The sequence below is a fragment of the Ammospiza nelsoni genome, chromosome 2, assembly GCF_027579445.1.
Source record: "Ammospiza nelsoni isolate bAmmNel1 chromosome 2, bAmmNel1.pri, whole genome shotgun sequence".
NCBI lineage: Eukaryota > Metazoa > Chordata > Aves > Passeriformes > Passerellidae > Ammospiza > Ammospiza nelsoni.
This window is the reverse complement of record NC_080634.1, coordinates 60368502-60512680: the sequence shown is the minus strand read 5'-3', so window position 1 is coordinate 60512680 and position 144179 is coordinate 60368502. Positions and strand designations below refer to the sequence as shown.

The 144179-nt window shown below is 40.7% G+C and overlaps 1 protein-coding gene across 3 annotated transcripts; it reads right to left on the bottom strand.

Moving 5' to 3' along the window:
• Positions 1-95584: 95584 nt before the first annotated feature.
• OLFM4 (olfactomedin 4) lies at positions 95585-142780 on the bottom strand. Of its 3 annotated transcripts, XM_059466119.1 has the most exons (8): positions 142724-142750; positions 133970-134008; positions 118695-118784; positions 116394-116471; positions 112693-112845; positions 106461-106673; positions 105395-105548; positions 95585-97794 (listed from the first exon to the last, which is right to left on the bottom strand). In XM_059466119.1, exons 3-8 carry the CDS (start codon positions 118773-118775, stop codon positions 97001-97003), a joined length of 1473 nt encoding a protein of 490 aa, XP_059322102.1. In that variant the 5' UTR covers positions 118776-118784; positions 133970-134008; positions 142724-142750; the 3' UTR covers positions 95585-97000. The 3 variants fall into 3 exon arrangements, with proteins under 3 accessions (XP_059322102.1, XP_059322104.1, XP_059322103.1); XM_059466121.1 differs by lacking the exon at positions 118695-118784 and having other exon boundaries at positions 142724-142780; XM_059466120.1 differs by lacking the exons at positions 118695-118784; positions 133970-134008 and having other exon boundaries at positions 142724-142760.
• Positions 142781-144179: the final 1399 nt, after the last annotated feature.

Here is a 144179-nt window from a genome sequence, read left to right as displayed (position 1 = left end):
GTGGTGCACTGCTTGCAGAGGTAATGGCTCAGGTCTTGGAAGCAACTTCACCACCCAACCCTTTGAAAGTTAATGTACATAGACAAAGCAGCACATGGACTGTGGCCATTCTCCCACTGCTTCCTTACAAATAAATTTTGGGTGTGATTGTTAGAATCCTCAAGACAGCGAGGCTGAAAAATGATGCTCCATGAAAAACACTTTTCATTGATTTTAGGGAAGCCAAGCCTACTTTCCTGATTTCTTGCTCTAGAGAGAGCACAAACATCCAAAACTGAAATCAATGTTATGAGGTGACAATTTTCTTTGCACCCCTCTTTACTCACCCCTGTAAATATATTTAAAAGGGTTCACAGAGACAAAAAGAAAAGATAGGTTCATGATCTTAAGCTGCAAGTATCACAGAATTGAAAAGTATCCTTGTCATATATTTTTAAATCAATATACATTTCTCTATTTTTGCCTTTTAAGTATTCTTATATGTTAGAAGGTGGTTTTTTTTTTTTTTAATTGCCACTACCTGGAAATAGTTTTTAGAAGTGTTCTCTTACTCATTTATGTTTTGATTCCTTTTTTATTAATGGTTTTAATAGACTCTTACTTTCCTGTATATTTCTGCTTGTAATTCAAAAAGATGAAACAAATGCTTTAAACAAAAGTCCTTTCTTTCAGCCAGCAATTTTTGGTTTATGTATAATATTTTACATATAGAAGGCTTAAGAAAAAATAAATTAAAGTGCTTTTGCAAGGAGCAACACAGACCATTAAAGCTTTTGGGTTTTTTCCATAAATAGCTCAAATCTGCCATCTACTGATATAAAACAGAATTTAATGGAACCAGTCCCTTGGATTTTTCTCTGGAAAAATCTTTTTTACCTTCCAGACGTGCAAAAACAGTGCCATCTAGTGGCTAGTCACAAGAGTACGCAGGCAAAAAAAAAAATTATATATTTATCAAAATATCTATTGCTGCTGGCTGCACAACAAGCTACTTAGCAATTTTGGAGTGGATTCAATAGGCTTAGTGTCCTGCGACTCCATAGAAATCTTTGCTGCCATCATCTGAGGTGACATATAAACCTCTACATATATTTGTAGTTTATTTTAACAGCAGCAAAACAAAAGACATTGTGCAAATTGCTCTTCAGGTTAAATGCACCCTTTATTCTTGCTTATTTTGTAGTTTTGGCTTGTTGTTATTTTTATATTCCCTTAATGGGATCATCTAAACTTTAAGGGATTTTGGAAGGATAAAAAATATTGATGGTCTTTAAGCTTGCTTTAGAAGTAGAAAGATCTAGCTCCTTTTTTACAAAGACAAATATAATTTGTGAAGTCAAGTGATATCTACTTTGTAGTATACCACAATAATAAACAAAAGACATTTAAAAATCTACAGTTTTGCTGAGTTTCATATTTCTTCCACCATTTGCTGAGTAGCGCTTCAAAATCACAAATGCATCCTGTCAAGCTCAGTAAACATGAAGAGAGTAATTTTTATTTGTACACATACCACGTACCAGGATTTCAGAAACATTGTTAAAAGCAGGGAAAGGGGGCATTGCCATAGACAAGGACTGCCCTTGGGACTCAGTGCCTAAGTACCTGAAGAATCAAGTAGTCAATTGCTGGGATTTTCAGATACTTACCTTCAAAATTGCTTTCAACATTTAGGCCAACTTGCTTAAGGGCGAACAAATTCAGATTCGGATCTGATGATACAGATCTTTTAAATTTACTTTGGTAATGATTCCTCATGGAATCCAATGTGCAGGCAGCCTTCTATGCATGTGTTGACTTAGAGGCAGATGAAGATTTCACAGTGCTCCCTAGTGTGCCTCTGATCAGAAAAAGAGGCTTGCTGCTCACAAAAGAGTGGTGTGAGCTCCATTCTATATTTGAGAAAAGACCCTCCTGCTCTGGGTTAGCTTTCCTTAGCTTCAGGCTTGCAAAGATTACCAGATGCTCAAATCTGGTCCAACTGCCTGAGGGCTCTTCTAATGGTTAAGAAAATAAATGGGTGATTTTGATGCATTTTTCTTCTAAAATTTAGATACCTTCTCCTTCCAGTCGAAGTTAATTGAGCCACAGAGGCCCATTCTACTTTCTCTCAAGTACAAAAGAGTGTAGAAGTAGTACTCAGAGGTAAACAGCTCCAGACAGTCACAACTGATCAGGTGAAACTCTGTTTCTGGAGAGAACTGGACATAGACCTAATTCTTCTCAGGAAATAATAACAATAGTCTTGCTCTTAACGAAACAGTTCTCATCATTAACCTGGTCTAGCTCCACTATTTTCCAAAATCTTGTGGTGTTGTACAAAAGGGACACTCCAGCTAGATGCCAGACAGAAAAGCTGGAGTCTTTATTTTGATAATCAGTTTATCTGGATACAGAAAGTTTAAAACATGAGAGGTCCCTTAGCAGGAATCGCCCAACACATTGAATGTCCCTCAGAGGTCATTGGGAAAGTCAAAGAGGCAAATAAAAAAAACCAAAAAGGCATTTTATCTTAACATTAAAAATATCCCTTGTGCAATATAAAGCAAAAATGCATCTCTAATTCCAGCATCAAAAAGACTTTGCAAGCTCTCAGAAACTGATAAAACTATGTCATTTTAAAAACTGTGATGCCTCAGTAACACAGACAGGGATATGTGGAGCAAGAGATTATGTGGCCATGGGCCTTCACTCCCATGGAAAGCTCATCAGCATTTGCAGAATCCAAGAAAACAATTCTGCACTGAGCACACCAGGTAGGCAAATTAATACAGCTGCAGTTTGGGGGTGAGGGCTCTTTTCATCCATCTCAACTCTCATCCTAAGAAATACTTTCATTCAGCAATAGACACTCAGTGGGAATTTGTCATGCATTTGTTGGCACTGGTGACACCAGTGTTGATGCCATTTAAAATGTGATCTCACAAAGGCACAGACTGTTCGGAATGAACTGGTGGAACGTTCTGGTCAAGAAATAGTGAAGGTAAACTGCATCAGCAGTCATTAGGTCAAGGAGGAGGGGTGTTTTTATATGTAACAGTAATATCAAAAGTAAAAGAAAAGAAACCATTCATGGTCTGCACACTCAGAGGGCTAAGCCAGAGTTAAGCATGTGATATTGGACACAGCCATAACTCACACAAAATTCCATCAGAAGGCTGTTGCACAGAAAACACACCAGTAAGTTAGAAACTGGAGTGAATTATGATTGTGTCCAATATCAAGTGATTAGCTCTGGCATATAAGGAAAATCTGACCAGAGCTCCAGGCCTTCCCAAATCCAGCCCTCCAGGCCTTCAGAGCCTGCTGCTGTGAACCATGCAGTAAGACACCTATGTGACAGACCCTTTCAGGTAGCCAAGACAATGCAGCTAGCTTCCAGCTTCTCTTCAGTGGCCCTCAGGGACTGGAAATTTGATTTAACCCATTGTACCAACAGCAGCACAACTTTGGAGGGAAAACAGCCTCAGCCTAGGGGACCTTAAACCCTGTCCTTAGAGGGCATTCCAAGCCTGTGGACTACCCAGCAGTGAGCACAAGGGACTGGCCTCCCTCACTGTTGAAGCTGCAGCACTGGATGGGTGAGAATGCAAGTCTTTGCACCTGAAGGAGAACAATCAGTGAAGACTCTGAGCCTCATCTGAGAGTAGGCATAATCTGAAAAAAAAAAGAGTTTTTCATTCCTCACTTCCTTTCTTACCAGCCACCACCATCATCCTATCCTGTCGGATGCTCAGTCTCAGAGCCAGTTTTGCTACATTTTCAAGTAACAGCTGCCACACTTTCATGTGTGCCTCCCCCATGACTGTGGAATGATCCCCATAATTTTTAGGAAAACCTCTTTGGAGTTCATTTTCAAGATTCCCTCAGTTTTCTCATATTGTCCCTTTGTACTTCCCACTTTAACCACTTCTTTTTATACAGAATAGTATTTGGGAAAGGGCTGTCTTTCTCCTCTGTGCTTGTATTGCAGGCAGCATGTGTGAATTCATGTCCCTGAACAGAACTCCTGAGAGTATTTGATGAATTTATAGATATAAAATTGTCATTCTGGACATTATGGAAACATCTAGTTCATCCATATATGTTGGAGACTCTGAGATGAAAAGAAAGTTGGTAGAGAACCAAAGATGTAGATGGTCTTCTCTCAAAAATTGGAGTTATCACCTTTCTTGTCTACAAAGTACTTTTGCCTGAGAGAAGATTTGAAACAGACTCCACACAATTTTGCTTGGGGACAGCTTACAAAATAAAAAGGTGAAGCATTACAAAGCTGAGCAATTCAGAGTAAAGACAAATCATTTCTGTGGTGAGTAGCTCCTTGCAAAATCAAAATTCATTTGGAAGCATCTTAACATTGAGTTTTCAGGGCCCTGTATTGAAAAATGAGACTACCACCAGCAGACCCAGGGCAGGAGTTTTATAAATGTTCAGTGTTCCTCCTGTTTATTGAAGCTTTGCTCATGCATCTAAATGACAGAACTAGAACTTTGCTTGCCATTTTAGGACATTGCTGCCTGTATTTCAAAAAATACTTCTACAGTGACCTTGATCAATCAGTTTGTCCCAACTCAGTGCTTTTATCTAATGATAAGTATCACAGAGAAAATGTAATGGTACTGAATCAGAGACAAAACTACCACTGCCTTGAAGTGCCTTTGGATTTTTTCACACACATCTGCTAAAACCACAAGGGAAAGCAGTATTGGCAAACAAAAGGGACTATGATTAATCTTTTGTTTTGCAGTGTCAACATGTTGCATTGTTGCTACTTTGCCTGTGTTAATAGTAATTAAAACCCCTTCCTTTTTCAGCTTTCTTATTTGAAAAACATGTTAGTGCATAAGGGAATACTTGGATGATGCATCCAAGTATATCTACAAAATGTGTTAAAAGTATAGTAAATTCATTTGGATGTTTTGAAAGAAATTTGGCATGTCAAATGTTTTTAACTGATTTTTTTTTTCTCCTGGTGTAATGAGTTAGGTGTTATAGCATTCATCACTTTCCATGATTCACTGAGCTTATATAATATCCATTTGCCTAGCACAGCTTATTTGAATACCAGTTCCACCCCTGCAAAAAAACCTGCAATATCTGTTCCCACATTCATTTTTCACCAAACTCACCTGATGTAAGTAGGACTATAGGAAGACCATGGCAGCCTAATAAAATATTTATGAGAATTAGTGATCACAAAATAATAGTTTATAGGCATGTTGAATTTTAATTTTGCCTCATTTTACAGTACGCAAAGATGTACAATGGAGCCTACTTCGAAACTTTTAATTCCAGACATATTTTGCACCAAGGGGAGCATGAAATTTATTTCTTCTGCTTTCCCTGCTGAAAAAAACTACCCACTGAGAGACTTTTTCAAACTTTTCTTGATTAAAATCATGTCTTTCACATTTCCAGTTAAATCATAGCATAGTCAAAGTGTGATTCCTTTAAATTTGGATTATAATATACAGTTCATAAAAAAATTTGAAATCCCTGTTATATTTTTAAATCTCAGTGCAAAATTAGTAGCGAAGATACTGAAGAATCTCTGTTGTACCAGAAGTTGAGATGATGAACTTGGACATGCTTTTATTAGACATCTCCATTCAGGTTCTATGCTATCTTCAGAAGATGCAACTGCTGTTGTTTGCTGATTGCCTTCTCACATCCCTCTGGGGCAGGTGAGGTGCAGTGAGCAGATGATGGATGCCCCAAACAGAAAGTCAATGCTTTCATCTGCCTCTGATTGACTTCTGCTAATAGACATGGCAGATGCAACTGAAAGCCCACAGAACCTATCAAACCTGAGAGGGATGCATAGTTTCTGAGTCTTGGGCACAATCTCTCTCCAGCACAGACTCTCAATCTTCAGGTACCAAAGGTCATTTGAAATTATCCAGGAGATTTCTACTTCTAAGCATTTTTGTAGCTTCCTAATCCAGGGCTAAAACTGGGGAGAGAACTGGGAAAGCTCCATGCAAGATCTGGACGATTCTGTCTATATCAAGAAATTGCTAAGGGCACCCTGTAGGAACTCACAGAGCTCAAACTCTGCCACCCAGCAGGGAGCCCCTGCATACCACTTTGCCAGGTGTAATTCCTACCAGTGCCTGTAAGAATCCTTGCTCTGGAAGATTTTAGTAAGAACTCTAAATTACGTCTGTAATAACTATCTAAAAAAGAACAGGAAGCACTCCTGACCCCAAGATCAAGGATGAAGTTCACAATGTTTTTGATTAGCCTCTTACACATCAGTCCTTCAGAGAACTGACTGGAGCACTCTCAGACAGAGCCAGGGAGGAAGCTAATAAAAGTAGGTAATCAAGGTTCAATTCCTTAATTCGTTTCCAGGCATTCTTTTTTGTGCCACCACTGAAAACTGTTCTTTTATCAAAGAAACATGGAAAAAGAATAAGCATCTGATCCAAATTAATATGAGGGTCAAGTTGTATTCCCACTCGTTGGAGTACAAAAAGCATGCCAGAAGTACATGTGTTTGTTCATATGTAGGACCTTGTTCAGAAGTGTTTTGAAGCAGCCACAAGATCAGGGCTAAATCTCAAGTGTGATATTAGCAGAATCTGCCTCCTTGCAGGTCCTGCCAAGGTTATGGCATGTAGTATGTGCTGAGACATTCAAAGCTGTCAAGACTTGAGCACTTCCACAAATGCTCACCAGCAAAAATTTACACAATACCAGATTTAGGCAGAAGAAGAAAATATCTAAACTACAGATTTGAGTACGTGCATCCCCTCTGTGAATCTGTCCCTCTGTTTTCACGTTGCAAATACAGTATCCTTCTTCCCTCTCTGCCTATAAAGATCCCTTATTATATTAAAGCCTATCATCACTTATTCATGAAAGCATCTCTAGCACATCCAATGTGACTGATCCCCAAGGTCAGAGGTACAATGACAGAGAGGAACGTGTGTGTTTTCACAGAAGCACTCTTTAAATGAGTTTTCTAACTTTTTCAGTGAGCAAGGTCAGTGCTATTGGTTTTGTTCCGCTGGAACTCTTTAACAGTAGAAAATTAGATTGTGTAATGTATATTCTTTGCCACCTGATCTCCAACTTGAGTATGCTACCTAGCTCCAGTGATTTTCTTTAATGAGGTGGAAATGTATATAACAGTTTTAAATATGCAGGCTAACATTTTCCTCCATCTACAATTATGCAAATTGTTATATAGTTGTCTCTGCATGACAGAAGTAATAACATCTTATAGAGACCCTGTTAAAATTCACTGAAATCATCTACACAGATGGATATGATTTTAGAGCAAATACAACACAGACTCATTAATTAGTTACAAACCACCCTCACCATCTCCTAGCAAGCTAGGTGACATGGACTAAGGCGTGTACTGCGTAAAGATACAATTTTCTGTTTGCAGTAGAAGACTGAAACATTCTTAAACAGTTAGTAAGATCAAAAGTAACAAGAAAAGTCACAAGCTGTTATTATTTTTCAGGACTTAGAGGAAATATCATATATTTTCCACATACACTCTTAATTATAGACAAGCAGTAAGATAACCATCCTTTAGCATTTTATGGGACATTTTCTTTTCAATTCCACTTCATTTAACTTTAATGGCGATATTTCAGAAGGAATTTAATTGATATAAACATTTTTATAAACACTGGCATTCAAAAAAATAACATTCAGAATTTTTAAACAGGTCCCATGAGCTCCATTTAGAGCACAAATGAGGTGTGAATTGGAATCTCACACCTCCACTTCTAGATCTTGCTTCATTTTTCTTAATGAGACAACACATAGTCCTTCCCAGTCTTTAGAAAAGTCCTAAAACAAAGTCCCCAGATGACAATGTGAAGGAAGAAGATACCTGCAATGGCTCTTTTTGGCAATGGTAGAAACAGCACCCTAACAAGAAGCAGAGACTCTTGCTGAAGGCAGAAAAACTAGCCACATGTCCTCAGTAATTGTATGTTCCACTTTACCCTTTTAGAACATGGTTCTCACCTTTTCCCATTAGTGGATGATACACTCACAAGGGTTTCTGGAGGAAAGAGCAGCTGGCCTGTGATTCAGACTTTCCTGTGGCTCTATGCCTTATCTGTGTGCTCTGTCACTTGGGGAGGCCATAAAGAGGAGCTGTAGCTTCTTCACTGGTGCCTTCAACTCATTTCTGTTATGAAAAGATAAATCACAGATTCTCTCACCCTACCCCTTGGCCCCTTGACACCCTGTCTCTCTTGCCCTTCACAAAGTTCATAAGCTTTATTCATTACCATACAAACCTGCATGTTTTAGAGACATTATCCTTCTTTTTTTTTCTTTTTTCCCTTATCTGCTTCTGGCCAGGACAGGGTTATTTTTCGCAGTAGCTAGGAGGGGGCATGGCTAAGGCAGGGAGCTATTCTATACCACCTTATTCATTGCTGGGGGCAGGGAGAAGGGACTCTCATTTCCTGGAGAAAGAGTTCCTTGGCATTGAGCAAGCTTGGCTGAAGGACTAGCTGGTGTCAGATGGCCCTGGCTGTGATCTGGTCAGGTCGGGCTTGGTGAGTGTTTTGCACAGGAATCACTGTCTCTTTCATATACTTTTGTATGGTTGCTGCTACAGTTCATTTTTCTCATCTTGTTGGTGTTTCCAGTAAATTTTTCTTATCTCAACCTTTGCTTTTTGTGCCTCCAGTTGGAAGAGGGAGGGGGAGTACCACGTGCTATTGAAGGAGTACTAAACTGAAGAACACCATTCCTAAACCATGACATTCTCATTTCAGGTTCTCTTTATCCTGCACATACCTCATCTAGCCTATCCCTACCCAGTCTAGTGAACTCTAGGGGCCCTTAATTTCACAGCCACCTTCAACAGAAGTGCTGTTTGAATGAACATGACATGCCTATCCATGCGACAAACATTCACACAAGCATAAATACACATCAAGCATGTAAATGCCCTCAAAATGCATGCAAATAATTTCTACATTGACTAAATTTTATCTGCACAGTTTTCAGGGCCATTCAGCAAGCTCCAGGCTGTGAGGAAATCTGCACGCTTGGAAGGAGGGACGTGCTCCTTGTACACCCACCAATTCAACAGAAGCAGAGAAAAGAGGTAGGACATTAATGTCAGGGGACAAGCTGTTTCTGAGGATGAGATGCAAGAAAACACAGGAAAAAGAAAGCATCTGCACATGGGGCACTTATCTTGTTCTTCATACCACAAACAGTGCCCAAATATTCAATGGATGAGAGCCTTGAATCTGAATCCTCTTGACCCCTAAATTAACATGGCAACTGAATCCACTTCTCTGGTCTACTAAAAAAAAAAAACTATTTTTACAATTTTTAGCCCTTTCCCTGAGGAAAAAAGAAATGCTTATGTCACAGATCTAGATAAAAAAATTAAAAGGAAGTGCAGATACTTATCCCCAGATTACCTAATAGTCTCATAGCCCAGTCAATCCAGTCACACAGTTGGGGTGTGAAAAACACACATGTTTAAAATAAAGAAATTCACTGCAGAAAGAAAAGAGAGTTCTGGTTGGTTTTTAAGGCACAAAATTTCATGTGACAGGAAAATCGCTTCTCACAAAGATGTATTAAAGCTGCCCTTTGTGGAGGAAAGAAAAATCCCTGAGGTCAAGTAGAAGAGAATATGCCTCTAGCTTCAAGAAAAAGAACATGAACTTAATGGAGATCTATTGGAGGACACTGGAGTCTGCTTCAGAGAAACAAAGGCTACAAAGAAAGAGCAGTCTTTATAATGAGAAACTGAGTAACTCATTCTCTGAGTGCAAGGGACTTTGCCATTGACGTGCTATTCCTTTCCTTCTGCTCATTCAGGCCAGGATCATTGTGCTACTATTCACAGCTTTAACAGCTACCTGCTCTGGACATCATTAAAAGTCCTGTGGCTTGAGGCAGTAATAAGTCTCCTATCTGTTTATTAATGACAGTAATCCGTAAACAAATAAGTTGCATTTTGCCCGGAGACTAGCTGTGTCTAAAAATACATCTGAGAATCATTTCTGCTTTATGTTTCTGATTGTGATGAGTCCTATTAAGTCACAGGAAAATATAACTTGCACATTGCAGTGGTTATTCAGTGGTTAATGGGTCCCCTACTGTTCATGAAAAGTCTCTCTGTAAGTGCCCTCTTCACTGTAAAACTTCCATAGCTCCAAAGCTACTGATGCAGCCAGCTGGAGTAACAGGCTTCTCAAAAGTGACAGATTTAAAGGGAGAAATAGTAGTGGCTTGCTAGAGGCAAGTTATTTTAATATAATGCAGCAATGACAGCTCTCTACTTTTAATCATCAAGCTCCTGATTTTCTCCTCAGCATTTGAATTTCACAGGAGTTAGGGATTTGGGTAGATGCTATTTAACATTCCTCCTTCTGGCTGTTGGGCGTACCTGCCAGATTCACGTTGGGAGCCGTGTTTATAACTTTTCCAGCTATTTTAAACAAAGCCCTAAATAATTGCATGCATGACAGACAGGCCTCAGAAGAGTAGCTGACACAGGATTTCCAGGGCATTTGTCTGCTCTGGCATTTTCAGCATGGTTGAGACACACTGATTGCACATTCTCATCTTTGCCTGTCCCATAAAGAATTTAACTCTTTTAAATATTTCTGTGGTGTCCCTCAAATATAAGCACAGCTATTTCTTTAACTAATAGCCACTGTGGTCAAAGAGACATAAGAGTCCAGGGCTTTGGTTCTTGAGTTTCACAGGTTAATACAACTAATCAGTTGACTTCCTCATGATTTGTTTTGCCAAGTATAATAGAAGAACACCTTGGCTTGCACACCAGTGTCTGTATGTTTGGGAATCTCTGCATCTAGGACTCACATATGAGGTCATGAAAAAAAAATATAATTCCCCTGCATTTGAGGGACTAATCAGAAAGAAAACAAAGCGTTTAAAAAAAAAAAATCACTGTAGCGTCCTCCTCCTGCAGCTCTAAGAAAAAATTTTGGTAAGTTATAGTATCTTTGAGATGCAGCACTTCCAGACAAATCATGAAGCACTCCTTTCTCAGCAAGCCAGCCAGCAGACTTCTATGTGTATCTTCTACATGACTCTCTGGTTTTGAGGGAGTCAGTCCTTTGTTTCCATATCCATTCAGAATTCTCTTTAACTGATTATTTTCCTCAGAAGCATCGTCACATCTATATTGATTCTTCCTCTCATCTCCTTCATAAAAACTGAATTAGATTTATCATTCCAGATGTCTTCCCTCTATGTCCAATGCTAAAAGAGAAAAACAAATGATTGAGAAGTGCTACAAGTTACAAAGATAGAGTCCATATTGCCTCTCCTTTGATTTCTGCAATACATCTAGTCTGTCACTCTGGACTTTCTTACTATGCTATTCCAAGAAAACTTTGTCTGCAAAACAAGATTCATCTGACCCTTTTTTTTTCCCTGTGAGATTTAAGACAATGTGCAATTTGTACTTCTCCTTAATTTTTTGAAATCTGTAGATGCTGACTAGCTCCAGTATCTACATGTGCTTTGTAGAAGGCAACAGCTGGTTAGACAAATCCCAAACTGGATGATCAGAATATCCAGGGTTGAATATGGGGCTTCTAGTTGGAGTACAACCCTGGCAACACAATGAATTTACTGGCAGAGAGACAGGAGAGAATAAAGGTGTTGAACAAATGTTATGTCTGGGCCTATGACTCCCAGCAGACAGAGTGTGAGGCAGAGGATATAGGGAAGAATCCACATTACTGGGAAAGGTGAATGTGAGCATGAGAGAGTAAGCAAACTCAAGCTGGAAGCTGGAGATTGACCTTTGTCCAGAAATTTAGAAGACTGGATGATATTCTGAGAATTAAAAATAAATCACAAGTCAATAAATAATATAATAGAATGCAACGAAATACAGTAAGAATACAATGGAAGGTTTTTATCTTAAAAAATTCTTGTGGCTTTTGAAGTCTGACTTCCAAATTACTCTTTATAACTTTTTGAGGCTGGTAATACCACAGCTCTAAGAGCAAATTCTCAGTGTAAATCAAGCAATATGTTTTTGGCAATTGTTGATAAGTGGGAGGGGGAAATTACACTAACAGCAAACACAGGGGGAAAAAAGAAAAGAAGAAAAGAAGAAAAGAAGAAAAGAAGAAAAGAAGAAACGAAGAAAAGAAGAAAAGAAGAAAAGAAGAAAAGAAGAAAAGAAGAAAAGAAGAAAAGAAGAAAAGAAAAGAAGAAAAGAAAATCCACATGCTGAGAGGCAAGCTATGCAAAATGTTGCTTGGCTGTCACTGAGCTCAGATTGCAAAATATCAATGAGAAAGGTCTAAGCTCTCTCTGCTTCTGGCCCTCTGTGTTCCATCACATAACAGAGAAAGCTGTCCACATCTCAGCAGGGGACTCAGCAAATTTGACACAAGATCATGTAAGCTTGTAAGTTTCTATCTTCACTTCCATCTCAGGTGAAATATTGCTTTGCACTGGTGCCCTTAGAAATGGAGAAAGCACACAGATTACCATTTCCAGTCACCATGGTCTTTTTTTAGCAAATTTCAGGCCTGTATATCTAGTGCAAAATCCATTTTAAGGAATAGGATAGGAGGGAGATTGTAGACTGCAATTGTAAGGCATTGATTTGTCTCTCATCTCCTCTTGCTGTTCTAAAACCTGATGACAAGGAAAATAATGTTCTTTCATTCAGTCCTGCATTCCAACACCCTAAGCCGCCTGGCTACCCTTTGCCTTGCTCCTGTGTGAGAATAATGGCAATTAAATTTGAACATCCCAGGGTAATATTCAGTCATCATGTGAACCTAATTCTCAAATTAATACCCATCAGAACAGCAGCCTCAAAAAAGTTTCTATACTGTAAACAAGAAATAGATGTTAATGTATCAGACTCTAAATAATCAAACACCATCGACCTAAATGTCAATAATTCTTTTTTTTTTATTTTTTACTTAATCTAATTCCTTTCCAGCCAAACAGGCTGACACAGAAAGCCTCTGTTCCTTTATGCTACTGGAGGTTAATATCACATATGACTTAGTTTATCTAAAATTTAGACAGCCATTCTCAGATAGCTGCCTAAGTTTGTTTCATCCATTGAGAATCTGGAAGATTCATCTAATCTGTCTTCAATATTTATTTACTGTTTTATTGAAGAATCTCTAGTCCTTTGAGAGAGAACATGAGTGACTAGCTAAAATTAAGGTAATCATAAGGGGCCTAATGTTACCTGAGATTAATCCCTCTATACTTCAGACAATTTGCCTAGTGCCTATCAAATTCTCCCATATCCAGTTCCTCCCTTCAAACATCGTGCAGCATTGGACATTTCAGTCCCACCAATGACTGGATGCTGAACTAGAGATGTCCAGAGATGTCTGCAAAGCTGAATTATGCTGTGATCCTATGCTTTCCTGACAATGGCAGAATCTGATCTCTTGGTCGAAGACCAAAGTCATCACATTTTAGAAAATCCTGTGTCCTTGACATCTCTCCCTGTTCAGTTCTATGCTTAGCAGTTGAATGAATGCTTTAAAAATCATCTATTTGTCCATAGAGAGAGGGGCATTCAGAATTACTAAACCTTGCAAAAATCAAACTATGTCTTTAAAAATCTCTCTCACAGTTCACTGTACTGTACACTACCAGAAGACTTCCTCACGAAATGAACAGTTGTGGGAGGTAATAATGCATTTGAAGCCTCCACATGCTTCCAAGATGAAGTTATTTAGCATAGATGCCTTTGTAATTTTGATGCATTAGGAAAATTCATTGTTCAGTAGAGCTCAGACTCTTGCCTTCACCTATGGAGAAAGGTGGCCAGCTACCAATTTCAGTCTGCTGCTTCTTGAATGGTACAGAAAGACTGACTGACTCTCAACCTTTTTTTTTGTAACTTGCTGTCTCTTCTTTATTTAGTTAAATGCTTTCTTTAATTTTTCCCTTCACTTGAAAATAAAGATAAAAAGGAAGCTAACAAAGGTTCTCTACATGGCTAACTTTGTAAGAAAGCGCTGGAGCACATTTGTCGATTGCTTTAAATAAATTCATACAGTCTGGCTGTGCTTTCAACTCAGCTAGGCATGGATTAGTGCTTTTTTATTCACATGCTGTAGTGTCTTCCTGGACTTCTGAAACATTATTTAAATGTATATTGCTAAGTAGATAAGCTTTGTAAATTTTCAGCTAAAGCTGTGTAATACACATTAATTATGCAATTACTGTCTTGGGCCTGAATTTGTATAAGCAATCAATTTACTTAATTCCTTCTGCACCATTATTGACCAATATGCAGATATATATTACACATGCATGCAAAATAGTATTATAGGTAAATTAAAGGCAGATCTTGCAGAATTTCCTATTCTGCTTGAGCAAAACTTTTGAACATTAAAACTTACTTCACTCAACCTGGAAATTTTTGTTAAAATATTGTCTACCATCTTAGCATCAAATATTCCAGAATATCTGACAAAAAATCAGCTTAGGGGAAAAAAAGTGAAATATGGGGTGGTTGTTGTTTTATTGTAGTCCTGGGAAAGACTCTAGCAAGAGTCACTAGGATGCCAATTTAATCCTAGTTTATATCCAATATATTGACATTTCTGTAACTTTCTTTCTCAATTTCAATGCTAGGGCAAAAGTACATTAAGACCTCAGTAACAAACAGTGCTCCCCAGTGCATTACAAAACCCAAGTCTCTCCCTTGTGAGCAGGCACAGTAGAATTTCTCACTCCTGCATCGTTCTGCATGAACACACTCAGACTAGTCCTCCCTCAAGTAAACCTACATATGTCATGCCCCATATACACCTTTTGTTCCAAAAAAATTCTTATCAACTCACTTTCAAGACCACTAACTTGAGACTAGATCTTATCTGTCTTATCCCTTTTTATTGCACAATGAATGCTCACTCTTTAATGATCATTAAATGCTTGAATTTTGGAGGGTTTATATGAATTAGAAATTACTGGGTGATGGGATGTGTGGCTTCCATTTCTTCTTAACAGAGGAGCCACTGAACTCACAGGCAGCCAATGCTCCTCCTATGCTTTCAGCTAAAATCCATCTGATAGGCAACTTGGGAACACCACAGGATTAAGTTCTGGTCAGAAGCAAAAGGGAGGTTGAGAAAAACTCATCAGCCCTACCAAGACTGCAACAGCAACAAGTCCCAGCTGATACAGCTGAAGTGGCAGCTGGGAGGCAAACAGGGCACGTAACCTCCCTGATTACAGACCAATCTGCAGGCAGCCCACCAACCCATGTATCCTACAGCTGGGCATCTACCAGCACGGTGGGGGTGTAAGTTTCTGTTAAATATCTGCCTGAAGGACTGGTTTCCATAAAGCCAAATGGCAGTGATCAATACACTCAAGAGAGCCTGTTAGCTGAGAGAAAAGACCAATTCCCAGTGATGGGGCTTGAATGGGAAGGGCCTGTATACCTACAGCACTACAATCTACTTCCTTCAGTCCTACAGTCTGCTTTCTTCCCATTTCAGCACCTCCTCCTTTTCAGAGACATGGGCATATCAACATGAACCAGCAAGCTTCTGAAAAACTTGTTACAGAAAATGTGGGAGCACAGCTCCTTCTAAGGGTGGAGAAAGGGCATGGTGGTACAGGTAAAAGAGCATTTTTGCACAGCTATGTGTACTGGGATTGAATTTCATGTAAATAAAACATGACCTACAGATAAGATGGTTTAGGACTGAAGCCCTGGAGGTTTTTGCATCTACAGAAAGTGTGGCAGAGGGATGAATTCAAGGCTTGACACCAACCCAAGTGTTCCCAGAGAGCCAGGGTCATGGAATCACAGAAATATAGAATATCTCATGTTGGAAGGGACCCATAAGGACAGAGCCTAACTCCCTGGTCCTCACAGGACTATCTAAAGAGAACCAGATGACTAAGAGCAACCTCCATTAACTCCAACAGGCTTGGTGCCAGGACTCCTAGCTCTGGCTTTAAATTTTAACTGAGCAGAAGTGTCTGGAGGCAGGGCTTGGGGCATGGGAGCATTGAATAAGTCTTTTTAAGAAACTTTTTGGAGTTCAGTAATGAGTTAAGCTGCCAACACAGATGTAGCCCTGAGAAAAGAAACAGAAAAAGAAAAGGAATATATTTGCAAATAAAATTCATGTTTTAGCCATTCCATTGTGGCCAATTTTTTCTATTTTTTGATAAAAGTAGAAACAGAGAGAACAAGGAAGGATATCGGAGAACTAACAACTTCCAGTGTGAATGGAAATGCTGGTATAGTTTGCTTCATATTAGGATAATGTTCAGGATCTGAACATCTAAGGATCATTTAAAAAATTCTCTGCTAGAGAAGATCTTTGCATCCTATCCAGCACACGGCATAATAAGGCCCTTGCTCACAGAGCCCCATTTCCTAAAACTAGATTACTTGCAAAATCTATTGCTCTCTCAGGTAAGGAAAATTGTAAAGCTTTTCAAGTGTCAGAATTAGCAAGGGTACTTGGTAGTGTTTCTCTGCTGTTGCTTCAACCTGGCAGCCCAGATGTAAGAACAGCCTACGAGGGAACAGATGAGGGACTCTACAGGCAAGGGTAAAAGGATCATTTTGCACCATTCACAAGAATTGGATTCCTCCACTGCACAGGGAGCTAAAATTAGCCTACTCTACAGGCCTTCAACTTTTCAAGCATTTCTAACAACTCACAGACTCAAATCATGCTTTACAGAGCTGTAAGAACCACCCATACTGAAATTCTACTTGCATTTGCTAAAGAAAAGAGTGTTAGGAAAGGTGTTAGGATGCTAGCTTTTCCTCTGATTTTTTCTGTTTACCATTAGCTCCTTGCAGAAATTCTCTCACAGCAAGGTAAATCTTTGATTTTTTTTCCTCCCTCCCTGCTTTTTATTGTTCTGGTTCTCTGTCTTTCTCTCCAAGTGAGATATCAAAAAATCATAAAGATTTATTGGTGTAAGTTGTGATCAAACAATCACATTTTAGATCTCAGCAAAGATGAGCTGAAAGCCCCATTCAAAAAGACATTTGACCAGTTTTAAAAGAACCTTAATCAGAAGTTTTATTAATCAACAATTAATGAACATTATCATAAATATTTTTGACATAATGGCATGCATGAAAGTTCATTTGTTCTAGCAGAAACAGAATCAGATTAAAATCTTAATTAAAATATGAAGAAGAGGCTTGCCATGGTCTTCAACACACTGAAAGATTCCTTTTTCTGAAAATCAGGCTCTCTCTTGCTGTCACATTACACTTTGCTGTTAATGACTCCTTTCGTTTCTCTGTGTACTGCAATACATTCAATCTTAGCTGTATATTTTAAATGATTGATGTTCCCCTAATTACATTTTATGATATATTGTGCTGTGTCACCTCTAATGAGTAGCAAACATGACATTACCTCACTAGTACTGAACCACAGAAATCAATAACTGACATTTATTCAATGAACTGCAAATTGTGATTCACTAGCTTCTCTTTGTGTTGAGTAAATTCGAAGTGTAATTAATTTTCATGCATATTACAAACAGCAAATGCCTGTATGGGCTAACTTTAAAAGCTATTTTCTCCTTCCTTGGCTAATTACAGCACAGCAAAAACTCTCCAGCCATCATTCAGAGGGCTGAGAAAAATCAATGGCTTGACAGAAGTCATCTCCTTAGATGGGTAGAGCGCAGTCTCACTTTTGAGAACATTTCAGAGCCATTTTCTAAGACATGTCTATCATAAACAATCTTGCCTACATATATTTTTTTGTGCACAAGGATTAGAAAGAAGCTCCTGGTTAGTTTTCCAAACAGGAAACAAATATCCAACTGTAAGAAATACATAAGTGCCTTTTCTAAAAGAAAAGCATTGTCAGGTGTTGTCCAGAACTTGTAAGAAGAGAGCTGACTCACTGCAATTCACAGGTGACGGTTTTGCTTGTAAGCAACATCAAAGTTTAAAAATCTAGTTCTTGTTGCTCCTTCCAAAACTTCTGCCTGTGGCTTTAGTTAGTTTGTGATTTCTTTACTGAAAATGTCCACTCAAATCAGAGGAGAGCACCAGGAAAGTTTAAAGTTAATGCTCTGTTTGCACACCAGTTCAGGAGCAGAGGCATAGAAATCAATCAAGCCTCAATCAAGCTCTGAAATTCATAGCAAAAGATTGTGGGTCACTTTAGGATCAGTGCTGTCCTCTGCACTAAAGCAGAGCCCTTTGTGCATGGGCATATACTGATAGGACAAGGGGGTCTAAGCTTGATTTAGACTGAAATAGGGTAGGTTTAGATTGCATATTAAGAAGCGATTCTTCATTGAAAGGGTGGTGAGGCACTGGAACAGGTTGCCCAGAGAAGCTGTGGATGCCTTACCCCTGGAGTTGTTCAAAGCTAGATTGGATAGAGCTTGGAGCAACCTTGTCCAGTGGAAGGTGCACTTGCCCGTGGCAGATCATGTGGAACTAGATGGCCTTTAAAGTCCATTCCCATCCAAACCATTCTATGAAGCTATAATCTATGATATGTCAATTTATTTTTCAATTAATCACATGAAGAAACCTCATTAATAGAATGAATTAACCACTGCTCATTTCTGATTACATCAAGTTCACTGATGTAAGAAGAGTGATTTAGCTTTAGATTTAAGACTGTATCGGGTAATAAGCCAGAATTTTCTGCCTCAGCCCATACAGCACAGGCTTATTCTTCCCTTCAAGAAAGATACTCTTTGTCCTCTTGGCTTCCTTTAGGAGGAAAGAGATCAAGACAGATGGGTGAAGTAGAGTTATCACCATGATTTTAAACTAACTGATTGAAGTTTCTTTTGAACCTTGCCTCCATTTTCAATCTTCTTTTATAAGTGTCTCAAAGACAAAGAAGGCCCAGGGTTGGCTCCAGACTAATTGCCAGAACTCAGTTTTAGATCTGAGGAATGTCAGAAGAACAATCATCTTTGACATGTTTCTAGACTGTCATTGAACCTTCCACCAATATTTAGGGCAGATGGACAAAAGAGCAAACCCACCAAACCTGCAATCCTGACTTTTTTTTAGAGGAAAAAATCCACTTTGATGCCAGTTTTGACACACTAATTAAGCCACAGTAAAACCCCTTCTTAGCATCTAAAACCTGGTTGAGCTGTGATAGAAGAAAATTACAGAAATGTACTTCCAAAGATCCTTCAGCTTCTTTAAAAGATAAAAATAATGTGAATGTATGGAGTTAATTTAACCTACCCTGGGCAAATGCAATCTCTATCAGTCTTGAATGGTTAATCCATAGACAAGCCTGCTAATGAGTCTGCTATTCTGCTGAGGTTAATGAGCCCTTGAGCATCTGGTGAAAGCACAGACACTTAGCAATTAATGTCTTTTATTCAAACCAGCTCACAGGCTAGACAGCAGCTGATTCTCCATTTTTACTATTTTGTTGCCATAGTACCTTGCATGCCAGCTCTGAGCCCGCATGTGCTGGTTATGTTAGTTGAGATTGCATTCCTTCACCTGTATGCAGAGCTCAGTGATGAGGTCTTATGGACTGGATTTGAACCACAATGTCTTCTTTCATGTTTTGTGGCTTAGTGATGTATGCAAGCATGTCCACAAATTTCAGAAATGAACTCTTCCTCAAGCAAGACCAATTCAGTTCAACCATCAAAGGTCAAATAGGATAGTCAATTTAGCAGTAAAATAGGCTCTAGAAAACTATTTTCTATTCCTCATTAACAATACCAAGATTGCCAAAAACATGCATACTAGAGCAGTATTCCTTCCTGGCATTCACTGCTTGCAGGGTATGTTTGCTCTTGGAACACGAAGTACATACAGGAAGTGTAGGATTTTAAATTGCCTTTGTGCCACTGGAGGAAGCTGTACGTAATGAAAGAGTGGCGAGAAAGGAAAAATAAAAAAAATACTTTTGCTCCCCTTAATGGGTGATGAAAATGAAATTCAGAAGGAAGTAAGCACATCATCCATTTTCAGCTACTTTAGCATCTAACTTGCATGCTCTGAATTGCCCTCTGGAGCATCCTACTTCTTGTCATTCGCTGTATGTGGAAATTGCCTACCTTACTTATTACCTTTGGACTCTAAATTATAGCTAAGATAAATCACCACAGCAGCCTAAAATAAATGCTATATAGATACACACTTCAAACAAGCCAAGGGTTCTGTTCCAGAGTGACAGCTGCTTCCCCTGGGACAACTCTAGTGACTCTTAATCCTAGTTGCTCATCCCACCCTTCTGTCAACTTATAAACGTCTCAGCTGGGACATTGCAACTGCAAATGAGGCAACAACCATGCTGTCATACTTCACAGGCTTGTTCAGGTAAAAGAGCTTCCCTTAATAAACTAGGCTGGCACCTGTTACAATCAAGTCTTATTTAATAATGATATTGTGGTAGAACACATACATCAAGCAAGCCACATTATCCTTGCCCTGGTTTCTGTTGAACCATACAGGCTGCTGGCATTCATATAACCTATCTAGGAAGGTTCATATACTCACACTTAGACTGAAAACACTAAAAAAAAATTATCACATTTAACAGCAATCTCATTTTCAACGTAATTTACACAAATATGTTTATTGAGGCACATGGATCAACCTTCTGACCCTAGACTAAGATTCAGGTATGTATCACATTTCTAAGCACATCTGAAGTTAAGAGCCATTGTTTAACTCCACAGTCCTAATTCAAGAATCACCTCAGTTTTCAAAAAAGCATAAATAGAGTTCCTAAGTAAGTACACAATGTAAACAAAAGCTTAAAAATAGCATCATTTAGAAGAATATGCAGCAAAACTGTAGCTATGTCTTGGAATGCTTTAAGCTATTCAAGTGGTGTGGAAAGACTGTCCTAACTCATCCAATAAAATAGCTTACCTATCCCAAATAATCTATCATTTATATTATATTTTAGATATTTTTTGCAATTTTTTTTATCTTGTGAAGTGCTTGAGTTATGTCTTTCTGCTGTGAAAAGAAACTCATTATAAAATGATCCAGGAAGCTACCAGGATAATGTGTGCATTTCCAAATAGGAAATCTTTACTCGATTCCTTCTTTATTTAGCTTGAGGGTAGAGATCCTAAAGCCTGTGCTCAAATGGTCTTCATCTGGGTCAGCTGGCCTAATAACAGCAGCTTGTTATTCATTACCCAATTTTAATTAATCTTCTTTAACTAAAATCACTATTTAACTGCTCTAAGATTTTATTTTTCATTGAAAATTGAGTTAGCCTTATCTGAAATGAGCAGAAACAGGTACTAAATTAGTTCTTCATCATTTTCTGAGAGCAAACATTTTAAGATGGGACTGATACTATATAGTATGTAATATACCTTTGGGAATTCCCTTTGGAGAGTTTGAATCAACTGTCCTGGCTATGTCTGCTCCCAAATTCTTGCACACCAATTTCTCAATCACTTTGGGTATAGAGTTATAAAATAGAAAGCTTTGAGGATGTGTAAGCATTGCTCATTAATAGACAAAACATTGCTCTATTATCAACAATAAAAAATTATGGGTTTATCCACAAATCCAAAACTTGGAACTATAAGGGCTCCTACAAAGAATGTTAACTGCATCCCAGCCAGAACCCTTACAATCATGACAAGAAATATACAGAGACTTCTATTTAATTATGTTTGGGTCCAACACTTTCCTAAACAACCTACATTCCTCATCCCTCAAGCACAGCTATTTTCATGATTTTCTTAGTGACCTAATGCTTTTGCTTGTACAGTAGCCCAGAATTCACCTAGCCATATAAGCATAAAAATCTACTTGCACTGCTACAGATGCAGACATAAGGCTAGTTCGATGTGATTTTTAAATAGCAAAAAAATATAAATAGGCCACCTTAAATACTTCAGGACATGGTTGACTGTAAATGTACACTTAGATCTTTTTCTTTATTTACATAACAATTTCAGAATAAAGATATGTCTTGGTTTCATTTACTTTTTCATTCCTAGCAGCAATTGCATACTTTCACATGGTTTTCACTTGGATTCATTGACAAAATATAGAAGATGATTTTAAGAAGAAGATTTATCTAGACACTGATTGATTTTGCCATAATTTAAAGTAATGTTTCATCTTGCTGGGATTTTACTTACACATCTCAGCTGGCAATGCTTTCTCATATACACGGACAAAAGTACCCAGAACAGTTTTATGATAGTCTGTGGTATCTTCCCATTGCTCTTTCAGAATGATGTTCCTATTTCAGAGGCACTTAGGGGCAAAGTGTTCTGTGAAGGCTGATTTAATCCTCTGCTGTCTTGACAGGCCAGTACCTGGGCTGCTCTATCATTTAGAAAACTCTCAGATACACTCTGCAGTCTTTAGGGTTTAGGAATACTCACTTTTCAGCTCTGGCTGTTGGGGATGAAACTTGAGTTTCCACACTGCCATACATGCTAATAAGCTGGCATTGTAGAATATGTGATCATTTTCATAATGGAGAGGAAGTGTTTTCCTTGTTTTCAGCTGTTAGGAGTAAGAACTGTGATAGCTCTTTGTGTCCTCATAAGTGTTTTACTTTGCAGAGGATACCATATCTGGAAAGGAAGAAATATTTTGAAGTCCTTCAAATTAATATGAAGTATTTTTGTAGAATTAAACAATCTAATATGTTTTACTAAATCACAAACAATTTATTGTCATTGCAATGGCTGATTTTTAGCAGTCTTATCCTTGGGACAGCAATATCACACAATAGGTAAATCTTAGGTGTTTCTACTCTATCAAAACAAAACCATTTATTATATTTACAGATACGTATACCTACATTTCTTTGTGCTGGTTTTGCAGGAGATAAGATATATGCTAAAATTACACTGGGACACTAGATGTTATGCTAGGATCCTAGAAGCACCTGGGTGCAGTGAGCTGTAGTAAACATATACCTATGTAATACAGGTGTTCCAACGCTCAGAAGTTCAACTGTTCATATATCTCATTCCTGTTTTTGTAGTGCACACACATATGACATGCACTTTGCAACACACATGGACACACATGGACCAAACATTTCAGGAGTACGTGGTGACTTCAATATCTGCATTTGCTGCTACTCAGGTTCAAGAAGCATTAATGAAGCAATGCTCATTCTCAAGCCTCTCTGTGGTGTGCCAAACTGAGCACCCAAAACCAGTCATATTGGGGTTTTATCCTGTGTGTGTAACATCACTGGGATGTTACACTGGTGAGTCAGGGACACTGGTGACATGGGGTCAGACATCCCCACTTTTCAATCTGTCCCTACCTTTTCTCATCCATTGCCTTTGTAAAGGAGAATTATAAGGTTTGTTTCAGTTGATTGCCTCCATTTATGTCTTGCACTCCAAAACTGAGATGTTAAATTTTTTATTTTCCAACCTAATTTTCCATCATCTCTGAAGGTGGCTTTTTTAGCCTTCCTCCACTGATAACAGAATGACTGTCATTAAATTCACTGTCTCCTCTCCTGCTGTCCTTCATGCTCAATTGATCTGGACCTGAATGGGCACTAAAAACAAAGGGAAATTATTAAAGTTTTCTTTTCCAGGCATCAAAAGAAAATGAAGTACAGTAGTTTCAACTATTAATTTGGCCAAATAGACAAATTTACCTAAATTTTAAGTAGAATTTTTCTCTCCTAAAGGAAAAAATATCTTCAGTTATTTCTTTGCATAAATTTAACTATCAATGTGTCACAAATATGCTTCAGATTAAAAACTACTGAAGTGCAAGAACTAAAGGAAAAGTTCAATACGAATGTAAGGGCAGCACAAACTTCAGCATAATACTTAGCTGTAGTATACCCTGCATATTTACATTATGAACAAATCTGGTTTTCTCTCTTTAAGATAAAGAAGCTGAAGGACATAGGAATCAGTCATTTGGGCACTGGGTGGCCCAGTCTCTGGAGATCTTCTTGGAGCTGGAAACATTCAAGTCAAGCATCAAGGAGAGGAGCCACACATCTTCCATGGAAAAAGCAAAAAAAAAAAAAAAAAAAAAAAAAAAAAAAAAAAAACCTGCAGACAAACTTTAGCCTACTCTGACTCAGAGAGGACTTATCTGCTTGTACACAAATGGCCAATGGGACTGAAGACATTAGTTACAGCTAGAAAGTGGCAGAAACTCAATTTCATGAAGTGATGCCAAAGGGAGATGTGTAGCCCCTCTGCATTTGTCTGGCTGTTTCTGAGTTTGTCATTTTGTGCAGTAGTGCACTTACTGGGAAGCAATTACTCTGCTCCATTTGTTGGCCTCTGGTCCTAGCAACAGTGGCAAAATTATCTTTGAACAAGGTCTTTTTATAGGAATCATGAATATTTTTTATCCTATAATCTCTGTACAGAAAATTCTCCCATCTGTGAATGATTTGATTTACCAATATGTCTTTTTTACTTGATAAAGGCAGGAAGTTCCTTTTAGCCCACCAGGGCTGACAACTGCTGTAGCATTTCAAGATACGCTCTTGACAACAATGTTCTAGCAATTAAGAGCCAACAGTGCATGACTTATCTCTTAGTCTTACTTTTTCATAATCAAGCCTGAGGTGGCAATGTTTTCTGTTAGCTTTTTGGGGACTTGTTTCTCCCTGGAATCACACTTGCTCTGGGCTTCACGGCTCTGCAGGCTGACTGACATGGGTGCGTGGTCATCCTGTTATTTTCTTGTGTGTGCTGTAACCAGCCATTTCCAAACAAAGCAGAGTGTGCTAATGAAGGACATCTGCAGTTCATAAAAAGACATTTTCTGAGGCAAGATCAATGCTACACCCGTGAAGTGACAGGCAGGTTAGAGCAGACACTGTAGATGTGTCCCCTGGGGCATCAAGCATTGATCTGACATGGATCGCACACTCTACAGCTTAATCACAGAATCATAGAATAGTATGGGTCAGAAGGGACCTTTAAATGTCATCTAGTGACATCCCCCTGCAATGATAAGGGACATCTTCCAGTAAATCTGGTTGCTCAGAGTCCCATCCAACCCGACCTTGAATGTTTCCAGGAATGGGGCATCCACCGCCTCTTTGGATTACCTGTGCCAATGTTTCACCACCCTAAATGTAGAAAACATCTTCCTATACCTGGTCTGAATCAACACTCTTTCAGTTTAAAACCCTTTCCCTTTATCCTCTCACTGATTCCTTGTAAAAAATCCCTTTGTGGCTCTTTTGTAGCCATCTTCAGGTACTGGGAACCTGCTGTAAGTCCTGCCCAGGTCCTTTTCTTCTGCAGGCTGAACAGCCTCCACTCTCTCAACCTGCCTTTACAGGGGCGGGTGGCCCAGCCTGCTCGTCATCTTCGTGGCCCTCCTATGGATTTGCCCCAACAGGTCCGTGTCTTTCCAGGGCTGAGCACTCAGTGCCTGGGTGCCCGGGCTAGATGTGCCCATCAGAGTGCCCAGAGTCCTGGAGAAGACAGCGGTCCGTACCCGATGCGTGCCCAGGCCGGGTGGGCCGGGAGCTCCCAAGGCCCACACCCCCAGGGTGTCCCCCCATCCCAGGCAGCTGTCCGCCCGTCACACGCACGCAGACAAAGGCCTCGGTTTCAGGACGGATCAGCTCCTGTAGGCACCTAGAATTCCCCGCTTGAACTACAGAGGGAGCCCGGGGCTGTGCTTTGGAGAGCAGGAGAGCCGGCCGGGGCTCGGTGCCGTCCCCGCCGCGGGCCCGCCGCGCTCGGAGCCGCATCCAGGGGCGATCCCAGCGAGCTTTCCTCTCATTCCTGCCAAAAAATAACGGGGCAACACCCGCGGGCAGAGGGCAGAGCCTGCCTCGGGGCAGAGAGAGCTGTGGGTACGCAGCGTTGTACGCCGCGGATTTGGCTGCCCTCTCGAGTCCCGGTCTCGTTCTGCGCATTGCACATTCTCCAGCTCTAATCATTGACCTGTCATTAGCGAGGTTCGCGAGCACACGAAACCGCGGAGGGCAGCTTCGAGCTCCCAGAATGTAACGCAGTGAGAGGTGAGATGGCTGGTCTTAAACTCCTGCAATACCGTGGAAACTTCTGCTCCCTTGTTTTCCCTGTGAGGTAAACAGCTTCTGTTCGATTTTATCCTTGGTGCAGATTCCTGTAAAACTCGAATAAAATTTGCATTGTTCATCTGTCTGCACATTCTGTAGCTTTTTATGGCAGTATGTTATCATGCACCGTAGCATCAAGATTTAAATACCAGGAATGGAAACCATGCAAAGAAAGAGATATTTGTGAGAAATAAATAAATAATAAGAGAGAATAAAATTGTGGAGTTTTGTCTTAATTTTATAATCATTCCTTGAAACAGAACCATAGTTAATAATCTAAACCAAAAGCATACAAATGAGGTATGTCTCAATGTCATATTATCTCATATTCTTATTAAAATCTTTGATATTACGTTCTTTTGTGATTAGGACCAGAGGGTTCAGCCTGCTAAAAAAGAAAGATATCAGTAAAAGTACTCATCTCCTTAATAAAGTGTATTCCAAAAAGATAATTCAGGTTCACACAGAGCTAAATATGCCTTATATTCAGTACTGTCATGGCAAGTTAAAATATAGTTGAGATTACTAAAGCGCAGCAGAGTAGGAACAAATCATCTTTATCAATTCAAAGCCATCTTTTCTTCAACTTGGTGGAAATTAAGGAAGAATCAGAATTAATTGGTATCGGGACCAGATGCAGAAGACGATTTCTTGAATTGCATCACCTCCATCTTATCTCTAATCTTTTAAGCCTTTTTTACCCAAAGGGCCTTTTCAGACATGCTAAACTGGTGGTATTATAAGGCTGCAGCAGGACAGTATTGCTATTCTAATGATTTATAACCAAATACTTTACTTATTAGCAAAGGCTAATACTGGATCCATCAGTCCAGACGCAAGTAAATTAGCCATTAACTTTCTGACACCTAGCATAAAACAACCAGTTAAGTCTAGCCATCCAAGCAATTAATTTAGGTTCTCTTCGTGGACACCATGGGGATTTTAAAGTGGACTGAAACTACTTGTGTATCTCTGTTGACTAATTTATATTAAATGCCCATTATTTAGACTATTGAAGCTAGGAAAAAATTAACTCTCCTTTCTTAGCTCTAGTAGGACCCACACAGGTACATAAGTGTCTGCTCCTAGAGGTTTCAGTCGAAGATACTTCAAGGTCTACGCCTAGGCAGCTTCTACACAACAATTTTCAGTTTTATATTATAAATGATTTCACAGAGGAAAACATCAATTTGTTACTAAATTTTATATTGGGAAACTAAGGTACAAATTAAAACTAATTCTGTAAAATCCTGTGAGTATTAGATTGAAGATTCCTGTGAAGGGAAATTATTTCGTCACTCTCCTTCCAAAACTCAAGAGCATCCAGGGGAATGGCATCCAAGAGATCCAAAACGGGAGTGGGAGCTGCACCCTGGTAAGTGAATCACAGCCAGGGTGCAGCCAGGACTGCTTCCCAGCAGGAGGGAGGCTGAAAGTGGAGGCTAATAGCAAGACAGGCAGAGGCAGCATCCTCACTGGCAGGAACACTGTCCCTTCCCTTGGTGCCCAAGCAGAGCAGCTCTGGGGAAGCCAGGGTCATCTCAGAGCCCAGTGACTACCAGACAGGCTTGCAGAGATGAGGCAAATCTGAGGATATTCAAGGCAGCAAGCCAGGGCCAGTGAAGAACTTCTGATGATGCACTGACAAATATTCCTTTGCACCATACATAGGTAAACTGAGGACCTGTCCCTGTCACTTCATAGTACAGATGCTGAAAGTTTAGTGAGCTTAAAAAACTGACAGGCAAAATTAATGAGGTAAAAAAAAAGCTATCCAGAGCTCTTAAATTCAGCACTCTCATCTTTAGTGGAGAAAGTCTTGGTACTTTGACTTATTGGGGCCTTATTGGAGTGGATTAATTCAGGAACATCAGTTATACATTGATCCCAACCCTAACCTTCCCTAGGCTCCTGCCATCAGAACACCACTGAATAACACCACAGGTTTGGCCATGCAGGCAGAGCTGTGGCACAGTGTACTGGGTGTGTGCCCTTGGCACAGCTCAGAGGTGGCCACCAGCACCTTCTCCCTCACCTAGCTGGCAACTCATGGTCCATTGTAACTCAATTTCTTCATTGTCATTGGGAGAGATGCTTCAGTTATACCTACTCTAGAACCAGGCTTCATATTCTGTGTTTGGAGGATTTAGGTCTATTCTAACTACTGGGGGCTTTTTCCTTGTGTTTAAGGCTGTTTTGTCTGCCTGGGGTGATGACAAACACACAGCCAAACTGAAATGCTGATGTATCTACATTAAGAAAATGTATGTATCTCTTTTTTTACGTAATTAAACCAATTCTTTTTATAGTTATGATCCCACAATCCTACTTGCCTATGAAAATGCATATACACTTACCATGATTTTAGTCTTTATGCTTTTATTTGGTATATACTCCTTTTTTTTTGTTTTTTGAGGGGGACACAACAGCATTCTTTTAGCCCTTCCCAGTTCCCTGCAAATCCATTTGCCAGATACAACTACATCTGAAAGGCAAGAAGAAATGCAAAAACATTGCATTTTTACAATAAATAGGGACTGAAAGGACAGTTTGGAAACAGGGGAAAGGCTGCAGCGCCAATTGCTTCACTGCTTTTCTGGTGGCTCCATATTCTTCTGGATTTTTGCCATTTAGAAAGAGCGATCAAGTTGGATTTTTTAATAGCTTGGCTGGTCAAAGGAGATTATGCATTTGTAAAGAGAGATTCTAGAAATTGTAAATGGATATTCTGCTCCACTTTCCTCCCAACTAATTTCAAAAAAGGTCAAAACTGTCTTCATCAAGAGAGGCATTGTTTACAGAAATATCCCAGATTTAATTGATTTATATATAGTTTCTTTTTGAAATCAGAGGAAGAGATCCTAAAAGATACTCTAAATGCTCTCATCTATTTTGTTGCCAAGGCAAGTTTACTTCTACCACATATTTGCTACTGCAGTACTCAAATAACAGTGCTTGGAGCTGCTTCTGTCACAACCATGAAGCATCACTCACTCTTTCAGCAGTGACACCTTCTGCTCTCTATGGCCTAGAACAAGATTCTTCCAGGGTTCCCAGTAGATAGTTCAACCAAGTAAATTCAAAATAACAAGTATTTCTCTGCAATCCACACAGCTGCTTCTTGTCTTTTTTTGCTCATTTTATTTTTCTTTTTTGGTATAGCTCCAGTCAGGAGCAAAACTAGGGATTTCCACAAATTGTGCAGGACTGGACTTTAGGAGGTCCTCAAAAGACTACATCTAAGAGTGCTGCGGGTCACAGGAGAAAAGGCAATGCTAATAAAATCCTTCACCTGGAAAGGGATCAAATACAACACGGATCAGAGAACTACTTCAGTGCTATCCCAAAATTACTTTTGCATGTAGCAATGGGAGCATGAATTTTCAGGGAAAAAAAAACTTGGAGGAGGTGCATGTTTCATCAATAAACTTATTAGGTTAATCATTTTCATACTCACAGGAAACTGGTATTGGTTGCCTGTGTGTCTTTGAATGCTTGTTGGTTTATTTAAAAATGTTTGTGAGTCCTGAACTTCACATTATTCTTGTTTCTCATTATCAGTTAATTGCCATCATTAATCATTGTTTTCTTGATTAAAAAGTAACAGTCAGTTCAATACCATGTGATATGGATGACTAATCACAACTCAGGAGTAATAAAGAGTTGAAATAAGTGTTCACGAACAAGTTGTCATCTGTAATTTGTCCTCATAAACTAGTTGGCAAATACTTATGTGCAATGAATACTTCTATACAAATTAAGATGTGCTTGAATATGATTTATAAACAGGGAAAAATAGTTTAATTCATTTCATATTTCATTTGCAATAAATAATTTGGACAAATGCAGTTATCAGAGGGGGGGAGCAGAAGGCTTTTATGGAAAGTATCTACAATGCAAATGAGTTGAAAATCACTTTTGTTATTGCCTTATGCCATCAAATTTTTAAAGTGCTAGGTGCTGATGGAATTTAGCAATGCTGTCCCATAACCCTAATAGTACTCCCTCTTCAGAAATTTTGATAGTTTTTTTTTTCCTCTCTTAATTATTTCATTTCTCTTTTTGCCACTTGATCTTTCTCTTGTGGTCATAGGGTGGTAGAGGGACTCCTCCATGCAGACTGCACTGCCTATTGCTTCAGTAGACTTGGTTCCACCAGTATTAAATACTCTTTGAGCAGGATTCAGTTATCTATATTAAGGCATCATCTGTGGCAATCTGAGATCCTTAGATGGGTGCAGCAGATGAGGCAGAGCCTGTGGAGAGCCCATTGCCTGGTGGAGAGGAACTGAAGACCAGTCAAAATACCTCAGGCTTCTCAAGTGGTAGTAGGAACCTGCACAGGGGCAGTTGATTGGAAGAAACCTTCCTTGCCTGTAATGAATCTCAGGAAACCTCACCTGCATGTGGAAGGCATACTTACAAACCTAATCTTAAATGGCCTCATTTGGATCAGTACCCAGTCTCCAGAATAAGGTGACATGAATCTCACTCAGAGAGACTCCTACCTCCATGCCATAGCTTTGCATTTTTTAACAGCCAGCTAAAAAGGCATTCTATCTCTGTATTTTCAAGTATTTTCAAAATTATGTGGGTTTTTTGCATTCATTTGCACCTAAGTTAAGCATCTAAATTCATTGATTACACAGGTTTTTTACTTTTCCCCAAATGGATCACTCCTTTTTCCATTTTATGTTTTTCTTGACTATATGCCAGCATTCTGAGAGTCATTTTTTTTCCTCTATCCACATGCAGACTGAGCCCGTTTCCCTTCCCAGCCTGGCATAACAAGGTACTGTGGAAACAAGCTGTCTATGTGATCGCTTAGAAAACTAATTACGCTATTAAAGAGCATGGGTAATGATGTACCACATGATACACAGTGCACACCTCTGAATTAGAAAAGACTCCCCAAAAGCTTCCACAACAAAATTGGGCAAAAGAAAGACTTTTTGCTTGTATGGATCCCTACAACAGCCAAGTCAAGAACTCACCTGAGTATTTTGATTTTAAAAAAGAGAGTGATCTAATCCAGCTAACTTTACTTGTACCACATTTAAATTGCCAGGTAAAGAAGTTTTTCTGTAAGAAGTTTTTGTATTCATTAGAGAGAGGTAGATGCCAGTTAAGACCTCTTGAGGAGGAAAACTGCTTTCCCAAGAGCAGGCAACTTGGTTTGCTGTAACTGTTCTGCCCCCAAAACCTTCAGACTCATGTACCTCTGCTCATCCACCATGCTTCAGAAACCTCCAGAAGCATGAATGGGATAACCACCCAGAGCGTCCCTGTCAATCAGAGCCTGAAACAAGGAAGCTGTGTCCCACCTTTCAGACATGTTCAACAATGCCTATTCTTGTCTAGAGGGGGCTGTTACCATCTAGGTAGCTAGTGATAAATTTAAGACACTGGTTCCATTTTTTTCACCATGGAAGCAGCAGATAGATTCTGACAGCAGCAGTTATCAGGTTTGTGATATTCTTTTTCCTTTTGAGCACAAGCCCATTTGCTTTGATACATTACCATTGCAAAAGTGGAAAAGTGATGTGATATCTTGACATTCAGACATTTTAAAAAAAATCCTTCCTCTGACATGTTCTGTTCTATAAAGTTGAAACTATTATCAAAAAAAAAATTGGATTTTCCAGCATAAGCTTTAAGAGAAGTATGTGAGTGAGTGTAGGCACAAGTGAGAACCTGAGTGTGTATGTGTAATTTTTCTAGTTAGAGATATCCTATTCAAAGCTACCTACAGCACAGTGATTAGTAATACCATCCAAAGTATAAATCAAGAGATACAAATAGAAGGAGAACATCTTGCCCTCTTTGAATAGTTGCTACAGCAGATCTTTTTGTTGGCCTACAAATTACTCTAGTGTTTCTAAGGGAATGAAATACATCATCTTTTACTATTAGCTATTATTGCTACATGCCTGAAGGGATGGAGTAGTGTGTTTCTATTTCAATTACTCAAGCTACTTTACTGGATATGGATTGAGCTGATTTGACCCTATAAGAACAAATGCTGTTATTACATTTAATGATTAAAATCCTGCTTGTACTCAGCTAAAATATAAATCAGCAGTTTGGAAGAACAGGCTTCAAGCTAAATAAAATTGCTTTGGGAGACCAAATAATTCAGAGAATTACCAATGGGCTATTCAAGCTTTCACCTCTATAGCAGGTCACTAATTGGATTTAGACCCGTTTCATAGCGGTGATGTGAATTTGGAACCAAAATTATTATGTCTGCTGTGCAGCCTTCAGTGCCTAGCAGTCTCCATCAAATTCTTGAAAAGTAACTATATGAGGATGGGCATGACAGAAAATTACTCACCCAGCCATATTAGGTAGATGTGTCATACTTTGGAGTTGCCTACTTCTCTCCATTAAACAGAGGATGTGCCAAGATTACTAGCCCAGAACTAGACCATTTGTTTCTGGATATCTGCAATTAGAGAAAGGTATAAAGTAGCAGGTTGATGAGGGAAATTCTGTCATATGCAGAAGTTTGATAAATGCTTTTTTCCCTAAATTTCTGGACCACAAAATTCAGAAACTCTTTTCATAAGAGGAAAAAAAGAAAAAAAAAAAAAGTTCCATAAAACAAAAGAAATACTGATATCCTTCTTGTCTCACCATGAAATACTGGATACTAGTAGGATGCTAACAATTTCAGGCATAGCCTTTGGTTTTCATTTTACTTTCAGGCTAAATTTCAAAACACCACAGTGATTCAGGATAGAGATGAGGGCAGAATATGCCCCTTCAATGTATGGAACACATTTTACAGCAGGAGGTGGGTTGGTCCATAATACTAAGAATTTATTACTTCTTTATCTGTTCTATCAGCTGATATGTCCTACTTTCCTCCTTCAATTTAGTACAGACTCATGAGTCAGGAAGGGCCCTGCAGGACTATTTTGTCCCAGGGGAATGCCAGGATCTCATATCATATCTCTTCAAGCTCATTTTGATTATAATTGCTTTGTGATTTCATGCAAAAGTTCAGCTCTAGTCTGCATTGTTCATCATACGAAGCTTTACTGGAACCAGCCAGCTGGTTTGCTGTGGGGCTTGGTGGGTTCTGTTCAGCTATGCTTTGCTTGAAAGCTTACATCTTGGACAGGCACACTTTGGTACTGGGGCAAAGGGGCTCTCTGAGGAGTCTGAGCTCTCAGAAGGGGGTGTGAAGGGGGCAAATATCCATTAAATGGTTCTTGGCTGGGACACATTTGGTCAGTGTCTCCTTTCCTCTCCACTGTCTGAGTCTGCAACTTCTCCCTGGCAGCTGGTGTGTGAGAATTATATCTGAGCTTCCAGACACGGACAAAGCATTTGAACTGTTCTGAGGCCACGTCTTTTCTCCAAAACACTTCTAAACAAGGATTCCAGAAGTCTATGTTATTAAGGTTGAAGAGGAAATCTCTTAGAATTCAGTTTGCTCTGCATTCACAGAGGAATTTTGCAGTTGTGTTCCCAACCAAAGCAGTTTAAAGGAACAAAACCAAAAAAATACATTGCACAGTACAAGCAAGCACACATGAACATTCTCAAAACTCAGTACCTGCATTGTAGGTAGACATTCACTGCTGATTGAAGAGGTCCAGCTATAGGCAGCATCCTATTCTAAATAAAAACAGCATGACAATGCGGCTCTGTACAAACATGCCAAACATTCCTCAGGACTTCTGACAGCAGGCAGCCAATTACTTTGAAAAGAATGGGTTCTGTCTTATGACTGCTGCAGCAACACAAATGTATCTCCCTTGATCCCAACATCAAGGTAGAGCTTTGCATTTCCAATATTTGAATTCAATACAAAGCAAAGGTTTCAATGTTATTTGTTATTTTTTTTATGGTGAGTGGCAGCTTGTTGGATTTTTCTGCAATAAGATGTAACAGCGGCAGGGTTAAAAGAGGTATATAAATAATAGATGGCTTCTCTCACCTAAAGAGGGATCTGCCAATTCTTGCCCTCCTTTTAATTTTGGGAAGGGAATATAATTTAAAAGATGACATATTTTTTCCCATCAAGTCAGAGAAGAAGGAAGCCTCCAGAAGAACAATGGTTTATGCCATAGCATGACTATCTGACAGGCTTGAAAAGTGACTGTAAAGTTGCCAACACAACAAGCCTTTTATCTTTGATGATAGTATTTGAAGCTTGTGAATTGCATCCAAGGAATAGGAGGAGATATGTGATGTCCTCCCACCTCTTTTCCTACTGTTTTAATTATCATTATTTTAAAAAAATATATAAATATTCACAAAATAGACATCCCTTTTTTTTTCTAATTTCTCTAAATGAGTTACAGGAATATCATCACTACACTGCTGAACTTGGCTTTATTCCTAGCATAAAAATACATGACTCTTTTCAAATTTCTTTGCCTTTATGCATATTTTCTGAGTTAATGGTAGTAAATGGTAGCCCTAGATGCAAATAAATTTGTTTGGAAGTTTACTCACAGGCTCATGCAGTTTCAGGGGAAAGCTTGCCCCACGTACTAGTACAGCCAAGGTCTTCTTCCCATGTGAGTGGCCACCAAAGTGCTTTCCTGAACAGGCTGTAGCCTTCAGCCTCAATGGGACACACCCAAGACCAATTACAGCCGGGATTTGTGTGTTACAGTGAGTGAAACGTGGTTAATTAAAAGTTTCCCCCAGCTCCTGTGTGAGCATGGAGCCCATGTGGGCAGCCCACATCGCCTCATGGGGCAAGGCCAGGCTGTGACATTCACCGGAGTGTGGGGTGAGGCGGCGCTGTGACATTCACTGGGGTGGGGCCAGGCTGTGACATTCACCAGGGTGCCTCGCTCCCTTTGGATGCAGCAGGGCTTCCCTTTGAGTACAGCCAGGAGACTTGGCTGCCTGGACAAAGGGGACAGTGCACCTGAAGCATGGTCCCTTGCTAAGACTAGAGCACTCTGGCAACTCCCAGTGTCACAGATGCAGAAAACCTGATCCTGGCTCAAGCTTTGGATTTGCCTTGAGGTGAAGGCCTCCACAACAGCTCTTTTCTGCGCATCTTGTGCTGGAAATGGTAAAGTTGAGTTCAGCGTCTTCTTCAGATTAACAAGGTTTGAATTTATACCTCCCAGAAGTACTGGAGGGTACATGAATCTGCAGGCTCACCTGGGTAGAAAGATGCCTCCACATCTGTTCAAGCTGCATTTTTGTGCAGCCAGGCATGCAGAATTCATGGCACTCAAAGGAAGAACAGCAGAAGAGCCCGATTCTGTACCTGGGAATAAAAACAACTATGTATCCAGATGTGTTTACAGGATGCTGTATTCTCGTTCTACCCTACATTGGCACTGAAGGGAAAAAGTCATCCAGGAAAAAGAAAGAGGCTTTTTCTTCCCCTGGTGAGGCACCTAATATCTAAGCTGGATATATGCTCTGTCTCACCCCTTCTGACTTTCTAAATTTTTCACACCTGCTTTAGAAAGGAAGGATGTAGGGGATCTTCTTAAGATTATACCTGATTTATAGCAAGGATATCCTTCTCAGCTGTACAATCCCTCATCTTAATCTGAACAATGTGAACATTAATTTAAATCCTTGGTCTTCTACTTCCTGACCACATGCCTCACATTTGGTGGAATTAATCATCATTTGTACAATAAATTCCTCAAGTTCTTAACTGAGGTCAGTGTCACCCAAACAACTTAATCTTGGACTCAGCAAACTTAGTAATTAGATCTTTTGAGAGAGGATATACATTCTTCCACAACTGCTCTAAGCCAATATGAAGTGTTATTCTCCCAAAAGACTGATTTCAGCCTGGGCTCCACATGTCTGCTTTTCAGCATGCAGGTGGCCATATGGTTGCCATCTTGCTGATCTAGCTGACCTTGTGCAGCCACAGAAGTGCCTGTGCTCACACTGACATTTCATGGGTCCATGTGCCCATGATAGAAGGGGGAGCAAGTAGGAACAGGCTTCCCTTTGCGGCACACAGACTGGCTTAAACTGCCTGTGTCCCATCATTTAATAAAAATGAGAAATTAAAACCACCAGACCTCCATCATAAGAAGCAGGCACCAAGAGAGTCTGTTCCAAAATACCAGTGACATTCTGGGACATAAGCAGGAACTTTTCAATCAAGTCCAAGCAGCTTAGAAGGAGTTTTCTGTGATCACTGTCCTCTATTTGGCCTTCCTACATAATATTTTAAGTGCCTGGAGCTGTTATCTTGAATTTGAATCCTCTGTGGAATAAGGAGGGTTAAAATGGGATTATTGGCACACTTCATGCATGGCAGTAGTATGCTGAGCTATCGAGACAACAGGAAAAATATGTGAAATATTCCCTTTCCAGCTTTAAAAGTAACAGTTCTCAGTATAATCTGTGATTTCTTTTACAAGAACATAGGGAGTGCATCACTGAGCTAGACCAAAGGCATGTTTAACCCAGGTCTTGGTTTTGACAGCAATCAATAGCAAAGATATCAAGAAGACATTAGGAAAGAAAGAAAAAAAAAGTCAATAGCAAACCTTCCCTGTTCAACAGCTTTGGGTCTTCTTCAGCCACAAGTTATATCAGGTGCTCATGTTTGACTTTCTCTTAGAACTCAAGTAGGCTGAAAGAAATATTTCCCCCCCAAATCTGCCCTCTGCCCATTAGTGTTTAATTCTGGGATTTCCCAGTATGTCTATGGATGAGTTTCATAGTTCAGTGATGTGAAAATACAGAATTTTTTGTTTTAAGTTTCCCAGGCAACTTCAGTGTGTGTTACATTAACTATTGTCTATTCACTTTTTCCATGGATTTCACTTTTTTTCAATACCCTTTTTCCCAGCAGGTCCCTCCCCAGACTGCAGTATTTCCTTCTACAAAATAGCTGTGCCTGATTTTCAACTACCATTGATCGTGCCTGGGAATATTTTCTACCTCTTTTCTTTTTGTCCAGGGGTGATGATGAAAATTACACATGAGGAAGAACTGAAAATGATCTATAACTGAATCCTCACAATCAAGAAACCTACCCATTCAGCTGCAAACTCAGGCACTCTTTCTGCTCTCACTTCTAGTCCTGTAGCTGTTAGACACAAATGTTATAAATGCCAACAGATTTACCTCTTCACTTCTCTCCATTTCCCCATCTATTTATTTACAGTTTGCCTGGGATCCTCCTTTGGAGTGAAGCAACTTACTTGCTACTAAATTTGTTTCTTCCTACTTAACTCTCCTGGTTAGGACCTGAGCAGTGGCACAGGTGAAACGACATCAAGTTCAAGTCCTCCTCTGGTGTTTTAGACAGCACCAGCTATCTCCAGTTTTTTATTTCAGATGCTTGAAACACTAGAGCTACAATGAGTGCAGAAGAGCCTGAAGGCCAGCACAGAGGGCTTGGCACTGAACAATATGAGTTCAGGACATTGACTTTGGCTTTGACTGCAAGCACTCCGGCATGAGAGTGCTGATGTGGTATCAGATCTGGAGCAGAAAGGGCCCTCCAGGGGTGCCTGCTACTGATTTTTTTTTCTCTGAGGCAACCTAGATGTGAGTCTCTGAAACAGAAGACTGAATTCAAGTCTACTGACTCCCAGATTAGCACTCCAGTGTCGAGGTTATTTCTACCTCTTTGAGCTCTGTGCTTTGTGCAAAGTCCATCCTGCCAGCTGGGTGTCTCAGATCATGTCTGACAGACTGACACGAGCATGCAACTGCCTTTACAAATCACAGATAGACTGAGACCGACAGCCTCTGGGCATCTGTACCAGCAGAATTTAAACCATGGAGGAAAACAGGTGCTTGCATCTTCTTAGAGAGCTAAACAAACACAGAGTCTGAATCCCTCTGTTAAGAGCTCAGTGCTTAAAGTACAAGTGGCAAGCAGTGCCTAACAACCATTTATTTTTTTTCTAAAAACTCTCATGAATTCAGGGTTGTACTTATATAAGGGGGAGGAGGTGGTCTGTCTATATATGTGTACCATTTACTGTGCACATAAATCTATTAAATATACCTTTTATATTTGTGTACATATGGTACATATACATGTACAACTATGTATGTACACATATACACATGTGGGTTTATGTACTTTAATATATATGTACATTAATAGAATAAACTTTCTCATTTGGCTATTTAAGGCAAGATTTCTGAATGAAAATTAGTGCCAAAACCCCATTAAGTTTTCTGACTTACTCCCTTTCACTTCTCTTAAAACTCAAGGCTCAGCCAACAAATATGGTCACAAAACCCTCTGTATCCATTCACAGAAACTCCAGTCTCATCTTCCTGAAGTTTTCATCCAAGCCTTTACATTTTTCTTTTATTTCTTTTTCCCACTTTTTCTTCAATTTCTCTACAGATATTTTAATGAGTTGTTATTAGACCTCATTTTTTATCCAGGCTATTCTTCATGTCTTTTCCAGGATATTTGCATTTGTGGTTCTGATTTCCATCCAACAATGGCAATTTGGGTATAAACTCTGCAGAAATGAGAGGAGATACCACATCATCTCTGGATGCCTTATTGCAGTTTTCTAAGCTGTTGACTTCATCTCCTGATTCCATGGAGTCAGTGGAAAGAATTAAACCCCTTCCCAAGGGAACAGGGGCCATTAGTTCTAGAAGTGCCTACCTGTTTTCCATATGCACACTACCTGCAGAGCTGTGTCATTTCATTTAGACACCTACAGTGGGATGCATAAAGCAGAGCTTGACAATTTTTAGCTGTCTTGATGACAGTAACTTTTATTCTGAACTGAAATCTTAGACTGAAAACAGGTTTAATTAAAACAGTGAGAGCTTGTGTGTAAACCAGCCCTTAGGCACCTTCACAGAGCCATATAAATCAGAGCCATGCAAGACACGTTATGTTCCTGAATGCATCTGCCTGTCAGAGGGAGCCCACCCATGCAGGAGATCTCATAGCATTTTATTCAGCCTAGTTTTAAAAGCCCAAATCATTCCGCCATTTATTCCAACTTGCACAATACACTCAGAGCAAATGCCCTGACTACTTAAGGTCATTTAAAAACCCTACAACACTGTACATTAAAATTGCTACCAGCAATGTCCTGCTCAATTTACAAATCAGATAATTGCAGCACTATATAAATTCTTTTTACAATTTCATCTTGTTGCAGTGCTTTTATTTATTATGACTGCTACGATTTTTTAATAACACTTTTATTTTAGTTGTGGCTGTTTGTGACAGAAGTCAAAATATATTGCATAGGGAAATAGGTAATGTCATTCCTTTGTAAAGGACTTTGTAAAAACTGCTGCCATGGCAGTGCAGAGCTAGAACTGAATACCAAGACAACAGCACAGTTAGGATCATATTTGATCTACAAGACAGAGATATATCTCATCTTATTTCTCTTCAAGACAGCCTAGACCAGGTTATAACAGCCATTTTGAAGTAGCAGCCATGTTCTACTACTGCCATGATAAACTTAACCATTTCCACATAAAAACTAGTAACACATAACAGATGAGAGAGGGCAGACATGATGTTTTCTTTAAATTCATTTGGGGAACACACCAGAACTGACCTCCCCATCCCTGAAGAATCAGTATGATCCACTCTCCGCCGTCACAGCCATTTGGCTGTCAGGAGATCTACCAGGGACTGGAGACATCTCACAGGTGGGTTTAGGTTCCTCTGCAGCTTCATCCCTTACCTATCACTGACACCAGACACAGGTAGGGGAAAAAAATACAGAAATTAAGAAAGGTAAAAATGCTGTAAGATACCTCACCAGGGGCAAGTTCTGCAAGAAGGAAAGAATCTCTGCCTAAGAATTGGCCTAAGTTTATGCAACATACACCATAAGTCTCCTGGGTGGACCCCAAGCCCTTCTATACCTCCCATTTTCTGGCACAGAATGTAAACGTAAAGATTTTACTGGTGGACTCTTTTGTAGCAGTATATCAGAAACAGATCTACAGTGCCAAACTGCACCATAACATATTACTTCTCTCACAAGACTGCCACAAGTTTTAACTCATTTCCACTTGTAAAGGGAAATTTTGGAAACGCAGCAATGAAAAAGAAAAAGCCATTGATACCACTAGAAAAGAAGAAGAATGCTCTGAAAAAACATGGTTGTGAAAAGAGCTGTTTCCAGCAATCATGCAGTGCTTCTGCCATTTATTCACTTCTCTGTCTTCCTCTCTTTCAAGAAGCAGGTGCCCAAATAGATTTGCTCATGTATTCAGATTCCATGTTTATTTTCCAAATGCTCATCATCAAGCACAAAAAAAAATAGAAAAGGAGAAAAAAAAAACATACCTAGAGTTCAGCAAGTTGCTGATGAAAGGCTTTTCCTTGATAGTCAGATAGGGGATATTGAAGGGGGTAATTAAAAAAAAAAAAAGGTAGGCTATATTTCACAGTCAGGCTCCAAAGAAAAATGGAGTCTGAAAAACCCAAAAGGGAAGAGATGTTGTCACTTTAGTGCTTCCTGCAGCACTGAACAAGCACAGAAGCCATTTTCCTTGCAAATGCTCAGAGAGGAAATTATTCTTGCAAATAAACAGTCTCTGAGCCATGGCTTAAGACAGCATGTAAAAGTGCATGTGTTTGAGTGCAGTCCCTCCAGATTTTGCTTCATGTGCATTGTACCATATTGTGACCTACATTAAATGGCTTCCATGCACTGACCACAGAACAAGCAGACTCCAGTGACAAAGTCCAGCATGCAAACAGCTCTGTTTCATTAAGAAAGCAGTGCAGAATGCTACAGCTTTGGTGTTTGCCATTTTAGAACAGCAATGCACATCTGCCACAATACAGACACTGCTGGGGAATATCAGTGGGTACTGCAGCACTGTGAGAGGGGTTAGAAGGGTCTGTGCTCCTGCCTAAGTCCCCACTCAGCTGATCCCATCCCAAAAACAACAGTGCCCTCATGGTGCCATGTGGCAGATCAGATGCTAGTGCCCTGCTGATGTGTCTGCAGTGGTTCCAGTTTCCATGGAAGCTCCACTGTTTGAGCAGCAGAGGTCAAACACCAAAGGCCACGAAGACCCTTCATGTTACTGTCACGCATGCACAGCGCCCTACGAGAGGCAATAAACCTCTGCACCTAAGCTGGCTTCCATGGATTCTGCTTGAAAATTGTAGGCAAAAAACCTTCTAACCCCTTAAACAGATAACAGGGAGTACGTGGCAATAGTAACAATGTCCAGGTGCTGGTCAGCAGAGCTTGTCCACGGGATTACTGCAAATAATTCTATGTCCCAGTTTTACAGAAAAGAAACTGAGATTGCTAAAGCTAATTGATTTTCCTGCACTGTAGCACAGATATACTAAAAATGAAATATAGTCTTTACTATGTTTTTTTATAATGGAAAGAAATAAAAAACAAGTGGATGTGGACATGAATATATACAGAATAAAGTGCATATATATCTTACAGACATACACGAACAAATGAGTAGAAAATAAGCCTGTATAAGAAGAAATGACTGTGTAAATTTAGAAAATGCCAGTTCTAAAATTCCTCCTGTAACCTTATAGCACTTTAAAGATGAGTCTTCCATTGCTACAGAAAATGCTAGATTTTTCTCAGATGTCAATAATGGCTGTAACTAGAAGTAAATATGGCTATAAATACCATATATATGCAAAGGGTCAGATGTGGTATTGCATAAATAAATTTAATAATAACTCTATTTATTCCTTAATACTGACTTTGCAATCTTATTCTTCATTAAATGTGTATGTTGAATGCAGGCAGGATCACTTTCTGTATTTACATAACTGTACTCACCACATTTCTGGAATAAGTACCTTTTGGGACAGACTGGAAATACAAGGTCATCAGCAGCTATGTGATATACAGCTGTTGAGCTGTGTTATTTAGCTATGTATAGATCCACAGCCTCCTAAATGTGGTTTGTGGGATAGTTTGGGTCACCTTCTTTGTCCAAATGGTCCATCTGACATGTCCCTCGTCACACAGGATACCGTATGCTGGGGTATGCTCCGAGGACTTGGATCAGATGTTATCAAGCCCTCATGTTCAGTTTGCTTCTGTAAAGTAAAAACAAACACCAGCATGTCCATTTGGACTCAGCTGTGGTATTTCTATTTACCACATCAACTCCAGGCAGCCATCATAATTAGCAGGCTCATGAAGCTTGTGCAGCATTTGGCTTTCTCCTGCCTGTTTGAGCAAATGGAAGGACATTTGGCATGAGTGCAGCAGATGGGGAGCAGCTGGGGAGGTGTCTGCATTCCCACCTTCATACAAAGGTTCAAAGCTGCCTTTCCCCACCCCACCAGCTCAGCTCCTATGATGACCCTGGACCAGACACAGGGAGTCTCTGTGAATAGAACAGTCATAACCCACTCCTCTCTGCATTACCCAGACTCCTACACCACACCATGCTCTGGACACTGTCCACAATGCCAGACATTTGATTTTACAATTTTGTCATTTCTGACCCTCAAAAGAAGATTGGTTTGAGCTCACTTTAACCCTGGGAAATTTCCCTTTACTCTGCTAGTGCTTTTTGTCATCCCCTGAAGACAGGCAGCAGAGATCTTGATCTGCACAGTGCTGTCTTTCAGGCCAGGAAGATGCAAAAGGTACCAGCATGCCCTACACAATCAAAACCTCTGGAAGCAGACTGTTCCAATGTCCAGTTTTTCTGCTCCTCATTATAGCAATTAACTGCACTCCTTTTTCACCAAGAGAGCATAAAAAGAAAGACCTTTCGTTTGTAGCAAAGACTATTTTACATTTAAGAAGGCATTACAAATGAAAGAGTTTGCTGCAAGGGGCAGTTGTGAAATCTAGGATTCCTAATGGCTGGGCAATGGAGGGTTTTTAAGAGTTGAGAAGACAACACTCTGTCACCAAAGGTTTAGGTACACCTGATCCTGCCTTGCTGCAGATAGTGGCAATAAGCGATTTTTGAGGACCTTTGCAAACATTTCTAACATTTTGTTATCTTCCTATCTGTGAGCTTTGTTTAGCTGATCTTGATGAATTTAGCAGAAAGTTTCACCTGTGACATCACCTGCCCCTTGTTTCGCAGTACACTTGAAAACAGAATGCCACACAATTCAAACTCATCACTAAATTAATGCATCTATCTCCTACGCAGTGTCAGTGCAAGGAGGAGAAATTCCTAATGAATGTCTCCAAATCCTCAGGAGATGTCAGAAACAACACTAGCCCATTTTTCTTCCAAGCCCACATAAAACTGAGAGGCTATGGTTCTGCAGGGAAGTGGGATGGATATATCTGTTTAACAAGAACAAGCACACAGTAGAAGGTAGAAAGTAGGGAACAAAATAAGCTTTCAGCAGTGCAATTTGTGCAAAGTCTGTGCTGTCAGAAACTTGAAGAACAACATACGGGGACAGCTTCTCCATGATGCTCAGAGAATGAAATGTTAATCAGAACAGTAGTTGCAGCTTGTCAGCACTGGGTACTGCTTGTATGAGAGTTTGGGACAGTTTTACTGATTACAAAATCCACTGTTAACTTTCACCACATAATTTCAGAGCAGCATCCCAAATACCACATGGAGCAAGTCCAGCACAGCCATACCAAAATATTTTGTCACATATAAAGCCTCCATCTCCCTCATAAATTCCTTTCCACCACCACCCACAATCTGGAACTACTGATTCTGCAATGAACAGACTGTGGATATGTTGGTCTTGTTTGGCACAACACACTCAAGGATGAGCATTCTTACTAAGATGCTAACCTTGAACCACAGAAAAAAAATCATATTTTAGTATTTACATAGACAGATCCTTGCTGGCTAAGGTGACAAGAACACTGAGACTATATGCCTCCTGTCTCTAGCAGTAACATGAGAATACGGATAATCCTGCAGCATGCCTTCAAACTCTACAATGGAGTTAAAATTTAATAGCTGTACATCACTGCTTACATAAATCACAGAATAAATAAACCAGATCTTTGTCCCTTTCTATCTCAAAAGCCAAAAATTTATCTTATCACTTATAACTACATCTTCTTTGCAAATCCCATATGCCTTCTCTCTTCCCACAATGTGTTTCTACAGGAATGTCTCTTTCCCTGTATTTCTTCAACAGTGCCCCAAGGTAGACAAATTATTTTTCCTCAAAGCAGATGAAGATATAATGATGGCTTTACTATACACAGAAGTGATGCTGCAATTTCTCTGTCATTTTCAGGATGTTAATAATAAAAACGCACACTTCTACTGCAACCATTATGCCACTGCCTCTCACCTGTTCTTCAGCCCACAGTGATGACAGGCTGATTTAGGTACTATTCCCAGAAAGGTGAAAGAGCAAGGAGAATCTGTAAAATTTAGGTATGAAATCTGAAATTTCAGAAATTTTTATGATGACAGTGAGTCCTTGCAGACTTAGAAAGACTGAGGTTTCCAGCAGCTGGGATTGCCAGGCAGAGGTGAGGTGGCTGCAGTAATCAACTGCACCATAAATTTGTGGGCTGCTTCACATCAAGCCCATAACATTGAAGGTCAAGCCAGGAAGTGGAGTCAGCAAAGCAAGGTCAGCATCAGCAAAATTAGAGACTGCAGTTTAGCTAAATCAAGGATATAGGGTAATGACTGAGTTTAAATCACAGGATCACTGGATAATTCTGTTTGGGAGCAACCTCAGAAGGCTGTCAGTCTGAACCCCTGCTCCAAGCACTGCCAGCTATGGTGTCAGAGAAAGTTGCTTGGGACTTTATCCAGTCAGATCTTGAAAATTTACAGGGATGAAAACTGTACAGTCTCCCACGACACCTCTTCCTCTACTGAATTGTATTTATAGATTCTCTTTACATGTATTCTGTCTCCATATTTTTTCACCACAAACCTATTTTCTCTCATCCTATCCACACAGACCATTATGAAGAGCCTAGCTTTGTCTTATCCAAGCTTCTCATAGGTGCTGAGGGTTCTGTAAGATCCCCCCACATCCATGTCATCTCCAGGCTGAACGAGTCTGGCTCCCCTGGGCTCTCCTCACAGGACACATGCTTCAGCATCTGACCATCATAGCACCCCTGCTGAACTTGCTCCAGTTGGTCAATTACTTGCCTGTACTGGGACCCTAAAAGAGGTTGCTGTACCTAGATATGATCTAATGAGTGCTGAGTAGGGGGAGAAGATCTCTTCCCTCAGCTTACTGTCCCCACTCCTGGTCATGCAGTCGAGGAGGCTTTTCCCTCTGTGCCGCAGTGCTTACCTGCTGTCTGCCAGGTCCTCATTTCATCAGGCTCCTGTCAGCCCACTCCACCTGCCTGCCTCTGGCAGCTCTGCCCTTGAATGTATTGACAGGTGCCTCCCAGTCAAGCTTGATGAGTTCATCACCTCTAGGTCACTGATTGTAGTGGTTTTGGTTCACCAGTTTGAGACTTCCCAATAAACGTTAGATGGGTCAGGATAGAGCAGAACTGATAAACCTCACTGAAGATGTGGTGGGACAAAGAAAGGCCACACAGTTCAAGGAACTCTGAGCATTCTCTAGATGATCCACAGCTTGGAGAATTGAGGAACTGCCTGATAATCAAACGACAAGCAAAAAAATAAAAACAGGAAAAAAGGAGGACAGAAAAAGGAAAAAGAAGAGCGAGAGCAACAGCCAAACATTTGAGTGAAGAGGTCAGAAATAAAGAAGCAGAACATGTGCTCAAAGAGATAGTCTGATAGAACAAATAGAAACCTGCTACCATGCCCAGGGGGTTTTGTACCACACCTGATTCAGCAGCATTAACTCAGTGCATATTTCGTCTGTCACCATGGCTTAAGTACAGATATGATCACCAAGCAGACTTTGTCACATTTTCCTGAAAACACTGATGACTTTCATCTCAAAGTCACTTTTTGAATATTTACAAAGTATCATAACAGTAAATGTCTCATAAAAATAATAGTCTTGTATATACAACTTCCTGTATCCGAACTCATGACAGAACATTTAATCTTGAAGACCAGAAGAAAATCCTCCACTGGTTTCAGGTCCATATAAGACATTTTTATTTCATTGACTTTATAAATGTCTGAGTTTGGGTGAGCTCATGATTTGAGGCTCCTTTTATAGTCAGTAGACAGAAATGAGCACATCCAGAGAGTGATTTATTAGAGCAGTCTTAAATGCAAATCTCCTCTGGAGATTTCAATTTCTCTCTTCAATTTCAGCAAAGGGAAGGTCATGTCTCTAGCTCAGACTTGGTTGCCTAACTGGGAGCAGAAAGCAAGAATCCTTCCTCCTGTAATTACACAGATCATTGGGAATCCCACCTGAGCCTTGCTGAGAACAGCTGATGCTTGTGGGAACAAGATTTTCATTGCATAAGACTATAACAGGAACTAAATTCTCCTGTCTGCTTTTTTTCATTATCTTTGGTTGACAGACACTATTCTAACATATTAAGTCTTAGAGATAGTGGGGAAAAACTTGAGGAAAGATGTTGTTGTGCAAGCAACACATTTCAAAAATTAACACCAGAGATTTCACTATGGAAAACAAAATATCCCTGGCTCTTTGTATCATAGCAACAACTTGCATCCTGTGGTTGCTGAGTGGCAAAAGGAAGGCAAATGCATTAAAATCACTCATGAACAAATTCAACATGATTTTCATTCATTTTTGATTCTGTGTCAGAAACACCTGTGCAGAGACTGTATTATGCTCCAGAGAAACGACAAATGTACTACCACCTTGGAAAAAGTAGGAATCCCAGGTGTCTTTGAGTTGTATCTGTCCAGAAACCAGAAACTTGATTTGGAATTCACTTGATCACATCTAGAGGTCTACCACAGATGTCTCAACATCTGAACTAGGCATCTTTTGTACTCTGTGGAGAAATGAGATATTTTCTGGGAAACTTCTGATCTTGCAAAAGAGAGACATCTAATGCTCAAGTCCATTGCACATATATAGGTACCTAGTGCCATTTCAGGTGTCCTAGAGGGACTGCAGTACCCAATGGAGTTGTCACAGATGAAAAAGAACCTATGTCCTCCTGGCAGAGGGGCTAGTAGCCAAGTACTTGGGACTATCTTAAACTGCCATAGGTGCCACAATAATTTAGACACATTGAACTGGACTTGTACATAGTAGGGATGGAATTCAAGTCCAGAATGTAGAAGCTCATGAGATATTTGAAATCAGCCAGTCACATGAGGATATTTCTTTTAGACTGAGACTATTAGCTCCCAAGACTCTATTACATTGACTGCCTCCATCCATTGTGATGGAGGCTTAAACACTTCGCTTGCATGCAAACACAAATTTTAGTGCCTCAATGTGCATCCACTCTTAGAGTGACAAAGAGCTGTCTAAGTCATAAAAGATGCCATAAGACTTCCAGCTGCTCCAGGAGAACTTGCAACTTTTGTTAGTGATGTCTCATTCATAAGTCAGACCCATATGGGTGTCTGAGATTCCATCAGGCACCTCAGATTGAATTAAACACTGTATTTTAGTGTCTGAATTGAACTTCTTGCAAACAATGGTATGGTTTGCAAGCCCAGGGTTCACAGTAGGAGTATACCAACACATCCCTCAGCAGGTGATACATCTGCACTACAAAAACAGTGCTTCACCTCCTCCCATGCATGCACACAGCTGAAACAATAATGATGAGCTGCAACAGCAGCAATGGTTAAACAGCAACAAGAGGACCTTAGGTACCCCTCACCTTTCCACATGCAAGGTAACCTGGAAGAGGATTTGTCCCATCCCATTTCAGAAAACACCAGTATCAATTTGATACAGATATGAACTGAACACTGTAGAGAAATGGATGCTATTAGGGAAGAATTCTCGTGACATTTTCTTTGGCTTAGCATCATTCCTGCTCTGCAAGTGCCAGCTTCCCTTCCCCGACTGCCAAGGCAGACTACATGACCATTTCATATATAACTGTCTTTACTTGAATATCAAGATCTGGTCACATCCCCCCTTGCAAGATACAAGAATCTCAGCAGCAAGGTTGCCTCATGCTTTGTCCATCTCCTGGGGAAATGGATAAATTGGCTCAAAGAAAAAGTTTGGAAAGTCTCCAGTAAGTAATCTTGCCTACACTTTGGCCACTGCGGGACTACCCCATGAAGCAGATCTGCCTCTGCCTCTCACTGAAATGCTTTTACTTCATTTTTTTCAAGAAATGCCATATGAGGCTGACAGCTTTTGAGGAAGGACTTTGAGAGACAGAAATACATACGTATAATCTGTGTGTATATGTATAAGCTTTTCCCCACCACTCCACAGTTCTGCCCAATCCTTTTCAATGGTTTAAAGTTACAGGAGTTTCATAATTTCCATAGGAAAGCTATTCTAACATTTATTACTTTAAAAGTTCACTCGATAGTTACTCTGGGCTTAGCCTATATTTTATTTCTGTGAGAAATGAAAATGTATCAAAAGCCAACAGTAAAATAGAAGCAGAAATAAAAGGAAAAAAATGTGTAGAGGTTTAAAAGAAAGAGCTTGTGGCATATGCATGAGCATAAAACTTCAAGAAAAATTTAAATTAATGAAGGTAGTTCACAGTTTAAAATTAATTATTTTTGCATTTCTTTTTCTCAAAGGTTCCTCTTCAGTATTCCAAATATAAATGGTGGTGGGATTATTTAGAAACCAAGTACATTATAACTAAGGCCTATAGCAACCTCACTCAGCAGTGAAATTTGTTGTCTCCCTCTGATACTCAGATTATGGAGATGAGGGGATGAATGTACATCAGTAAGATTCCCTACCGAGATAGTTTTTCACTCTTTTCAGTGAGAAAAAGATCAAAGGGAAAATAGCTAATTAACATACCAAAGGAGACAAAACCCCTAGAGCTTTATCGTTGTTGCAATCCAATAATAAACAGCCAAGTACAAAAAAGATTATTTGATAGTGACACACAGAATTGAAAGCCTTTGAAATGTCAGCTTCTCAAAAAAAATATTTTTGGAAGGAAAAAATATCCATAATTATTCAGAATGATGCTTAAGCATTGGGGAGTAACTCTTCACTCCTATGAGAGCTTGCTTGTAAAACTACTGTGCTTAAGAACAACAGCTTGGGTTGCCTTTATCTAAAATAAAATAAATTTTAAAAAATACCACAAAAAAGACTTCAAATACCTTCCTGTACAAACATTCAATTCTTTTATAAATTAAAAATTAAATACAGTTGTTCCTGTTCTATTAAAAAATATCCTCAATCTCCATTCCCAAACAATATTCCTCCTTTTACAGACTTGAGGGCAGTGGAACACCAAGATTTCAAATGATGGCTCTCTGGGCTGGTGAACTTCTATTCCATGCTGTAAGTTCTAGGTAAAACCAGAGGCAAAAAAAGACAAAATCAAGTAGAAGTAAATCATGTGAAATTCTTCCCTGGAGAAAGCACCTGCTCGGACTACATGGATGCATCAATATCAATAAAAGAAAAGGGACCAGGGCATAGGCCCAAGTATATTAATTTGCACGTAGTTTCTCTCGCACACTTCTGGCTCAGAGCAGATTTCTTTTCACAGCACTATTAAAAAATTAGTACCACTCTGAGGCCATTCACAACAGATACTTGGGCACAGACAGCCTGAGTTTGGGGATAATTTTATCTGCATGGATGGGAACAGAATCATGGAATCACAGAATCATTTAGGTTGTAAAAGACCTCCAACATCAACTCCAGCCTTTGAATGATCACCATCTTATCAATTAGACCAGAGCACTGATGGGATGTGCCTACAGGTGTTGAGGGATCTGGCGGATGTCCGTATTTTCAATTACCTTTAAATGATCATGGCAATGGGTACCCGAGGAAGGAAGGAAAGTAAATCATCTTGCCTCATCTTCAAAAAGGGCAAGAGGGATGATCCAGGGAACTATAGGCCAGTCACACTGATCCTTGGGAAGATGATGGAGCTGCTAATCCTGGAAACTACATCCAGGCACAATAAGGACAAGAAAACCATCAGGAATAGTCAGCATGGATCCATCAAAAGGAAGCCATGCTTGACCAACCTGATGGGCTTCTATGATGAAATAACTGGTAGATGCAGGAAGAGCAGCAGATATTGTGTAAAAATAACACTGGACCTCAGTAAGGCTTTTAAGAGTGTCTCCCTTAAGATCCTCCTAGAGAAGAAGATGAAGTATAGGCTGGATGAGCAGACTGTGAAGTGCACTGAAAACTGGTTGTGTGGCTGGGCCCAGAGAGTGGCAATCAGCAGCACAAAGTCTAGTCAGTCCAGGCATTAATTAGCAAGGCACCCCAGCCTGTCACTCTGGGATACAGGCTCCAATCTTGTTCAACATCTTCATCAATAATCAGGCTGACAGGACAAGGTGTTCTCTCAGCATATTTCCCAATTACACAAAAAGAGGAGTGGCTGATACACCAGAGGGTCGAGCTGACATGCCAAGGAACTTCAACAAGCTGGAGAAATGAGTTAACAGGAGCCTCATGAAGTTCAACAAAAAATGCAAAATCTTGCATCTGGGGAGGAAAAATCCCAGGCAGGAGCACATCCTGGGGGTCCACTCAGCTGTAAAGCAAATTCAAATGTGGGCACCGGGTTGAGTATGGGCCAGCAGTGTTCCCTGTTTGCAAAGGAGGGCAATGGTATCCTAGGCTGCATTACACAAAAGATTGCTATCAGGTGGAGAGAGCTGATCCTTACCCCCTGTCCAACACTGATGTGTCCACACTTGGAGCACTCTATCCAGCTCGGGGCTCCTCCCTACCAGAGGGATGTGGGCATACTGGTGGAGAGTCCAACAAAGGGCCATGGGGATGATTAAGGGACAAGAGTACCTCATGTACAAGGAAAGGGTGAGAGAGTGGTGGGACTCTTTAGCCTGGAGAAGAGAAGGCTCAGGAGGATCTTATCAAGGAATGTGAATAACTGAAGGGAGGGTGCAAAGAAGATGCAGCCAGATTCTTCTCAGTGATGGCCAGTGACAGAATAAGAGGCAATGTGCACAAATAGAAACAGAGGAAGGTCTTCCTAAACATAAGGTAACACTTTTTCCCTGTAAAGGTGAACTGGAGCAGGTTGCCCATAGAGGTTACAGAGTCTCCCTCCATGGAGGTATTCAAAGCCATCTCAACATTGTCCTGAGAAGCTGCCTGTGAGTGATCCTGCTTGAGCAGGGGATTAGACCCAAAAACCTCTAGAGGTCCCTTCAAACCTCTATTGCTCTGTACAATATCTTCTCCCATCAAAAGTATTCTCCCTTTATTAGGGCTGCCATTGTTGTAGGAGAAAAACTAATTTCCTTTGCTTTTACTCCTCCTACTTTCTGAATAAAGATAAGTTTCAGTATCTACTGGAACAAGTCATTACAGTAAAAAAATTATTCATTTTACACTACAATTCCTTTATTTATTCAGCATATCTGTGACTCCCTACTGAAGTGCTAATCTATAATCCTCATTGACAGCAAAACAGCAGGCTCATTTCTTGAACCCTTTTTATGCAAAGCAGGGATGCTAAGGAGAGGCAGGGCAACACCCAAAACTCACTGCCTGGCTCATCCATTGAAAGCAGAACCCATGTGAGTTAATACACAGTAAATACTGTATTTTACCTTTTAGATCCTAAAACAGACACATCCACTGGCACTAGAGAATTGAGAAGCAAGAGTAAGTGGAGGATCCCAGCGTTTCAGGAGAGCCTGTCCCAGTCTGGGCTATTTCAACATGCAATCTGCTGGAGAGGAGCAAGCCCTCCTGTGAACTCAAGCCACATTGTGCCACACAAATCTTGGACCATGAACTGACCTTTGAATGTCTTTCTACAGCAAAGCAGCAATTTGGTCACAGTCATAAATTAACTCCTTGGGTGAGAAAGCTGCATCTGTATTCCCAGTTAAAACACAACGGTCACCAACTTGGACGCAGAGAATATTCTAAATTAAACCAGTTGGATCCAACTGAACAAAACTGAACAAAAAAGCCAATTTCAGAGGATCAGTCTTCCACTTCAGTTGTGCCAAGCTTAACATATCAGCTGTTATATATAGAGAGAAAAAGCTTTCCATTGAAAAGAGACAATTATCATTAATAAATCCCTGAAAGATGCCCAGGTGTGACATTTGAGAGGTTAAACGTGGGTACATTGTGTTTTAGTAATGTGTATTGGTTCCTAAGTGCAGTACAGCTTGGCCTGAGGAACGCAAAATAACCACCTGTAGCTGCAGTTGGCAGGATTGCCACTGTCACCATCCTGATACACAGGTCAAAAGCATCCAAAGTCCACACTTCTAAGTCTGCCCTTATAGTCTGGCAGCAAAGGCCTGCCTTTTACCATAAGTGGTAAACCCAAGCACACAGCATAATTTGGCCTGAAATCCCAAAATAACTAAAAATTCATTCTACTCTTCAATGAAGAAATCATCCTCATGTAGCCAGCATAAATGCTAGACCCACATAGATCTGGAACTGCAAAACTGGGTTTCAACAACTCCCTTCTAGTTGTGACTGAGTCGCATTCCCTATTTAAAAGTCAGTCTAGAAAGAAAGGAGGAGAAACTTAGCAGTCAGCTAATAGACAGAATTCTCCTATGGGTTCTTTGCATGGATGCTTTGAGCAGGCTGTGAACACACCTCCGCTCTTCCAGAGTTAGTCATTTCAGTGTGAGTGAGATGATAAAAATACACAGTTTTAACCTCTATTGTTCTTCCACTTCAAAAATATTCCAAAGACTCTCAGAAAATCTTCAGGACTGCAAAAATTTTAAATTATATTTGCTTGTGTGTCTCAATTCACCCAAATGTGACATTTAGAAGTGCTTTTGCTTAAGTGGAAACAAATGTGTGCTACAGACTAGGAGAGATATTATGCCATAATGACTCTTTGGCAAGCAACCGAGACATAAAAGGCTTCTGACAAATCAATATAAGAAGTGTTTTATACAACATCATAATTGCTTTAGCTATCCACAAGACACATTTTTTTTTATGCCCATTATCTTTTCACTATAAAAGCATTAGAGAATTTAGAAACATCATGTGTGTATTTTCATGTCTGACTATTCTCATGTGTACTACTAAAAATAACCCTTTCATCAGTTGTTAATCATTAGTGCTAGGCAAATACTGCCCTCTTCCCAAATAAAAATCACACACATCCTTGTAGATGGCAAAATTAATTCACTTCAGTGTCTATTGTATTTCTTTTCTCCCATTGTTTTAGCGAAATGTTCCTAGAGGAAGGGGGGGAACTGTTGAAAAGGGCATCTATGAATATCAGAAAACAAATGAGCTTAACTTACAACAGAAGATAACTGAATACTTTTACTATAAACCAAGTTCAGTGTGTTGTGACATGTTGTGACATGCCACATTACTTACAAGATCAGTCAAAACCATCCACATTCTGAATAACAAACACACACAAAGAGTCACTTATGAAATGGAGAATTATTTCCATAAATTAATTGGGAACAGATTTCCTCATGTCTATTCCCACAAAGAAGCAGCTTGTTCCACAGATAGGTTTTTCTTGCTTCAATATGAGTAACCAGGAAAGTATTTGACCCTTGACAAATGATTTTGAAAAACGAGTATGTTTTTAAAATATTCCAATCTGCTCACAGGCAAATTCATCAGCAGAACAGCAGGCAAAATATTCTACCTTCATTACTTTTTATTATTTAGCCATCTATTCTAATGTCTCTTCGAAACCTCACTCTTTATCATGCCCCTGCTCCCTCCCTCTTCTACTGCAGCAGTAGAGGCTTTTGTAAAAACCTCCTGTTGATAGCATTCATTACATGTTAGTCTGCAAAGTGATGAGGTAGAGAATGCTTGGAATTAAAATAGGAAAATTATTACTACAGAGGAAATGCAGTGGCAATAATTATCAACTACACTAAGTTTTCACTGTTTGATTACGAATCTCAACCAGCTACCATAATTTTGTATTCAGAGGTGATTGGAGTGGAGGAAAAAAGGAGTATGTTTTTAAGGCTTTGTGAGGCTCCCTCACTTCTTCTTTATGTCAGGCTTATCTACACAAAAAGATACTCTAAATGAATATTGCTCAGATTGTAAAGTCAAGCATTCCAGTGCGAGTAAATGCCAAAATTAAGATTTCCTGAAAACATTAATTCAGTCCCTTATACATGTGCATTGTGCCACACTCTTTAATTACTTGATGACATACTATTTTTTTCACATAGTCCTTGCCTCGTTCTGTACTCGTACTTGATGGTGCTCACTTAATGAGTAAGTTATTCAACCTTTCTTTTATCCTCCATATTCAGTGTGGCCCCAATGCTTTACTTACGGCACACTCTTAAAACTCTGCTAAGAAGATGGAATTAATTTTCTCGTGGGCTTTTCTATGGCTGTCATCACTATCATATCTTAAATATTCATTAGGCCAGAGAGAGAGAGAATGCTGTAGTTTGATGTTTGGAAGACTCACCTGGGAGAGACCTCCAACACAGTATCTGCTCCTATGAATACTTAAATAGCATGTATTGAACAGAATACTCCAAAACAAGACACTAACCTGGTGCTTGCAAACTTCTGCTTATAGCAGTCATCAGAAGGGTGGGCAGCTTGGGTTGGAGACCTTCCCTATCAGGCAGAAACTGTCCCTAGGCCTTCAGAGGGTTCCATATCACATATCAGACTGCTGCTTGCTTTTCCAACAGAGGACTACTGTGGGTAACACACTTAACTACAGGAGGTGCCTTACCTCCTTACAGGAGAGGGAGAGGGAGAGGGAGAGGGAGAGGGAGAGGGAGAGGGAGAGGGAGAGGGAGAGGGAGAGGGAGAGGGAGAGGGAGAGGAGAGAGCTGGCTTTCCTCTAGCTGAAGGCATCTCTCCATGGCCTGTTCAGGAAGCTCCTCACCAGACTTTCTTTTTCCTTCAGACTCTTCTTGAACATCCAATTCCCTCCATGTCCCCTACTAGTGCCCAGCATATAAGACCATAAGCCTTCAATGGTAAGTCTAAAGTACCACTGAAGCACCTAAGCCTAGCCTAGTCCATAAGGACCTTAAAATAGAGCAATCCTTCTTCAGCCCCACGTTTCCTAGCACTCAGTGCACATGGTGCTACAGCACTGCCTAAGGCACAAAGGCATCTGCCCCAAGCAGCTCAGCACTCACAGCTCAGCACTCACCTCTTTCTCAGTGAGGTGTTTAACAAACAAGCACGTGGTGAGTTAATAGCCTTAGAGTGTGGACAGAAGCTTGAGGCTGAAATACACAACTCATTTGTTTTTTAGGCAAAGAACCAAAGTAGGCTGGAGCATCTCTGTGCTTCTTTACTTCCATGCTTAATCACAACTCTGCAGAAGAATCAAGCAGTATCAAAAGGAGGAGAGAATAACACCACTCCAAAACATTTAGAGTCTCTTGATTAAGGTGACTTCCTGCTAAGCATAGTACTGGGTCCTATAAGCAGCTTTTTAGTTGGGAGAGATTAGTAGCTTGTTAGACTGAATGTAGATGAATGCAGCTGTCTTTGCCTTTTAAATTTGTTCTCAGCTATGACAGTGGTAAACACCAGTTTTGCAAAGTGAGAGTCAACCTCCACCCACTTTAATTTAACTTCTTTCTAATTCAAATAAAACTTATTTATGAAATGCCTCCTTCACAGTTTCTTACTCGTTTGAGGGCTTGGTTTCTTAATTGCGGAGGATTGAAATATTTCAAGTGATTTTCTTTTGCTGACAAATATATCGTATAAGCATGTTTCAGCCTGCTGTCTGTTCTTTTTTTCGACCCTCCATGTCTGCCTGTGGTCTATATAAAGCATTTTTGTAGATTTCAGACTTTTTTCCATGGAATTTTCCACCTTTCCCTGAAAATCATCCATTTGGGAATTTCAGCTTCTCTTTTAATCATCAGAGCACACATTCAATTTGTCATAGAAACACAAGCTTTCCCACATCTAACATCCCAATTTAAATTTAAATGAACATTGATGGAGACAAAAATAATCTAAAATTTCATCTTCCTGCTGGGGAACTATTGGAAAGATTACAAGAATCTTTTCTCCAAAATTAGTCATAAACACAAAAGCAAACCCTGACTCATCTCACCTATATCTCCCAGCTGGTCATCAGGTGATAGTAATGCCTAATCACCATTAACAAGGGTCAGATTTTAACTGGCGTCCTTAACTCTCAATGTTTTATCTGAAAAATACCAATTCTTTGACTGTCCAGATGGTTTAATAGGCTCTTTTATTCACTCACATCTAATTACTTGTTTCCTCCAAATATTTGGTTATATTCATTAGAACACTGTGGGCTCAGGAAATTACAGTCAATTCATAAAACCATTATTGACGGTTACAGTTTAAACACTCTATTGCCACCCCACCTTATTTATCATTCATTGGTCCAGATTCCCTCAGCAGGCTGTGGGCCAGTGTCATTGAAGGGTGAAGTCTTAGACTATACAGACCTAAAAGTCCAATTATTGTAACTCTGTCACCAAAGGGCATCTGAGAATTGGTACTGTTTAGCAGCTAGACAGTAGCCTAATGAGCAGCTTGTCTGAGTTTCATCTCGGGGCTCCACAAAACATATGTGGCACTGTGTAAATAGTGCATAGGGACCAGAAAACAACCAAGTAAAGAGCTCCAAGAGATATAATTTGAAGTGAACACATGGTGCTGGTAATGATTGGCATTCGAGTGCATGCTGAGCACAGGGTTAAAGGAATAAACAAGATTACACTATAATAGCAGGGAAAAGGATCGTGAGGAGAGCACGTGACACAACATATAATGAAGTAATTAGTTGTGTGGGAAGGTGAGTCATGCCTGGCTCTTTGGATGTGTGCTGTGTGCTTCTCCACAAAGAGCAGAGAGACCTATGCTTCCTAGGTGCCCTAAAAAAAGGAACCTGTCTTACCCTTTCAGTACTGAGACAAGCTGTGCCAGAGGCCTCATGGTGTCTGCAGGAAATATCAAGCTTGGAACAGGTTTTTCTCTAAAAAGCCTCAGTTGCCATGGGGTCCCCAAATGTCTGAAGTACAGGAGAGCCAGCAGGAGCCAGCACCAAAATAAAAAAAAGGCAGATGACAGCAGAAGCAGCCCGGCAAATAGTTGCTCTAATGGATTTTTCTTTCTCCCCATCTGTGGCTGTACCAAGAAACTTGAGTTTGTTCAAAGTCACTCACATTAATCCTTCCCTGCTTCATTCCTACTTACTGGAAAAACAGAAAATATTTCATTATGGGCTGGTTACAAATAATTTCTTAAGCACATACAGGTTATCTAAATGAAAAATGTAATCAGAATAATAACCAAAATTGTCCATTACATGTATCAAGGGCCTGGAGTTAGATAACAACAGCTTCCAGCTCCTGGTGGGGGGGCACCACCCTTGTCATGGTCTCGTTTTATCACTAGCAGCCACAGGAGAGCCCTGCCCAGCCCCAGAGGCAGCCAGGTGTGCACTCACCAGCACTGAGCCACAGGTGAGCCTGCAGGCAGGTGGGGAAAGACAAAGACCTGCTCTTGCTAGTGGGCAGCCACAACAGCAGCAACTGTGAGTGAGGATTTGTCTCCCCTCCTCCTCCAAGGCTGGCAACCTGCTCACACCCCCCTTGTCTCTCTAGTGAAACCCACACATAGTGGGATGGAGGGCAAGGAGAGAGGTGACTCCTGCAGCATGTTCCAGCTGTCTTCTCCATGGTGCTCTGGTGTTATCCTTAGTACCTGAGTGAGCATTGCTTCCAAGCAGCTTGGGGGCAGCATCCTCTGGGAATTTCATACAGGCAAAAAATTCAGCATGGACTTACTCGTTAATGTCAAGGCTACATCCCCTGCCATCCTTAAAATGTCCAAGCTTCAGAACACAGACTTGTCAGAATGATGGGTATGCATCCCAGGGAGTGGAACCTTTTCACCCTGCAGCATTCAAAAAGGAATTAAATCTTCATGGAAGGTTGAGGAGAGGAAGAGGGAAGAAGGTGAGATATGAACTTAGTAACCCAGCTAGTATTTAGCTCACCTGGGTTCAGTCTGAGCTCTGGGCTCTCAGGACTGTCCTTCTTCATTTACACTCAGGATGTGTCTAAATGGTGTTTATTTCCTAACTGTGAATTCACAAACATTATTAAAAGCAATTAATTACAATTAGTAGCTCAGGTCACCCTCTTCAGAATAATGGAAGATGTGACTAGGATTCTGTTGTGCTAAGGAGAACCCTGAAAAAAAACGTTTTCTCCAAAGTGAGTGCTCTAACCACTGCATTTTTATGCAGAAAACTGGCAGAGATATTGCCTATTTTGACTGTGGGATTGAAGGTTTTTTTCTCCCCACACTAGAATAACATTTTTACAGCTGCAGGGATTCCAGTTCAGTGCACTGCAAAGGGAGCAGAGGGTAATCCCCTGAAATCTGCAGAACTGCTGCAAGAGCATGGGGAAGGGCAGGAGTTCATTCATCTCTTTTTGCTCAGTGTTCCCCCACTCCATCAGTCCATGGGTGGGTTTGGATTCTAGCCCAAGGCATTTTGCCTCCCTCACACACAGAGGAGGGAGTATGTGTGTCTGCTTGGGGGCTGTGTAGTGCATAATGAGAACTAAACACTTCGTGTCTAATAACATCTGGCTTCTCCTGTCAAAGCAATAGTTTTTCACTCTCTGATAGTAAGTTTTCTACTTGTTCTACTTAAATTATGGAAAATCATATCAGTCCATGTAAAACAGATGAGAGATACTTTTAAACCACTCCACCACCCAAAATCAGTTGCACAAGCTGAAAAGCAGTGCCAAAGGTTAATAATCTAAATTAACAGAATTTTGCAGCCAATTTATATTGTCAATACGTATTTTAAGAGAGAAAGTCTTCAGACTTATGTCTGTAAAACTGTCTGGATGAGAAAGTACTCACTGTCTTCTTTTTTTCTTGTCATCTCTCTCAGTCACCACCCTAATCATAAGCCATCTCATCAGATTTCCTTCATAAAATGATCTCTACATTTATCTGTCATCCTGCCTTGAGTGAAGTGGCTCTTTCACTCATCTGACAGAAGCAGAGTTAGTTTGCCAAATTTCCATCACTATCGCGGCATGGCACAACTCTGGGATATTAATAAATAGTTTATTACCTAGGGCCACCCAACATGGATTACTTTGGAAGCATCTCTTATCTTAGTGCAACAATTATAGCATTTAATAGGTTAAGGGATGTAGTGTACGTAGGATTTCAGGAAATCCTTTTGCAAGGTTTTCATTCCTTAGTTGAGATGCAGGGCACAACTATATAAGGATTAGCTGGTCCTTCTCCCAACACATGCTTCTTTGATGATACCACATCCTTCTATCTTCCTCTGTGGAACAGAAATGGAGAATAGTCATGCTAGGGGAATTATTAGCCTCAGCCTCCTTTATACCTTTAAGGCAATTACATTCCAAGACAAGAGTATCTAATGTGCAGCACTTTCAGCATGTGTAACTTAGGTAGCTTTATGAAGTCATGAAAACCTCCAGATATATTCCTCTTTTAAAGACTACCATATGCTATAAACCTTAAACCAGGTTTAATGCAAGTGTTGATTTTTTAAAGTGTTTTGAAGATGGAACATGTTTTCTAATAAAATGTATGGGCATTTTTTTTACTCTGGACAGAACTCTTGAACCTTTTTTTTCCCCTAGTGGAGAACTAACTATTTTAATAACCCAGGATAATTAATTTGTTTGTCTGTATGTTTTAATTTGACTCTCAGCACCATGGTATCTGAATGGAATATTGCTGCAATGGAGGAGCATATGAAATAGCTTATGGAGAGTGACAATTTTCAGCCCAGTTCATTAAAGAACAAATACTTCTATGCACACATCTTTTGCACAGTATCCTGGATGGGGCAGATAATGTATGTATGATTTCTGCCAGAGATGTCCCAGGAAAAGCCACTCCAAATGCATCAGTCATAGTCAAGATATAGGGAGGAAACCAGTTCACAAATTTCTGAGCAGACATCTCTAGCATCACTGCCTAAAGTGATAGGAGACTGGGCATAGTAACAGGCACAGAAGGTGTCAATGTTCCTCTGTGTTAATCAGGCAGAGCTACTTGAAAATTTCCCATCAGCATGATTTTCCAATGGAAAAGGGTGTGTTAGATAGTTATAAACAAAAGAACATCTATCTCTATGTATTTTCCTGCCTGACAAGTCCTGATCTTCATTCAACTTCATCTGCTTAGAATTGCTCTTCTCTCTCATGTTTCTCAGAATCACCTCCACTCCCACAGTCAAATTTCTTCTTCCTTGGCACTTTTGCTATGAAGCATTTCTCCCCATTCCCTCTATCCATTCATAGGCTTTCTTTTTGTCTGTCAGTCCTTCTGACTTCAAAGTTGTTGAGAAATTTCCCCCTAAATTTCACCAGATTAAAACCACTTTCTACCAAGTAATGCATCACTTGGTTAACCCTCCTAGAAGTGCAGATTTTAAAAATTGCTTTGTCCAATGACACTCTGCTTTTACTGGCAGCCATTCAAGGTTGCTAGAGTTCTGTTGCTATTCATACATTAGATGCAAGAATTTTTCCTATTATAAACCATGGATTTCATTCTACTAGATGAAGAAAAGCATAACAGAGAACAGAACTATATCCTCAATATGAAGTTTTTAGCCAAACACTTGTATGCATGGCAAATTCCCATCATCAGTCTGACCTAGCCTTTGTACACAGGCAGGTTGTCTTCACTGGACAAAATCTGTCTCTATGGGAAAACATCTGTCTTACACACCCACAGTTTCCATCAGGAGAACAAACCCAAAACCCTTAATCTTCCTCCTCACAAATAAGCATGTTCTCAGTTACATGAGAGAACATCAGGATTTTCCGTTCCATCAGGATTTTCCACAACAAAAAGACTTGTCTCTCAAGCTGTTGTATCCAAGGGGCTTTCAAGGTCATAGCTAACTGAATTTCACCTGGCAGCAAACTGGAAGAGATAGTAGAATGCAGGGAGAGCAATATTGCAATGGTATTTAGTGGCCAGCCCACTTCTATTTCTAGCAGATATTTATAAATCCTTTTAAAGCAGAACATGTTGCAGAAATCTTGCTTGGAACGACAAAGACATGAGTAAGTGTGACAAGCTCCTTGTCAAAGAAAAAAAGTGTTTCAGTCCTCTGTCCAAGTAGATTTCAAAAGACACAATGAGACTCAAGTTTTGTCTGGAAATGGACACAGAGTGACAGGTCAAGTATGGCTTTTAACTGATGACCACATAGTAAATAGGAAGAAAATTACTCCAACAGACAATTTAGACACCAACATTATCCAGTTTTCCTGGTATTACATAACCATTTCTATCTTGCCTAATCTGTTCATCCTGTTCAGCTGGGGTCAGGAAACATGAAATTCTTCAACAAAATAAAAACCAAAGCAGCACTTCCATTAGCAGTACTGACATCCCCAGCCTAGCGTGGTGGACCAGCTAAGCCTCTGAAGGGAATGAAATACATCTGACCTGGCAGAGTCTAAGGAGCAGAATATTCCCTTTGAAGAGGAGCAGGTAAAACACCTGTACACACACAGACACACATGTACCTACACAGTCTGCATTGGCAGAGGGTGGGTTCTCCAGCCACCCTGGGTTGTGTGCAGGGTGAGCATCTCACCCAGCCCGTGTGGAAGCTGTCGTGGCTGTACCCAGCAGTGCAGCACTGTCCTTGCTCTCCACGAGACATTGAGGGTACCTCTCCAGCTGCACTCCAACACCACTCAAGTCTATAAATCCAGCAGCATATCTCATACCTCTGCAGATGTCAGAGGTGCATTCATCTATCTAATATAGGAAAAACAAAAACAAAAACCTGTTTCAGTCAGTTGTATCATTCCCTTGGGGAAATACACAGTCTGAGACTGAGAACTCTAAATTTAGAAGCAGTATTCAGCTGACTAAACCAAACCATGCAGTGCCATATCAGGCAGTCTTCAGTATGTAGGACAGTCAGGTGGAGCATCCCAAGGCATCTCTAGTGGCAGATGTGGCAGAATATCTACCCCCCTCCTCTCTACCACAGATAATTGGCACATAAAGAGAAAAACCGGGCTGAAAGGCTCAGCAAGAGCTTATCTCTTGTGCCAAAAGGGCTCAGAGCTCAGCTAAGAATCAACATCTTAGTCTGGAGAGCTGATGTGGGAAGAGTGAAAAGGAATATTCTTTACTAAGTGACACTGACAAAGTATAAAAGACACACGAGTTATCACAGTGGCAGAAGCTTTCTACACACACACCCTTCAAGTGTGAGAGACCTGGACACAACTTCCATGGTTATTTCTCCGGGGCTGAGGGAAAAGATTTCGATGTGTGCTGCACCAACAATGGGATGGCAAGATACATTGAATCCAAGGTTATATTATTGGTGATATTATTTCTTCTACCTGTTAATGTACCTCTTTCTAAAATTACACTAACAGGTACCTTTAACCTCGCAATGAATATATGTACTGATAGTTTGTCTTTTGTCCTTATTCCTGTGTAGTTTGTTTCAAGCCCTATGTCTGTTAGTTCTCTGTCTATTAAATAAATAATTCATTCTATAATAGACCGAATCAGCCATTATCAAAGAACTTGTGAATAAGAGTGGGTTTTGGGGTGCTGGCCACCTCAATAAAGCTACTGCCTGATGCCAGAGGCCTGGGCAAAAGGCAAGGACTTATCAAAACCCCTACATCCATTCATAACAGCAGGAGACTCTTGTTTAGCTCAGATGTTTACCTGTGACCTGTACAATTCCCATTATAATCAATGCAGATCCTTACTCAAGTCAGTTGCACACACATACACTTGGAATTAAATTTAAGATGTTCTATAATGTGGAAGACACTCATGTGAGGAGGATGGATATGACAGCAGGCCTACAAGAAGCAGTAACTTTCCATAGCAGTAAGTGAAAATCAGAGAGGGTATCTCAGGGAATCTAAAACATCACAGAGTCCATGTGTGGGCATCTGAATTCAGTTGCCAGTCAGAACATCCAGCAGGGCCTAGAAAGCCACTCAGGTAATGATGAAAAGCTGCAATAGGGCATTAGTTAGATTACAGTGAACACCTTCATTTAGACACCTACACTTAAGCATCTCTATCTGGAGCTGAATTCCATTTTACTGATCAGAAAGATGCAGTCAGAGCAGACACAAGATCAAGTTTGTCTACCTTCTAACACCAAGTCTTCAAGTCTTGGTTCAGAATGGCAGGAGAAATTCTGGGTCACTACACCACTTAGCACACTTGGACAGCTGTATAGTCCTTGTAAAAGGGAAAAACTAAGATTAAATTCTTCCCAGACCAGATCTGTCAAAGTGGGGTGGATACCGACACTCAACTCCCACTCACTATACAGTAATACTGTACTGTACTGTACTAATTAAAATGATCCTAGCAATTGCACTGTTTTTGCCACCTATGTGATGACCACATCACTTACCTCAGTTGACCCCACAGCTGAGAGTAACTAATAAAACAAATTATTCCATGATTCCTGGAGGTAAAAGTAGCTGTTTCACTATAATTTCTGATCTCTACTGTTTAAGAAAGATTCCATTTATGCCCAAACTACCAGGATAACATAATTGTCTTTCCTCTTCTCACTTTACTATTATACTTCATAAATTGGAAGTCACTAAATGGGAAATGAATGCCCCAACGCTAAAATAGTTCCCACCATGACCTGCAGGTGTGCATTTAATCTTGGAGAGATGGAACAGACTAATCAGAGAACATATTAGGTCTGCTTAGTTTTCATAGATTCCATTGAGATTCAGGTCAAATAAAAATATGTCAAATGTTTAGGCTGACCTCTACCAGAGGGGAAGGCAGAGAATTCCACCTGAGAGTTTTTTGTCAAGAAAGGAGAAGTTCTTCCATTGTGGCAGTGGATATCAGTAGGGCAAAGAGAGGACTACTACATCTGCACTAGAGCTCCTACATGACTAACAAACTGCCCGTGGCCAGGTATATATAGGGAAACATTGCCATTCATAACATCAAACCAACAGCAACACTCCAGTTATTTATAAGTTTTGTGTTGTTCTTGCTTGTGACCTAAATTTACAAGAAGTTCTGAGGTTAATTTTCATCTTGCTAGAGTTCACTGCTTTTGGGAACATTAAACGTTTCATTGCTATGTGGGATTCTGGCTTCTGCAGACTCTACTGTCATTCTGTCACCTCTGTGCATTCCCTTTAGGTGATGCTAGATCTGCAATCTATTACATTCTGCAAATAAACTGCCAGGGTACTGGCACTTGCTGGTCTACTTTAAAAACCTCTCTTCCAACAGTAGCTGACAAGGACTGGGCAACTAGTCAAAGGCATTCCCCTTTGGGGACCAGGAAGGCTATGCCTAGGAGATGTGAAAGGAAAAGCCAAATTGTGTTAAACTCTGGTATTAAGAGAGCCAGGAAATGAAGGAAAGCAAAAAAGAAGGAGTTGAAATTAGCACAGTAATTGTGTTGTAGCTGCTGTTGTTATTGCTTATACCTAATGTTTATTCCCAGAATCATAAGCATGAAGAATAAACATGCATCTATCCAGATTAGACCAATTTTTTTTAAGGAGCTAAGCTGTGCATATTACTATAAAGGAACTAAAAATAAAATAAAATTAAGCTCCACTAAATGTTCTGAAAAACCTGAAACAGACAGTGCTGTGTCCGTAAACCTTTTTTACCCTTTTTTCATTATTAAATGAATATATTTATTATTTACAAGAAGACATTATCTGCCTTAACTGCCTTGGCACTTTGGGACCTTCAGAGCTAGCTTACTGTCTTTGGGGACTAACCTGGATAAAAGGTGTATAATAAATGGGGGTATAAAAGGGGTATGATAAAAACACAGGGTTTTTTACCTGCAAAGGCCTGGGGGTTTGCCAGCACTGAGAACGGCCATCACAAATGCACAGATAAACGCAGGTTAACTGGTGGGGCACTGAATGTGGACATCCCAGGCAGACAAGGTCTGCTTTGTGCCAAACCGCAGCTCAGCAGCAATTAGCTGGCACACACCTAAGCACCGCGTTGTTGCCACCTGAAGCAAACAACGAGCACTGCGTTACATAGCGAGAGACTAAAACATTAAATCATGCTCGAGCAAAAGGACTTGCGGCCATGCTGCCCCTCCTGCGCGCTGCCAGCCCCGAGAGGCTGAGGGGCAGCAGGGCAGGCCGCAGCTCCGTCCCCGGGAAGGAGCCGGGCTCCCGCGGTTCCACGGAGCTCTGCGAGCAGCCAGCAGATGGTAGCAGCTGTCGGTCACTCCTGACCTGAGCTGGATCCCCGCCAGAGCCAGGATGCAGAAACACCCTGCCTTTGGGACCAGCCGCGAGAGCTGCTCAGCCTCGCAGCGAACAGCCTTTGCTACCGCTGATTTCCACTGATTGGGAAAAACGCGCTCAGAAATCGTGCTGACCTATACGTGGGCTGCTGCCTCGGCTACGCAGCTCACTTCAGCCGATATTCAGGGGAAAAGGAACACTGGGGCAGAGCTGCGTTGTCAGAGTGCGTGAAAATGCTCCGAGCAGATGGAAAGACAAGAAGGAAAAGTCTGTCTTGTCTATCCGCGCCTTTGAAAGAGGGGAAGTTAATAGAATAAGAACAAAAGGGTTATTACATATGTGCAGAACTTTCAAAAATCTGTATCCCCAAGTTTTCAAAAACCTGTCAAATGTCTTAAACATTAATTATCTTTATGAGGAAAATATAAAAAATGCAATCATCATGCTATGAGGAATACATGAAAGGAGCAAATATCTCACTGTTGGAGAAAATGATGCCAAGATTTCTTTTACAGGAATACTCTCTGGTGTTACTGATCGAAAATTATTAGCTTGAAACTACAGGATGTGTCTTATAAAAAAATTTGTAAATTTAATAACATACTTTCTGCATAAATTAAAATATTTTAATAGAATGTACTTGCTAAATAGTTGAATAAATGCTAATTGAGGGAAACATCTGCTCTGAACAAGAGCATTTACCACAGGCAAAGTGCTTGTCTGCAGTGGCAGTTTGCATGAGGAATAACAGGATGCAAAGCCTCAAACTGTATTTTTACTCTGACAGGGAGTTTAAGGATATGGCACATCGAGTTTAACACACATTGTGTCCCTGATTTCCATACCATACTTGCTTAGTTTTCACAGGAAAAACTGAAGGAGGTGGGAGGAGGTGGGAAGGAGATGTTGTAAATGATAAGAAATGACACTCAGAAGCTTAAACTTAAATACTTAAATCAAACTGTAGTCTTCTGGCTCCCCATTTTCTTCATTATCTCCACTAATAAAGGATATTAGGCACATCTGTACAACCTCAGAAACACCTATGTCATGCTCACATGCTGACTGTGAAGAAGGTACAGCTTGCTTAGAGGTCCTGCAAACAGCTTTCTATAAAAAAGAGGGCACATGATGGAGCTTAAAGAGCCTCTGTCAGCTTTCTCAGTTTTTCAGAGCTGCCAAGTTATATGGGTTTGGAATTTCTTTTTTTTTCCTCCTTTTAGAAAAGCAGCATCTCTGTCCCTGAATAGACAGACCCAGAGAGCAGAGCTGCTGAGTAAGAGGACTGAGAGCTGGTGTAGATAATAGCAAAGCCCTGCCTGCCATTTTCACGTCCCTGCTAAGCTGTCTTTAATAAGCATCACAATTAGCTTCTGATAGCTGCTCGGAGGCTTGCACCGAGCAGGCTGCCTGGCTGAGTGTGGGTCTTATTAGCGAGTTGCCTCTTCTCAGAATTGCCTTCACCAGTGACACCCTTCTCAGCAGCCTCCGCCGCAGCCAGGGGCTGACCCCATTCAGAGGCTGAGCAGCCTGCAAAGCCCGTACCCTAAAGGACACAATAACAGGAAAATAATGTAAAGGAGAATGAAGGAGCAAGGACAGGAGTGCATAGGAGACGCTGTGCTGATGCCAAAGGGAGCGTGATTGTCATAAGGGTGGTTTTTTGACCTCTAAGCTATCAACCTGATCGTTTTCTCTTGGGCTAAATATGCTTACAGCTAGTTTCAGCAACAAGCAATTCTCGTGCCAACATCTGTAGCTTATAGATATGAAAAAAAAATAGCCTCCTTTTAAAACATTGATTTATTCTCCACAATAAAATAAAATTATGGTGTTGCTGAAAATAACAGCAGCCCACAGTTCTCAAATACCTGGTAAAAACAATTTGGCTGGCTGACCTCTCGCCTGTGTTTCCTGATTATGTTGTCACTAAAATCTAGTTATAATGATATTTTCTTTATTAAATTATGTGCTCCTGGCAGGTGTGCTTGCTTTTGTAAAGGACAAAGAGTATAATGCATGATCTCAATGCAGTTAAACATCTAAGTCCTCTTTAAAATACGCATTGTATAAAACAAAAACAATGCCAAAATGAAAAATGTACATGCATTGAATGAACTAAGTTTAAAGCAGGGGTTGGGGTTTTTGTTTTCTCTTATCATTATTATGTTATGTTGCATATAATGATATTCCAGACATCATCAAGGACTTCACACAAAATTCTGCATTTATGGAATAATTTTTTTCTAACCTCCAGCTGAGAAAATGTCTTTTAGTTTCATTTAAATCTGATCATTATTTTCCTTCCCATTCTGCATTCATACTCCCTGACACAAAATCTCTCAACAGAAAAGTGAATGTACAGACAATTGCAGTGTTTTGTTTGAAGACTTATAGTACATAATTCAAGGTTTAATTCTTCTAAAAGGCAAAACTGACCAATTTCCAATCTTTGTCAGAAAAATCAAACTTGTTCTCCAGAATGGTCTCTATCAAAGAAGCATCAAAGTGAATATAAAACAGAATTTTTCCTACCAATGTCATGTATTCCATAACAATCCTCTGTTGGATCTATATATATGGGCATGTACATATGTATAGCCAAATTCATACCTACTAGAAATGTTTTCAGCAAATTTAGGAGTGTTACATCAGCTAAGATCTTGACCAACAGTTTCAATATTCTGAAATTGCAATGATGCAGGCTCTTCTAATAGGAATAATTATGTTGGCAAGCCCTCCCTAAATGGTAATGTAATAATAGTTTCATTCTGTAATCTGTAAGAACTGTCCTCAGGGGAAGATCAAGGATTCACAGCAGCACAGACAAAATCAAATTTTACTGTCCCAGGAATGAGGACAAATCCTTCCAGTCTCAGTAGTGGATAAGGAAATGCAGTGCTGCAGTAGCTCTGCGCCCCGCCCTGCTGCAGCCATGCAGAGGATCTGGCAGGTGGAGGTGGCCATGCAGGCAGTGGGACCATGGCTAGCCACTGACGGGGACATGGATGTCCACCACTCACGGCATTCTGAGTTGCTCAGGAAAGACTACACCAGCAGGAGAAATCTGCCCCGCCCCAGGTGAGCCTGCATAACCTCACCTTATGAGTTCAGCAGTGCAGTAGCCACTATGACACCAAAAACATCCTTCTCATTCCTTCCCTCGCTTTCCTGGCATGATTTTTCAGCTCCCATGCCAGTCCTGGACATGGCTGATCATGCTGAAAATTGCCCCAGAGCAGTTCTATAGAATAGCTCTCTGGCAAACTGAAGCATCTTGATCAAGCAAGCCCCACTTCAGATGAGAGCAAAATGCAAAAGTATGAGCTTTTAACAGCCAAGCAAGACAATCAGACAATGCCATCTGACAGAAGTGACCAAAACTAAAGCACACACCAACCCTGGAGGAATTTATTTCTGCACTGAATCATCTCACTTGCCTATGTCCAACAATGACATAAACCAGAGCCATGAAAACAAGCTTTCTTAGGCCTTCTGAAATACTTGAATCTCAGGGTTTCGGCTCAGTCTGACCCTTGGTGAAATCTTGACATCTGCAAATACAGGCCTTTCACATGCAAATAGAGGGATGTAAATAGGGAGCACAAGCATTTTGGAAATGCTTTGACATCCTGGGCCCTTGGACCAAGTTTTTCTGTGGTCACTTTTTTCTCAGTAGTTAAGAAATGTTAAGACATATGCCATGCAACATTGTCAGGGATTCTTCCCCTCACTACCCATGTGCCTAATGATTTAGATGGAAACATAATCAAAAGGGTCATTCACCAAGCTCCCTGCAGGCTTAAATATTTTCAACTCAGTGTCAAAGGGTACTAGAATGGGAGTGATACTCTGTCCAGTCCTTTTCACAATAAAAATCATCCAAGCCATACAAGCACAGAGTGTGTGAAAAAACAGGGACAAGCCTGATGTTATTGTAAGGTTTCAGTGTTAGCACCCTCGTGCTGGGAAAGGGCTCTGCTCAAGTTCTCCTGTGGTGATGAGAGTTGCCTCTGCATACAGTACATTTCCAGACCCTGTGCCCCTGTAAAGGCAAGTGCATGCCTCCAGCAGATAATTTGGATTTTCCCTGCACAGAATTCTCTGTGCAGCCCTCATACCCCGCTCTTGTTCCAGGTTACAGTCTGAATGCTAAAATGACCCCCAGGTCTTTGTATGCTGGTTTTAGTTTTGCTCTTTTAGATCTGAAATTGTCAAAGAGCACTCTTAGAGACTTGCTGTAATCTCATAAGCAATTATGATTTGTCAAAATTACCTTGGTCCTCTCTTTGGGATACTGGCTTAGGTTACTTTCCATCTCACTCCAGCTGATTTCCTTGGTCAACACATGGATCTTATTACTCAATAACTCCTACCATCTCGTTAATTTAATATTATTGAAATGCTGGGATTAGCCCAGAAAACATTATATAGTCTTGACTTAGATTCCTATTTCCTCCTTCATGGAACTCACAGCACTTATAATTTCACCAGTTGAAGAGCCTTTGGCAAGTCAGTTTATTTTTGTTCTTTTGATATCAGATTTATAGTCAGGTCACTAAGAGCTTTAATGACTACAAGGTCTACTCCAGGGAAAGTCTCTCAGTAAGAAAGATTTCTTGGAAGAGTTTTAACCTTTCTAAAACACAAAACCATTATAAAATTCCATTTTGAGGCAATATGCGACTGACAGTTTTTCCATTTTATTGCAATAATCTTGCAATGCTGCTTTACAATACATCTTAATCTTCCCCTTTCTTCTGCACTATTGGATTTAGATCACCAACATCAATAAAGAAGCAGAAACAGCATCTACTTATATTTATCAGGAGGAAAGAATTTCTGTTGACAGTGATGAAGAAAGATTAAATTCTTGTTCACTTTCAGCCTATTCCTGGGGATTTTCTGATGTATTTTAATCTGATGGATTTTTGCAGGACATATAAACAAACCAAACTAAAAATCAAAACAAAAAAAAAACCTACAAAGACCCTACTTAACAAAGTTTTTTCTTGAATTAACTATATAAATCTTTCTCATACAGTTTTCCTTACTTTAGCATTTCCAGGTTAGAAATCAGTGCCTTCATTCCAGATACAAATGTTTTTAAAAAGCACTGTAAAATATAGGGGTGGTCAAGACACTTACTATATGTATGTAGTGACAATTGAGAGAGAGGAAGGAAGTGGCGGAAGTGGCGGAAGGAAGTGGCGGAAGGAAGTGGCGGAAGGAAGTGGCGGAAGGAAGTGGCGGAAGGAAGTGGCGGAAGGAAGGAAGGAAGGAAGGAAGGAAGGAAGGAAGGAAGGAAGGAAGGAAGGAAGGAAGGAAGGAAGGAAGGAAGGAAGGAAGGAAGGAAGGAAGGAAGGAAGGAAGGAAGGAAGGAAGGAAGGAAGGAAGGAAGGAAGGAAGGAAGGAAGGAAGGAAGGAAGGAAGGAAGGAAGGAAGGAAGGAAGGAAGGAAGTGGCGGAAGGAAGGAAGGAAGGAAGGAAGGAAGTGGCGGAAGGAAGTGGCGGAAGGAAGGAAGGAAGTGGCGGAAGGAAGGAAGTGGCAGAAGGAAGTGGCAGAAGGAAGTGGCGGAAGTGGCGGAAGTGGCGGAAGTGGCGGAAGTGGCGGAAGTGGCGGAAGGAAGGAAGTGTCGGAAGGAAGTGTCGGAAGGAAGGAAGGAAGGAAGTGTCGGAAGGAAGTGTCGGAAGGAAGTGTCGGAAGGAAGGAAGGAAGTGTCGGAAGGAAGGAAGGAAGTGTCGGAAGGAAGTGTCGGAAGGAAGTGTCGGAAGGAAGTGTCGGAAGGAAGTGTCGGAAGGAAGGAAGGAAGTGTCGGAAGGAAGTGTCGGAAGGAAGTGTCGGAAGGAAGTGTCGGAAGGAAGTGTCGGAAGGAAGTGTCGGAAGGAAGTGTCGGAAGGAAGTGTCGGAAGGAAGGAAGGAAGGAAGGAAGGAAGGAAGGAAGGAAGGAAGGAAGGAAGGAAGGAAGGAAGGAAGGAAGGAAGGAAGGAAGGAAGGAAGGAAGGAAGGAAGGAAGGAAGGAAGGAAGTGGCAGAAGGAAGTGGTGGAAGGAAGGAAGGGGCGGAAAGAAGTGGCGGGCGGAAGTGGCGGGCAGAAGTGGCGGAAGTGGCAGAAGTGGCGGAAGTGGCGGAAGGAAGGAAGGTAGGAAGGAAGGAATCTGAAAATATGACTGTATGTCCCCAAAGGGTTTAAATTTGGCTTATTATTCCCATACAAATAGGTCAATACTTGGAAGAACTAGACAGCATTAGTTTCAAGTCTCTATGAGCAAACCATTTATTGGATGCAGCAAGCATGATTACATTCAGGGGATGCATACTCCAGTTTCAGCTTGGCATGCCCTGACCCTTTCTTCTTCCTGCTAGCTCTGCTGTGATCTTTTAGAGCTTTTTAGATCTTTTAGAGCTTGTCAAAACATACAAATTTTTATAGCACCCAAGTTCAAAGAACAGCATGAAAATTTCTTTAAAGTATTTTGTTTGCTTGCTTTACTTTCCTTCTTTCCTTACCCACTTGACCACATTTTCCTTTTCTGTGGAAATCTTCTGTACAAGAAGAAAACCAACCTTGAAGAAAGTTGGTTTTCCTCTTGGTGGACTAAGGTAATCAGGCCTCTTGTCAAAATCTGGATTTATTTCCAGGAAGACATAATTTCCCCTGCTGTGCGTGATCCCAGAAGGATAGACTGGCCTGATAATTTTATGTTCTTATTTTACAGAACACTTACCACTAAGGTAGAGGGGCAAAGTGTAATTTTACTCTTTCAGTCTTGCAGAAGGGGAATTTAGGCCAATATTAAATATCATCTTAGAATATCATATTCTGTTGCAATAGCCTGAAGAAATGTGCAGTACTTGGCTTCACAGTCAAGCCTTAAGACAGCAATACTTCTGTTGGTTTCACTTGTGCAGCAAGCAATAGATCCAGCTGAAATCAGGAGTTAAAGTCAGGGAAAACACAGCCTGGAGATTCAGTGGGGAAAAATAAGTGAGCCTGGGCTCACTGCAACTTGCTACCTCAGGTAATCATTGTCATTTCTACAAGACATTGTGTAAATAGGAACGTGGGACAATGGAGTGTCCTGACCAAGAAACATTTTGTACCCCCATTATGTAAACATCAGACAGAAGAAACTGTGGCTCCTGCATGGCCAAAGTTGGTGTTCAGGGCAGAGGATCTCTCCAAGGGCTTTAGCAAGCCTTTTGGACCACTAGAAGTGGTTCTACAGGCCTCAGGGGTTGGTGCAGAGGGGTTCTGGCTTCCCAATAAGCATATTTCTCAGTATTTCACTTACAAAGAGTTCTAGTCTGGCTCTATGGACTAAGTGCCTGTCTACAGCTCGTGCATAATAGGTGATCTCCTCAGTCATCACTTCCAATTCAGTTCCAAGCCAAAATAATCATGAATTATCATGAATGCTGAGATCACTTCACGACAGAAATCAAAGCACAGAACATGATGGAGAGTTTGCTTTTAAGATTATGGAGAACTCTTGGAGGTTCCTAAGCAGTAGAAACACGTTCAACTTACTAATTCCAATAATGCATTTACAGTAGGTAGTGCCTATCACACCAATGACTCCTTCAGTGGTATTAATTGCAATTTGTTATGCATGCATTCATTAGGCCCATTCCTCCAGATCTGGCTGTGCTCTGCTTGATTCAGCACCCGGGTGCAGCATAATTTTCCTTGCACTTTCCGGTGCCTGTACTCATCATTTCAGCCCCTAGCATAATTAGATTCCCTGTTGGGAATTACTGATTCAGTCAGAGGTTGCTCAAAGCAACAATGATCCACCAGTGCTCTTTCCTTTAGGAAAATTTATCTCAGGGTAAGCTTGGTTCTGCACCAGCCAGGGATTACTCCCAGCTTGGGTAACCTCACAGCAGCTCAAGAAGGACAGGATCAGTTTGATTGCATATTTCCAGATTATCAAACCTAATATTTCACTTGCTGTTGTTCTGATTTGTTTATCACCATATATCAGCAGCAGACATTAGGCTTGTGTTCATCATTCCAGATTAAATCTAGCAACACACAAAGTTCTAGTTTTGACTTTTTTTCTTACATCTTGATAAATGTCACAACCCTGTGTGAAATTCTCCCCTTACTTCTTTTTTCTTTTTTGTAATTTTGTCTCTATTCTATGCATGGGATGATGGGATGATTTCTGTAAGAATGTAAAGATGCAGCTCTAACAGAAAAAAGTGCCTAGGAAGCTCAGAGCATTTGAAATCAGAAGATGAGAAAAGAAACCATTCTGCAGACTTAATTAAGGCTTTTGCTGGCAGCAAAAACTATAATGCAACATGACAGTTATTTGAATGATTTTTCTTAAGATGACTATTGCTTTTCATTATCTAATTTGACATTAAGGTTGGTGCTGTATGTCTTGCCTGCAAAACAAAAATAAAAGTTAATAAAACACATGCTAGAAATAGAAAACAAGTTCAGAGGGAATGCTCTGGGAGTTAGGCCTTTCTCGTGCTTTGGGGAGAAATATACTACCATACCCTTGTCCTAATTTTTTCAGTGTAGTTTAGAAAAGGCCTTATGGCTAATATGTCACATCTAATATAATTTGCTATTTCTGCCTTGCATATTATTGAACCTTACTTTTTCATATTATAACTGCTCTGCTAGAAGGGCTATAGATAAAGTTGTGTCAGCATTTCATTATTAACACTGGCTTTTCAGTGCTTTTCAAGTCAGACATTAACATAATTCTCATCCCTGGCTTTAGACTGGTAGATATTTCAAACTTAGGTGAGAATCATTTGGAATAATTTTTAAAGAAACAATCTGGCCTACTTTTTATCCAAAGATCCATTTTTTCTTCTCATCAGGGGAAAAAAAGCAGGAGTTCTGCAAAGTGCTGGAGCTTAAACCCCAATGAAGGCAATTTCTCCTGGTGGTTCAACCTTCCAGGATCTCTTCTTCCCAGTTCTCCAAAGTATGCCAAAAGTCTTTTGAATAGCAAAGCCTGCCCTTTGCAAGTGCTGTGTGCACCTCACACAAAATGAGGATCAAGTGGATCACTGGGGCTCAAGAGTGTGCTTTCACAAAACAGGGAGCTGTGTCTGCAGAATCTGTAGATCCACACAATTGCCACACAGTTTAGTTTCAGGCTTGAAATCAAAGATTAAATGCAATGTTGTCTTAAGGATAACATTTCTAAATAAAACTGCTCGTGAAGGTTTCACTGCATAGGAATAAATGACCAAATCTTCTGGGACTTTTACTTAAAACACAGCAAGAAATAAATAAATAAACACAGTAATTCTCCCTTGAATTATTGAACAATTGAATTTAATACCATCAATGCCAGCTGCATGAAGAAAATAAATAAAAAAGTATTTTTAATGAAGAAAAAAGGCTCTTGTCTCAACTGTGCGCCCTTCTCTTGAGCAACATAGATGCTGAACTGGAATACTGATTGATAGGTAATTAACAAAACATATCTAATTTAGCTGATGATTAAAGATCTAAGTATCTCTTTCAAGTGGATTAAAAGAAATTCAAATATAAGTATTTCATTTGTGAAACTGTATTGCTTAAGTAATTCTGTATTAATTACTTGCAAATGAGGTATTTTTGTTTCATATGCTTTAAACCTCAACAAATACCCTTAATGAATTAACTGATAATAAGTGTCTTTTTAAAGCAGATCAGATACTAATTTGAAGTAGCTTAATAGGTTCTTACTGCTGATATTGTCATTACCTTTTGCAAACATCAGCAAAATATTTTTTTTCCTTTTTTTTACTGTCGCCTTTTACTATTTTCCACTAATGCATTAACATTAACCCTACAGTAAAGAAGATTTCATAAGTTTATGTCTTCGGTATGATATTTTACAGGATAATAGCAGGAGGCCTTTGTGCACATAATGCCAATGAAAAGAACTTGTGCCCCTTATTGAAGGACAAATTAAAGAAAAAATACCATGTTTCTATAAGTGAGTTGGGAAAAAACTCACTTATAGAAAAACTCATTATTTCTATGAAATAATAGAGTGGTTGAAGTTGGAAGGCACCTCTGAAATAACCTCATGTGACACCCTGATGAAGCCAGGGTTGACCTAGCTCAGGGTTTGAGACTTCCTCAGGGCTTGAGATCTGAACACCTCTGAAAACAGAGAATCCTCAACTTCCCATGGAGCATTGCAGGAATTTAATCTTCTCTGCCTTTCTCCATGTATTTTCTGTCTTTCTTTAATGGCTTTCACTAACCATCCTGCACCTTCTGAGGCAGACCCAGAGTATTCAGTGCCCAGACTCTTTAGATGTTCCATTCACCAATGTTCCATCTCACCTTTCTCTCATCACATCCCCCTCCAAATGTCACTGTTTATGTTTTGGTTTCTGTATCACTTATGAGTAGGTACTATTGCAATTTCCTTAACTGGAAGTAAGGGTTTTCTGACATCTTCCACACCCATTAGGTCAAGGTCAGGATACTTCCAATTCTGCATTCAAATTTTTCACTGGGGTCCTCTTCTAGTGTTAAAATACCACATATTCATATCAGCCTTTCTTATTCTCAAAGTTACATTTGCAATTAGATGTTGACTTAAAATGCCTAAAATGTTATGAAAAAAGAGGAAAAAAAATAAAAGAAAACAAACACAAAATCCCCCAAACCTTCTGGCCAAAAAAACAAACTCTGAATACTGTTAATGAAAAATGCAATTATTTTGGTGAAACTGAGTGATGCTGGCACATGGAATTTAAAACCCCACTGTCTCATGCTCCAGTTCATGGCCATACTCTACTTCCCCTTACATAAACATCTACTTTGAGACAGCTATTTAGCCAACCTTGATAGTTAGGTTGGCTAAATAGAATAAATTATACCTTAGTAGAAAGCTATAATTGTTCCAGAGAGAGATCCAGCCATTTTACAATGCTTGTCCCAAGGTGCTATTACTGCATATGATTTTCTCTCCTTGTCTCCACCCATGAGCATCTCCATCCTTTTTAAGATCCTACTGTCCATCTCTGTGCTTTAATAGTCATTGACTTCCAAAGATCTTGAGAGGATATTTCTAACAAGAAATATCTTGTGTCATCAAGTCCCTTGGACCGTGCTGTTGGCTATTGTTCCTAAACACAGCAAATGCAATCTGTGAAACTGGTTTGGCAGAGCAAATATTTGTGAAATGACAGCTGAAAATTCATTCTGCTCAGTCAGTGAACTTGGAGAAGACAGAATCAAGGCCAAGACAGAAAAGAAAAGAAAGGTGAAAATGCTGAAGGTGAAAAAAGAAGTATGGTTGATGCAGAGAAGCAGAATGGTCTGAGCAAAGAAAGACATGACAGCAAACAAGTCTGAAGTGTGCAGAACAGCTTTCGATAGATAGAATAAAACAAAACTCATCCATCAACAGATGACATGACGACTACACATGGAGAGAAGGATGCACAGCCAGAACAATGAAAAAATTAGGCTGAATATGTCTAGCAATTATTGCTAATTATCAGTACATCACTCCTAAGAGCACTACAGTGATAACACACAAAGATGTGATAAATTGTTTAGCTCAAAAGGGAAAGAGATGAAGCAAAACTGTTCATTACTGATCCTATAAATATAAATTTTTCATATCTCAGTCTGTGTCCTCTGGCAGACTCAGCCAGAAGGTGCATTCAGAGCAGACAATCTCTGAGTGCCATCAGACGTGCAAGATACACTGGTTGGAGGTAAAATGGAAGCACTTTCCCTCTGTCTGGTACAATGTGCATCCACCCACCCTCCACAAGAAAGTGAATATAAATCTGCTGCCAATAGGCTGCTTCTCATCTTTCATGTATTCCTTCACAGGCAGGATACGAACCTCTGGGATTCTGTGGCACAAAGATACTGATTAAACACCTTTGTTATGTAGCTCACAGGCACCCCTTGGAGAGCAACACTTAATTGCATGGTGCAAGAGAAAGAGGACAGAACAGGCTACCAGATAATTTGGGAGAGTTTGTCTCTGCCCCCCATTCACTCCAGTGAGAGTGACAAAGGCACCTCCCCACTGCCATGGGGTTCCCACTCTGAGGGACAGGACTGTACACTGCACCCTTTATAAGGAAAGCTGGACAGCACTGAAAGAACACAGTAGGAGGGAAAGAGAGTATTCAGCTCTCCCCTCATTTAATACAGTTTATCACATGTGCTGTCTCTCTTGTTTACAACCTGTATCTTCTGGAGGAGAAGATTCATGTCCAGAAAACTACCTAGATAAAAATATGATACTTTTGAAGGGGAGATATTAAATGCACTTCTGATAAGAACATATATAAAAACCCCTTTTACACTGATTTTCCTATGATTTCATTGATGCCTTGAGTGTTTTATTTGAAATGTTAGACATTCCTTAGACAGAACTGTAAGGTTTGGCTTTTAGCAAGACAACCAAGGTTTTATTCTTTTAATCACTGTCTGTTGTTCAATAAATGTCAAATTGTTCCTAACGCTATATTCTAGCATATGGGTTTTTAATTTGATTTTGTGCTCTGTGTTCATTACTGGCAACTGAGAGCTTGCCATGTAAGATATTCATTCCTTACACTGTCTTGATTCCTGTAGGAAATAAATATACACATGCATTTATACACAGACAGGCAAGCATGCAAAAGATAGGCATGATTTTCAAAGCAGAAAGCATACAAAATTTTTCTTGCAGTGGTCACTGTGACTGAGGACCCCACCAAGAATATAAAAAGAACAAGATAACAACAAATCCCTGCAACACTTTTGAGAAACAGAATTGTTGTTCTGCATGTTTCAATCAGAAAGATAAAAAGACATTTTAGATGAATATACTCTGTATGTTGCAGTGAGGTTCAGGGTGCAACCAGAGGACTGTGTCTGAGCCACTTAGAGAAAATAAATCAGACATTGACTCAGAAGGTGGTTTGGAAGTCACAGAGAAAAGTCAATACACCTTGAAACACCGTGTAAGTTCAGATTGGTTGGACTGTGATATTCAATATGAGAAGGTTTTCCTCTGATCACAGCAGAGAAAGCAGAAATGAAGTGCCTTTGATGAGCTTCTGCAAATGTCAACAGAGAAAGCAGAAATTCTATTCTGCTCCCTGATGTGGGACATCAGGTCATCTGACAGTGAGTGGTTAAATAATAGGAACACACTGTTTTCCTAAAGAGTTTTACAAATATTTCAGGACTCCTTTTCTGAAGAATTTTCTTTGCAGTCATCAAGGAGAGGTGAAATACCTTTCAACTGTCAGTGTGCTGTTAACAATTTGAGCTCTACATGACACATTTGATTGCTTGGGTCAATTCTGAAATACCCTAAAAAGCCTTGGGAAACTGTATAAAGCCAGTTGGGACAGATTCAAGGTTAGAAATACAGAACCCCATGATGGATCACTATAAAAAGCATCACAACTAGTCAGGCTGCTGCTGTTTAGATCCTCTATGAACTGATTAAAAAAGCAAACCAAGATGTCTTGTGAATGCATGTAAGAAAGTAAATGGCAGTTATCAAAATTCAAGGATGAAGCTGGTGCTCAGTATTAAATCTAATTCTGGAAATTGATGTAAGTCAGAAAAAGGAAAACCTTATTGCTGAGCTACCAGACAGGAAATGGATGCACAAACATGAGAACAGGACTTCTGGCATGACAAGAGACTGATCAGACTAGAACCATCAGCACACCACAAACAATCAAGTTTGTGTTGTTCTTCACAGATATTTGTGCAGCCTTAAAGATGCTTTTATCCTCATTCTCCTAGGTGTTTGACTGTCCTTCCAGTCAGAAAATCTTCCTAACTCCTGATCATAGTGGTTTCTTGCTGTAACTGAAGGCTGTAACTGAGGTGCTGTCCTGCTGATGTGTGAAACAGCTCACTCCCTTCTCAGTTGGCACAGTCCTTTGCCTCCTCTCAGCGTCATCTACCTCCAGAAAGAAAAGCACTGAGAGAATAGGATTCTTTTCACACATTTGCACAGCTAGATCATTCTGAAGTTGTCCAGGTGGGCCACAATAAAGCAACACTTTTCCATGGTGACATGGAAAGAAGCACCAAATATAGAGCTAAGAAAACAATAGCAAAGCAGTTTCTCAAAGGTAGCCAAACACCCCAGCTATTTTTTTACTTGCCACACATACAACTGGTCATCAAATAAAAAGGAAAGGGATTTGATATGCCACAAACCACAGCCAAGTGACAGTAGCCTTTGCACATGCCAACAGCAGCAATGAAGTGTATGGTACACACAATAAAAAGCACCATAGAAACAGATAGCACCACCAGATAAGACTTCATTCTTTTCCCTGCCTTTGCAGCTGAAGTGCAGCCACAAACTAGACCATAGACTCCTTTTGTACTGCTGCAGGAGCCTGCTCCAAGGCCCTGGCTGGTATATTCAGGATGTAGCAAAATCCATGTTGCCTTACCTCTCTGCAGCCAGAAACTGTTGGTAATTTCTGTTCAGGTCAGTTGGTGGGCAGAACTAAGTCCTACAACATTCCAAAAATGCTTCTATTCAATGTACACAGCTGCTGACTGGAACCATGGCCAAGGTTTTGCTGAAAATATGAGCCAAAATTCCAATCCAGCGCCTATTTTACATTACATTTTCAGAAATCTTCCTGAGGCATCTAAACACAATGATGGTTTCTGAAATGAGAGGTGGCATGGGTGGAAATAATTAAGGGCAAGGAGGAGGGGAAAGGACCACAATCATTTTACAGGAAGATTTTAACATGACCTGTGTATTGGGATTTGGAGAAAGGATCCAGGTGAGATAAGTATGATGCCCAGTGGCAGATGAAATGAAGAGGGCTTTAGGGGTGGCACTAAAAGCTCCTTTTTGTCTGCATTAAGCTTACACTGATGGCTTCAAAAACATAATTGCTTCTAAAATAGTCAAATTATGCATTATGAATACATTATCTCATAGATTTTGATTGCTTTTTCTGCCGACAAATAATTGGCAAAACAATCCAGATTTCTGCAAATGTACCCACTCAAAGCTTAGCAAGTGGTCTGAAAACAGATCTTTTCAGCACAGAGAGAAACCCCTCAGCCAGCTCAGCTCCATTGGTAGGTCAGCTAGATAGATCTTCCACTAGACAGTCATTCTCTCTCACACACATACACACACACAGGTCAGGACATACTATCCAGCTCCTATATTATGGCAGCCTCCTGAACGTTTCTCAGCTTACAAGAGCAATTGCCATGGAAATGTTGTGACAATCCCCTCAAGGCAAATGAGTGGTCTACACAACAGCATTTCTGCGCTCAAGAGGTCCCTTTTCAAGGCTATATTGAATTGAGTAAGTCACACCATTACTGAGGCAGTCTCAAGACTGGCAGTGCAAAACTATACAGTGATTTGCCAGCCTTAATCGCTTTTCAGCTCTATGCAGCAGCTCTCTGGAAGTCCTGAGGCATGCTTTTCCAACACTTCCACACTATAACTGAAGCATCCATTGTTAAGGAGCTGTTTTCAATTTTTCTTAGCAGTCCCTTTTGTGGCAGGGTCAGCTTTTTAAGGACGGCTAACACTCCTTTAGTGTCAAAAGGATCCCAGTTTCCAAGAAAAAGATCCCACAAATTAAAAAGAATTAAAAAGATTATTTAAATAATGTAATACGGTATTATCACAGCTCAGATTATGTCTGTCTTCATTCCTCAGCAGGGCTAACCTCCTCTGCCATTTCATATAGCTTTCAGGTATGAGCCTTGTAGGGGTTTAGGATTCTCTTTATTCTTTCCATTCTTTACCTCTTCACATCTTTTCTTCACTCAAGGTTTCTCTCTCCTGTCATTTTTGTGATACATAAATGTTAAAAATTAGTGCTTATCGTGACCTGCTGTGCAACATCATCTTCCCTCTGCCCTAGAGCTGTTATAACCTACCACAGATCAGAATATTTTCTTATGTCTTGCATATAGGAGAGACTCCAGTTTTCAGTCATTGCCTATAACCAATACTTCTTTGAGATCAAAGGTCAGGAGCACTTGAACTGAGGAAGGGAAGCTTGCCAGATATATAGCCCAACTGCAGGCTCTAAGGTCGTGCTAGCTTACACTCCTCGCTGGGGTCTGGTTCAGTGCCATCTCTCTCTGTAAGGGAGACATAACTGCTCTGTAACTGCTCAATAGAAGAGCAAGAATGACAGTCTGGGAATTTAGGAGACTTGCTCAGGGACAGAAATGATGTAGGATAAGTAAGAACGGGACAAGGACTTTAGTTCATGGTATGTGTCAATGCTGAGTTTGAGGAAACATACCCATAAAAGACATTTATTCTTCTCTGATGTGTTTGCTGATATGCCCAACAATGCAAAGCATTACAGTGACAATGCTGATGTGGGGATAACCTTTCTGTTAAGAGCCAGGCTGAAAAATAATTCATTTCCCACTGGCTGCGAAATGGTCATTTCCACAGTCACAGCCCATGGTATGTAGATGGAGACTTTTGTGTTCAAACTGCACTTGCAGACACCCTGCTCAGCCCTGCTAGGATTACATACTCTCTTAAGGAGAGGAGCCATGATGATGACAACAAATTTTAGTAACCTCCCCATAAGGAATTGGTTCTGCTAATTCACTCCCTGAAACTGCCTCCTGCATTGTCACCAGACCAGTCCCTCCTCACCAAATGGCAATCACTTCCAACATCAGGGCCCAAGCAGAAGCTGCTCCCTCTTCCCACTCAACAGTTACTCTCACCCCTCCAGTGCCTACAAAGCTTGTGTTTACCCACACCAAGGTGGGCAGATCTGAGATGGTCATGACAAGCTCCATGATGCATGTACCCTCTACCTGCACAAATAGAGACAGTCTCAGCTCACCAGGTCCACCACCATTCCCTATTTCTCCAAGCTGTCATATGCCTGGTCCCACTGTAGCCAGACTCATGAGGAAAGTGCAAGTCCATCTTAAAGTCAGGAGCCTGCCCAGCTGTCCCTTCCTAGAGAAATCTGTAGCTCTGGTTGCTAATTATAATCAACAGGCGTGGAAAGGGAAGTGGAAACTTTTGTGACCAAGGTTGGACCAGTTTCATATTTGCCTTGCCTGCCCAAATGCAATACTGTTTTTCTTGAAAGGCTCATTGCTAATATTATAGTCCACATTGGCAAGTAAATGTACACATCGCATTGATTACTAGAATGACTGAAATGAAATTACTTGCTCACATCTTTCTGTCTTTCTTATCTCTGCACATGTAATTTTCCACTCTATTGTACTTGTTCTGAACTCTGCTTTGAAGAGTTTTTCCATTTACTGAAATAGTAACCAGTCACAACAATTTATTTGCACTTCTATTGTGCTTGCCTCCCCTCAGAGAATATCAACACAAATTACAAACATCAGTGATTTTAGCCTCCATTCACTCCAGCAACATAATCCCCAGCCTACAGATGAGGAAACTAAAGCGTGACTTGTCCAAAGTCATATAGGAAACTCACTCCAGAAATCCATGGTGTCTTAAGGATGCTGGAGGCCATGGCTACTGTGAGCATGTGCATCAGAAACACTCTCTGTACGTGCAGTGAGGCAAGCTCCGTGAGCAGGAGGTGTGGATTCACTCCAGCTGAGTCTCCAGTCTGGCCGTGCCACTGCCCAGAAAGTCTGACCTATTTGGCTGCCAGGCTGCTTTTGAAGGAGAGACACAAAACGTGAGCCTTATGGCATCATAACCAAAGAAATCACTGCCAAAAATAAGAACTTAATTCCTGCACAGGTCCCTGCCAGCTGAAGTTTTTGGCCACACTTAAGAAAGTCATGTACACATCAGCAGAAACTTCATTTCATTTTCTTTCCGTCCTAGAGGTGTCTATAGTCCTTCTATCCCTAACCTCACCAGTGGTCTGGAAACAATGTCATTAAACAATAAAAACAGAATCCACTCAATCATCTTGGCTCATATGTTGAACTTTGAGTGCTAGGGTTATGATGAGGCAAATCTCCTAAATTGTGTTTCAGTCCCTAAATATCAAATATGGAATAGTGAAGACTTCAATAGAGAAGTTATGCACCCAAATCAAGTGACCAAATATAGATGGACTACATAACTTTTATAGACTTTTTTCAAAAACATTTATCATTCCCAAATATTTACATAGAAGTCAGCCTTATAAATACTTAGATAATTACTATGGAAGGATCAATTTAAATGGCAGCTTAAAATATAAGCTAAAGTTAAATACAGAAAGTAGGAGAACTAGACCTTATCTTCATCTTGCATGCCACGTTCAGCTTGTTTTGGTTTTCCATTCAATCAAAAACACTGTCAAAATTATTTCCTTAGAAATCAAAATTATTTTCTGCTCATAATCTATGCAGTAAAAATCATCATACAGCCAACCTTTTTAACACAAATACCATGGGAGCTGAATTTTCAGTCGTTCTTTTACAATGTGAAGTCACAGGGAATGAGTTGTCATCTTCCTCTTACAACTGAATTCACACTGTGCTAGTTTTATAAGTTGCCTGCTCACACATGGATCTATCCTGAAAATATAGGTGAATAATAGATTTGATAAAATATGTTGTTTTCACATGATAGAAACTGTGTAAATTTGATTTGCATTTACTTGACATTTCATTTGAAAAAAACAGGAGTGAAACTTTCAAAATGGCACATTTCATTTCAACACTTTCAAAAGGAATCTTTTGCATTTTTTATTTCAAAATGGCTTTTTCATATCAAAATTGACCTCATTTAAAAATAAGACTATAACTATATAGGGAATGGGTGGTTTTAGTTAGCTACACATTTTAGTCATGTCACTATGAAGCAAGTCATATTGTTTTGGGGTCCTGCCTCTCCCCCCAAAAAAGGAGACATGCTCCAGTTTGATGTGAGTTGAGCTACCTTTTTTTTTCTCTCACAGTTTTTTGTCTCAGCCTTGGGTAACATTAATCTCATTCAACTTAATTCCCCCCAAATGCAACAGTGGAATTCAGATATCTACGTGCAGGTGTCCAGGGTGCCGGGTCTGCATCTGAGATGCGTTTCATCCAAGAGCAAAAGAGAATAGAATCAACAGAAACTACAAAGGTAGTAGGCACAACCTAGAATAAGCACGTACACCTGATTACTAAGGAAATCTCCAATTTCAGTGACCATGACAACTGAGGGACCTTTGTTTAGGTATTCAGTTGCCACACACTGTAAGCATCTACAGAATGTAAGCATCTGAAGTGCCCTAGGGTACATTGCCTTGCCTCTGTCTGGTCTAGGCAGATGCATTTCCCACGGCCCCTGTCACAAGCACCTCTTCTAGAGCACCTCAAACAGCCCTAAAAATATCAGGGTGGGAGACAGAAGTAAACCCTACCTGTTTAATCTAACCCACCTAACATGCAAAAACACTCCAGAGTGTTATCTGGCCTACCTACTTTAACTATTTCATGTTTTCCTTAAGGAGAAGGTGAATCAGCTGGGCAGTGTCTAACTCTTTCTATGGATTGTGTGTATTCAACTACCTTAGAACAATATGTGTTTTAGACTGAAAAGGTACATAAAATAAATTTCATTCCATTTGATTCATGTGGCTTTGCGGTACAACAACAAGGGTGAACTTTGAATACTCACAGCAAACTCATCACACTGAGAGGACCATGAATGTTACACAACCAGTCGCAACAAGCACTTCATGAGCTATTCATTAATATTTTGCAAAGAGGAAATGTGGGTTCAGTTTTATAATTAAAGCATCCATGCCAAATCATTTGCTGTGTTATAAGAAAACTACTCATTACAGAGTCATAACAGCACTTAGTTTCACTTGTGGAAGCCCAGGCACTGTTGTAAATGGCACTTGGGGGATTCATGTTGCCAGCTTCAGGCATCCCAGCGAAGTGCCTAAATTAGGAGCCCAGTTTCCCTGAGTTCCTTGCATAATCCACAGGGAGAAAATAAATGGAACAAATCTCCCTGTAGAACACTTCAGTCTCAAACACCAATCCATTCTGCAGGCTTTAGAGCCCTTCTAGCCCTATAGATGATTAAAATCATTAATAAATTAGTTTGTGGTTGCTCTCACATGGGTATTTAGGACCTTGCAACACACCCTGGGGTATCATGGGTATCAGATAGGAAGCACAGACCCCTCTGGAATTGCTGTTGGGGACCAGGCACAACACCTCTGACAGCTCTAGACCTAAACTGCATTAAAGTCTAAGTGACTTCCCGCTTCACCTCAAAGTTCCCAGAAGTTTGTCCTTAATTACCCATGCACACTAAAAGGGAACTCTGTTTTGAGGCTAAGTATTTATTGACTGCCTAAAGCTCTATTGCAGTCCAGGATTAGGCAGACAGGTGACATTCAGGAGACTAAGTCTCTTGGAAAAGCTCAGTGTGTGCTGGTCTGGCAGAAATTCCATGGGAAGCCAAATGTCCCTCTTGCTGAAAAGGCTCTTTGGTGGCAGACGAGAAAGGTAATGTAACGATTTAACGGTAATATTTGAAATTCACTTCACTGTATTTAGACTTGTTCCCTCCACAGTTGCCTCCCCCTTGTCTGGACTGAACAATCCCCATGATGTAACTATGGAGGTCCTTGAGATGTGTACCATATTTGGGACAAAACAATGCTATTATCATACAAATGATGCTGAAGAGCCTGCCTCTTGTGCAGGCTACACTAAAAAAAATGAATGAAGAAAAGATTAGATTCTGTGAGATCCTTCCTCGCAGGAACAATGTATTGTAAAGCAGATTTGCTTCATTTCCTTCAAAATCCCTCAGATAATGGAGGACAACGCTTTTCAATGGCTCCCACTATAAGCGCTGTGTGTCTGAGTAAATGGGAACATGGTACACTTCAGAAATCATTGTAAAGAATTACTGTTTATCTGGATAAGGAAGGGTAGTCTTAAGACCTGATTATGCCTACTGATCCAAATGCATTGAAAACTCTGTTCTCATTTTCACATTCCTCAAGTAGCAAAACTTGACATCTGTGCAAAAACTGTTCCACCGAACAAAAAATATGGCTGCTAGTGCCACTGAAAGGGCTAGAGTTTGTTGCTAATGAAACTTTCACCACATTTTTATCTGTCTTTCAGAGGAGTTTGTGGTTATTGTTTTTTTAAAGTTCCCACAGGAAATCTCTGCGGTTTTATCTGCTCTTGGAGGGTCATGTAAAAGGTTGGGACATGTTTGAATGCTGAAGAAATTATTCAGAATGCAGATTTGTAAACTAGGGCTGTTATTTACTCAGAACAATTGAGCCTGGGCATAAAAGCCAGGAAACACATATACAGTGAGAGGGCTAGACGCCAGCTCTACGTGCTCACTGCCTATCTGTGGTTCTGAGCAACACTGAGCATCTCTCAGTCAGTGACACTAATGAGGGATGAGGATTTTCAGCATCTCACAAGCTCTGAGTGCTGCAGGGCTGTTTGGATGGACCATTCCAGAGTGTGCATTCCTGCTATAGTTCATGGAAATATGGCAGTGGGGATATATCAGCTTGCACCTGGACTTCTGCTCTAGCTTTAAACACATGGCACTGGTTCTGACTGCTGTTATTTGTTCATCTCTTTAACACTAGAACTGCCACAGTCACAGTTATCCTCTGTAATTTGATAGTATCCTGGCAACTATCAAATCCTTTTTAATTAAAGGATTATATCACCAAATATTCCTAAACAGTCTTTCCATGCTGTAAAACACGGCTGATGCATCCCTGAAAGACTTGTAGCTGTTTCATGGAGAGAAATGCTGAAGTCAATCATTTGGTCATTTGCGTAGTGAAATCAGTTGTCGACTGTAGTAGGGAGCAGGCTGCAAATGGTGCTGATTTCATTATGCACAAAGAGCAGGTATTGAAATGATTCAGCATTCAGGCTCTGCCTCCTAAAGATTGCCCACCTCACAAAGCAGAGTAATATAGTTAAGAACGGAGGGGTACATTTTCAGAGTGCTTTGCTCAGCAGTTTATTCTCCTGACTCTGATTAAAATTAATGGGAGTCATGCAGCTGAAACCCCATGGATTGCTCATGGTTTGATGACACAATGCAGCTGCAAACGAAGGCAGGATTGTGAAGAGTCAGGTACAAAATGGCAATTTTTGCTCCATTTAACCATAATCTCTTTTCCAGCTCTCAGCACATTAACCACTTTTCTGCTGATCATGTCTGAAATGTCTAAAACTAAGCGGTGCTCTTTAGAGTGCCCTATTTCAGCAGTAAAACTGAGACCTTGTCAATATAGCCACTAGTACCTATGGTAACACCTATACTGTAACTCGTTCCCCAAAGTAGAAGGAATTTTACAATGCGGATTGATGCAGGATGCTTTTCATCTTTTTGCAGGCTGCTAATAATTCCTTACTAAGATATGTGAAGGATTAACTCCTGGGAATGCTCCACAGGTGCTACTGCTAAACCCTGTTCAGTGCATTGCTCAATTAACAAACAGTATTTTTCACTGTATGAAATAAACTGTGTGATTTATGGATACAAAATAATTCTTGGCCAAACGTACACCATGAATGTTGTGAACAAGCTATAAACACACACTATTTAAAGGTAAAATTTGTAAAAGTACTTACTTAAGAAAGTACTTAACGTCCAAGAAATTTTGGTTAAGCCTTATTTCTCTTGAAAACTGAAAGACCAGAAACCTTGTGGTCTGTCCTTGTTATGTGTTCACCCCCAAAAGCTTCTCAAAGCCAAATAATTCAAACTCTTCCCATTTTATAACAGACCTGTGTCTGCCACTTTCACTTTTGTCCTGTAAATATCACCTTTAGACTACCTTGAACACAGCACTTAGGACACTCAGCCCAAAACCCACCATAGGCTGGCAGTGGAAAAACTTCTTGCACATGTTTTACAGACACATTTCATATGGAACTCTGTTTCCCAAGATGGAAAACAAAACAAAACAAAACAAAATAGTATATCCATATGATATTCTTTGAGGCATAGAAATCCCCATGCTGGAAGCTGAAGCTATGCGCTAACAGATCTCTACTCATAAATAACCAGGGATGAGGAACCATGCTGCACTGCTGATCATCCACACAGTGTTCCTTCACTCACTGTCTCTGCTCTCCAAGCAGATTTCTTCAAGAATTAGTTATGAAAGAGCTGAGGATCTCTCACCAGTGTGTCAGTCTGTGTCATTTCAACTCAGCCCATTCTTCTTTCAGTACACATAGTGCCAGTTTTTTTCCTGAGGGTTGCACAATGGATTTCTGTGATCTGCTTATGAATCCACCTCCATTCCCAGGAGGAACAAGTGCACTTACAAAGCCATTTATTTATGAATCTAACTACATTCAAATGCTTTTAGGAAGGTTGCTTTGCAACAGAAAGACATTCCTTGCTCATACTTCTCCATATAGAAACATGAAGAATTAACTGGATAAAAAAATTAACTGGATAAAAAAAAATCAACAGACAATTTTTTTTGTCTTAAGGCTCTTATGCCATGACTATCACCCCAGATTCCAGACATCACTCCAGGGATTGGAATAAGAAAAATAATTGCCAACCTCCTTGAGCCTTTTTCTGTGCTACAGATGCACATCTGAATCTCTCTGGGCCACTTCACTTACAGCTGATACAAAGAGAAAAGCAGGAATTAGTCTGAGCTACGGAAAAGAGAAAATACTTCCCATCTCCAGCAGAGAACAGACACACAGTTAAAGCCCCCAGGCCCTCAATAAGAAGACATCAAAGAATCACTTCCAAAACATAATCCGGTTGCCAAAGATTTGCACTAAGAAATCCCAGGAGCTGGTGATGCCAGGAACAGTGCCATTCCCCATCCTGGATCCTGTCCTTCATGGCAAGGCATGGTGTGAATCTGCACAGACTGCACCCACAAGTTTTTAAGGGAGTCCTATTGCTCAAAAGGGAAAAAAGTCTCAGACAAAAGCCCAGGTACACACACTTCTTTTGTCCTACAGAAACCTGACTGTCCCCCATTCTGGAAAGCTGCAGATTCTTCAAAGGAAGAGAAGCTATCAAAGGAATGTTTTGCAGATAAAGAGATCTTTCCCAACTTCTAGCTGACTTTTCCTCCTTCCCCATTTTTTAAAGGCATGGAATTTTGAATGAATATGAGGATTATTATTATTATATCTTCCATTCCTCACATTGAGGTTTCCAAGTTAAATTACTGCCAGTGAAAGACTGGGTGGCCCACAGAGGAAAACCACTTTGTAAAGAGCTAACCATTATTATTATTCCTATTTTAAAAGCCAAACTAATCTTTTCCTTTTTTCTAATCTTTAAAATACACTAAAATGGAGATGCAGAAAATCCTAAATCAAGCTGCATTTTATCACTCCAAACTTTTCTGAGTTCCAAAGACTCGGCATCTTTAATGTCACTGTTACTTGGGGGTATTTTTCATCACAATAAAACAATTCAGCAGAGAATGTTTCCATCCAAAATATTTCAAATTGCATTCCTGTCAAATTTATAAAATGTCCTGCATTATGCATAAGAAGGATTTGTACCTCAGCTTTGCTTACATAAAACAGTATTTCCAGCATAGGCAACTAATAGAACAGGTTAATGCTCTGAGATCTGTTCATAATACAGATGATAATGATTTGAGCAGCCTGTGTGTGTGCTTCCCACATAAACATCAAGAACCTGAGCTCTTTTCATCAATCTTTCCAACAATGATCTTGTATCACATGGACAAAGGCAGCAATCTTCCATTACCTCGGTCTTTCCAGAGTATTCTTTGGCCCTCCCTGATTACAGGTCAGCAGCTAATTAATTGAGTCACACAGATGCATGTAAAATGAGCCAAGAACCCAGTAGGTTAGCCAAACTGCAGCTCACTAGGAAAAGGCACAAAATTTATTCCCACCCCCAGCTGCAGAGTGTCCAGCACTGAGGAAGTCACCTGTCAATGCACCCACACCACACTGCACTGAAGGGGGTCTCATCAGGAATTTCTAAACAAGCTGGGTCATTCCTGTGGCAGAGTGCTTGCACTCTGGAAGCCAGTTAGCCACATTAGCATAGCCTGCTAGCCAAGTGCTCATGTTAGCATCTGCTAGAACAGCTATCCTGTTCTTCAGCTTCAAGAATCTGCCTATTCTGCCAAATGAAAGACAGCAAAGAGGATTCTGTCCTTGGTCCAAAAGGCACTGGCAACTTTGCATCATCACAGCTGAGTGACTCAAGTGTCACTGTAAGGATTTGCACTGCAGGGCATAGACATGTCTGCAGCTCCCCACGTAAAGCTGTGAGAGACCTGAGCTTCTCACAGGAAGATGCAGAACAACCAACAGACACACTGAGCCAGCCAGAAGAAAATGCCAAAGAATGAAATCTCCCAGCAAGCTGGCACTGCAACACTAGGAGTCAGAGCCAAGCCCCATACAAATCCACATATCCTTCAACTCTCATTACAGCAAAGAAGGGAATAATACAGGTGGCTGGGGTTTGGGTGAAAATTCTCCATTTCCCCTCTGAAAACTGTATTACTGTGCAAGCAGGAATGCAATATCCCTGGGCCCTAAGGGATAATGACTGCCCAATTCTTCTGCACTTCTCTGAGGAAGAAGTGCTAGGCTGGGTCCTCTGCAGGGCAGCTTCTGTGTATCTCATGCATACCATCCATGAACATCCAGTGCAGGAGGCAGGCCATGGGACCCTCCATGTTCAGGATATTGCTTGGGCTAGGGTATTAGCCCTATCTTCTTGGTTTTTTTCTCTTTACAGCTCCTTAATACTTTCCTTTCAAATCAGATTGGGCCAAAACTCATCAGTAATAGAAAAGATGGTGCCAGTTCAAAGTGCTGTAAACTATGAGATTACAGGTCCATTCTCCTAAAAGACAATTAAAGGAGTTGTAGGTCAACTGAAATGAGAATCAACACACATTTTATAAGGTTTAGAAAACTTGACCAAGGTGGAAGAGGCAGGAAACAGGACTTTCTTTATCTACAAAAGAGAAGATATTGTAACTTTATGAAAAGCATTATCCACTACAAAAATGGTTCTTACACAGAAGAGAATTAAGAGAGTTGTGCTTTGAACATCTTCCAGACAGACCAACAAAACATTCACAAACTTCAGGCTACAGAAGTCCAGTGGCAGGATTATCACTGCATCCTTGTCCTGTTGCTGTACACTTCTGTGAGGCTTCTGTTACTGTGTAGAGATGCTAGGGCAGCTGAGCCTTTGGTCTCAGCAACATAGTCATGCTTATCTCCTTAAATCCACTTAATCTTCAGCAGAGAAGGTTTATGAAAAATTTCCTACTTGTGAGGGTAGTTAAGTGCCAAAAGAGGCCACTAGGGAGACTGTGAAATCTCCATCATTAGAGATTTTAAAGAACAGATTACACAAACAGCTGTCAAAGGCAGCTCAGACATAACATGCTCCTACCTTCGAGCAGAGGGGTACACAGGAGATCTCCTGGGACCTGGGTCTGGGATTCTGCCCTTTTACACTGCTCTAGCCAAAAGCAGTACACTCAAATGTCTTCTTCCAGGGACACTTCCTGCCATCAGCAGATCCACTAGCAGTACAGCACTGTTGTCCAACACCTTCTCTCTCCAGCATAACACATGGACCCAAGGCAGAGAGATGTACGTGGGATATGGCTGCGTCCAGTTACTCTATAGGAATCACACCTAGCAGGCAGAAGTTAAGGAAGTTTAGGAGCTGCTGAGCTGGGGACTGTGCCACCAATTTCCAACCTCATTGCTGAGGAAGAGCAATGGTTTAAAGCCAGATTTGTCTTCACATGTGTTCCAAGGACAAGTACAGCCAACCTGGCTGAACATACTGGAGAATGTAGGCCAGTAGCAGGAGCCATTTCCTGAAGGCCTGAAAGAAAGGTTGTCCATGCATCCTCCCTCCCTCCATTTGCTTCCCTGTACATGGCTGACAGCTTGCAAACTGGCAGCAACCCAGAAAGCAGAGGGGAAGACACACACATTCACCCTCACATGTGCTCACTCTTACAAACCGTCGTGTTGTAAGTCCTTCATTCTCATCTCTCCAAACCCAGCTCACCAACAAAGCAAGCATTTTGTCCTATTAGGAGAACTCCTAGTCCTGCAAAACGACAGGTTGTTTGGCAGTATGAAACAGGTTGTGGCTGCAGACTCTGCACATGGCTCGCATTTGTGCCATTGCTTTGTGGCTTTCAGGGAGGAACTGTTGTGCAGTGACAAAAAAGCAAAGAAAGAAGGGAAAGAAACCAAATATTTACAGGAGAAAAAGTGATTCTACCCCACATGGTACAAATTTAGGGATGCATTGTAGCTACAGCATGTGCTATAGCTACTGAAACAGTTTCCAACAGAATGTTTACACTGTTGTCTGGAAGCATATTGTTTGTCTACTTTTCAAAGCCAATTTATATGCAGCACACATCGCAGCATGCACGAAAATTCAGACAAAAACACAGATGCATGCAACAATCCCTGGCCAGCTCTGTTGTTCCTCATTGTTTGTTTCTCAGAAGCACCCAGGAAAGAGGAGGAAGGTAGTAGCCCATTATGCTGGTGCTGTACTACCCCAAACTCAAAGACAGGTATTTCACTTGAGGAACATGCAGTCTCTGTTTAAGACAAGATATAACAAGTAAATGTAACACAGAGTGAGGGAGTGACATACGGGAATGAATAATAAGAGAGTTTCTGTGCGCCAGCTTTATGCGCTCATGTGCCAGCTAATTGGATACACGATGCATATAAATACCAGTCTATTGAAGGCAACAAGTTAACTGTAGCCAGTTAGCAATTTATCAGGAGCTTCAAAGAGAAATTAATGAGGAATTTGAAGAAGTCCAGGCAAGGGCATCCCAGAGAAAAGTGTCAGGTGGGATAAACAGAAGGGTATGTAACAAGGGAGCAGGAGGATGAAGGAGGTGGGCATTGTTGCATTGTTTAGCCAGCAAAGCAAGGAGGCTCGGGTAATTTGGTTGCTGAGAGGAAAGGATGTGGAAGTCTTGGATCAAAAATAGAGAGTTTATATCTAACCCATAAAAGGAATAGTGGGACCAAGGAGGACCGCAAAAGACAAAAAAAGGATGTCATTGCACTTTAACTAGACCAGGCAGAACAAGGTGAGTGAGGGCAGGAAGGTCTGAGTGAAAAGGGTCAGACTCCAACTCCTGTCATTGCAGGCAAAAGCCTCCTCAAGAAACAGTGTAGAGCCACCAAACCAGTAAGAGTCTGTGCTGGGAAGTATGGGGTAGGGTCTTCTCCACATCCAAGGAAAAAGGAAAGGAGGGAGCACTTCCTAAGCAAAGCAGAGGTAGCACCAGCAACTGGAGAGGGGGCAACAGGGCCAGCGAGTGAGGCCTGCCCAAGGCTGTGTGCCATGCCCGGCTCAAGAACACACCTTAATTTTAACAGCCAGCTCTACTGAACCACCTTCAGCCAAGACCTGAAAGGACAAGTCTAAGAGAAGAAGTGAAAAGATGTATTACTCCCACTTCTTGAAGTGCTCCTTTGCAGAAGATCCCCTCTCCCCACATGCCATCAATGCATGGATCAGAGCCAAGTCTCCCACCTTAGGTGTCTTGAGATAGGTGGTGTGAAAACCACTCATCAGTGAAATTACCTCTAGGTCCCTGTACTGCAGTTCCTGTGTCACCACACAGACAGATGTCCTCTCCACCTGCCTCTGTGGCAGGAACTATTTATGTTCAATATTGTTTATAGACCCCAAAACCTCCATGGGGAAATGCCAAGTCAATAGGCTAAGAGCTGAAATAAAGTCATTTTGTGCTTTTATTTTTTCTGCTTTTAAAAGGACAGTGACCTTTTTGCAACTCTGCAAAGCCCCTTATTAACAAAGCGCTGCCAGTGCCCCAGGGGCACTTATGTACCTCACTTCCCACCATGCCCACTCACTGTGGGTCCCCCCATCCTGCCCTGGACCCCATGTCAGCACCCAGGGCCATCAGCCCCCAAGCCAGTGATGCCACATCCAGCTCCCCACAGCGCTGTCCTGCCCAGCCTTGGACTGTCCCCAGAGGAGTGCCCAGTGCCTGGGGCTGCCCTGAGCCTGGCAGGGGCAGTGGGATGGTCCCTGGCTGCCTGGCCTGCCCTGACAGACGCATGGGGAGTCCCCACTGCACCCTGGCACCTGCCACTGAGAAGTGTTAGCGCAGGACAAAAATCTAAGGACAAGCTCAGCCGTACCAGCACCAAAACATCCCAACCCAGCCCCTCTACACAAGATATTTTGAAGTTTTGAAAGTGCAGGGATGTTTCTACTTTCTTTCTGGTACTGAACTACCAAGGGCCAACCCGGCTGTGCTTTATCTACTCTGCAGTGACATTGAGAGGCATCCTGAAGAGATGGCTGCTGTCACAATCTTCCCCTCTCAGTGGTCACAGTTGGAGCCTGGTGCCAAGCCACACATGTCAGGGCCACACTACAGCTGAACACGGTGGGCAGCCAGAGCATCCCCACCTCCAGATCACCATGGAAGCCTCCAGTCCAGGCCAAATGTGGTTTCCAAAGGGGACAAAGCTGTCCCCAGGAATCATAGAATGATAGAATCATAAAATAGTTTGGGTTGGAAGAGACCTTAAAGATCTTCTAGTTCCAACCCCTCTGCCACAGGCAAGGACACCTTCCACTTGACCACAGCCTGGTTTTGAACACTTCCAGAGATGGGGCATCCACAGCCTCTCTGGGCAACCTGTTCCAGCATCTCACCTCACTCTCACATAAAGAATTTCTTCCTAACACCCAAAGCTGAAAGCCATTGAAACAATAAAGACATTGAAGGAAGGACTTGAGAACCACAACCAATTCATGGGAATCTATTACTTGCATTTTAATATCAACTCCCTCCTTAAAAGATGGTGAGCTGAGGAGCCTCAAGGCCCATGCTGATGACATTTCTTGATAATAAGTGAAGAGTTAGTCACATTCCATGACACACACACAGATGAAGAGTGGATTTTTATTTTTTTTTTCCAGTATTTTCTTCTTTCTTTCTCAGCTAAATCCTTATTTGGTCTGTTGCAGATTATTCACACAGCAGCCCTGCCTGTACTTCCTGATCTGATTACTGCACCAACGCCTCCATGGCTTTCAAATTCATTTCACAGGTTTCCAAGAAACAGATGCTGATACCTGATAAGTGGCAGCACCTGGATTCAAAACATGTTATCAGTTCATCTGCCTCCAATATCTTGAGTAACATCTCAGCTTGGCGAAGAAGTGTTGCCCTAACCAGCTAACATATTTCCATGCAGGGAAATAAAGCTCCTCTTCCACACTTGTTGACATACAGATTCACACCTTTCATTGCTCCTACTTAAGCACACAGAGCCCAAGTGAGTGCAGTGATCCTGTTTCAAATATTTGGTGCCCAGGTTTCCTGTTTCATCACAGAAATTACCTATTTGTCACACATAACTTTAACAGCTCTATAGAACAGCTGAGATTCTTTGAAACAGTTTTTTATTAAAACAAAAGCAATCATTTGCATACATGTTGATTTTGATTATCAGAGGACACAGACATAGTTGCATATGTAACAGGAGAAAATTAATCACATGAACTGCTTTCTTTGTCATTTCTAAGCTCTGAATTTCAGTGTTTTAGCTTGCTTTCTGATGTGATGAAAATAAGACATTGTTACAGTGCACATATTCAGAAACTACCACACAATACCCATTTAAGAAAATGAAAACTCTATCATATATTCAACTAGTTTGAAAAGACTTATGTTTTCCACAAGACCTCTTACCTTGCTGTGAGACAGAATTACCCAGGGAATAAATAGGAGCTTAGATTAATGAGGCTCTCAGGAATCTAATTACAGAATGGCAAAAATGTTGAAAAGAGGCACATCAAATAACGTGTCTGTTATTCTATGGCAGTGCGTTATACACACCAAGCGCCACTCATGGCCAATAAAGTCAATGGGAGGATTTGCATAAACTTAGAAGAACATAAAGGAAAGGAAAACAGCGTTCTTTGCACTGCGCTGGCTGGGAAATAGAGTATATGGCTAGATTATAGTAAGACCATTTGTAGGGCCAGGTTTAGACACACAAAATTAATAAGGGAAGCAGAGTGAGACAGAAGAGAACATTGATGAAAACCATACTGCCAGTTTTGCCTCCACAAGCACTCCAATAAGGCAGCCTGGTAGTGCGGCAGCTTGGGAGTGTGAACTGCTTGGAGGCAGCCAGAGTTGGGGGCCAGGGGCCAGTGTCCCACTGCATCAGGGCTATCGAGGGCAGGGAGCCCTGTCCCTTCCACAATGCCTTCCCTTCCTGCGGTAGCCCCTACACAGCAAAGGGCATTTTTACCCTCCCTCCTAAAGCCTTGAGCCAGATACCACTGCTTCCAACTAACAAATGGATTGCTGTCTTCCAACCAAGTCTACTTCCTAATCTATTTTAATCCTTGAATTAATTTCTCTGAGGCCTCATTTCACTCTGATGAAGATCAGTGGAAATTCATTCTGTTTCCGAGTGCCTTGCTTGTCTTACTCTGACAAATGCAAATCAGTGGGTAATTAGCTACTTGGTCACCAGATAGTCTGCACCCAGCTATTTCTGCAAACAAAAAGCACTGAATCTAACCCCCAGAAAATGGACAATTGAAAAGCACTGAGCACCAATAAACACCAAGAAAAACCTAAAAAACTCCATAATGCCAACTGCTGGCAGCAATATTAGTGGTCATAGTGGGAAATTCCTTTAAAGAGTATAAGTACCTGTAAGACACCCCCACATAAAGGTCACCAGACTAGATGAACTTTGAACTGACAGTAGCATTGTCTAAAGGTCCATTGGATCGCTCACACTGGCTGCTGCCAGTTTTGTCATATGCAAATGTCCCTGAGGTACTAAGGCTGAAAAGTCACATCGTATCTTACAAGGTAACTATCACTGTAAACATACAGTTTCTGATCTGTGGGGCTGTAATCAATACTCTGGATTGTATCTAACTTTTTATCCATGATGATACTCACTCTGTTTTCTCGGCCAGTACTTGTGTCATACATGTAGAAGATCTCCTCTTTCTTAGTGTTCAACGGCCTTGTGGCGTAAAGAACACCACATACTATGAAAGCATTGGAAACAGATGGCTTGTACTGTCTCGTCTGCCAAGTATTTAGCACATCAAGTGTGGTCTCATTGAGCTTGCTAATCACAATGTTGCCCACGTTATTTTCAGTTGAATATATTACCCATAACCCACTTTCATCCACGGCAAAATCTATGTCCTGCCATGCTACGCCTGCATAAGAGAAACGGTTACCAATAGCAGCATTTGGAAGCTCCTTCCTCAAAACCTCAGTGTTTGTGTTTATATTGTGCTTCACCATATATGTGGAACCATAACGATGATAGTACAAATAATTTTTATAAAGGGCAGCACCACTTCCTTCCCCATACGTTATTCTCCTTTCATACGTGTATTTAAACAGCAGCAAATCATCAAAAGAATTATAAATTCTAAAGTATTCTAAGTATCTACCATCGGTGTTCAATGGTGCAACCCAATAGACATCATTCTCTGGGTTAGAGGGATCATAATCTCTACCCCAGGAACCATATTTGTAGGAAAATCCTCTCCAGTTCAGCTTGGCAACATAAGGCTGGCTAACATTCATCGGTCCACGGTGAACACAGGTACCTGTAAGTAAAGAGAAAAAAACAAAAACAAACAGGTTTTCCAAATGTCGTTACTTGGGAAGAGGTTTTGCAGACCGTAGCCTCTAGACTGTGTTTAGAAGGGAATAGCTTTGTGATCAAGCACACCCATAAATGCACAGCTTTGCGTGTAAAAGGCTCCTTTTGGGCTAAGGTCAGCAACAGGATGGCACCCAGTGTTCCAAGTTGACTCAAAAACTCAGGAAAAAAAAATTGAGTCCATATTATGACACTTATTTTAAAAGGGAGGTGAGGGATTAATTCACAGAAAGTAGGTGCTCGCTGTGCTGTTCCATACAAGGGACAGATTTCTGTTTCTACCCATTTGAGGCAGGCCAACCTGATGCATTAGGAAATCCCCTGGAAAATACAATTTCAGAAGCATTTTAGGTTATTTTCTACCTCAGTGGAACTGAAAGCATGGGAGTTGAGGGGAAAAAAAGAATGAGGAGCATCTGATTTCTGTGTATTTCACTGTGAAGGGGAAGCAAGCAGCAGAAGCAGCAGTAATTCCAGAGTCACATTTCAGATTAGCATTCTGCTGTCAGAATCACAGCTTTACAACTGTGTGTCACAGCCACATGGTGCCTTCCACCTCAGGCCCTCAAAGAAATCTGCAGACATTAACAACCACAGCCCAGGAAATGCACACTGATGTTACTATGACTTTTCATGTGGGGCAACTCTAAAGAAAATATGACTTCAAGCTGAACCAGACACATATCAACTGCAAAACCATTTTCAGCATCATGGAAAAAATAATTTAAATACAAAAAAAACCAGTTTCCTTTTACTCATGCTGAATTAGTGACATTCCTGTTTCCTGATAAATTCTCAATATTATAAGTCACTTGTAGGGAAAAAACTCCACTCAGAAATGTCCCTGGGCTTCTGATGAGTGTGAAGCTGCCACTGGCAAAAACCAGCATGCACTTTTCCAAGTGTTAACATTAGCTTTTTGTATTACTGCCACAAAAGTGTCCCAGATTTATCTCTGTAAGGTTATCTTCACCTGAGTTACTGGAGACAGAGATATCAAGTGGCTGGCACCAGCTCACAAGCTTAGTGGTACTCCAATATGACCCAGTTCAACAGGATGTTCAAGCCACTAGACAGCCTTCCTTATTAAAGATGGAGTACTATATGAATAGACCCAAGTCTCACACATAAGTTAGTGAATAAATTAATGGCCAGAAATTTTGGTGTTAATAATACGTCCCTCAAAACAGGAACTCTGTGCTCTGAGAGCTATGGTGGTGATGAAAGTCAAGACTAACTTTTGAGGTTTTAATACTTGGAGTGGGAACTACGTCATGATTTCTTGCAGCTTCTATGACAAGAATAGGTCATAAACTCAGTCATATGAAGGGATGTCTGGCATACAAATAACCTCTGTCTTAGCACAAAGAATAAAGAGTAATAACAGAGAAAGATTTTTTCCTTTTGCCCTCAAAGCTGACCATCCTTAAGCATGGCCAGACAATAGTTATGGAGATGAATTGGAAACTCCTGAAACCACTGACAGGAAAAGTCTAGGAAACATTTGTTCTCAAAGGCTTTGCAGTCTACCTCACAGAAAGAAGGAAAATTAGAGGCAGACCAATCTGAAGTATTCTACTTGGAATAAGACTGGGAAACAAGATAATTAGTGAAAGAAATGCACAGTTACAAAAGCAGAGAAATTTTTTCTAATCTGCTTTGCGGAGGAGAAAGGTGCTCTGCCTGTGGGACTAGAAAACCTGAGTCCTGAATGTTAGTAGTGTCCAAGCACTGACATTTGTGCCAATGTGTAAAGGTGGTTTGGGCAGTGAAGCTCTGCGTGTCTCCCCCTTGCTCAAAATGTATTATTTCTCTGCTTCTGCTTCATACCACCTTCACTCCTCACAGTTTTGCACTGTCTTATGCTAGTGACTGTGACCTGAGGGACATGTGATTCACCTGCAGCCTTCTCAACATATGTGAGGAAGGCAGGGAGCAGTTTTATATTAAATATAAATCACTGTAATGAGATAAGTCCCTATGTCCCCAGGCCATGTTGGCAACTTCCTTGGGGGCAGTACTGCCCATGGGAGTAGCTCCTCATCACTGAGTCTCCATCTCATCTCTGATGGCAGAGAAGGTGGCACAAATTGTAAACACTCCCATCTCCTCCCCCAGATACTTGTGTCCTGGGTTTCTTGCAGCTGAAACATGGCATGACCCTGGTTGAATGCTGCTTTCCTTCATGCCACCAAGAATCCATTCGAATCAGCATTCCTGGCTTGGAGCAGATGAGCATTTAAGCATGCACTTAAGTGCTTTACAAAGGACGAGGCCCTGGAGCAGAAACCTCATTTCCAAATATAGCACACAAGGCAGGCACTGCTGGATGGCTGGCCAGGCTGGATCTCTGGAAATGGCACGTAGCACGTCTAGTAGCATGGCCTCAGCACTTGGCACAGCTACCAGCATTTGGAGGTGCTTGCACCTCAGCTCATGCAAGGGAAGAAAGCTAAGGCAGCCAGTGCAAAATGGCTTGCAGCCTGCCAACTTCATAAATCAATTTGAACTGGTTTTTTCTCATATCTCTAATATGTATTGTTACCTCTGGCATGAGGACTTCTTTAAAGCTGGCAACATATTGAATATATTACTGTGCTTAAATCACAATAAACTTATCTCAGAATTAAATGGTTATTAAATGTTCTAAAACTCTCCATTTGTTTAAAAAAATGAAGCACCAAAGCTTGCAGGTAGTGAAGCACTGCTAAGCTCATCTATATGCGACCTCGAATAATTTTTCATGTCATTAAGCAGAACACAATTCCAGATTTATTTCAATAATTTATACATTGTTTCATAAATAAAAAACAAACGTGTGTTCAGCAGAGAGACCTTTTTTTACAAAAGAAATAATAAATTATTATTTCTTCTTCCTAAAGAGATCTCTCTGCTGAACACTTGTTTGGTTTTTATTTATGAAACAATGAATTATTAAAATAAAGTTAGAAGTGTGTTCCGTTTTAATGACATCAAAAATTGTCTGAGGTTTCTATAGAGTGTGTGCTTGATTTTTATTTCCTTGAAAATTCTCCCATAATTATTATTTTTTTTAACAAAAATCCTCTGTGGTAGTTGGGGGTGATCTGTCTTTCACACAGGTTCAGAAGGATTCATTGTTGTTTATTTAATCTAAACTTGCCTCCCTGTCTAGATCTTGTGGGAAAAAAATGCACAAAGGAAACAAAGTGTCATGTAATTTTGTAAATATTAGAAGGTACTTGAAATAAATCCATATGCATTATTCAAACTTCCAAGTTTTTAACTCCTTTCTCCATTGTTTTGGACCACAGATAAATGACGTCCTGGTATTTCTGCCTTCCTTTGTCTCGTGCTTATGTAGCAAACAGAGAAAAGAAGGACTAGCACAGGTACATACACACATGCTGTCCCCACAAAAAGAACCCGTATCTCAGCTCAATTATATACCAATCCTTCTGATTCATCAGAAAAGAGCTGACACAGAGTTGTCAGGACTGCAGGGAGCCTGACTTGCTTGGCCAACAGGCTGCAGACTGAGCATGAGGCACACGCTGCTGGGTCTCGCTTTGCCCACTTCACTGGGAAGCACTGGCAGAGCACATCAGCTTCTTAGTCCAACAATGCAAGAAAACACTCCAGCAGCCTCCTCCCACCAAGCAGCTGCGTCTGATTGCAGCAGAGAAGGGACCACCCTTGGCCTGTGCAGACAAAGGTCACAGGACAAGGTGGGACCCACATTGGAAGGAACTCCCATGAGGGGCACAGACACCAGAAGCAGGCTGGTGCTACATTCTCACACAGGCTCCCAAGCACCAGATGTGCACCCTCCCCCCATCAGATCAACCACTGCATCCAGATGTGGGAGCTGTTTCCTACCTTTACTAGGGCTTGAGATACCAAAGACTGAGCTCTAAAGGAAAGGCTCATCCTGGCTCCTACTGTCTCACTGACACAGAAAGACACACAAAGACGCTCCAGTCTTCCTCCAGTGTCATGGGGGACAGAGGCAGGCTTGCAGCTGCACAAAAGACCTGTGTGGGCAACATCTAATAGGGGATGGGGTTGAGGGAGGGCATCAACTCCCTCCAATGCCAATGGATAAATGCATGTGTCTCCAGGGGTAGTTCAGGGAGTTCTGGGGAGGACAACCGGACAGCTCTTTTCAGGTGCCCCTAGGCATATCTCTCTCTTTGTGTATGGATGCATTCACTTCAAAACACAACCCAAATATTCAAAAAAACACAGACAGCTTAGGTCCATAAGAGGTAAAACATAAGCTAAGAGTGAAACCACTGTAAGACTCCAAAAAGATTGCCAAAGTTTCAGCATTAGGCTACTCCAGGTACTCCTCTTGCTGAGACCTACTCACCAGTAGCTTGAAACCCTAATTTCTGAGTGTATAAAATACAGGAATAAAAAAAACAATTATTTTCTTTTCTTTCCATTTTGCCTTTGAATTTCACCTGACTCACTTCTCCCTGCTTCCTCTCTCAGATCATTTCAGCGAGGTGCAACACAGCATCTGCTGAAGAGTCCTCAAAAGACCATCCTGGGGTCTTTTCTGTCTATACCTACCCAATGCTGCCACATAAGATCAGCCCAAAGGGAAACTAATGGATAAATATTTCTTCCCACTGGAGTGGTGAGGAGAGCGATGCCATGAACCACTGCGGACAGAAAAGCCAGTGACACTTATGGAGATGACTACCTAGATATCAGACACTCAGACACACACCTCTTCAGTCAGGGTAAGGCAAATGGAAACCAGTGATTTCTTTCTGCTATGTTATTTGAGAACAGGCCTGCTCACTCAAAGAAATACAGCAGCAAAAGCCTTGGGGGACAGAGTCAGAGGGGCTGCATACTACAGCAGTGTGAATCAAGAAGCTTTAATTAAACTTGCATTTAGACTCATGATCTTAGACAGCTTAGGGATTAGCCAAGCTCTCTCTAGTTCATGCTGCCTACCCAAAATATGCAGGAGAGAGGATGAAGGGGGGAAGAAAAAGCAATCTGAAAACAGGACAAAGAGTGAGTTTAATACAAACATAATAAATATAACATGAACTAAAATCAGGGCAAGGCCAAGAGGTTTGGCAGGAATTCAAGACATTCAAGCTTGCAGAGAAAACATACTGAAATTGTATTCAAACACACAAATGGGTGCTAGAAAGCTCCAGAGGCTTAGCTGTGAGAGTCTATGTAGCACCTCCAAAATGACCAGGAGATGCAGCTTTCTCACATACTTACTCCATCTTCCCAAGAAAAAATATCTTACTGCTTTTAAGTGTTTTCAGGTACAGTCTGCAGGACATGTAGCTGCTCTACAAAGTCCTCTGCACAGATGATAACTGCACCCCATGAGTCACACAAAGTCACAATATGCTAGTCCTCTGTGAATTAGCAGGGATCTGAGCACAACACCTAGGTTCATCTCCCAGCATGAAGAAAACTTGCCAGCATACAACAGTTTCTCTGCCAGTTCTTTCTGCCATCCTCAGAGACCACACTCACCCTAAAGGAGGCCATGTGCTAACACACCCACACACATCCTCCAACCCCTCCCAGGTTCCTACCTCTGGACAGAAAAACTCTCAGATGACACCAAAGGTTGTCCTCAGCTGATGTCAGTGCTGGTAACTCTCTGGAAGTTGTTACACCAAGTAGGGTTTTTACCTCCTTCAATCTTTTCTGCTACAGAGCAGTGTTGCCTTATGCAAAGGTGCCTGAGCTGTCTGACCAGTCCAGAATGAGGCAATGCTGAAGCAATACCATGTTGGGACCAGATAAAATCTACTCATCTCCCTGCTGTGCCCTGAGAAATAATGCTGAATAAGTCTATTTCAGTCACAATTCCATGCAGTTCCATTTACGCACCCCAGAGCTACCATCCTGCTCTAGACCATGACTTGCCTTTCCCTGCATGGAGCTGCTCTCCAAGCAGTTTCCCCTTTCCTACACAGTGAAAGCTGCTATGCCCCACAGACACAACGACCACCCAGGTGATAAAAGCAGCCCTCTCCTCCATCACTCAAGGAAGGAAAAAGTATTCTTGTTCTGGAGCTCAGGACTTCCTCACCAAAACAAAAGCTTGCTGTAGGCTTGAAGAGAAAGAGATTGTTTCTTTCCACACACCATCACCCTCAATAAATCAGTGAGATGCCCTTCAAGTACTTCTAAAACATTGTGCAGTTTTTTCATTGAAATATTTCAAGCCCTTCCTTAAGGAGCAGAGAAAGGCCTTGAGTTTGGTTTTTTTTACTGCAGGTTTTTGTTATGGATTCCTCTCCTGTCTGATTCTCAGACAAGGTGTTACTCATGCATTCTGTCAGAGAAACACAGCAACTGCTTGCATCGCCATGAAGCCCTAAGGAGGGACTGCTCACCCCAAGGGAAGCTTGTCTTTCTTCCTCTCACCTTTCAAATGAGATGTTTGAATTAGCTGACCTCAAGGTGATGAGAGCTAAATGCTGGTAGGGCAAATCTGTGCTCCTTGAAAGCAGGACACAGCTCCTCCTTTGCTATAGGCTCCTCTAGCTGATTGTTAACCAGCTTATGGGGAAAAGCAATAATCTTCCCCTGGGTATTGTACACAACACAGCACTTTTGCTCTTACAGTACTCTGGCTAAAGGATGCCCCTGTGTATAAAACACTCAAGGGACCAACCCGGTTTTACAAATCCTCCTGTCTGTTAGCAATTGGGATTCTTGACCTGGCATATCCAATCTAGTGCTCCCTAAATGTTTTGCTCCAGTGTGTCATATCTGACTCTCAAAATCTCTCAGACTATGGTTCACTCACAATGTGATTTTTCAAACTGAACACAATGCCCAGACAAAAGTTCTTTCAGTTATAAACTAATTACCACACACGCTGTAACTCAACACCATTATATGAACTGCTCTCTGAAAGCCATTGATCCAGGCCCCAGAATAAAACCTTTCCTAGTTAAGAAAACTGTAAATTCTTAGTTCCATTGAACTCAGTAATACAGATCCTCCTTATCTTCCTGAGATCAGAGTTTTCCCCCAGGTCCCTTGACCACCTGTTTTAGAAGGATCTTTTGATTGTCAAGCAAAAGTAATCTCATGCAAAGCTCTCCTCTGGAGCTTACACATCTACAGCTTTAATACATCAACAGTTGCTCATACATTTTCCAAGCAGCATTAGAGCAATATTGCCATGAACACAGGTCACTTTCATAGGAACTACTGAAATCAAAGCTAATTAGTAAAAAGATGACATTCGCCACAGGTAATTGTTCTGAAAATAAAAAAAAAGGCAAGAGGGATAGAATAGAGATTCGCTTTTCAAACTATAGGTAAGAAGACTGAAACTCCTTCTAGCTGGAAACAGCTACTGTGTTTGTAAGAATTTGAGTCCTGCCTTCATTTTCCTTTTGTACCATTCATGAAACATTAGGAGCTGTCAGCTCAATTTTTCAAGAGCTAAGGAGTATCCTTACAATTGTATTTAATATTAACAAAGGGAAGTCTCTGCATTTACAGTTCTAACCATGTATTATATTACCTCTTATGTGTTCCCCAACAGAAATGCTTACCTGGTGGGAAATAAGGAGGTGGTGTAGCTCTGGTTGCGTTCTCTTCACACTCTTTCAACCGATTCTGCAGGGACACAATTTGTCGACGAATTGCAAGGACATTGTTTTTGTCCAGTGACTCTAGTTCATTTACCAGTATAGTCAGATTGGTGATCTAGAGGGGAAAAAAGACAGCAAGTTTAATGCCAGTGTTATTTTACAGATATTTGCAGGCAGCGCTGACCACAGAAGACGCTACAGAAAATGGTTCTAAGAAATAGGCCTCATGCTCGTAGCCTCAGCTTGACATTTCCAGCAGAGCACATAGCCACAAGGATAAGCTTTAAGACTAAGTTGTGTAACAGTGTGCAAAAATAGTGTTATTTTAGTCATAGTGTAAAACTATGCAGTGAGTCTTGGGGCGCATAGCTGTTAAACATAAAAAGTACTTATTCCAGCCTTACAAAGGTATCTGCAAATTTTATTTGCAAGGATAAATAGTTTTCTTAATCACCTGCTTGATGATATAGAGGACATTGGAGCAAATGAGATTTCACTTTCCATCTTAAGTAATCATTCTCTCTAGGTGAGTGATTAACTACAGTTTTGAAAATGTGATTTATAGTCTGCTAGGAAGGTGATAATCTTTCCCACTTCTTGATTTCTTATTGATTGAGCCACTGCCTTAGCAACCAGAAGCTAATTTTTTAATTATCTAAATTAAAGTGCAGAGGGTTTCAAGCATGGGGGTCTGAAAATTAATATTTATTATAATAATTTAATCAGCTTGTGCGTTTAACACTATGCAAAACTTTTAATTTTCAGGCAGATATTTGGCAAAACCAGAATGGACTCCATTTGCTTTGGGATTGCTTTACTTTTCTGTGCTCTATACCAAGGAATAAGATGTTAATATATTTAAGGTCAAGTTTTCTTTTAATTTATGCTGATGAAATGCTAAAATAATTCCACTAGCTGCAGTAGAGACAGACTGCATTTCTGAGTAGAGACTCAACTAAACACTAAAGAGAGAATGGACTATCTGTGTACTTCAACCCTCTGTGGCTAATCAAAACCTTGGCAATACCTCCAAATATATTTGCTCAACGATGGCATTGCTTCCAACAAGGCTGGGCTTCAGCTGAGTGACCAGCCTCTCCAGGTCATTGATTTCCACTTTCAGTAACTGGAAGTCCAGCTCCGTGTAAGATACACTGCCCGTCTCCACTTGCTGCACTCTGATGGTTAAATTGAGGATTTGCTGCTGATACAGTTCAATTCTTTTTGAGTACTCCCTAACCTGAAAGAAAGAAAAAAAAAGAGATACATATTCAGGTTAGCAAACAAGACAAGGCTGGCTGACACCCTTATTGTATTTCTGAGAAATAGATATATAAAATAGATATATTTCTGAGTACCCTATGCATATCTTCCACATACTTGTCATATATATTATTCACATAAACTGCATAAATGTAATTCTCATCACATCCATTAAAAAATATAAAATTTAACCCACATTTATTGTCAGCAGACTCAAAAAATCCCCTCAGAAATGCCTGGGGATAACTGAAGGCAGAATTTTACTCACAGTCTTCCATTTTTTTAATTCATTGCCAATATTGTCTCTGTGAGCTAATTTTATCCTCAGTATGCCAAGAACTTACATTGGTGAAAATTTTATTAGGAAATCCACAGTGTATTATCTCTCAAAAGCAACCAGAGAAGGCTGCAAAATGCAATAAAGCATCCCCAAGTTTTTCAACTTCATTTCCTATTAACTCTGAATCCAAATAGGACTTTACCCTGTGTACATTTGAATTGTGTCAAACATTGGCAGAACTGATTTGATGCTTTTCTTTGGGCAAGGAGGAAACATTTAAACACAGTGTTAAAAATCAAATCTGGTTTAAATGAAAGTGTTAAATTTATGGCAGGCGTTAGCTGGAGTAATTTATATAGCAGCCTTTTCAGTCTTTGAAGCATTAAATAGTTGTCCAGATAAATATATTTTCACACATATATCTGCTGAGATAAAGGTCACAGCACAAGTATTGTGAAGCAGAATGTTAAGAATATTATATGGATTTGGGACTTCCCTTAGAAATGTTAGCTCCTTGAAATTTAATGCTTTGGTAAAGGCACATAATTTCTCTCCCATATGCTTCATATATCATTATATCACAAAGATAAGTAGGAATAAATGTAAATAGCTTGTTGCACTAGTAACTTCATATTTATACCCTCAGATGGTATTTGTGCCTCTATCTACAGCACTGTAATTTCCATTACTATTATTTCTTCAGCTGAAAGACTTACCCTACATCTTTGCATGCATTCTTGCGTTATCTTAACATTAAAATAAAGTCAACACTTCTTTCCCATTGTCTGAAATCCTGCCATGGTGTGAAGACAACAGACTCCCTGTTTTTCTGCTCTGTCAGTAGCCCTTGAGACATGGACCCAGGAAAAAACCCACATTTCTCAAATAATTCCTTTCAATCCTGCTTGAATCCCTTGGGTACCAAAGAGGAGGTATGGGAGCTCATGGCATGGAAATGTATAAGTTATATAGTGATGTGGGTTAAGGAGGAGAAGCATAAGAGTAAATCCTCTGTTCAGAAGTATAATTATCAATAATGGCACAACTACACCATAAATCTTAAGCCACTACAAAAACCCTGCATGGACATACATAGTATACACCAAAACCAGGATGCTCAGTTCCATGTATTTAAATCTGAGTTTGAAACAGACCTTCTGTTCTAAATGCATGCAGCCAGGCTTCAAGCTGCTCAAAACTGTCGAGTTTCCACAAGCTGTAGCAGAAGCACCCTGGCTCACAGCACTGGATGCTCTACATCTCCCAGATCAAGCCAGGATAACTTCAAATCATTGATTTAGGAATCAAAAGTTATATAATTCAAGTTACACAATTAAGAATCAAAAAATAACAGCTTGAAAGAGCTAGACCTAGTTCCTTGTTACTGGCTAGCAACAGTGATAGCTGGGATCCCTTGCCATAGCTGCCACCATCATCTGGTAGGGAATAGCAAGAAGAACCAATCCTTTTGGAAAAGTCAGTAATTCTTGGACCTCACACTTTCAATGATCACAAAAATGAATTTGGTGTTGAAATGATCACAAAAATGAGTTTGGTGTTGAAAGACAACCTGTAAAAAATCATTTGGAAAAATTATTCAAAGGTGAATGTTTAAACTGTGGGTCTAGGGTTTGTTCAACAACAAAAACAACAACAAATGTTAGGATATTATTCCAGCCTGAGAAGTATGAAGCAAGTCCATTTTTGAGCAAAATTGCATTGCTGTGTGAAGCTATGTCTATCACAGAGGTATCTGGAAATCTGTCCAGGTATTAATAACCTTTCTCACAATAATACTGGAAATAATTAATGAACTTTCTCACAGTAATACTGGTAATAATAATGCAATACAGACCAAATCTACAAACCACTGAAACAGGCTGCTGGAATTAATGATGGCTACTCATTAGTGAGCAACCTGTGAATTTGAAATTTTCTCCAGAGTTTTCAGAGCCTGGACAAAATGCTGAGGGCTGGAACAAGGCATACATAGTTATTTCAGCCCTGACTGCAGAATGCAGACCTCAAGTTCTCCTCCCATATTAGAGGATTTTCACTCAGTCAACCATCTAGGTCATTTAAGGACACGTCAACAGCATCCAGCAGAGTATAGCTGAGCCTGAACCGGCACCATCGCTCTGCAGTGCTCTGCACAGCCACACCAGCGTCACAGAGAGCTTAAGCTAATAGCTCCCCTGGCGAATTATAGGACAAATAAAATTTTCTCAGCAGTGCTGCACTAACAGGTCTACACTGCTTTTGCAGATAAATCCAGTACATATGTTAAACACTGCAATGCTCTGTGTGGAGATTCCTGCCTGCTCAGATCTGGTTTAGGAGTTTCTGCGGGTTAGAAATATCAGTTGAAAAAAGAACACAATATTGCTCTGTTGATTGGCAGGCAGATAGATTTAAGCAGCTTGTAATCCCTGCTCTTCTACTGCACCTACCTGCTAGAGACTGCCTGTAGTCTCTTGACAGGCTGGCACAGAATTTCTGTGCATATCCTATTTTTAGGGATACAGATCAATAACTAGTAGTGATTGCTGCTGCATTTGTCATAAAAGCCTCAAGTAGGGTACGATGAGTGCATAGGGCCTGGATTAGCCCCTTATGGGAAGAAAATTGAACCATGTGAGGAACATGTAAGGGGGAAAATCCTCAGTTTCAGTTTTTCCTCATTCCAAGCATTGTCACCTTCGTTTAATGAAAAGGGCAGGAAAAATCTGCAATGCTCATTTAGTGTGTCATTTACCTGCAACTGGTATTTATCAAAACAGGTTTTGCAGCATGCAAGCAGACACTTCCCCAGCACACATTTGGAGAGTACAGAAGGGGGAACAAAGGTGGAAGATGAAGATGTAAAAGAAAAAATGTGAGAGGAATGAGGGGAAATAAGAAAGAAATTACAAACCCAGCAACTTTCTAAAATCATTCAGCCCAGGACACTGGCTTAGAGCAGGTTTGACCTCTACAGATCCATAAGGAGCAAGGCTGGCAGTCTGCCTTCTGAGATGGAGAAGAATTCCATTGCAGGTCCTGTTTTGAAAAGCAGGGGGTTTTGCCCCTGTTTCTGTTAAGTCAGAATGTTGTGGCCATTGTGAGCCATGTTCTGAGGCACATTCTCTCCTTGTGATCGTGTACTGACCCACCCCTGTTACAGAATTGTCCTCTCCCCCTTCCTATTGAGAGGAACAGCCAATTCCCACTTTGCTTTAAAAGGTTAATTTTCTTCTGTAATCATAATTATGCTGGCAAAGGTTGATGTGACAGAGGAAAAATTAGCCTGGTATTTTCAGCCTACAGTTTGTACTCACTTGGCACATGAGAGCATCTCTTTATCTGCAAGCTTCCTTGCCTGCTGATTCTATAAAAGGACCCCCTTGCTTTTTGAATTAGCCAACAATCAGGCAAAAGGTTAATGATTCAATCAGGTTGTTTATCTGGGACTTTTATCACATGGAAAGCATCCTTAAAAGGGTCCAATCCTGCAGCTCCAATCCAGGAAAAGTTCCCATGAGTTTCAGAGGGCGTTTTAGCAGAGCAACAAAAGCATGGATTCTCAGAGCCAAAAAAGGAAGGATTCGGTAGAAAGTCCCACTTCTATGGTGAGCTGGGTTATGTCTGAATGCAATTCCTTAGGAATTTGCTCAGGATCATTTCTAATAATGATCAATATTGAAAGTTTGGGTTTCCTCCATTTCATTATTTCCTGGTCTCTATGAGTATAATCATGACTGAATTAAGATACAGGATTGCATAAGAAGCATTTTTATACCATTTGAAAGGTAAAGAATTTTTGAGCATGGAGATTTATGCATGATGGGATCTCAGAATACTTAAGTTCAGATATCAATAAGGCAATGCTCAAAAACTCTCTTCTTTCTATAAAAGAATAGAACATTATAACTGAGAAATCTTACACACATCAATTTACACCAAAATTCACTTTCTGACCTAAAGTGTCTCTGTGCCCATATTACACCAAAGTATATGTCACACTTCAACTAGATGCATTGTAACACTGCTTGGCTGATTGGTCTCGACAGGATGAAATTCAGTGAAGCCTGAGCTAGGTCAGGAATTTTCACTGTCTGCAGCAAGAATTGCAAGTCAAGGTCAGTGTCTACACTGCAGTACACTGCTGGGCATGGAAGGGTGACAACAGCCACAGCAGCTGACACCAGCTGGCAACCTAGACATTAAAGTCTAGGGTGGGGCTGAGTGCTTGCCCTGAATTTAGAGATGAGTTCCAGGTACAAATCTGGACACCTTATTTTAGGTATCTATAGCAGTAACTTGTGTTTTTATATGAGCAAGATGTCTGAATTCATTGGAGAGCTGAGGTTGTTCACACAGAGAAGTCAAGCAGCACTTGAGGTGCTCTCATATCTGCCTGGCACTAGCCTAAAGGGAACATGCACCATTCTGAGTAAAATACCAGTAAGAGATGGGTTACAACAGCACAAGAGACTGGGAAAGGTGGTACACAACCACCTCAAAGAATCATGCCAATGATTCTTTAGCTAGGAATCATGTCCCTCATCCTATTCCCCAGCACAATTACTTTCAAATGCTTGCACTGACCACAGTGAGAACAGTATGGGAGCCTGAAATCTCAGGGGTTTTCATGGCTCATTAACCCTGAGCTGCACTTCCATGCTTCAAGGGATCAGGTAACTCCTGCGCTTGGAGGCAGCAGGACTTATGTCAGTTTGTCCTTCATATGCCTGCTGGCAGCTGAATGTGTTTCACTGTTAGCTCCAGCTCTTTCAAAACAAGCTATTTGAACTGAAAGATCTTACCACAGAATCCTATGCCTGTTGTTGTGGGTTTTATGCACAACTTCTTATCTGTTCTTGATTATGCCAGAGAAGGGTTATGAATATTTATGATTAGAATTTATAATTTAATGCTTTGCCTTTTCTGCTGATTAATTCAAGGACACTTCGTTTCTTAAGATGCTTGGTTTCCAAAGAAAACACTTTCTGCTGGACACCCAATCTGAATCCTGAATATTCATCTACCATAAAAAGTCAAAAGCAGACTCCTGTCTTCACAGGCAGCTTCACCCAGTGCACTTCAGCATGTGTAGGTTTGCCCGAGTTCCTCAAAAAATGGATCTCAATTCATGCAGCAAGCAACCAAAGCAGTGTTTGTCTTCAACAGAAATGCATAATTCAGCAGCCTCACTGCCACAGCATCAGATGTTGAAAAGAATGATTTTTTAAAATTTTTTTATTTTTCCCTATGAGAGAAGAAGCAGTGAAGGGGCAATTATTCACCTACTTCTTCACTCTGGACTGTGATGACCTTTCTCCTCTTTCCCTTCACTGCCTTCTCACAATCTGGCTGGCTTGATACAAATAATAACACATGAAAGAGCAGGAGGCTTGGCTTCCTATAGCATCGTGTAGCAATCACAAACTAATAGAACTGAGCCAAAAGAGGAAAACATAACCATTCTTCCAAAACATACCATATGCCTCTAGCTGAAAAGGCCTAGAAAAGAGACCTGAGAATATTCAAATGTATGACATGTTACAATGTCAAAGATTAGAGATTTAGTCACCTTTCTCCTTCTTCTTACGGAGCTCTCTTTCCCACTCTTTTAAAGACACACCACAGAAAAATGCTCACTGCTGTATTTTTTGTGTAGGCAGCCATTCTTAAGAAAAGATGCAAATGTTATTTTTAAGACAAAAGAACACCTTACTTTAGAAAGCTCTGCCTCAAACTTCTCTGAGAGCGTTGTGGCTATAATTTCCAGTTGCTCAGCCTTCTGCACTGGAAAGGTGGTATCTGGCAAGTACACAGAGCACTGACAAGTTCCCTCATCATTCACAGAGCCGGACACGTTGGCAAAGAGCTGCAAAAACAAAAACAAATCGGTAAGAAAAAATGTGTTAATATTCTTCTCTAGAATCAGTACATATTAATGTCTAGCAATAATATGAGTTGTGTCAATCATGAGATCAACAATTTCTTTATTAGTCATCTTTCACCTTTTTCTTCCAAGGAACTCAAAATATCCAGCAATTTTTATTACTCATCCTTACAAATCTCTCTAAAAATATTGCTTTAAAGATTTTACCATTGGAAAAATGGAGACACATAATAGTCCTTACTTTCCCAATCTTATGAACAATGTTCCTAAGATAATGAAATAACTTTTCCAGCATATAGAAAAGCAGGCAACAGCAGGAAAATAATAATGTAGTAAGTTAGGTCATACAGCTACTATTCTGTTCATATAAATTGGACAAATCATTTAGTCATTTACATCCATAGAGAAGAAAGCACTGAAATAGAACTAGTAACCGGGAATGTTAAAAAAAAAAATCATTCATTTGAAGATTTGCAGCCAGTCACAGCAAACAGACACATGCATTTAATTATACACCACTGAAAGGTGATGAATTAAATATGCAGGTTTGGCCTAGGGTAGAGATTTTTATTTTTCTACAAAATATTGCTCATAACACCCACACATCACAGCTCGCCCATCCATCCTCGTGGATAGTTGGCAAAGCTCCTGCCCATGAATTGCCTTGTCCCAGTTGTCTGCATGCTCACAGCATCATCACCAAGCAATGTGCATGAGGGACAGAAAGGTCAGGGCTGGCACCTCCTGATCTTGCCATAATTTACAGCCAAGACACACTGTAGTCTATAAACACCAGGCTGAATACTGAGTGTGCTCAGAACAGTTCTTTTTGTTTGTACACAAAATGTTTCCAATTCATAAACCTATCACAAATTTATTAATAAAGATATTTGATGTTACTTTAAAATATTCTGGCACACACTTCAATGCAGCTGCATATTTTAAAGCTACAGACTTGCTCTTTAAAAACACTTCTTTTTATAATCTCTTCTGCCTTGCAGAAATCCCAGCGTTATTCATGTGTTTTCTCTTTTTCTTTCCCTCTTAAAAATAAAAAAGCAAACAACAAAACGATGTCCTGAGAGCTAACATTTCAACACTTCTTCCCTTGCTTTTTCACAGTTGCTTTCAACTAATGCTTTCACTGAAAAACCAGCCCAGAACACACACTGATGACCAGCACCAAAGTTGTCTTGATCTGTGAGCCCAAAAAGAGACGAGCAGCAAGCAGGAATGCTCCCAGTTCACACTTCTGGCAACCTCTTTGCTGCAGCTACACAGCATGCATCTCATTTTGAAAGAAAGCATAGAAAGACATTTTATCTGTGTTATTCAAGCACCATGGGTCTTAAAACTTCACTCAGACTGCTGAAGACATTTAACATGAAAAGAAGCAGAGAAGTATCTCATGGCATTCCAGAATGTCCCAGCACATAACTTGCATTGATTTCTCTGCCGGCAGGTTAACAAAGCACTTCTGAAAATCCCACTGAGAACACATTATGTCTAAGTTTCCACATATTTTTGAAGATATGGCTACCAGTATGTAAATTACTATGAAAAATTAGTTCCTATGTCACTTAGTCCTCAGTGATTCCTCAGTGCCTTGGCATGGTTGGGATGGCAGGCAGGTTGCTCAGCAATAAAAAAGGAACAGATAGGAAAGACCAAAAGAAGAAATAAATGTGCTTAGTGACTATATGGGAGCTTCTTCAAGACTGTTGCATATTAGCATGCTAATTGTTGTGTGGAAGGTATTGTGTAACACAAATATGAGTACATGTCTACAAGAGAGAGTATGCTATACATTATGTAGCAATAGTGTGTGGTGTACCTTTGTATGCATTATACACCCTGCTGTAAACTACAGTCTCAACTGTATTATACCAATCAGTTTTCTAGACTTAGCCTGCCTATTTCATGATCTAAAAAAATCATTCATAAATGTATTCAGATATATCCAAAAAACCCCTTGAACTCGTGCTTTTAACCTCCCTGTGAAAAACAATCATTATATTTTAACATTTGAGTTAGGAGGGAGCTTTGAGTTGAAGGCAGAGCTTCACTGCAGTAAGTGCCACTTATATTGAAGCCAACAGTTTCCCCAAAAAACTGCTTCCCTTCTTCCACTGACATTACAAACATTAGGATCATGATGTTGACATGACCAAGAATCATTGTTTAGTTAAAAGCCCCTTGGGTCAATAAGTGCTTCAATCAAAATATAATACCAGCCAAATGACAAGCATGTAACAAAAATTTCTTTCGTCATCCTGTAGAAAAATACATGAGATAGACTGCTACTTTTGATGGAGTTGTACCGTTTTTAAAGTTTAATAATTTATACAGAACGCTCAAAAGAGAGCAAACTGTCCTAGCCTACAGCAAGGACTTGACAGCAACATTTCACTCTGCAAAATTGTTACATATACGCATTTGAAGCAATGAGAAATGCTCCTTCTCCACATCCCTTCAAATTAAGAAAGGGAGTAGGAGCAAGCAGTTACTCAGTATTCTGAAAATCAGGAAATCTGTAACTGTAGCCTAGTGATATGTGCAGCTCTAAATCAGCTATTTGCTCATCCCAAGACAAAGAACGGGATCCACAGAAAGAACGTAGCAGGGCCACAGCAGGGACAGAAGCCACTTCAGCTGGGCAAGGAAATGGATAAAGTTTGGTTCCTGCTAACCAGACTCGGAAAGAGAGCCCTGACTCCATTTAAAACTTTTTAAGTGCTCTACTGGAGCCAGAGACTCAACTCTGTCTCAAAAGACGTCCCTCCACACACCCCAAATGCCCCACTGGGCTTGCCTGGACATAAAAAGATCTGCTGTGAAGCTGAATGTATGCTTTAGACAAACTCTCCTTTTGACAACAATCTGCAGGACCATAGAGAGCAATTGTGACCCACTGAATCTGCTCCACAGTGAACATGTTAATGAACTGTCACTGACAGAATGAGAGAAAGAAACTGAATTCTGAAATCTGCAGACCATGAACTTAAGCACTGTACCAGAAGGCACAGAAATAAGATTCAGGTCCCTCTATCATCAAATAGCTAATAATATTTTAACTAGGTAAAACAGGGAGAATCAAGATTTTCTCACTCCCAGCAACCACAAGTGGGCACCCCTCAGAAGATACTTTCAAGGTTCTGTTCTGGTTTATGAGAGAAGACTTCCTTGGGGAGACTCTAATCACCAAACTGTTTGCCATATTGGCATTAAATCCCCAGGGCCCCATCTGTTTCAGGTCTGTGGTTCACTTCAGTAGTTACAAGGTTAATGCCAAAGTTTTGGATCTGACTTAAGGCATTGAATGACATGGTAACAGCAGTGATAATTTTGGAGATTCACTACTTCCTTAAGTACTGGATACACAACACAAAAATGCTTCTTCCAGGCAGCACAACTGGTTTGCCTGTATCAGAGTTAAATCACTTAGCAACTGTGTAGCATTAAAAGAAAAGTACATAAGTTCCTAAATTTTGTCTTTTCTGGGCTATATTGAAGAATAGTAATGGTTATACCTTTGGGGAAGGGAGCAATTTGCCGTTCGTATTCCCAGGCTGAGTCAGATATGGAAGCATCGTACTGAGATGACCAGTCTGAAAAGCAAAGGAAAGGTTGTTTTAGTGTGATTTTCTGCATATGGCACCATCGCTTCCCCACCAGATAGCCCCCATCCTGCAGCTCCAAAGCACTTTGGTTTTATTATGGGAGCTATCCTGAGCAGCTGTAACATTTCTGATCTGCTGCTGAGGCGACAGTTTCCCTGGGCACAGTGTTGCTTCACAGACACCTCTTCCTGAGGAAAGGCTCTGTGTGACCAGAGCAAGGCAGGGGACACTCAACCTGTCCAGGAGGTGTGAGCTGAGGATGTGAAGGGCAGCTGTGGCAGATTGCATGGCAGTCTAAAAGGACAGTGCCGTGCCCCTCCGCCCTAAATCCAGAGAATGCTGTCCTCCCAGCAGGAATGTCCCCTCCTCACCACCCAGCTCATGCCCCAGCCTCTAAGCAGAGGACTCACTGCCCCTTTCACACCAAGCTGTCAGGCTGTGAGCTGTGATGGCTGAGAAACATGTTCCACTCTGCTACTAGCACCATGGAGGTGACAGCATCCCACTGTGGAGAGAGAGCACCAGGAGAAGACACCACACTGCCAAGGATACAGCCAGATCCACCCTGGGAGCTTTATAAGCAATAAGAATATACACATTTCCTTTAACTTCCATCTGTGGCTAATGCCTGCCTTCCTGCCACAGCAAGGACAGCAGCTGTCACCCTGGCACCATACTGGGCATTACCACAGCCCCACACAGTGTGAGGAGCACGGTGCATTGCTGTGATGCAGCACACTGTCACCCATAATGGGATCTCACCAAAACCTGGGCCAAACTGGGAACTGGAGCAAGACACCCTCAATGTCAAATGGTGTAACAGAAGGAGCATCAAATGGGCTTCCCCTGCAACAGGACACTCACTGCTGGGTGTTTCTGCACTTCCCAAATCCCAGCTACAACCCTGCTCCTGAGCCAGGGGATGGTGGGATATCCAAATGGCTGGCAAAGGGCAGCTCTATTAAGCAGTGTAAACAAGCTTTGTGGGACAATTTGTCAAATAAACCCTCTTGAACAGGTACTTATGTGCTCATACAATTACACTGAGCATGATGGGCAGCTGGTAGCAATTAACAGTGTTAGGGCAGAGAGCATCCCAAATTGTGCAAATTACACAAACTCAGGACTACCTTAAAGCTAAGCAGACTAAGGAGGACTTTTTCCCTTTCTCTCCTATTAACTTTCTATCTTCAGCTTATCAACATATATTTACACCTCCATCTTGAATTTTGCAGCTTTTCATTCCTTGAGCAGATAAAAGCACCTTCCCAGGAGGTGCTAACTTCACTGCCTGCATCCACAACACTACCAAACTTTAAAAAAAAAAAATGTAACTAGGGGCACACAGGAATTTTCTGGTTGGTGAATAAACCAGATAAATTAGAAAGAATTATCAGGAGCCAAAATGGGTTTTTTTCCAAATTCTAAATAATAAATACCAAAAAGGCAGTCATTTTTGATCAAACAAAACCAAAATGCTTTGCTTCATTTGAAAAATTTCTTAAGATATTCACAAACTCTTTTCTTGAAAAACTGAAGCCCCATTTTGAATTTGAAAAAAAAAAAGGACAGTACAAAATCAAAACTATCTTTCATAAATATAATTTTTTGCTTTTAAAAAACCATTTTTCAAAGTTTTCTCCTTCCCCCCTGAATTTGATGCAACTTTTGGTTGGAGATTATTGTGGGGTTTTTTTCTGATTGATTTGGTCTCCTTTGAATTTCTCTCTTGCCCATCCAGATACAGTTTTTTAGGGAAGAGGGAGAGCATCCAACAATAACCAAATAATATGGCTTTCATGTGCCTGGTCACAGAGTATGACAGCAATCATGCAACTGGGAAAGCTCCCACCTCCCAGTTCCTTCCACATCAAAGATGAAGATCTGTTCCCGCTATAACCCCGTGCTAATTAATTAGAAGCTACACAGAGCATTTAATATCCACTCAGATCCTCACTGGGAGTTGCACTCATCTAACCAAAGGCAGAATTTGACTCTGACTTTAAACCTGTGCCTCACTTTTACATTTATTACCCAGTCCCTATACATTAGCTGGGGGGAGGATAGAGGAATACTTTAAACTTTCTCTATTCAGAGACCTCAACATTTGTAAAATAATTTTCCAGAAACCTTAAAATAATTTTCATCAATCTAAACTAGGTGAGAAGACAAGAAGGCACCATAGTTCAGGTTATGAGACCCCTGTCTTACCACTCCTGTTGCTGCTGTCGTCTCAGCCAGAGCACTCACGCCCTGCATGAGGAAAAGCACAGCCACCAGTGTGTGCTTCATCTTCCCAGCCTGCAGTATGACAGCACAGGGAGAAAGGATGCCTTTTATAGTACAATCTGGGGATTTCCCCAACCAAACCTTAAGGAACTTGTATAATATTTTTACAGGTTTTGGATAAATGATGTCATAAACTCATATAATAACCAAATTACTAACGTACAAAGAACATCAGTTACCATCATAAATTAACTCTATTCAATTTTCTAACAGGAAATCTTTTCCATGGGGTACAGTATCTGATCTTAATCTTGATTCTATAGAACATCAGGTGCTTATTTGCTATGAGAGGTAAACAGACATTCCCCTTACAGTGACTCAGTCATAAAAATCCTTGTAGATTATTTGAAGATTCCTTCAAAGTTGTGCAGACAATACACATCATTGTGGTATTATTTCTTACATGTACAGAAAAGAGCAGGTCAGGCTAGACTGCTCACACACCAGAATCATGTTTCTCTTGCCCCATAGGTCAACAGATCTTTGCCAATAAGTAAAATACACTGAGGTCTCTACAGCTTTTCAGTTCCCTTAACTCTCACATAGCACAGGTGGGACACAGACTACCTCCCATTTCATTCCCAGCAGGTTTGTGAGTCATATATTAACACTATGTGCTCATTAATGCTTACTAGTGCATTAACACTGTGTACCCATCTATGCTTACCCCCCTGCTCTCTTTTCACGGGGCTGCATTCCACCTGACCACAATGATTCACTGTCCTGTCTCCAGAGCACTGATCCAGAGAGATGAAAAAAGGTCACACGCAATTAGCATGGCCCCCACACTCCCCAGCTGTGACACACCACCCTATGAGAGCCAGCAAGCTGCCTGCAGTTCCCACAGCACCCAACCCACTGTGGGAATTCTCCACTTCCAACAAGCTACTGCCTTGATAGAGTCAGCTGCAAACCTCCGGAGCAGAAGAAACTAAAATTTCTCTGCTGGGTTCTTTGGATCACTGGGAAAATGAGTTTGGTGTTTGGAAGAAAGGTTCTAGTTGGGACTAAGGGAATGGCTACATCTATGCACTTATAAAAGTCAAGTCTCTAGACCAAAACATGACCATGACAAAACATCATTTTCCTTTTTCTTCTTCATTCTGTCAGGCTTAGTTGTTCTACTGAGTCAGCAACAAAAGGCTACAGCTGTGCCAAAGTGAAGAAAGGGGTTAGGAGACTCTTACTCCTTTCCAAAGTTGGTGGGCAGAGGTCAGGGCAGGAGCAGCAGTACTTCTGTGCTGCCTCATATGAAACTCACGTCCCTGGTGAGGAGCTCTTAGGGCTTCCTTGAACTACCATAGCATTATCATCTCCAGGTGGCAATGGGAAAGCTGAGGCTTAGGGCAAATCCATACTAGAAAATTCTTGAGAGAAGCCATGTCCATTGGAGTAAGTAACATGCTTTTTAACCACAGCTTTGCATAAGCATAAGCTTCCTGACATATTCACAAGGCTGGCAGCAGCATCTTGCAGGGTAAGGATATAATAACTTCTTGCAAAGACATTTTTTCACAGCAGAAGCTGCATCTCTACTGGTGAATTTCATGGCTAATAATTCAATATAAGATAGACAAGACCTGGAAGGCATGTGATAATGTATAAGCAAAAAGAACCAGAGCCATGCTGGTAGAGCAAGAAAATGAATCCAGGCTTCTTCCTCTCAGGTTACAGCAGTGTGCTTTCCTGTGTAAATCACAGCGCTGTCAAGGGAAGGGAGAGACTGATGCTGTAAGTACAGTCAGGAATAAAGCCCTCAGCTCCAAGAGAAGCAGATTGGCCTGTCAGAGCAGCTGAAGGCTGTGAAATATCCTTTACAATATTAAAAAAACTCTTTGGCCACACCAGAGCAGAGTTCAGGTGCAAACCAGCACATACATGTTGCAGACAACTGGTAAGCCTACGCTGCCCACCGGAGTAGCTCCTCTCCCAGGGTGATAGCCTGATATTGCAGAATTGCCACTTCCTTCCCAGAGTTTGGGGCGCTTTTTTGAGTGAACCAACTGATCTCCATACAAAACCAAAAGAAACTCTGGAAACAGATCACTCCCAAAAGGTGTCATGGATGAGGGTTTGTTGCTTATCAGCCCCCATCAACTCTCCAACTCCTAACATCAGCCCTTCTGTCACATTCACTTGTTATGAAAATGCCACCCTGATAGTTTTCAATCCATCCCTCAGGTTCTTTCTGATGCTCCAAACAAAAAGAAAGACCCACACCAAAAAGACCTACACAAACCCACACAGAAAAGTAGAGATCACATCTTAGGACCAGAGGAGCTCTAAGAGGACAAGTGTTTCACCATGTGGATACAAGGGAAACCACTGGGCTGTTGCAAGGGAGCAAGCTATGAGCAGCATACCAACAGGCCACTTTTCCTGAGGCCCAGGCATTATTCCAAGGGGTGAATGCATTTAGCATGATAGATGAAGCAGCAAGGGAAAGCACAACACAGAGACACAGGTAAATCGAGCTGACAGTGCAGATACATCTGTGTATACAAAGACTCCAGGTTAGTAGCAGGCTCCATGCTCCTTGTCAGCTTGCAAACTGCCTGAAGGCAGCTGCCCATGGCACCTACAACCCCACTGGCCTTGCTGAGGCACCACAAGTCCCGCTGGCTACAGAGAGGGCAACTTCGCAGCACACACGGCCACACTCACAGGCTCCACTGCGTAGCAAGCAAGTGGAATTTTCTAGGCAGCTTTGTGCTGTCAGCATAGACAGAGCATAGAGTTCAGAGCCTGATATCTAATCAGGATAAAAACCTGTTTTCTGAGCAGAACAGTGAGTCTCTGTTCTTTCCAGAGGCTGGGACTGCAAATCACCCACAAAACATGAAAGTTTCTCAATAGCTTTATGTTTAAAAGGCAATTCCAAGACAGGAAGCAAATATTGGCTAAGTAATGACAGTTAATCTGTTGCTTTGGCATTTTCCGCAATATTTGTGTTTGCACATGACCTTGCAGAGACAATGGGGACCTACATTTTTATTCCTAATTGAAGAGTAATTAATACTAAATAAAAGTACTTTCTCTGGATCTGTGTAGAACTCCTAATCTGAAAAAATAACTTAGATTTATTTTCTACATTTTAGAGGAGAGAAACTTTATTTATATGTCATATAGGAAAGTTGCACTTAGGAATTTCCACTTGGGAAAACAGGGAAATAAAAGGAGTTTCTCTTGGTAGAGCTGCACCCTCACCAGTACTTCCTTGTTCGCACCTGTCCTAGTGGGCAATTCAGGACAAAGTCCCTTCTTTTAGAACAGACCTTGTCTTTGATTTCCGTGGGAGGTATACAAAAAATGCCTTCTCAAAAAGCACACGTATGCCTCCCAGACACCTGTTCAGCAGAGCCCTTCACAGGGCTAACTTATCACTAAACCAGCCTAACTTATCACTACTTTTATTACAGCATAGATTATCATTATTATTATTTAACAGAGAGATAGGTGATTTATATCATTTGCTCTCTAAAGCTCAACCCAAAGTCAGGGAGTCAAGTATTACTTGATCATGCTTGGTGGTATGAACACGACCTTTTACATCTCAGTTTCCCATCAACATTTGGAAAAGATAGTATTTCCCTGCCTTAGAGCCATGTTTTGCAATCATACACATTAATAAGACTGAAAGGCATTCAACTATTAGAGAACAGGGACCACATTAAACATGCAAAAATGCCGGCCAAAAAAAACACTTGTCCCAGTTTATTAGGCCAAAAGCAGGATGAATTGAATGTAGGTTATGTATCTTGGTGGTTCTATCAATCAAGTCAGCGTCCACATATATGTTTATCCTAGCTGATGTCAAAATGTCAGATTCTTTCTGAATTGTTTACTACATCCCCAGGACGGGTGTATGGCCTGCACTTTCTTAAAACAAGAAAATAAAAACCAGTGACTCCGAAGTGGAATATAACACCTCACTGTGCTGACTTGCCAGAATGGTTCAGACAGCAAGTACTGCACTGCACATTACATTTTGCAAGTCTAATGTAAAAGAATTTCTCCTGTTTGCCTGCAGACGCGATAAGACTCCGAGCCTCGTGGAATCAGCATTTCAGTGCATGTCGTCCAGTACCCTCTATACTGTGGATTTAGCAAAGCTTGCCTAAAGCTTGTTAAATCCCTCCTCCCACCAAACCACGTATTCCTGAAGTAAAGCCAAAAATATGGAGAAAATGTTAATTCAAATTCATCCTATGATACAAGAACATAGCAGCTAATATTATTTTTATTTTCTGAAGGTGTTTCTTTCTGGAAATAATGAGTCTGGCCTTCTTTGACTGTAGGATCGTCCTGTAGTGAAATAAGGAGGTATGGGGGGTCAGCTTTCTTCACTAAGGTGTTGAGGAAAAATTGTCATCATGAAATCCATTTATTTCATGATACCAATGTTCAACATAGACCTGTTTTACTCTGCTAATCCCTTTGCAAATTGCTTGCACTTTTTCCCTCTCCAAGTGATTCACATTTTTATGCAATATATTTTGGTGTCACCTATCATAAAGCTCATCTATTTGGAAGACATTATGCAAATACTTTCATTTAATCCCTTTATCAGTAGAATGTCAGGTTAGTGTTTTAAAAAACATCCCTCTGGGCCATGTTCAAAATAAGAAAGTGTATGGGAAAATATTAACACCTAATTTAAAAAATATGTTGGTAAGGGTGAACCTCCATTTTCTGACACTGTAGGAAAGGGGCATCTTCCTGAAGCAGAATGAGAAACAGAATAGAATTTGCAGAAAGGGTGAAATTTGATTTGTGTCAAATCAATCTTAAAAAGGCCACAGACACCAACTGGGCTGATTCATCCACCAAAAAAGAAAGAAAAAATTAACCAAAACATCAAAAAAGAAAGACCATCACTAAGAAAGATATAAGACCACGACAACAGCAGCTGAGATGCCACCAGCCAGAACAACAACAGATTATTAACCACAGTTTCTGCGGCTTGGCAAAAGAGCTTTTGTCTCTGAAACAAAGCAATCCAGAGAATCTGGATAATCTGAGTTCAAAGCCAAAATGCACCAAGAAAGTATAGTCCTGGTCTGGAAGAACAGGAAGACAACAGGCAGAATGGAGAGTGGATGCAAAATGGTAAGAGCGTACGTGAAAACTGGCATATTTTGTTAGAGAACATCAAAATGCATGAAAAGCAAAATCTAGAAGAGTAGTATAAGGGTGTATATATGAAACACTGACAGCAGTATCAAAATATGCTGGGGTGGTAAGTGAGAATCAATTCCCATTCAAGAATGCTTAAGAAGAAATAATTAATTCCTCAAAAGAAATGAGAGCAAACCCAGAGAATAGTGTATATTCATACAGGATGGCAAAGGAAGGCAGAAGAAAACATCCAGGAGAAGGAGTGTTAGAGGACATTTGCGTTACAAAAGAAGTATACGGCTGCCTGGGGATTATGATAGATTTTCATGGACAGCTAGCCACATGTATAAAGGCAGGAGAAACCTGCATGCAAATTTTTTTAAAGAAGAAGGAATAATTGTTTAACAACAACCTGGGGCAATGACAAGGCAGGGGACATGTTACTGCTGACAACAGAAAACTGCTCCTTCAAAAGGCATCTTAGAAACAGACCTAGCATGACATTGAAAGAAATTATTTACTTTGCTATTACGCTGGGGATAAATAATTTTCAAAAATAATAGTTGACATACAATTAGAAAAGACCCCAAACTAATAATGGTTTTCTTCTCATCTGAGCAGCTATTTGTTCAACACTTCAGTACACTGCAGTTCAAACTCCCAGAGTCTTACACTCATTTCGGTCCCTTCCCCCTGAAAATGTATCCAGTGAAGAGAATTCTTACTCTCTCAAGAAAAATTTGTCCTTCATACATATGTCCCTGTCCCGAGGAACACAGGAACATGTCCTGGATGTAATCTGAGTCACTAATATGAACCCAAACACTTACTAGCATCTATGTAATAAAGACTTAATACAGAAAGCTCCTTGAAACATCTGTTCCACACACCATCATATCACAAGTCCCAACAAAAATAAGATCTTTATTCAAAAAAGAAAAAGCCATTCCTCTAATGCCTGCACATGCCTGTGGCTGGTGAATATAAATGCAGCCACTTGGCCAGAGAGAAAAGGTTCCCAGATGCTTTTCACAGCTTTGCACATGGCAGGCAAACTACTGCCTCTGTCAAGTTGCAGAGCAGCACCAGCAGCCCTGGCTGTTTTGTGACCAAGGAATGCAGCTCCAGCCCAGCCTGGAGGTAGCAAGTGTTAGCAACCCCTCTGCACCTCGATATGCAGAGCTAAGGGACAAGAAATAAAGAGAATCTTCTCCCCCACAACAACCCCATGTCTGAAAGCTGTGGCACTCTCCTTTTTACTCCTCCTACTCATCTGGAATCTCAGATCAGGGTTGTCTTGACCAGCCTAAGGAGGTAATGAGAGAAATGTGTTTTCACGATAGTTCTAGGAATAGTTGCCTTCCAACAGATACAAAGAGACTCTCTTCCCTCTCTATAGGCCAAACAATGTAAAGTATTCAGTCACACAAAAACATTAACGAACACTTTCTCTTCAATTGACAAAACCTTCTGGGCTTAGCATGGTTGCAAAAATAGTCCTCCTTCAGGTTTTCATCTTCAGCCAGATATCACAACGAGGACAACATGGAAAATATCTGAGATGAAATAAGAGATGAGGAAACCTATAGACCATCAGCTGGATACAGCTGCAGCTTTGTTTAGCCTTTAGCATAGTGAATATTTTCACATTAATATTAGATATCCCTAAAGAGGCCTGTAGCATGCATTTCAAAGGCCTCTGATCCCAGGCAAGGAGAATATTCTCATCTCTTTCCTGTGGCATGCACACAAAAGTTAAACCAATCCAACACCTACTCACTCACCCTCCTTGGAGCACTGCATCATCATGGCATTATTACAACCAGGATCAAGGTGTGACCATTTTATCTTCAAACTGCCCAACACTGTGGTACAGACCTGATCTATTCATGTCAGATGGGCTTGGTTATACAATAGACCAGACCAGCAGCTATTCTCTTGACTAGTCCCTTCATTTCAGCCACATTCATCATTCAGGGAAAAGAAAGCTAACACCCTAATAACACTTGACGCTGGAAAAGCAAGTTATCATTTGGTTTTATAAGCTATTCAAATGTTCTGTTTTGCAGTACCTGTAGACATGGACATGTGTGCTCTGGGCTTTGCAATGGACACAATGATACATTCTGACTAGATACATAATTTACATGCTAACTGTAAGCAATGCCAAAACAGTCTTGGTTTCCCAGAAATAAATAGATGGACCACACAAGAATGTGCTTCTTGGGCAGCACAAAGGGGAGTCATGCTCAGAGATATTCTCTGCAGCTGATTGACCGAACTGTAAATATAGTGGCATGCTAGATTTCTGCAAACCTCAGGATGGCATAGGCACTGTGTCACCTGCAGCTGCTCTTATGCAACTCAGACTACTTCTCAGAACAAATTAACATACCAGCTCAACTTTTCAGACAACTGAAGGAAATAGAGTTGCCCAAACAGCCCTGGGGACCCTGGAGCAAGGCAAGCTTTCCTCCAATAACGCTCACACTATAACACACACCCTGATTGCTTTCTCCACTGTTGACTACTGCAGACTTTCTGTGGGCTCCAGAGTTTATTAGTCCAATCCATCCTCAGCTGCAGTGGGTTTAATCCAGTCACAGAGAGAGCACAGGTAATGACCCCTCTATTAAGACATTTACTAGGGCAAATGTCTCATTTTCAGTCCTTTGTAATAAGGCCAAATTTCAAGTGTCTGAGCTCAGTGTCTGCCTTAATGATTTTTTAAGACCCCAGGGGACCAGAACAATTTTTTGTTGCTGTTGCTTTGAGAACAAGGTTAAAGGAGAACAGGCAGTTCTTCTGAATGCTATTTTTTAGCAGAATTCTGAACAGCCTTGCTGGCATCCAGAGGAATCTGATATTCAAATGAACCTAGAGCAGGGGCTGAAAAACCCTGCTTGTTGACCCCAAGAAAAACCTGATTCCTCTATAGAAAAATATCAAAGACACCATGAAAGATCACCTCTACAAGGAAGAAGAAAGAATATGAGTATAGTGCTCAGATCCCAGGTGAGGCACTGAGCCACACCACCTCTCAGGCACCTTGACAAAGTGCTGCACCTTGTTAATGTCACTCCAGCAGTGCCTATGTTGCATCCATCTTCTGCCCTGCAACAGCTTAGCAACCCCAAAACGAGAGTCAAAAACCCAGAACTGCATCCCCAATCACATTTCACTTCATAGTCCAGTGTAACTCATTAGTGAATCCAGGTTTGTGCTGAGAGACTACACTTCTCACTGGAACTTGAATGAGCTGGTGCTAGATATCTGCCACCCTGGCAGGAACTTCTGATGGACCAACTGTGATAAACAGCAGAGAAGTTGGGAAGTGATAACATCTTGAATTGCTATAGGTTGAATTGCACGTGAATGTGAGTTGGAGTGCTCACAAGAGCTTGCAAATGTAATTCAAAACATATGGTACGCTCTCCTGGGCTTGTTTACACCACAAAGTGTGTTTAAACTGAGATAGTGTCAGCTTTGAAGAAAACTAAGTTTTGCCTCCAAATTTGAATAGGCTCTCTTATTTCAAAATGGGTTTAGTCTGAAATAGTTTAAATCCATAGCTACTGGAGTTAAGCTAACTTAAAAACAAGACAATCAGTGGAAGTAGTGCATCTGCCAAGAGAATGCATTGCTGTTAACAGATATAGACAAGCCTAAAGAAATTTCTAAAAACACATATCAAAAACAGGTAAGACTAGAGCATCAGATGAAATTATGGCCAAAGAAGTAGGGAAAAATCAAAGTTGATTTTAAAAAAAGGAATTATAATGATGTTCAGTTATTTAAGCATTAATTTCTAGAACCACACTTCATGTACCATTCTGAATATTCAAAACAAATCTGAAAAAAAAATATTTTTTTTTCCCCACAGATCCAACCTCTGGAATCTATTTTTTCTTTACAGTCTGGATTTCAGCTTCTCCCTGAAGGTAAATGAGTGTCACACCATAAACTTGACAAGGACCCATCTGCATGTCTATGTATTAAAAACTCAGTCCTCTTCCCATTAGACTCACAACGGCTGTTTTAGCAGTACAGCAGCTAATTTCCCATAGCCTGTGGAAGTTTGCCATTGGGTTTGAAATTTCCTGCCAGTTTGTGGCAGTATTTATGCAGCTCTATCATTATGATATCACCAGGAGTCTGAAACAATAGGAAAATGTATTTACACAGAAACACACTTTACCTTGTTTCCTCAAAAATACACATTATATCAAAATAGTTCAATTAGTCCACAAGAAAATTATTTTATCTTCCATCATGAATGATTCTGTGCATTCCTTTATAATAATCATAAATTAATCCTCTATATTTTTCATCAGCAGTTTTTAAAGAACAGCATTAGCATCCTAGTCAACTAGGATCTCAGTTCTGATCTCTTCAGTTGTTTAATTAAAAAGTAGATCTTCACCCTTCTTATATATTAAGTTATAGACTCAAAATGAAAGTAGAAAGTCTGCCCCTCCTTTAAAATGCAATTAAAGTTTCTCAACTCATTAGTTTTCATTTTAATTGAAGTAACATTGCTCCCTGGGTTGTTTAAAAACAGGAATGAAACATCCATCCGTCTTCTTACACCACTTGTTCAGTTTCTGCCCATCTGGACTCTGTTCTCATTATCAGAGGCATGTCAACAGAGCTTGCTCAGTGCAAGTCTGGGGAGAAAGGAGAAAAACTCTACCATTTTTATACACCAAGACAAGCTGAAATCTGAGAGGCAAGTCGTGGCCATTCTTGGCATGACATTTACACAGGTTCTGCCTCCAACTGTCCCCTGCACCACTCTGCTGGCAGTACCAACATGGCAACACAGCAGAAAATGTGACCCTCTCCAAGTCTTCTGTGCTCATATCTCAGCTTAAATGGCTGGAGGAGGCAGAGTCTGCATGCAGGATGGGTTACCCTTTTCTTGCTGCCTCTTTGGTTTGGAGGGGGGAAGGAGAGCCTCAGGCAGGGTCAGGAGTGAAGAACTGACAAGGACTGCAACGCCTCCCACATGGCTGAAAGCAGCGGCTCCAAGCTCCTAAGAAACAGGGTGTGCAAGGTGGAATGGGAGAACCTGAGGCAACACAGCTCTGAGGAACAAAGCATAGTGTGAAATGAGTCTCAGAAGGGGACTCGCTTCCCCAGTTGGTTCAGCCACCCAGCCTGAGGGTGAGGTCATCTCTGCAAGCCCAGTAATGGGGCTGTCTGATGGCAGAGTGTGTGACAGGTCTCAGACCGTACCATGGGAATACCATGGCTGAGAGATGTTTCCTGTTTCCCTGCTACTCTCACTCCAAATGTGCTATAGATATTATACAAGCAGCTCCCTTCCGTTGGATTTGCTTGCACCTGTTATAATCTAATTAGGAGGAAATTGGACTTCCTTTGCTAGCATCATAAAAAGAGGCAACATAAACATATAAATCTTTCTCTCAAATTCCTTTTTCTTCTTTTTGAAATGCCAGAAAACTGCCCTGTGAACCCAATGTGCAATTTTATTTTGCATAACACGTTGAATAATAGATCAAGTTTATGTCTACCACAGATGAAAATCATGCTTTTTCTGAAGTCCATTCACTGCTTCATGAGCCCCAAATCCTCTAGGTGCTATACATTTCAACTGTCATAAATCCATGCAACGCTCCTGTGCATGACACTATTCATTTAGACCACCAATTTAGTTAAATTGAGAGATGTGAAAAAAACACATGTAACCAAACAGCTCCCCAGTGATCATACAGCTGCTGATACTGAAGGGACTGCATGCTTAATTCAGTGACAGTCAGGCACTTCCACCCACATTTGCCACCTGCTGTAAATACAGTGTCAGGCGGAGCTGTGCCACTCTCACTAAGCTTACTTCTATTCAACATTCCCAAAAGCTTTCACAAGCAAATTAAGTGCAGTAGTTGGGATCCTGCACCCAGTTTCCCTGTGGCTCATAAGAATCTCCCCACTGGTTTGATCACGGCCCAAAGACCAGCTCTTAAAGACGAGGAAAACGAGCATTTGGTCCACTTTCACTTTCTTTGCAAAACACTCTTGTGTGCATCAAAAATAACTCAATGAGAAAACAGAAAACACGCTGAGCAAAGGGAATTTATTGCCCTTATCTTTGAAATCTAGATCCTGCCACTCACACTACACTTCAACAGTGCAGTAGACTCTGCTTGGAGCTCTGGGCACTCTTAAAGTAGTTTAGGGACCTTCTCAAACTAAGCCAGACAAGGTATATCAAAGCAGATTATGAGGCCCCAATTCAGCAATGTCTTTAAGCAAATTCTTATGGCCCCTTAATGTAAGTAGCCAAGAGCTTTGACAGCTCAGGTCTTCAAACAGCAAGGAAGCCACATTTTAAAGCAGCACCACATATCTCTAAAATGACCATATGGCTCTTAATGTTTTCTGAAAGGCTTTTGTTTCACAATATGCATCAATTTATTGTGCAGCATCCAGTTTTCCACAATTTTTAGCACAATGAAAGTCATCAGGAAAAACTAAGTTTGCTTTTCAATAGAATGAACGAAATGTGTTCAGATTAGATTTCATTTTGGCATACAACAAAGAACAAATGGAGGACGCGCTTTCTTCACACAGAATTCACCATTGTCTCTCTCCAAGTGGTAGAAATGCTTGCTTTTATGTTCAAATCACTATAAATCAGCTTTCATCATGAACTTTCTGCATAATGTTAGCCTGCCCAACCACGTAAATAAATAAATGAATCAATGTAACATTGTTTTTATATGGCATATTGTCATCGTTCATTAGTAATTTAATTCTGCATGTGTTCTGCAGTTTGATAGACAAGTTGTGCATGGGAAAAAAACCAACATTCTTAAGACTTTGGCACCTACAGCAAAGCTATTAAATGCATATTAATGCATCAAAATAAGTAATCAGCAACTCTGAAATCAGGTCATTCATTTTTGTGCCTAAATTTAGATCTAGATGATTAACTTTAGGCATTCACAGTTGAAAAATGTTCATCCAAATGTGTCATCAGGGAGGGTTGAATAGATTTCTAGAAGAAACACTTGAGAGAAAAATTCTAAACGATAACAATTTAGATGATAAACAGTATTATAATTTATTATTCATATAGTTCTATTGGTGTGCCTGGCATTCTAAAGGCAAGAGAAGAAATACAGCTAAATATGTTATTCTAAATATACTTTAAAGGCTAGAACTAAGGCTATAAAGATTTAGAACACAATTACTGGTGTTTAGCTGATTGTAGTATTTTTCAAAGGAAAGGATTTAAATAAGAGATTTGTCTCCTCTACCCTTTGAAAACATAAAATAATACTTGTGAACCTAAACATCATAAAACAAAGTTTTTCAGCTTTGACCTATATCCATAAAGATATTTAGATGCTCAATTTCTATGTCAACATCCAGCTTCACCTTGGTATCAAGGGATAAACAACCGGAAACAGGGATGGGATTCATCTCTAAAATAAGTAAATAGCAAAGTAATTCCAAGGAATTACATACATTAGTGTTTTAAGGCAAGGGCCTTGGAAAGATTTATGATATGACTCTTTCTGTTAATCAGAGAGGAAGACAGATAGCTAGTTTCAACTGGACTTCTGACTTTCAGAGGTGAAATAAATCCTTTTATTGGTGCCTACACCAAAGCTGATATTCTTTCACAAAGATTTATTGATTTTGGATTGAAGCACACAAAAACTCCAGCATTTCTAGATGCTGAAATTTAGGAATATTCAGTATCCAAAATACCATGGTTTTGCATAAAAATTCATGATGTCTCAAGGCCAAGAATAAAGTATTTTAGTAGAGACTTTATAAGTGTCAACAAACTTTTTCAATGGGAGCAGTCACACTCTTGACAAAGCAAAAAGCAAGTGTTCACTTGAACAGAAGGGAGAAGACATGAGCACCAAGAAAAGATGTGCTTCTTTTTAAAGATGTGTTAAACAACTCACATTCCTGGTGAATCCCACTCCCAGCAGGCAGGCAGTGACCAATTGAGTTTCACTCTGTGACAGCTTCTGTGTCTGGCATCGCAGCCAGTTAGTACAATGGATTGCTCTTCCTACAGATCTAACAGCACTAAAGAAGAGGTACTGAACAAGTCTAAATGCAAAAGAAAATGCATTATAGCAGCGGCATTCACAGAAATAACTTAATAAAAACTGCCCATTTTGCAAAGAGGAGGATGGATGTTGTTTAACGGGGTCTTTTTGTCCGTAAAACATTCACTTCTATCCCTCTAGCAAAATGTGTCACTGTATGTTACAGAGAACTCTTTCCTTTTGTGTCTAGGGACAAAACAGTTGCAGTGTAAAATTTCCCCATGAAGACAGTAATGAGCCCAGAACCTGGAAAGCACTTTAAATGTGCACACCTGGATTACAGACAAGAAGAAATGCTTACAGATTCAAATCCCTCCTTGCTACCCCTCCCTGAGATGACACAGGCAGCAAATGACCTCTTAAGTCTACCTTCAGCAGGGACACTTGATTTCTTGTGGAGTGTTGCAGTGTTGGACAGAAGACATTTTCAGTCAGTACACATGGCAAAGGTGTGGCAGGGTGAGGCTCAGGAATCTGTTAACTATCGATGATGAGGCCACCAAATCCTTTCATAAATGGAGGAAGCATGAGCTGGTTCAGAGAGGATCAAGTCTGTATAAAACAGGCTAGCTGGATTAACTCTCTCTCTCCCCCCACTGGCAGTGGAGTCTAGAGGCAAGCTATCTACTTATAGGCTAGACACCTAGCTTTTAGACAGTAATATTTAGGTAAGACCAATGCAGTAAATAGCCTGTAGCAACTTTAAATTAGGGTAGATTAAGGGTATGTTTTGCTGAAACAAAAGTAATTCTCATAATCTGCTTTCTGAAACAAGGAAAGTAATAAAAACACAAGCAAACCTATCTATGACAAGCACACACTTCTCACATCACCACAAAACAGCATGTAAAGGCCTGCTACCCTCACAGCACAGCTAAACAAGCCAGGGATCAGCTGGTTGCCAAATCAGAAAAGCACAAGCTGTCAGAACTTTCCTGACAGCTCCCAACTCCTGCAAGACTCCTCCCATGCCAGCAGAGCCTGTCTTTGCACAGTGCATTTCCCACCAGCAGGTCATACAGCAGTACAGTGGGGAGGGTGCCATGGATACAATGCCAGCTCCTGATCACCCCGTCAGAACAAAACTGACTACTCTTCCAGTGCTCCCAAGCAGCCTCTGATGAGGAACGCCTACTGGGAGTTGTCATTTTGATAGAAGGCATCAATGACCCACCTTCTCTGACTGACACCTCTGGCAGAGGTCCCACTCTTCCCTCCATTGTCTTGCACATCTTTGATGAGAATTATTAAACTCTCACATCCTCAGAGTCCTTCCCACTCAGGCCCTCCTTGCAGCAGAGGGAAACAGCCATAGTGAGACTGAATAAATCTGACACAGTGAATATCACTTTTCTTAGGACTGGTCCAGAGAAAACACAAAAAATAGCTTTTCATCAGTAGTCTCCATAAATATTTTTTGGGTCCAGCTAATCTAGACCCAGGACAAGTATTTTGTGTCTAACTAGGCAAACCATGCTCTAAAATCAATATAATAAAAATTCATCTTAGAAACAGATAGCATTGCTTGAAAATTGTAGTGATATTTTACAGTAACTCTATTACAAAGAGCATAGAGAAGTAAAGTTTAATTATTCTATGTTTTAAACAATTTTTTACTAACTTTTGTAATTTTATGTAAATTTTTGACCACTTACAAAGGCAAATATTCTTCTTTAACCTACTCAGTGTTGATGGGAAAAGACAATAAAGAGGATGTTTGCAGTTTATGGCTACATCTGGTAATGCTGCAGCTCATGAGCCAAATTGATATTATTTAATTGAGTGTCATCTACCACCAGTTATATACAATCCTCACAGTTCCCATGCTAAAGAGCTTCAAACTGGGCATATTTGAATCAGGGTTTTAAGTTTTGTCCTTCTTGTCTTTCCAGACATTTAAAAAGGAAATGGTAATTTCTAACCATAATGAGTAATTCTGCTGCCAAGCCCCTAGGATGGAAAGGAAGCAGGCTTCATACTTACAAGGCCTTCAGATAGTTAAGAGCATGTAACCCCAGTGACCTGCAACATTAAATGAGAAAACACAAGCTCAGTCTTTCAGCTTTTATTTTTATGCACTCTGAATCTACAATTAGCTCAATTCCAAGCATCTCGTCTTTTTAACCCCATACATTCAAAGGTCATTTGATCTTTTACCAGTCAAGGTTTGCTGATACAACAAACATTTCAAGTTTATTAAAAATGGAGACAAGTTAGTGACATGTAAAATTGACTATCACAGGGTTATATGTTTTTCTGATTCTTCCTGTTATTTGCAATTACACTGAAATGCTAAAAATAAAATTAAAAGTTCTGTCCATTTGCATGACACCTCTTCTAGCAAACATGCAATGGTGCACGAGAGTTTACACACTGATCAGAGTTAGCAATTTAGAAGTAGTTCCAGTGGTCTTTTGTCTTTCTTTCAAGCATCACAGAGGTTAGCATGGAGTGGCTGGTTTGGTTTGAGCCACTGCTGCTTTTCTAACTCCATTAGGTGCTGGCACAGATGAAAGTAGGTCTCTGCTGCCACTGAAAGCAATAGCAGAGTTCTGTACTACAAACAATTGGCAGAGAGACAGTCATGATTCTATATTTTCATCCTAATATCCACCAATATCAAGTATAGTGCAACCACTTGGATCTCTGCTCAATATGAGTGAAAAAAAAAAACAGGTTTCAGTCAGATTTTTTGAATACAAAGCTTTTAAAACAAAGTCTGAGAATCTTAGTGTTTGAGATTCATTTGAGACATATCCTTAAATCTCCAATAGTATGAAAATATTTTTCTGACTGTTTCTAACACTAAATGAGCCAATCTGAACATTCATTCATCTTATCCAGAAACAAACTCTTCATTTTATACTACATAGCTGGTAACTATACAAGATCCATCTCCTTTAAATACTTGGATTTCATTATCTACCTCATGGAAGTCAAAGGGGCTGTTAGGTGCACACCTCAAAGCACTTGGGTTCAGCACCTTATTTAGAAGGCTGTGAAAGAGATGAGGAAAAAAATAATCAATTTAACTTAATTTGAGACAATTCACTGATGTAACATGGTAATAAATAGGGAATTCAATAATCTTTAGTGATTTTATGCAATGGATAAAGCAAAGACAGTATCTCCAGAGAAGAATTCTTGTTAAATCACTCCTAACTAGCATTGTCACACTCCCAGCCAAATACTTCAGTGCAGGATTCATAAATAATACCAGAACCAAGCCATCTTTTTCAGCTGCTTCTAGATTACCATTCATACCAGAATTAGCATATCAAGGTAGGAAGAAATGCATGAATATTTATTATCTCCATTTCTACATGGAAGATTAAATGAAGAATTTGCAAGAATATGAGGGGCAGACCTACAAATATTATTTCTATGTTGAAGCAAAACCTTTGAGCTAAAATTCTGATGGTACAGTAATGACTTTGAAGGAGTGAAAAAGCTGTGTCTGTGAGCATGTTATTTCTGTGACATATCACTGAAATAATGGCAACAATTACTCTAATTGGCTGTACTGACAATGAGTAGAATTCATGGAGCCCTTGAAAATAGGCAGCTAGAAACCAGAGGAAGAGCACAGCTGAAGGCAGCTGAGCTATGGCAGTGCACATAAGCCAGGCAATATTTTGGCACAGTGAGGGCACATGAACTCCCAGTCCTTTCTCCTTTTCAACCTTCAAATTTTCAGTGGCAAAACCTCCAACCACTGCCCAGCAGCTCCTCCTCATTGCCAAGCCCTCCTTTCCCCTTGCCAGTCACTGCCCTGAGGACCACAGGGAAAGCTCTACCACTGTCCATCCTGCTGTCAACAACCATCAGACTTTCCATGGAAAGGTTCAGGGTAGAAACCTCCTGTCTCCATTATCTCCCTCCAAGATATCAGATAGCCATGGATAACTCTTTACACTGTCTCAATATCATGTGGCCCTTCCCAGCCATTCCTGTATCTTAGAAAAGACTGGGAGATCTGGTGTACCACCATGAGACTCCATTTTCTTGAACAAAGAGGAAGATCTATAATCCAGGGGATTTGCAGATGTGCCCACTTTTCTCCACTGATTAAAGAGAAGGTGTCCCCTGCAGGGGGACAAGATTATCCCTTCCTCCCAGGTACAGGTAGCAAAAACATAGGCACATTTGTACTTAGGTTAGGTAAATACCATTGTAATAGCAAATCCCACCTCTAAATACTACAGAGGGATGCAATAATGTTTTATTACATCATTTATGATTGTCACATCACAGAAAATCCCTAGCTTATTCCTGCATTTTGCCTAGTAACCTGCCAATGGACTAAAAATAATGCTATGTATTCATCACATCAGAGCAGCTGGTCCACCTCAGACCAAGCAGCATCTGTTTTGATTTCAATAGTGGAGAGAGCATGAGAAAAGGGAGCTTTGCAGGAAGGAGCAAGAAGGGAAAGACAGGGAACCGAGACAGCAAAAACAGAACAAGGAGGGGGAAATGAGAAAGAGCATCACTGAAAGCAACTTTTACTGCAGTTTAAGATTAATGACTGCTCATCCACAGGCACTCTACAGTCTGAAGTAAGTGGAAGAAACTGGAGCTGCTACTCAATAGCTAGTGTAGCCCTTTGCAGACATAAAAAGCAGTACACTGATGTTCCCACTCAGACATATAAAACCAATGTGATGTATGTAGCTTTTAAGTGTTGGTGCAGCATAAAAGTTTTATTGCTGCTTTGGCTTGAAGAAAGCTTCAAACCTCAGTTTAGAAATTGCAAGCCCCTGTAAAAACGGTTATGAAAGGCATTTTTCCTAATCACGTTAGCAAACCCTTCTCTCCATTTTCCCTCTCATTAAAAAGCTTAAATATTTTACAGCTATAGTGTGCAGGCTTATGTCCAGATTACCCTTCATTAAATGACTTTTACAGTAACTGGATACAAGCCTTTTCTATTATTACACAGCAGCTAATTATGTCTCCTTTGTTTTCATTTCATCGTTTTAAACAAAGCTTTTAGGGACCCAGCTACTCTGTGAGAGGTGTTGCCAAGCTGAACACATTTCCAGCAAATCCCAGCTGGGCTGCATTCATTTCATCTGATGATCTTTGCAACATGAAGTAGCTTTTTGGAAAAAGAGAAAAAAGGGAAAAAAAAAAAAAAAAAGAAGAGGTAGACAGGAAGGAAGGAAGGAGAAGAAAAATAACATCCAACCTATAGTGCTCTTACACTGCTTTAGTGCAAAGACAACTCACTGGGGAAAAAAATCCATCAGGATGTTAGCAAAGAATGAAATATGATGTACAGCAATTCTAAACATCATAGCTAAGCTATGTGAATGATCAGTTCTATCAGGCATTTTCTGAATTCTGACAGCATTGCTGTTTTCAGATTACCACAGTAATGTTTCCAAAGTGTATTATTACATTCACTGCAAGAAAAGAAGGGGAGGAGGCCTGAAAATTACTTCCCTTCTGGCAATGAATTGTCATTCATGTCCCACATTGAGCCAGCTCCTCACATTGCCTGGGAAGCCAAGGGAACCAACAAAAAGATATGATTTCCCCAGAGACAGGGAGCCAAGGGAAATGATCAGGCATCTGAAGACTCCCTAGGGTGCAAAGAGCAATAGCAAAAGGCTTTGCTAAAGAGATAGTTTTCAGTATCTGTGCAAATAAAATCTACATTTAGATTTTATTTTAATTGCTCCTTCTCATCCATGATACACTGAATAATCAAAGTAATTATATCAGAAATTTTAAGATTTGTTATGTGTGTTTCCATGTACAAGGCTGTATATTGTGCCTCCTGAACAGTGTGCAAGGTGACTGGCCCTTGTTCCACAGAGCCTTAAGGACCCATAAGTGTACAATTCTTCTTTTCTCCTCCTCTTCTCATGGGCATTTCATAACACTCCTTTAACTTCTTTTTAATTGTTCTTTCATCCTTTTAAGCCTTCCTTGACCAGGGAGCTTTCTAGCCCTTCTTGAGCAGATGGTATTCAACTAGCCCTCGAGGGGAAGCCTTGCATCTTCCTGCTACCAACACTCTTTGGGCCTGTGCATCCCACACTTCACTTGCTATATATTTGCAGTTTAGGTCACATGTAAATCTTTCTAGGATTTAGGGGGTATAAAATCCAAAAAGGCATTAAACTTGAAGATCTTCTATTGCTAGGAGTCTAGAAGTTGATAGGATTCTTCAAGAAAAGTTAACCTTTCTAAAAGGTTCCCAAAAGATGTCACTGTAAGGAACTCAGTAGGAAACTGAAAAGACTGAACACTTGACCTTACCTCTACAGAACAGAGTAGATGGTTCACAAAATATGTGATGCTTTTCAGTGACTTACAGTGCCACCACATTTTCACTCCCAATACCAATGGGGAACCAATCCTTCTTTGCCCCCGGAGCACCCTCTCATGTAGACAGGGGAAGAAATGAGCAGCCAAAGGCAGTATATATAACAGCCCTTCTTCAACCTTCACATCTTGTAAAGAGGGTATGCATGGATGGTTTTGCTCATGCCGTCCCATCTCAAGTCTTTCTTCAGCTAAATAGGAGCCAGGATAACTAACCCCTCTTCCCAAAAATCACCTCTAGCTACCTAAATAGTCCACTATAGCCCTTCATCCCAAATATTGCCAGAGCAATATGACCAGCTCAAGAGATCATTGGTCAGTGTAAAGGATGCACTCTACACCAGGAAAGCCCCTCTCTCCACCCACTCTTACTAACACCAAACTTCATGGATTCTTTCAGAAAGACCCATAAAGTGAGAAGGCACCTTTATCTTCCACTGACAGAAGGCAGGAAGCTGCCTCCTGCTCTATTAATCCACAGACCTCCAACCCCATTTGTTTTATACAACAGCTAAGAGGCACAACTCCCTCCCCTTGTTTCAGATGCAGGAAATGAAATAGGAAAATGAAAAATGGTTTAGCAAAAATGTAGCTCTGCAAGATCCTTAGCGAGGTTACATTTTCAAATCATGTTTGTTTTCCAGAGATATTTGTTCATGCAATGGAAAAAATATGGAAAACACCCCATCTGCCCACATGGGTGTGGCCTTCATTTTCCTCTTAAAAAACCCTGACGTTTTTCTCCCTTTTCAGACCAAAAGGAGAGGGCTAATCACATAAGGAGAGCCCCAAAGCCTGTCTCCTCGTTGCTGTTCCACTGCACGGGCTTTGGCAGAGACACAGCAGGGGTCCGATGCAGCTGTTGGAGAGCCTGCCCCGCTCTGCCTCTGCTCCTGCTATTCTGCTACTATATAAGCTGTATAAATACAAAAAAGAAAAGCCTGTCAGGCAGACCATTTCCCATTATTTGGAAATTAGCAAGCTTTATACTGTTTCTAAAACTAATTGTTTCCATTATCAAAACACTGCAATGCCGTATGCATCCATAAGAAATCATCACACAAATGTATTTCTTTCTTCAATATACTGGGTTTGTTTTCTTCCTGTGAACAGTTTTCCTCCCTTTTTTCTGAGATTTCATTCAAGAGAAATATAATAAAAAATCAAGTACAAACAGACTGTTGGAAACTATTTGCTTGTGCCTTTCAGTACAAGAAAATTTGTTCTCCCTAATTTCAAAAGAGAGCAACAATTAATTTAGCTAATGAGAATTACAGAGGGAAAAAAACCCCACGTACTTCAAATGATATCTAACCTATTAAAAAAATCTTATTTTGGTCCTGATGCTAAAAAAAAAAGTTTTTGCATAAATGCTCTTACTGAAGCATAATCTTTGAAAACTTATTCCCAGGATGTGCATTTGGCAAATGCAGGCTTCAAATTGCTGTTGTATTGATGAACTGATTTGCTTGCAAAGTCCTTTTTTAAGGGAGGTATTGTTACCAAGCTAAATGCTAAAACACAAGCCCATGACGCTACCCAGGAGCAAATGGGGCAAATGTTTGTACTTTCTGACAACAGCACACAGACTTAGACTTTTTAACTGTCACTTTACTAAGGAGAAGAAAAAAGAAGTGCATTTGCTGGTTCAAACATCCCCCTTAGCAGAAAAAGGCCTGCAGGGAAAAGAAAACATATAAAAATGCATTGAAGCAAAGTAATGCTCCTTGAAGCTGGCTGTGCCCCTAAACTATGCTCCTGAGATTATATCCCGAGGCAGCAGGGGGCATGGTTAAGAGCAATTCTCCCCGGCTCTGAAAGAATGAAAGCAAGTGTCAGCACTGCCATAAAATCAATGCACGGATGATTGCTCCCAGGATGACTCGAAGCAGGAGTGACATGAGTCTGGACATGGTGCTGGTGAGGAATCAGCCCTAATGGCTTCCCATCTGATCCCTGGCTGCAGGGGTCAGTTCAGCTGCACGGGGCTGAAAAGAGAGGTCACAGATCCGATGAGTCAGTGCGCAGCCAGCTCGTGACACTTGTTGAGCTATAAAGACAAGATTGCCAAACAGGATGGTGGAGCTTAGGACACAACACAAATCTGGCAGGCTTCCTTGTACCCTGGTAATCCACTGTTCCTATACCTTACAGAGCCCTGTTTAGTGAGTTTTTCCTGGTTTTGAATTACATTATTTCCTGGTTCCTGAATTACAGCTTTTTCAATAGTTAGATGATTTTAAGAAGGGACAGATTAACATGTACCATCATAATATAGGGGAACTTTTAACCTTTATAATATGGTGATTACCTTGGGCCTGATATTCTTTCCAGGATGTGCTAGCATGGTCTAGACAGCACAGACCAGAGTTACACACCACTAACAACATCTCTCTGCTTACTGCCAAGGTGACTGTGATCTTGCTCACAAGATTTGCACTGGTGCAATTAAAACTGGTTTTCAGATTGACTCAGCCTTGAGCCAGCACAGTTTCTTAGCACAGGGGCACTTTCATCAGTTTACCATCATGTTAGAGTAGCTAGCCCAGGCATCAGTCCCGTGAAGCATTCAAGACTGACCCGCTCACCAGCTACCATCTGTCAGCTGAACCATGACAACACATTATAAACCCATTCCTGGCCTGCCCCTAGTGTCTAATAAAATGCTGTTAAAAGCCCCACTCTCATTCCTCTGACTGGCTTTTCCAGACCACACAGCACCCTGGGGTATGTCAAGCATAGCTGGGTCCTCTCAACCCTGCTCTCAGAACCAACAAAGCAGCTCCCCTCATTCTGACAACAAGCTTAGTACCTTCAGCTCTTTTCCTCTTCACTGCACTATGCAACAGACCTGGAAATCAAGCCTTTGATGGATATCAGTGACTATTAAGAGTGAATGAGAATTCTAATTACAAGCACTCATATCATGAATGGGGTAATTTCCCTACACTCCCTGAAGGGCATCAGGAGGTGAAATGAAGGGAGACATATGCCCTGAAATCCCAAAATGGCAAAACAATTCCCTATCTTAATTGTATTCTGCCACTCTTCATGAAAGAGATGACAAGAATAGTATGACCACTGCTACAAATAAACTGGACTCAGCAGCAAGAGATATTCAGACCAGGTGTGTAAGCAGGAGACATGCCATGTGTGGGTAACAAGACTCCCACCCTTCTGATACTGCCATCTTTCTGTATTTTTCACTCTTCAGCTTCTTGCAGTTCCTCTGGCCACTCAGAGCAATCACTGGTGGCAGCTCAATAGCAGGCAGCAGTAGAAGTAACTCCAAGGGGGAATATCAGAGATGAGGGCAAGGCTGTTAGGGACAGACTGCACCATTTCTTCATCATTCACACATCACAATCCTCAGCATCTGAAGCCACCTCTGACATCCTGGCCTACCCTGGCCTAATGCCTGCACAGCAGCCAGAGGGACTGCTGGAGAGCAGGCAGAATAGGACAGCAGCAGCACATCCCATATGTGTGTGGGCTGAAGCAGATCTCAAAATTCAGCCACAGCAGCCCACGGCAGGGCAACTCCCAGGGGCACAAATAGCACCTGCCATAGGATGCCACACAGGACTGCAAGGCTACCTGCTGTCTCCAGCTGCACTCCATGGCTGCAATGGAGAGTTTGGAATCTTCCTGTAAATGCTCTGGGAAGTACCAATGTCAAACTAGAAAACTCATCCTGGTACACAGTGAGTTATACTGAGGAAGGATCTATACTGGGATTGTAACATGATACCAGTTAAAATCAACAGAGACTTATTTTTATTTAAACAGTAGTAAGCACAGCTTAGAACCTGCGAGCTGTGAAATATGGATTTTAGTCACATGACTAGGTCCCATAGGGCTAAAAGGTCACACTTCCCACACACATCAGCAGAAACATTTCCATTAATTTTAGCTGCAATTTTTAAATAACAGTACCTACAGACTAAGAACAGGATTTGTCCCTCTTAGTGCTGAATGTCTAAACCCAAGGTATCTCATCTGAGCTCACTGCTCCAGGCTAGCCTAGTCAGTGGGAAGAGTTAAGCACGTGCAGTTGGGCAAGTCATCTCTCACGGAGCAGGTGTTGAAAACATGCCCTTTAGTAGTGCTAGCTCACAAATAGACAGCATTTAAACTGCAGACTTCTTGAGGCAGGTGAGATGAACCCTATGCCATACTTTTAAATAACTGGGCCTAAATTCTTTGAAAGCTACCCCGTAGTTTTAAACCTTTCTGTTTTGACACTTTCCGAAAGGACAAGCCAATATTAATGGTAAATAATTTATCTGGGGAACCATGTCAAGGTGCTATATCAAAATAAGAGATTTGCAGAGCAGCCACATCTACAGTAAGCCCCACCTCAGTCCTACCCAAAGAGCCTCTGTCAGAGAAACACCATACCTCATCAGAAGGCTTCTGGCATCTACCCATACAGAGTAACATCTCACCCCTTCAGAGGGCTGCAAGCATCTGCCCCTCTTGGCCTTTAGCCTTTTATACCCCTGACGGTTCATGCATTGCACCTGTGTGCCCTCTGTTCCCTCCCCTGACTGGTCAGTACAGCCCCTGGCTCATTGCCTCCAATGCTGCTCACCTGCCCTGCACAGCTGTGGCCCATCAGGGATGAGCTCGGCCACAGCCCCACTCCCAGTTACCACAAACTGTGTGCCTACACACCATGACCATTTCCTAAAAGGACAATAAGAAATGAAGGTCTTCTTCCAGGAATGCCAGAGAGAACATTTACCTTACTAAATCTACATCTGACAACCTACATCTGGTCTACTAAAACCACCAACTGGAGTAGTTTTCCCTTTCCCAGACATACAACAGCACCATAATGGGACAGCTTTATGTCAGCTAACTCTAGCTGCCAAAGAATGAAGCATCTGATGTAAGCCAGTTGCTCCCTGGGCTTCCTCCTCCAGAGTTACTGTGAAGATTTATTTCTTGGTGCTCACCAGAGGTCACTGGGTTTTGTGAACAGCTAAAGTTGGGTGAAATGAATTTCATCTGAAATTTGCAAAGCAATTCAGCAAGACTTACTAGAATACCAGGAATAAATATGACATTTATTATAGTGTGTTCACTCATCTCCACATTAAAAAAAGACAAACCAATGTCCTCTCGTAGTTACAGAAAGTGGAGACCTTAAATAGGAATATAAAATGTTACATGAATACTTAAGACTGCCGTGTTTCTGCCCATTTTACCTAATCACTTATCATAAGATGTAATACTCAGAAATTCTCACTCTGTTCCCTGCATATGCCTGCTTTTGTTTCCTGTTCTTTTCAGGAACAGGAGGCTTTTCCATGCAAACAATTACTACAAGAAAAAAAATTGGTTATTGCTAGGATGCTATATTAAATTTTTAGAGGGAATCTAATGTACTTAAGAGAAATAATGCTTTTATAATGTTGGAGGGGAAATTGTGATGCAAGTTCTTTTTAGGTCACAGTTTAAAGATCTGCAAGAAAAAAAAAGTAACACCAGGCAAGACACAACCCAACCTACCTGAATTTGCATTCTCCTCTGGTCACCTAACCTCTTACTCCTTAGAGAGAGGATCTGTAGATCTGAACCAGCCTAAGTGCAGCAGGAGGACTCCTGCAGTAGGAGATGAACCAAGCCACGCTGAGCCTGGTGCTGCTGCCACTAGGCCAACACAAATCAGCCATTTCAAAGGCAACATAGGTCAATTTAGCTGCTTCAAAGGTAACTTAGGTATATCACAGGTACTGTATTTGATGTCAACAAGCAATAAGTATATTTTTGGGGTTGCATTAAAAATCTTATTCCTCACAGTTACCTTTCCAGCTGAAGCTCACCAGCTAGAATTTAGCCCCTGATTAAT

Coding starts and splice junctions, on each gene's coding strand:
- OLFM4 (XM_059466119.1), bottom strand. CDS start 118,775: ATGAAGCACACACTGGTGGCTGTGCTTTTCCTCATGCAGGGCGTGAGT. Junction 112,846..116,393: donor AATTGCTCCCTTCCCCAAAG/GTATAACCATTA, acceptor TTGTTTTTGCAG/CTCTTTGCCAACGTGTCCGG. Junction 105,549..106,460: donor TTGAGCAAATATATTTGGAG/GTATTGCCAAGG, acceptor TTTCCCCTCTAG/ATCACCAATCTGACTATACT.